Source organism: Rhinolophus sinicus, chromosome 2 (genome assembly GCF_057876585.1).
Source record: "Rhinolophus sinicus isolate RSI-liver-muscle chromosome 2, RSI-T2T, whole genome shotgun sequence".
Classification (NCBI taxonomy): Eukaryota; Metazoa; Chordata; class Mammalia; order Chiroptera; family Rhinolophidae; genus Rhinolophus; species Rhinolophus sinicus.
In genome coordinates this window covers 105,431,439-105,569,493 of record NC_142502.1, presented here as the reverse complement: position 1 = coordinate 105,569,493, position 138,055 = coordinate 105,431,439, and the positions used below count along the sequence as shown (strand labels likewise).

Genomic DNA, 138,055 nt, shown 5'->3' with positions numbered 1-138,055 from the left:
TTGCCTCTTCTTTCTATGGGGAATGAAGAGGGTCTAGGTGACAGATTACTTACCGGTGCTTGACCAGAAAATTCCAAACTGGTTAATTAAGATTATGTTTCTGTGAGAGGTTGAAACTGCAATCAGTTATTAAATCTAGGTTTGATACCATGGGCTTTTAAGCATGAGTGATGCCATTTTGGGCCTGTGGTTTTTTTTCTTTAACAAGAACATACCCATTATGTCCCTGACAGAAAAGATGGCACCCACCTGGGGGCTGCATGGGAGGAAAACCCCATTCAGGGAAACTGGCAGCTGCCCTCCAGTCCTTGTCCTAAAGCCACACACCTCAGTCTGTCCCTCATATGCCTCCATCGTCCCCTGAGTCCCACTGGAGCCCAGGCAGGGGGTAAGCATAGTGTTCATCTACTCTGGCATCTTGGATGTCTCCTTATTTGCAACTTTTGAAAGAAACAATGGCTCCTGCCAGCACTTCCGTCTTAGAAAAAGCTGCCCCCCCCCAGCCCTCGCCCTGAGGCCAGACAATTGAGTTCCTCTCCTTATATCCCTGGCACCTTTTGAGCTGCTGCCCCAGTGCTGGAGCTTTGAGCAAGTGAGACCATCAGCAGATTGGTGATCTTACAGAAAAACTGGAAACTGCATCTTCAAAATGTCTACATCTAAATGAAAAAAAAATCAATTTCTCCAAGAGGAGTTATTATCTATGGAAGGAATGCAAAAGAAATATGAAACACTAGAGAATAAAAAAAGAAGCTGAAACAAGAATTAGTAAATCTCAAACGTCATATGGTAATAAATATGATATTGTAGAATACAGGGAAGTACAACAGTATAACCAGGAGATTGAAGAAAGGTAAGTCAGGATATAGTAGAAAAATTAAAAGAAGTCAATCTATTTTTACAGGCATAAGCAACAGGTCAAGAAAACTTAGAGCAGTTAAGATAGAAAAATAAGGGCCGGCCCAATGGCTCAGGTGGTTGAAGCGCCATGCTTCTAGCTCCAAGGTCACCGGTTCAATTCCCACATGGGCCAGAGAGCTATGCCCTCTACAGCTAAGATTGTGAACAACGGCTCTCCCTGGAGTTGGGCTGCCATGAGCAGCCAGAGGTTGGTGTGAGCTGCCACAGGATGCTGTGTGCTGCCCTGGGCTACCATGTGCCACCATGAGTGGCCGGTGGCCAGCGTGAGTGGCCGGCAGCTGGCGAGAGCTGCTGTGAGCAGCCAAGCGATGACCACCAACCAACTGCCTCAGCTGCGGGGAGTGCAAGGCTCATAATACCAGCATGGGCCAGGGAGCTGTGTCCTATACAACTAGGCTGAGAAACAATAGCTTGAAATGGAGTGGGGGGTAGAGGGGAGGCAGAAGAAGGGGGATAAAAGATAGAATAATAATGCTTCAATAAGAAGTCAAATGGAATTCAGAATTAAAGACCTGGAATCTGAATTCTCCAAAATGAAAACTTTTCAAAAAGATTCTAATAAAATAGCATTGGAAAAATATGAAACACTGGAGGAATTAGAAGTTAGAACATCACTGGGAAATAAACTGAACAAGACTAAAGAGAGGTTAGTGGAGATCAGTATCAAACTTTTCATGAAGAAACAGCAGAACAGATCTTTACTTAGCACTCTTGTTACTTGACCAAGATGCAGCAGGAGCTGGACAAAAACATATAACTAGAGAACTAAAAGAAGCTGCTGCTGAATTGGAATCTGAATCCTATAGACCTTTTCCACAAGTCTACATCAAGATCTAGGTTTGGAAATGTCACAAGACTATGTAGATTTTGAAGAAAAATTATATGATCTGAAACATAAATAGTAAAAATTTATTTATTGGACTGTTTACATAACATTTTAATTGTTTCTCATTAAACATATGACATGTGGGGAAAAAAAGAAAATATTTGCAACTTTTAAAACTGACAAAGAATTATTTTCTAGACTATACCAGAAACTATCACAAATCAAGAAGGAAAAGATAGGAAACTTTTTAGAAAATTAGGCAAAGGATATGCATTTATAGGAGGCTTACAAATATAAAAAGAGATGCTCAACCTCACTGGTGATCAAAGACACACAAAACAAAACAAGATGTCATTTTCTATGCATCAGATTGGCAACCATGAAAGAGTGATACCACCAAGTATCGGAGAGAATCTGGGGAATGAGAACTCTCAAGACTGCTAGTGGGAGTGTAAAATTGGACATCCTGGAGAGCTGTGTGGCATTTCTTTGTAAAATTATTTATATACTCCATAATTCAGCAATCACTTCTAGGTATATGCCCCAGAGAAATTTATGGTCAAGCCTAGGAAGAAATATGAACGAGGATGCTCATTGAAGCATTGTTTATGGTGGCAGAGAGCTTTCTAACCAACACAGACTTCACCAGGAAATGGGGAATAAATGATAATAATATTTTTTTAAAAAAAGAACAACATACCCAAACACACCCTGGTTAACCTGTTGGAGGGTTGTGAATGATACATGGAGGGAAGATGAGTTGTCCTAGGTGAAGTTATCCTAGACAAGCCAGTCCTTAGTTGATTGTCAATATATGAGTGAACCCAGCCAAGAGCAGCCAAGCCTGGCCTGGATCAGCAGAATTTCTCAGTTGAAACATTGATTGTGAAGAAAAATAAATGTTTGTTGTTTTCAGTAGCTAAGTTTTGGGATAGTTTTGTTACACAGTAGTACCTAACTGATACATGATTATTAAATATGTATGTACATTTTTTAAAAGATTGGAAAAGAACCACACAAAATATTGAGAAAAGTGAATTATGGATTTATGGTGATTTTCAGGTTTTCTCTTTATTTTTCTCAACAAATCTTTCCCATTATAAAAAGAACACAGAGTAACAGAGTGATGAAAATAATAGACTTCAGAAAAATCACAGGCTCTAGAATAAAATAGATTTAAGTTAAAATATTGGCTTATCACTTATACTCCAGAAGAGTAATTTAACCCCACCTCAATTTCTTTATCTGCTAAGTAGGTACACTTCATAAAATTGTGAAACTTAAACAAGATAAAATATGTAAAAGATGTAGTACAGAACTAGGCACATAGTAAAAACTCAACAAGTTCTAGATATTTTATTAACAATAAAATATTTTTGAAGATTATAATGAGGGCCTATTATTTGATTAGCAGTACTGATAAACAAAATACAATAGGTACAACTCAGAATTGCTACCCTCAAATCACGTATGTTGACATAAGCAATGCCGAAACCTGTAGAAAATTTTTATAATTTACTTGAGCCAAAACTGATGACAATTGCCTGGAAGCAAGATTTCAAATGCTCCACAGAATGGCACTTTGCAGCTTCTTTTATGCATTTGGAATTCAGGGGAAAAAGTAAGGAAGATTTTATGGAGGTGGGAGAAAGCAAGACAGGGATTGGATTACAGGATAGTTAACAAAGATTGTGTGCTCTGTTGAGGGTGGTTATGCTTCAGAGGGGTCTGAAAAGGAGGCATTTCAAAGGTGAGTTAACCTAGATGCATGAGAACAATGGACAGGGCTGGCTTAAGGCAATGATAAACCTTTTACTACAGAAACTATATGCCTGGGGTGTGACTACCCACCACGACCTGCCCAGTTAGGAATTTATGATCAGGTCACCCTGGGAGGTTACTTTCCATAGAACCTCTTCTTTATCCACACATACACAACAAGAACAAATACTAGAGCTACTTCCTAAGATCTTCCATTTGATTTGGCTTCATAGAGGCTTTATGGTTGAATGAATGAAAGAAAGCATGAAATCTAATTTGGTTTCATATTTAAAGAGAGTAGTCTAAAAACTAATACTTATAAGAAGCACACCTATAAGAAGTTGCAGACCAGGTCCCAAATACTTACACCAGGTCCCAAAATTTACAGTAAAATGTTCTTCCTGACTGGACAAGGCCATTAACTCCAAAGGAGTGGATTAGATCCTCAGGGGCACTGGAGATGAGAGGAAGAGACTCAGAGTTGGCAGCGTGGTCAACAGAAGACTTCCTAGCAGAGAAGGAATTAGCAATGGACGTGTAGGGAAGAAAAGATCATTTTCCCTCTCTCCTGTAACAAAAGAAGGATTAACAAGAGAAAAACAAACAGAAGTTTATTAACATGTATACCTCATGCATATATAGGAAAGACCCTGGGAAAAATGAGTAACTCCCCAAGATGGCTTAGAATTCAGGATTAAATATCATCTTAATAGGGAAAAGGGAGGGGTTATATAGGCCTTTTAAGAGAGAGTACATGATTTTTAGGAAAGATAAATGACCTTAAAAGAGATGGGAGGCATGAGAGTTTGTGACAAAGTTTGGGTGTGGTGTCTCCTCTCCTCTAATTAAGAGTCAGTCTTCCCTGGTTGATGAAATTCCCTGGAAGGGATCTGGGACAATAGAGTTTCTTTTGCATGATATGTCTTTAGGTAGATAAGAGGAATTCAGAGACAGTTTCTCCCTGCACCTGCTGTTTTTCAAGTGCCTACAGCCCAAAATATACCAAAGTAGCATATTTTGGGGTGACATATTTTGCTGCCCTTCAGATGTTAAAGGATGCAGATCCTGTTAAATGTGGTGTGGGATGGGGGTTTCAGGAGGAAGTGGGAGAAGCTCTAAAGACACCACAGTAGTACAAGCACCATTTATTAGGAATAAGAAAAATGGCAAAAAAGCTATTGAGGTCTCAAGTGCCTGTCTGACATGATGAACTTTTGTCCCTTCCTTTGAGGAGCCTTCCTGGATCACCCCCAGGCCAAGCTTGGTGCATCTCCTGTGGGACCCCTTGGCCCCTGCCCTCCTCTGACACTTCTCACCTGGGTCATCATCACTGCTTGATGCCTCCTCCATTAAAATGTTAGTTCCCCGAGGACTGAGCCTTTGACTCTCCAGTGCCTCCTCTAGGGACCAGCAAAGAGGAAGTGAGTGTAACACATCGAGTAGATTTTAAGTGGGGATGCAACATGAGGACAACAATGTTTTGTGAAGCCAGTTTGGCGGTGGTGGGTGCTGGGGATGATCTGAGCTGGACAGGACCTGAGGAAGGACCATTACCAAAATTCAGAACATAGAGAATATGCCCCAGGGCCTCGGCAGCGGGGATGGGAAATCAGAAATGGGGAGCCGAAGGGTACACAGTGTACAGAAGCAGTGTCTGACTCAGGGCAGCTGTGAGCAGAGGGAGGTACAGTGACACAAAGCGTGGTTTTGGGGAGGGCCCAGCGCAGCAAGGAAGAGACGTTCCTTTGAGACACTATGCCCGAAACTTTGCCCCCAGCTTTCCCTTCTCCACCCTCTTCAAGTTACCCCTCCCATTGGACAAAACCCTCTGAGTCTGCCCCTGTGTGGCAAGTTCAAGACAAATTCTGCAGCATCATGTAGCATGGGAGTAGGCTTTTCTGATACTGGAATTTATAATAAAAAATACATATTTGGTCTTCATCCTTGTTTCTGGTACAGAGCTCCTAAAACCCTTGGAGTTTCTTAAGTGATAAGAGCCAAATAGAAAAAAGTGCCTTTTGTTATTCTTAACAAGATGTTGCAAATTAATCAAACCTGATGAGGGGGATGTGAGAACTTCTGATTTAGCCAATAGGTCAGAAGCACAGGTGACAGACAGCCTGGACTCGAAATTGATGGCTGGGCGGAAGCAGCAGGGCGCAGTCTTGTGGGACTGAGCCTTTGACCTGTGGAATCTGACTCTATCTGCAGGTAGACAGTATCAGAATTGAGTTAAATTGTAGGACACCCTGCTCGTGTCATAGAATTGTTTGGTATGGGAAAAATTCCTCCACACTTGGGGGCCAGAAGTGTCAGAAGTGACCGTAGTGCTGTGAGTACACAGAAGACAGGAGTGTGTTTTTCCTTTACAGCTTTACTGGAGAAATAGAAAACAAGAGGTCACTAAGAGGGCCCTCCTGTCATCCCAAGGGAGGTGAGCAGGGCAGCGGTGGCCGGGCCTGCTGTCGGGCTTGCTCTCGAGCGTGCATTCCAGCAGAAGAGCCTTCCTGCCATCACCCTGCCTTGTGTGGGTTGTCATGAGAAAGCAACCTTGTCAAAGAAGGAACACCAGGCGGCTTGGCAGCACACAGTCTGGATTCAGGGCGACAGCCCATTACAGGAGTTGTCTGAGGATGTCTACACCAGACACCTCAGACCCGTGAATATTACTGTGTCCCCCGCTGGCCAGGGAGGGGGAATAGCCCCCAATCTCAAGGTAAGCAGAGCTTGAGTGTGGCCTATGTCACCCAGAGAAGGGGGGTTTGACACCTAGTTAGCCCAATGTTCAGGCAGAATGAAAGTCCAAAGTCACGGGAAGACAATCTTATCCATGACACTACACATCACAGCCAGGGGCATTTCCCCACCCCCTTACCAGGACAGCACTTGGCTGTTAGCCAGGACACATCCCTTCTCATACACGGCCTGGCAGCAGTGTTATTCAGGTTCCTGGAAACCTCATTCTTTTTCAGCAGACACAGGAACCACATCTCTAAGCCCAACCCAGCAGCTCCCTTGTACTCTGATTCCCATCCACAATTCAGAGATGCGGGACATGCCAAATGTACCCTGCCTTTCCCTGGTGTGGTCCTCCTTTAGCAAGAAAATGTTACCACTCTTGAATCAGTGTAAACATCTGCAGGAAATGAATGGGACAAGTTGCTCTCAGTAGGGTCAGCTGTCAGGTCAGAGAGGGGTCAGTCAGGCAAAACATGAGAAAGTTGGTAAGCCCAGCTTCCATGCAGCCAATCACAAAAGTTTGTGCCGTGAACTCTGCCAAATAGGTACTGCATGATGCAACGGAGAAGACAATTTTGAAGAACTGTCTTCGTGATGTGTTCTTAGCCAGTATTGGGAAAAGCTGAGGCGCTGGGCATCAGGAACGATCCCGACATTGCACAGGAGGAATTGAGGTGAGTGGAGCTGAGAGGTATACTGATTTACATGTTGAGTTCAACAATCAATGTCCACTCAAATGTTACTCTCCAGATATCACACACATACACACCCTCACAGGCATCCAACTGGTGCCTACCCACATCCATTGCCAAATCCCACATTCTAGGTGAAGGGAGAGTCTGTGGCTTTACTCCCTTTGGTTATTAAGGGGCTTTTTCAGAAAAGCCAAGAGTCTGCCTTCGTTGGTCCTTCACCTGATTTCGGTCTTGTGAGGCTGCCCCTCTATGGGATCATTCACACAATTTGCTGGGGACCTGCTTCCAGTCATGTGCCCAATAGGCCAGATCACTACTTTTTGTCCTCTTATTATTTGGTGGGCAGACGGGCCTCCTCTCCCCCCCCCCACATCTTTTATATCCCAGCAGTCTGATGTTTACCTTTTGAACACGTCCAGCATGGTGAACATGCCTCAGAAACTGGGTTTTGCTGATTTTCTGGTCCCTGACTCCAGCAATCTCTGGTAACTCCATTGTCTGTTTCTCTCTGCGCCCCCCTCCACGTCCCCCCAACACACACAGGATTATGAACATCTGTTCTGCTTAGATCGAACTAAATCTATATTTTACAAACGTCTTTGACCAGAGATCTTTACATCTGAAGTGTGTACAACTGGAGCAGAATATGGTGGTTTCATTTACTTTAATTATCTAATGAATTAATTTTAATTTATTTTAATGTTATTCAGATGGTTAGGTAATAAACACTTGTTCAAATAATTTACTGAGTGATTTGGGCAAAATAGGATTTTCTCGAACTAAAGGGTTTGGATGGACACGCAGTGACCTAAAATACACTTTCTTCAGAGGAGGCCAACCAGCAGACACTCGCAGGTGGTGCAGAGTGGGGGCGGGGAGGTGCCGGGTGAAATGTAGGGCAGGTGTTTATACCGACACTGCACAACTAAGCAGGTGACACCGGGACATGCTCGTTTCCCATCGCTGACCTGCCCCATCGCAGTGGCACCACAGACTGAGGAATCTAGACCTCTTTGGTGGAAATGAAGCTACAATTTCAGAAGAACCACACATTTTAGGACAGTTTGAGAACCTAACTTCCTTAATACCTGCTCCCTTATGCCCCACAGCCTCGTTCTGTCCCTCCCAGCTTCTCCTGCGCTGGTTTCAGCATCCCCAGAACGCTGATTTCGGTTTTGGAAACGTCGTCCTGGCAGCACAATAGAGGGTGGAAGTGAAGGGGCCGGGCTGCACGCTGGCCAAGACCTTTTGGGGCGCCCCGTGCCTTTCAGGACAGCGTTCCAATTCCTTTCTTACAGGGGTAGAGAGGCCACCGCCGCTGCCCCTGTCCCCCCGCCTTTCTGCTTGCCATAGAAGCATCTGCTCTTCCAGGAAGACCTCACACTGTCCTCCAAACCCCGCGCGAAGGGAGGCTGAGGCGCGCCCGGGGGCCCCGCCTTGGGCGGGGAGGGGGGACACACTAGCGCGCTCGGTGCGGCGGCCATCTTGGACCCGGTTACCCCGCCTGCGTCCGGCCACACGCGGTGGCCCAGCCGCTGCCTGCGGGGCGGAGGACACCGGACACCCTCTCCCGTCGTAACCCCTGGCGGGCCGGTGCTCCTTGGCGGCCCCAGCTCCCACCCCTCCTCCGTGTAAAACCTCGAGCCAGTATCCTGGTGGCGAGTGCCAGCTCTCAGCCCTTTCCTACCTAATGACAGCAGGCACCTCAGTTTTCTTATCTGTGAAGTGGGGGTTTGAGGCCCCCCTCCCAGGGCACCAGCTATAATACCTACTGGTTGAGCATGGACAATGAATTCTCAGCATGAAGCCCAGGACAGTGTCCCATAAATGCCTATGAGCTTTTCATTTTGGTGATTGTGCGGTGCTTTGGAGCCACCCCTGTGCGATTGCGTCTGTGTGGACTCTGAAGGCCAAGTTGGAGGGGCAGGGGATTGGCAATTTAGGAGTTAAAGCCCGAGTCCTTTAGGACTTGCATGGGACCTTTTGGAAGGGTGTCAGCTCAGGGTGCCCAGGACTGGAAACACTTTGTAGGTTGTGGAACATTTACACGCCCCCGTGCTTGTTATTTTTATCACCCCTGGTTGTGTCCCCAGAGGGACACTGATCAGCACAAACGTCCTAGAATGAAAAGCCCAATGTGCTAGCTGTGAGGGACATGCAGAGGGAGCTGGGACATCACATCTCAGGAGCTCAGCAGAGGGGAGAAGGGTTTTGGGCCAGTGTGGTGGTGGCCCCAGAAAGGGAGAATTCACACTAGGCCTCAGGTTGCCTATGGGCGCCCCCAGACATGTGCAGCTGCTCTACCCCCTCTGCAAGCCAGAACCCAGCAGTTTGGGATCCCTCAGCTTCCTCAGGGGATGGGAAACTTGCCCAGAACTCAGAGATGAGGGAAGTGCTTGGAAAAAGGGCTAGAGAGAGGTGGGGAGCGGCCAAGGCCTTTTAGAGAATCACACCCAGCCCTCTGCAGGGCTCTGGAGGCCCAAGATGAGGCCTTATTCAGTAATAAACCAGGTGAACGCCAGGAAAGCCCAGGTTCCCCCAATCAATCCTGATGGAAAAAGGGGTAGATAACAAAAATTATCAAGCAAGACATGGGGATGACAGTTTATTTTCAGACACACTCAGAGGGTGGGGGTGGCCAGTGGGCTCCATCTGCATCCCCTCCCCGCATTTGGCTTAACTTCTCTCCCCAAATCCCTAGGCTGTGCAAGTCAGACAAGGCTGTCCCACCCCCACCCAAAGGAGGGGCTTGGGCAGGTGAGGAGTGTAGAGGGTGGGGGGGTAGGTTCAAGTATTCACAGTTCCCCCATCCATACCCCCAGATTACACTGTGCCCAGGCCATGTGGGAGGATCCCAACCCTGAGGTTCCTAGTGGTTCACAGCCCTTCTCTCTCACAAACCTCAAGATGAGCTCCCTACTCTGTTTCCCTGACAAGAACCGCACTCTTAAACCCTGGTGTGCACCAGGAGGGCGCCTCTGCTCTCCACTCACCCAGGGCCTCTGCCTGCCTTATATGGAGTGATGGGGGCAGGCAGCCTGCACTACTAGGAATGAATGGGTTGGGAGCAAGTGGTAATGGGTGCGGGGAGAGAATCGAGGATGTCAGGAGGCAGGTTTGGAGAACCTGATGGAGAAATTCAGACAGCTCTGGCCTGTACCCTCACCCCACACCCCAGGCCCAGAATCCCTGAGAGTCCAACAGCCAAGGCAATATAGGGTGGGGGAAATAGGTGCAGGGGACAGCTGAGCAGGTCCTTGTCCCCCACCCCCAGCCAGTCCTGTTCCTGGGGGACATGAAGCTTAGGAAGGGCCACAACTGGGCTCCAGGCCCAGCTCTCAAATTCTAAACTTCCAGAACAGGATTCAGTGGGGGCTTACTAATCCCCACATACTAGATATCCTGGCTTTGGGCAGAGTGGTGGGAATGGGGGTGGGGAGGTCCTCCTAAGGGTATTATTAAAAAGCTAAAACGGTTAAAAACTTCTTGGGGAGAAGCCACTCCAAGCCTCTTGCTCCCAAGTTATCAACCTTCCCAACACCCAGCAGACAGAGCTGAGCCCCGAGATGGGGCCCATTAGCACCATGAAATGTTGGGGCACCCCTGTATCCTGACTGACCCCTAGGCAGGGGCCCTTCAAAGCTGGAGTGCCCACTTGCTAAAGCTTCTGTACTCTTGGTGGGGTGGGGGGAACCCCTGAGGGGCGGGAGCGAAGGGAGAAAGCTTGGCTAAAGTCCAGGCTGGGGTCTCAGCTGGGACCCCAAAGGGTCCCTCCAGGGGTCATGACTTGAAGAATCTTCGTATCACATACTGGCCCAATAGAACCACAGCCAAAACTATCAGCACGTTCCGGATGGGGCCGTTGCCCAAGTCCAGGGCTGCCACCTGCCAGGAGAGACAGCGGTCACAGAAGGGCTGGCAGTGTATGCGGGCACCCAGGGACTGGGTGGGGCTGGGAGGGGCGGCCCGGCAGCAGGGAGCGGTGCTAGTGCTGGCACTCACCCAGCCACCTCTCTGTGCGATCCACCGGGCGATGCAGTGATGCAGCATGAAGTCAACCACGAAGTGGGTCACCTGGCCCAGGAAGCCAGTCAGGCCGCGCTGGTACACGTGTAGGGCCAGGCGGTAGCCAAAGCCCAGCAGAGCCACCACTCGGCCCCAGTTGATGCCGCTCTCAAACAGGCTGCGGGTAGAGCACGGATACCCTCACTGGAAGCCCCCCAGGAGGCCCTCAGCCTGCTTCCCCTCGCCCAGCCCGTGTCCCCCACCCCTCCCAACTCGAAAGCAAAATGGCTTAGCTGTGAATCAAGGTGGCAGAGGCTGCCCCAGCCTGGCCTCTATTTGGGAAGAGCCTGCATCTCTGTGAAAGGAGAAAGCTCAGAGGGCATGGAAGCGGGTTGCTGCTGCTGCTGTGTTGCCCCAGGGCTGCGGGCGCAAAGGGCACAGAGAGGGCGCAGGGCAGAACGAGCGGACGGAGGCAGCAGGGAGATTACCTGTGGGCATTTCTGCTGGCCTGGCAGCCCGAGGGGCAGCAGAGAGAAAAGGACAAAGAGGAAGTTAGGATAAGTCCTGGAATCACAGCGAGATGGGGGGTGACCTCTAAGGACACAGACAGGACATTCCAGCTCTGAGTACTAATATTCTGAATCTATTGCCTACTCCTGCCTTCACCCCGTTTCAAATCTGCTGAGACTGACCTCCCTGACCTAGATGGTTACAACAGCTAACACCTTGTAAATGTAAACTCTGTTCTAAGCAGATTTTTCCTATTTTGTGGTCGAGGAGACAGATGGCTAGAAAGTTTCGCAAATTAGTAAGAGGCAAAGCTGAGATGTGACCCAGGCATTTGGTCTCTAACCACCACACCAGATTTCCTCTTGATGTGATCACAGCATCTGGACGCCATTTCCAGGACCTGGTAGGGGGTAGCAACCTTACCATCTTTGGTGTGAAATGTGGTTCCAAATTGGAAGGACAGCTGTGTCCTAGCTGGGCTGGGGGGGCTCTGGGGACATCCCCACCCCGCCCGTCTGCAGTCCTAACCTAAACGCTCAAGTCCTCAGTGCCAGAACGCACGAGAGGTGTAAGCTCATGCACCAGAGATGTGGGGTCTGGGACCCAGAGAGAGAAAGACAGGGGCCCCAGGCAACATGTAAATTAACAGCAGACATGGAGACAGCGAGCGTGTCCTGACACTGGCAGAGAAGCTTGTGTGTCCCATCCCCTGGGCAGGGCACAGTGTGGTGATGACAGCACAGCAGAGAGGCAGGGCCGGGGCTACCTGGAGGCGATCTTGGTGAAATACTGATAGGCATTCTCTACTGTGGGCTGCAGGTGCTGTAACATGGTCTGGAACTCCTCGTCATAGCGCTGGTTGATGTCATCCCCGATGATGGCGAGCCTCTGTCCCACCTGCGCCATGGTGCTGGAGGAACAGGAGGCAGCAGGTGAGAGACATGGCAGTCAGGGCTGGGGTCTGGGCTCACGATGAAGGGGCTCTGTCTGAGATGCCCCTGGCCTTGGCACCCCTCCTCGGAGGTCCTGACTGTGTTCTGAGACACAAGGGCTGGGCCCAGGGACAGGGTCCCACATGGGGTTGGGAGCCCAAGGGGAGAGAGGGTCAACAATGAGAGGACAAGACCCCCCCAGATCGCCCAGCTCCCAGGACCTGAAGGCAACTCCGAGCCTCTGCCTCCCTGAAGACGTCCCTGTGGGCCCAGGGGGCTGCTGCTTACCTGGCAGGTTCTAGGGACAAGGCAGCTATTTCCGGGTCGGCGGGTAGAACCGCCCCTTCAGCCTCCTGCTCCTGCTGATGGCGGTAAAACACGTAGCTGCGGAAAACTTCCTCTGTGTCCTGGGCTACCTGCTCCTCTGAGGATCAAAGCCAGGAGTCAGGGAGGAAGAGCTGGACCTGGTAGCCCGTGCTCTGGGGGTGCTTGCTCTTCCTCAAGGCCATAGCTGTCCTCACCCCTGGCAGCAGGGCCCCTACTCCAGCCCTTACCTGACACCTAGTGCTCACTCTGTGCCAGGTGGTCTTCTGGCACTTCCCATTTAATTCTCACAACAGCCTTGAAGTAGGTGACCCCCACTTTACAGATGCGGTACTGAGGCACAGGGTGGTCATACAGCTGGAATGAGCAGTGGAGCCGGGATATAATTCCAGACATTGGGTCCCTGAGTTTGTTTTAGCTTGTACAAGGGACCCAGCTCTCACAGCTTAGGGAATGTGGGACCACAAAAGCCACGAAGGGAAATAGTGACAGGCCTAGGATGGAACCCAAAGTCCAGGGAACAGCCTGCAGTGGGCTGTGAGCAGCAGGCTTCCCTGATGCTCCCCTTAGAAGAGGGAAGAAGTGCAGCCATCTCACTTCCTCCCCAAAGTCATAAAGTTTTCCCTGTTGAGCAGCCGTGACTCTGTGATAAGCCAACTTACTTCCTTATTTCTCCTACTGCAGGAATAGGTCAGCCACGCCCCACTCTTCTTTCCTTCTAACCCCATCCCACCCCTCTGCCCTGGGATGGCCCTGAGCCCAGCTCACGCTTACTCCCTAGCATCTCCCAGCCTCTGTACCTCCCAGGCCCACACTCCTCCCCACTCCCAGGGTTAACCTTGACTTCACTTTAGCTTCTGAGCCCAATGGGCCACCTGCATTGGATGGGAAGATATTTTCTCCTTTATCCAAGGTGAGTAAACTGAGGCAAGAGAGCCTGCCCCTAAGTCCTGCCTGGCCCTGTCCACTTCTGTTCTCTCCATCCTCACAGACAGCCCTGGTGGTTATGGGATAGCTGAGGGGAGAGAAAGACCCTTACCCGAAGTGGAGGAAGGGGCAGGCTCTTCACACCCCTGCCTGGGAGGGCCTGGTCCTTGCCCAGATGCCATTTTTCAGGTCCCAGTGGAGGGCAGTGTTAGCCTGTGGGGGTGGGTTTAAAAAAGCAGAGATGAGGACAAGCAGGGGCCACTGATGAGAGCTTCCTACACAGGAGTGAGGGGGCCCCCCACTCCCCAAAAGACCCCACAGTCCTAGCTCCAGCCATTCTTATTTCACCACCTTGGATCTGTGGAGTCTGCTGTGGAGTCCTAACTTATTGAGCATTTCACTGGCAACTTCAGGGCAGCCTGGGGATGAGAAAACCAAGGCAGCCAAGATTCCCAGCCAGGCATCAGCACCCTGGCATCCAGGGCCCCAGGAGGGGTGGCTATAGCACTGCCCTAGTGAGTCTCAGGTCACAGTTCACTTCACTCCTGGGAAGTGAGGCTAGTTTCATAGGCTGGGGGTTCTTTCCACTGCTCATGGGCCCTCTGCACCCAGCCCAGCACATGCTTACCGCAAGCTTGCCACCTTCCCAGCCAATGACCCATGAAGGTCGTCCTCGAAGGTCCCACTTCCCCTTGGCTGGTCAAAGCACACCTGTTTTCCACCTCAGGCCTATTAGCCACAAATATTTCCTGAGTGCCTATCGTATACTCCAACCATGTATGAGCACCCCCAGGGGGTGTGGAAAATGCACATTAGCTCAGCAAGATAAGCATCATTATACCCATTTCACAGGTGGGAAAAATGAGGCACAAAGAGGTTACTGGCCAAGGCCACATAGCTAGTCAGGGAGTCAGGTTGGTTATCTGAACTTCCATGAGTCCATATACTCAACACTCACTTAAGATTTATCTTCTGGTTTCTGGATCTCAGAGGGTATGCTTTCCAGGGCAACTTTTCCTGGTTACGTGTGGCCCGTGCCTTCCCATTCCTGCCTTGCAGTGAGCTGAGGAGCCCTCAAGAGTCAGAGCCTTTTCACAGCACCCCAGCCTGCCTCACACAGATACCCCCACTTGCTCTCCTGTCCCCAGCCCCAATTTTCCTCCTTGCCTAGCCCTGGCTATAGCCCCAATGTTCTCCGGGAACCCTTGACACAGGGAGTATTTCCGGGACATGAGCTGTTTCACTTTCAATTTGCACCCCTTTTATTTCCCCCTACCCCCCTGCTGCTTCCATCACCAGCGGGAGTGCCCTTCCCCCCCATTCCTGGGGAGGGGACAGCCCCCACCCTGGGCTAGGCAGAACAGCCCCTCCTCCCTGGGAAGGCCTGTGTACCCTTCCTCACCCCCTCCCTCTCAGACCTGAGGCCATTTTTGAAAGTCCCCAAGGATGGAGAAGGGGTGGGGGAGGGCTGGACCACCAGTGTACTCAGCTCTCCACCCCTCCACTCTCAGGGCGGGAACAGGGAGAAGGCAGAGCCTCCCTCTGCCACACTTGGGTGCTCGTCAAGATAGACCTTTGCCTGGCACACCCCCATCCCGGCAGCTCTTTCAGGAACAAGATACCTGTGCCTCTCCCCTGGTCCCCCAATCTGGGCACCCCAGGACAACGGCCAGAGGATGCTGACTGAACCTGCACCTCCCTTTCCCACGACCCCAGGGCTCACTTCTGGGGAGGAGGTGGAGTCTCAGAACAGTCCCCGGACCAGAGGTCTATGCCAACCCGGGCCTACCCCTGCCCCCATCCAAGTGGCCTGACTTCCTGGTAAGGGGAGTCCCCTACACCCTACCTACTGGGGCTGCTGGGCCCAGAAAGTTCCCCAAAGAAAATGCCTGGCCGGGCTGCAGATGGAGTCCAGGGCTCCTGGGGCAGCAGGAAGCGCCGTCTGGGTTCTCCCCCTGCTCTTGACCTTGGCTCTGACCTCCACTCCCGTCCCCCAGACTGCTAGCAGACCTGGTTATTTGGCACCCGATTCTCAGGCACTCAGGGCCTGGGCTTGAGGGGAAGCTGTCTAAGGGGCAGCCAGAGGGAGCCCTGGCTGAATCAGGCCCCCGTCAGGGGTTGGTGAAGCTGCCCGGGCAAGGCTCCTCCTCCCACCCGGCTCCAGTGGGCTCCCTGCCCCACCCTAGGCCTGGGGTTGCCCAGGGTGGGGAGGATGGACAGGACCCTCCTCCACCTTCCCTCAGCCCCGGCTTACCTGTCCGGACCCTAGCCTAGGCCTAGGATGGGAGGAGACTGGAGATCCTGAGGGGCTAGCGGCTGCTCCCAGGCGAAGCTGCCCAGGCCTGCTTCCAGGAACGGGTGTCAGTGAATTCCTGGAATCTGGATGCAGCCTCTGCTCGTCCCAAGGCAGCCCTGGGGACTGAGAGGCTCCGGTGATCATAGAGCTGCCGGCCGGCGGCTCCCGGCTCCAATCAGCTCCCTCTAGAGGAAGTTGCTCGGCGGCAGCCGGATGCGGATGTACCTCTGGCAGCCTGGGCTCAGAGCCCCCACCCACAGCCTCGGCCGCGCAGTGCAGTGGCTCCTCCCCTGCTGCTTTTCCCACTCTGGATCCTTGATCTTTCCCCCCTCCCGTCAATCAATACCAATAAACAAGTCAGGATGGTGACGTTTCTTAAGCAGCACTGTGTGCCATGAACGTTAGTAGCCATCGTCTCATTGAATCGTCTCAACAGCCCTTGGAAGTAGGTGCCGTCAGCCAAACCCATTTTACTGATGAACAAAAGCAGCTGAGGCTCAGCTGTTTTAAGGAATTCTTCCCAAGCTCAGCAAGCTGGGTTTAGAATCAAGTCTCTAGGTGCAGTGGGGAATAATAATACTAAATTGAGATACAACGTACAACTAAGACGTGTACTAGGCACCTAGTGGTCTCTGGAGGTAGAAATCCTGAAGGTGATAGTCAGGTAAACATGAAAATGTGGTGAGGTCTGCTCCCCACATGGGCACATGCAAGCTGAGTATTCAGAGGAGAGAGAAAAGGGCCACAGATACCAGCCGGCCATCGTCAATGGTTCTCAATGACAGAAGCAGCCACAGGCAGGAACAAGCCAGGTCCTCGAGAGCCCTGCCTGCATCATGCTCAGGGTCCAGGTCCACTGTCCACCCTCCAACCCCCTGCTTCCTGGAGCCTCACCAGCCAGCCCCCAGACTGGCTCCCCAAGCCTCCTTCCTCTGCCTCATCAACCCCCTGCCCTCTCTGCCCCCAACTAATCCCCCCACCATGCCCCGCCCCCATAACCACCCCCCACCTGCCTGACCTTTGCCTTCTAGAACTCCTGGAAGTTTCCAACTGTAGGTTTTCATTTGAAAACTCCTCCTGTTCTTAAGCAGTTGGTCCTGGGGTGGCTGCTACAGGTCCTCCCTGTGAGTCAGGGTCCCTCTCAGGATGGAGAGCCCAGCTCCAACCCCTCGATACCGAATTTTGGGCCGCTCCTCCATGTTCCGCTTTTTTCGTAGCCTGGTGGGGAGCAAGGGCAGCCCAAAGAGCTCTGACAAGGCTCTGCTGGGAGATCAGGCGTGCCCCTCGCAAGAGCAGGATGCAGTCCCCCTGATGATGGACCACCAGGAGGGGGTGGGGAGGAAGGAGCCCAGGCCACCCGCCACGGGACCCAACACCCTCTCTGTGGCCCTGCCATCAAACGATCCCTCAGGGCTGGGGATGGGGGACATGGGGGCCCAGATCCCCACCCCCGTGGAGGTCCTGAAGGTCGTGGCCCAGGGTGTAGAGATGAAGTCATTTGTGCCCAGAAGCAGCCAGGAGGTATCTGAGAAAGAGAGAGAAGAGGAGGAGAAGGAGGCAGCAAGGAAGGCCTCTGGGGATACAGGGACCTCAGACAGGTGAAGGACTGGGCTGTGGGTGATGGGAAGGGGTCTGGGATGGAAGTACTGGGACAAGGCCTGGATGTAAGACGGGAAGGATTTGGGCCTGAGATGGGAGGACCCAAATGGGGGAGATGCCAGAATGCGAGTCCCTGGATGGGTGGAGCTCTGGACCAGGTACCTGGATGGGGAAGGATGGACATACCAAGGGCGAGGAGAAGTCTGGAGGTGGGGTGTGAGTATGTGGGGAAGAGGGAGAGATGAGGTTTCTCCCACAAGTTAGGAGTTGCGGCTGGAGGCACCTAAAGGAAAGGGAGACAGGCTGGGGACTGGGAAGGAAGTGTGCCAGGGTGAGCGGGCTCCCATTGCTTCCCAGCTCCTTTCTCGGCCCCACTCCACCCTGCCTTCCCTCCCCACTTTCTCCCTCCTGGTTCCCACTGCCATTTGGACCTGACCCCCTCCCCCCCCCTGTGAGGAAGGGAGACCATCTCTCAGCTACCCCCCACCTCCATGATGAAGCCCCAGAGGACCCAGCAAGGAGCTGTTGGGAGCAGGAGCATGGAGGGGCTCTGAGCAGGGCCTGTGGAAGAGGCTTGGGGGTGTGTGAAGGTGTGGGGCCTTTGCCACATCTCTGGGCCCCACCTGCCACTACCACCTGACTATGCTTTGGGATCAGGGACCACTTTGCCCAAGCTCTGGAGCTGGAGAAAGGATGCCTGCAGAGCTCCATGGGGCCACTGGAGGTCAGCCCGGAAGCCTTCAACTGGGAGGAGGAGGAGTGTCTGCTGGACAGGGATGGTGAGTGTGGGAGGGGCCACAGGTGTGGGGCGGGGCCATAAACAGATCCTCCTCCTCTAGGACTCTGCAGGGCTGTGGGACCTGGAAGGACGCAGCCTAAGGGAATGCTGGAGGCAGGTTCCCTGGGTTTGAATCCCATCTCCACTGTGTTGAGCTGTGTGTGGTGGCACATTGTTCAGCCTTTCTGTTTCACAGTTTCCTCATCTATAAAATGGGAATGTAATAGTACCTATCTCAGAGGTAGTTGCAAGGATTAAATGAGATGTCCTTTATAAAGTGCCTAGAACTGTGTCTGGCACATAGTAGGTGTTTGCTAAAGAAAACCAGGAAACGTCACCCACAGCTCAACCTTCCAGTTGTCCCTGCCCTGCTGGGCCTGGGTCACCTCCCATTGCTATTAGAATGTCAGTGACATTGTCCCATCACAGGAGACCTCAGGCTGGCCTCTTCGACGGTGGGGGCAACTCCCTGGAACCGCCTCCTCACCTTGTACAAGCAGCTTCAGAAATCGACCATGGCCAAGGTCTGTGGGGCCAAGCTGCAGTAGTTGGGGGAGGGGCCAGGGAGGCCTGGGTGGGGCCCCTCCCCACTTCTGGCTGGGCCCCAGGATATGTGGCGTGGGCCAAGGGCGAGCAGTCCCCTTTCCTAACCTTTTGGAGGCTGTTCCCTCCTGCTTTCTGTTTTACGTGGGGTGGGGCTGGGACTGCAGGCTTGGGGTCCTCCTCACCTGCTCAGTGACCTGGCACACCCTCAGCTTCCTCTCAAGGAAGCCTTACTCCATGAGGAGGAAAGTGAGGAAGAAGAAATGGAGGAAGAGAACAGCTCATTCAAGCTCTGTGTCCCAGGCAGTGCCACACTCCAGTCGTCAATCCATAAGACTTTTAGATCGACAGATACAGTGGGTAAGTGCGCTGCCCCCACCTACCCTCCCAACCTGCCCGGAGGAGGAAATCACACTTTGTCTAGTGGCTCATAGGTACGATACCAGTTTTTACCACCAGGTGGTACCAGAGGACCTAAGATGACCACCCGAGGTGGGGGCCAGTGCGGGGCGGAGGGCGGGGGTGGCTGGGCTGGAGGTCCTCCTCTGTCAAGGTTTGGGAGGCAGGAAGGTGGGGGTTGTGACTGTGGGGGCTGTGGCTCCTCGAGTCCCACCCTTTCGCAGCCTGGAATTCTCTTTTGGTGGCCACCTCCATCCCTGGTTTTCCTATCACATATCCACTGTTGTGACAGTGCCCCAAAGGGTGTCCTGAGGGCAGATAAGGAAAGAGTGGGGGCTGGTGATAATATGAAAGAATCGTAGACATTTACATAGTCATTTCTATGGGCCAGATCCTCTTCTAAGACCTTTTCACGAAATAATGCCCTAGGACTCCGAGGTAGGTCCTATTACAGTCTCCACTTCAGTGAGGAAACTAGGCACAGAGAGGTTAAGTAACTTGTCCAAAATCACGCAGCTAGTAAGTGGCAGAGCTGGGACTTGAACTGAGGCAGTTTGGATGGTTCCAGATCCATGCTCATGAGTTGGTGGCTGGATGGGGGGCAGATATCTGCCCCTTGCATGCTCTCCCCAAGAGGTGATGAGACACAGTCATGCTTGCAGGAGGGAGCCCATGGAGAGTGAGTTTCTTGAGGAAGGCATGGCGGTGGGGAGGTGGCATCTGGCTGGCTCCAGGTAATGGGTGAAGAAAGCACTGTGGCTGGGGTGACCACAGGGCTGGGAGGAGGTGGGAGAGGGAGCCGCCGCCTCTTCCTTTGACCTCCAACAGGTTGCTCCACCCCACTCCTGCCTGTCCTTTGCCCATCTCTCTGGCTGTCAGGTTTCATGGAGTCAGAGTTAAAGAAGCTTCTGGTCGTACAGCGGGAGTCCCGCCTCTGGAAGATGGGCATTCACGAGGACAGGGAGCTACTGACCCAACCAGAGATCACCTTGGAGGAGGCGGGCATTTTGGATGGCCAGGTATGCCACCCTGCCTGAGGATACTTGCAAAATGGGGCTGGAGGCCTCCCATCTCCATAGGCCCAGGTCCTGGCTCCAGCGCCTACCCCACTGCCTGGGTAGGGAAGGCAGAATCTTTCCTTGGTGGTATTTCTGAGAATAGGACCGTGACCCCCTGCACACACACAATTCTCCATCAGTCTCTCTCTGTCTCTCACTTGACTCAGAGTCCAAATGTCCATTTTTAAGGCTTGACTTTGCCATTCACTTGCTGTGTGGCCTTGGGCAAGTCCCTTCCCCTCTCTGGGCCTCAATTTCCTCATCCATACAAGGAGGAGATTTGTCTAGGTGGCTTTAAGGCTTTCCAGTTCATCTGTAACTCACATAATGTTGCTCTTTTTCTATTTTCTCTCCCATTCACACCCAAGCCTACTCCCACAAACATAGGTGTGAGGCAGTTCCCCTGCTGGGTCACACCAAGGACCACCCACTGCCCACCCTCCTTGACACCAGCCTTAAAACATTAGGCCTGTCCCAGCTTCTCTGAGTGCACGTGGATGGATGTGTTGTTGAAACGTGTGGGTATCCTTCCTGAGTTAGTTTCCCTTCGTTCATCAGCTCATTCTTTCATTCAGTGGACAGGTGCCCCTGTCGGTCTGTGTGATTTACAAAAGGAAAGAGCACAAGGTTTGGAGACCAGAGTCTTTAGTCCAAGTCCCTGTTCTAGTGTCAGCTTGTTCTGTGACTTTGACTACAGCCTTGGTTCCTTAGCCTGTGAAAGGGGACTGTTGGCAGGGTCAGAGGAGATACAGGCTGGATGCTGTCCCTGCACAGGGCTCTCCAGTATTAAGGATCAGGAATACAGGCCTGCCAGGCACCGAGGGGAGGCCTTCTTATTGCCCTGAGCCCACGCGCCCCTGTCCTTCTAAGCCACACAGCCTGTCAGCCCTGGCAGGGCCCCATGCTCTGCCTTTTCACCCTACAGGGATCTGTTACTCACTCACCCTTCTCTCCTTCTACCCTCCCCTAACCTCCAGAGCCACCCCCGAGCTGGCCTGCCCCTGGCCCAGAGGTCACAGTCATGGGGTGGCCTGAGCAACATTGGAGGGGCCTAAGGAGTTTCTGGATGGTGGCATGTGGGGGCCCAGCTCAGTCTTCACTTTGGGGGCACAGCTGCCTCAAAAAGATCTTCCTCCTGTGGGAGTTTCAGGGGTCCTGTCTTCATCACCACCCCACTCTCTCCTTATCTGCCCTCAGGGACACCAAGCTGAGGGGGAAGGAAGCCGCCCCCCACTCTTTGGGGAATGCTGGGGACCTGGGGGAGGGGTGCTGAGGCAACTGAAGCGACACCCTAGGCTGGAGGGAAGAGTGCAAAGCCCCCTTGGTGTGGTGTCCAGGACAGAGGTGACAGAGGGGTGTGGTTGGCTGGGGTGCCTGACTCCTAGGGCTTCCAAGGAACCCCCAAGTTGGATTGGAGGGAGAAGGGTCCCTCCATTTTGTGGGAGGGAGGTGGCTCAGGGTTGGTGGACCTGGGTCAGCTGCAGGATGTAGGGTGGGTCTAGAAAAGGGGGCCTCAGGGTGCTTGTCTCTGGGGAGTAAATGGGGAGGTTCTGGGGGTGCAGAGCCAGAAGGGGAGAGCCCACAGATGCCCAGGCATCTTCCTTCACCCACTTTTCCCCCCCAGCACCTGCTCCTGGAGGAGATGGATGAGATGGGAAACTGGCCTCCAGAGTGAAGCTGCTGCTGAGTCTGCCCTGCCCCCGATCCCTGGAACCTGCACAGGGATGCAGCCCCCCTCTTCTAAGGGAACATCCAAGGAGCTCCTGGGGCCAGGGGGTCTTGGGATAAATGGTGTCCATGTGTCTGCAGGGTGGGCCTGCCCAACAGGCTGTCCCCCCATCAGACTCAGGCCTGTGACGTCATTAATAAAGCCCAATTTAACTTTGGCCTCCTTGGCTGGCAGGCTGTGGACCCGCCCCTCGTCCTCAACTTGGAACAAGCTCAGTTTATTTGGGGTCTCAGTCTAGTCCCCAGTCCGTGCCCATGGGGTTGCAGGACCGTGGGCCCCAGCGGGGCATCTGAGCTAGAGGACAGGAGGTCTGCTGCACCTGACCTGGGGGCGGGAAGAACCCAGGAGCCTCTGCTGCCACAAGACCTGCCCTTGTTGTCAGGAGCTTCCCTGACTTCCCTCCCGCCTAAGTCCCCAGGCCAGGCTTGCGGCCTCACAGGGAGGATCCGGGAATTCTCCAGCAGGAAGTTCCTGCCCAGCTAGCACAAGGACAAAGCCAGGAAAGCAGCCCCTGAGACCGTGGGACCTGCCTCGGGCTGGGCTGGGGGGCAAACGAGGGGTCCCTGGGGTTGATGCAGGAGGGCCCCATCCTGCTGCCCCTGGTCACAGCCCACTCTGCCATGCTCAGTGCCTGGCACCTCTGGGGATCCTGGGCAGAGGGTAGGCCAGACATCTAGAAAACCCAACTCTACCTAATCCCAAGAGCAAGGGTGGGCTTGAGCTGAGGGCTCATGAGGCTGTGCCCTGACTGGCCATGGAAGGGCACACCCTCACACAGGGCTCTGATGGGGGCGGGGCCAGGCCTGGTTTGGACACTCGAAGGTGCTATTCGTAGGGAGGGCCTGTTGGCTCCGTGGGACCCGGTTCCTTCCCTTCTGTGTGAGTCCAGGCTCTGAGGGTCTAGCATACTTTTGAGAGAGAGAGCTCACTCTGCCCCCAACTCTTTTCAACACAATTGCTAGTCGCTTGTCCGGTCTTCTCTACGGGCCCCCACTATGTCTAGCCGGAGGCCTGCCGCTGAGCTGAAGTTCAATATCAGAACATGGCCGCTGCTATTAATAATCATTGTGATTATTAATAATCATTGTGATTATTAATAGCTGTCTGTTGGATGGATGGCATGTGCTTTGGGTGGGGGTAGGAGAACTGCAGCAACTGGCCTCCTGCCCCAGCCCAGCCCAGCCCAGGGAAGGTGGGAGTCCCCACCTCCTACCCCCCAACCTGGAGTCGGGAGAACACGGAGAGGGTAGGTGGTTCACGAGTGGGCTAGGGGCTTTCTCCTGGGCTTCCTGGCCAGGGCCCCTGGCATCGCTGACTCAGCCTCTGAGCTGGAGGCTGGTGGAAGGGGCCATCTGGACTGTCCCCCTGAGTCAGCCAGGAAGCAGCCTTGTGACCATATGACTCACCTGTGCCCTAATTATTTCCTCCCAGAGTGGTGGCTGTTGGGAAGGGTGAGGGCCTTGGAGGGCAGCCTGTGTGCTCCCTGGCTCTGCCTGGACCTCCTGCTCTCCCCTGCACGGACCCAGCATGGACCCCATGAGGATACTTCGCCTCCTTCCCCTTCCTGATAGGCCCCCAAACCTGGTGCCAGCCATGCCCACTGGAGTGGGGAATCCTGGGGCCCAGGGCACTCCAGAATGGAGCTTCTGCCTCTCCCCAGTCAGTTACCCTGGGTGGGGCCAGCCGGTGGCTCCTGGCAGGCACCACCTCAGGTCAGGGCAGGCCAGGCCCAGCTGGTGGCTCAGGCTCCTTGGCTGCCTGCGTGAGCTGAGTGGCCATGCACAGGCCACATCAGCTCCTCAGACCCCATGAGGTGGGGCTATGAGGAGTGAGGGGGCAGAAACCTTGGTTCAGTGGGGGGCTCTGTGCTCACCACTCCCCTGTGCACCTTTCTCTCCCTTTTTGTCAAGTGAGGGTCATGGCACCTCTGCGTCCAGCCCGCCCGGGCTTCCTATGACCTGCCGAGAAGGGCTGGGAGGCTGGGAGGTGTGGCTGGTGCTGGAGCAGGAAGCTGGCACAGACACAAGGGCCTTTTCCCGGTCCCTCAGAGCTCTGGCTGGTCTCTGTGGATGGGCCTGGCTTGACACTCGTGAGTGGTGAAGGCAGGGCTGACATGGCCCTGGGACCTGCTGTGGGGGGAGGCCCGGTGGGCAAGTGGAGACAGCTGGGCTCAGGCTCACCACCACACGGAGACAGCACAGGAGTTTCTGAAAGGCTCTGGTGGAACGCCAGACACATTTGTGGTCAGACCTGAGGACTGGCTGGCTTAAACTTGCCTTGCCCTCCTGGGTATGCCAATAGCTGGGGGAGGCTGCTATGCCCTGCTGTGCCGGCTGGGCCCTGCACAGGGTGCCTGGCTCCAGAGTGAGAGGGCTCTGAAACCCAGAGAGGGTGCCTGTTTCTAATTTGCTCAAAAGGGCCAACTGGGCTGCCGGTGACCCTGGTTAGGCCTGTGGGGTTAAGTTCAGCCATTCTGTGAGAACTTGCCAAGTGTCACCACCCTCTGAGTTTCTATCACCTTCCCCATCTTCCTCCATCTCTGTTGGTATCTGCACGTGTGTCTCTGTTTCTGTGTCTGTCTGTTCTCTCTCCTCTCTGTTACATAAAATTTCCCAGGTCCGAGAGACGGAAGGAGGCTGAGAATGCATCATTACATCAAGAATTTAATAAGGGCACTTCCGTACGAGGCGCGTCTCGGACAGTGGCAGGATGACGTGGACATCCTCGTGGCAGGCGCTAAGGGGTTACACAGGACAGGACAGGATGGGTAGGGGTGCTGGGCCCCCGATAACGGGCAAATGCCTCACATGCGTGCCTGGGGAAGGGCCAGGGCATGTTCCAGGAACCAGCACAAACCAGCACGCTGCGGGGCATGGGGCAGGGATGGATCAGGGAAGCAACGTCTGTTCTGCCCCAGATCTAGATGGATCTATCCGGAGGGCCCAGCAGTGGTCCTGTCATGTACAGGCTCTTCTCCACACTCTGTTTTTCTGCTGTTGCTCACTAGACCCCTGGTGGGATACAGGCAAGAAAAGCAGTCACCAGATCCATTCTGAGGGTATTGTGGGGACAGGGGTGGCTGAAAGGAAGGCAGTGGGGTGGGGAGAGCAGGGTGGGGGGTCCCAGGGAAATGTGGGCAGAGTCAAAGCTGGGCCTGTCTGCTTGGGGAGACAGTGGGGTCTCCCTGCGGCAGGATAATGGGAATGCTGTTTGAGACGAGCGATGGGATGCAGAAGGCCTCCTTGAGGAGATCGTATGTAAGCAGGACCACCAGGAAATGGGGGTGTTGGAAGGGCATGACAGCAGAGGGCACAGCAAATGCAAATGCCCTGAGGCCTGGTGTCTGGAAGGGCGTGAGGCGGAGGGGGAGTAACAGGAGGTGAGGTCAGGAAGGACAGAGGAGACCTTGTATTTTGCTATCTGGGTTTTTAAGGGGTTATTTTATCAGTGAGGAGTAACATGATGTGGTTTGCATTTTAAAAGTCTGCCTTGGCTGCTGAGTGGGAAGAGACTGTAGGGGGAGGAGTAAAGCAGGGAGGACACTTAGGAGGTGTTATTATTATGAAAAGGGGGCTGAGGTTGCTGGGGGGAAGGGTCTTGAGCACCAGGGGGAGCCCATTGGCCTGCAACTCTGTGCCTGGAATTCCCCCCCCACCCCCACCCCCATCCCAGAGGGTGGAGGGGGACAGGGGAGACCTTGGGGACTGGGGCGCAGGAAGGGCCTGTTGAAGGTAAGTGGGCGGCCTGGTCACACATGGGCGACTAGGCGAGAGGGCGGCAGGAGAGTGTCAGGAGGTGGTTGGCACCAGCAGGGTGTGTGCTCACCGAGGCAGAGCAAATGTGTCCTGGCAGCAGCCCCACCACGTCGAGAACAGGCTGGGCCAACGGCTGGGAGCCGCTGAACTGTAGGGTGTTTCTGCTCCGGCGGCCCGGGCGGTGCTCAGGCTGGAGCTGGGCTTTCCTCTGCTGAAGGCAGCTTGGTTCAATCTGCCCATCAACCAAGAATCGAAGACACTTCCTGCATGAAATTCCCAGTCGGGGGTGTGGGGTAACAACAGACCCTGCAATGAAAATCAGATGCTAATGTTGCCATAACACAGGTTTGGAGACCACAGAGGAGGGAGGAAGTAATTCCTCGGGTTCAGATGAAGCACCGTTTGTGATTTGGGCTTGCAGGAGGAGGAGTTTGACAGGTGAAGGAAAGGAAGAGGGCGCGCCTGCCGGGGGCGTCTGCACCACTGCCCACCTCTCTGACCAAGCCAGGAACATCCTGGAACCCCCCCCCCCCCCCCCCCCGGCTGCTTGTTCAGCTCACCCCTTCAGTCCTTTGCTTCCTGCCATCCACACCGTCTTCACACTTCTCAATACATTTGCTGGGGCCCCGAATCCCAGCCACAGCGTCCCAACCACCTCAAAGCTACTGCCCATCACTGCTAGGTCCTCCACGCTCCCCTCGATCACCCCCACCCATCCTGTATAGCTCAGCTACAGCACCCCCTCTTCTCCTGGAGTCCTGGTCTAACGGGATCCACATGTTTACCTGCTCTCCCCTGCCCTGGACAGACAGACACACAGGAAGGCCGGCCCTGGGGGCTTTGTCTCCATGTCTGCAGTGTCCAGCGTGGTGGCTGGGGCAGAGCAGGCTCAAGGGGTGGTGCCAGACTGAATGCGTGAGGGAGGGCAGGCGGGGCAGGGGGCTCAAGGATAGATGTGGAGAGGCAGTCAGGGGCACATACGCCAACCTCAGTAGGTTGGCATTTATCCTTAGGGCAGGACTCTAAGGATAACGCTAACGCTGGGAGAGTGGCATGCTGAGGTGTACAAGGGAGGACGGAGTAGAAGGGCAGGGGGCCATTCAGGAGGCTGTCATAGGCGTCATAGCGGGAGGTGCGTGAGCCTGAGCTGGGACAGTGGCATATGGGGTGGACAGGAGGACCCTTGGGCAGTGGTTTCCAACCGGGCACAGCTCTGTCTGCCAGGAGAAATTTGGCAGTGTCTGCAGACAGTTTCATTTTGTGGCAACTTGGAAGGGGTGGTGGTACTAGCATCTAATGGGTAGAGACCTCTCCAGCAGGGGTGTCCTCATCTTTAGTAAAGGTTATTGGGAGAATTAAATGAGTTAATACATGTACAGTGTTTAGGAAAATACTTAGAAACATTAAACACTAGATAATATGAGCTACTGTTATTTTGGAATATAAATCCTCTTTTTAAAACCCTGCCCCCCATCGTCCAAGTGAGAACTGAAGTCCTTCCCAGGGCTGCTCAGGCCCCTCATCATCCTGCTCCCTCTCCGCCTCCAAGCCCACCTCATGCTGCCCTCCTTGCTCCATATGCTCTGGCCACACTGGCCTTGTTGCTGTTCCTTGGACATACTCAGCCCCTTCCTGCCTCAGGGCCTTTGCACTTGCTGTTCCCGCTGGCTGAAAGCTCTGCCCCGAGGAATTTATGTGATTCACTTCGTAACCTCCTGAGGTCTTTGCATAGCTGTCACCTTCTTGGGGGTATTTATTAACCATCTATGTTTTAAAAAAATATCTACCTTGCCTCCCCCCCAACTTGTCCTGTCCCTATACTTCTGTCCCACTTTATTTTTCTTCAGAGCATTTTCACCATATCATAAAATAAATTATCATATGTTTAATTTACCTAGGTGCTTATTGTCTCTCAGCTCAAATCTAAGCTTTTTTTTTCCCAAGTCAAGTTGTCCTTTTAATCTTAGTTGTGGAGGGCGCAGCTCAGCTCCAGGTCCAGTTGTCATTGTTAGTTCAGGGGGCACTGCCCACCGTCCCTTGTGGGAGTCAACCATCCCTTGGAGGGAGTCAGCAACCTTGTGATTGAGAGCCCGCACTCCAACCAACGGAGCCATCTGGCACAGGCCCATGTGGGGATCGAACTGGCAGCCTTCGGCATCAGGAGCACTAAGCTCCTACCGCCTGAACCACCAGGCCGGCCCCTGAAATCTAAGCTTTGTGAGGGCAGGCACTGTTGCCTGTCTTGTTTGCTCCTGTGTCCTCAGGGCCTAGAACCTCATTAGCACATACCCAGTGTTCCTTTAAGTGTTGCTTCAATGAATGAATAAATAGAGTGAGTGAAAAACTCCACCAGGAGTCAGAGCTGTAGGAGGGGAATGGAGGGCAGGTAGAATTGAGGATGGAAGGGAGGGCCTGAGTGGACCTCTGAGAGGGCCCGGGGTCCTGGCACAGAACCATGCTCATCTGCTCCTCCCCACCCCCCAGCCCCATTCGTTTGTTCACTGGGACCCTCCTTCAGGCAGTGCCTTGCTCTGCCCGCCTGGCCGTGGACATGGTAGCCCCAGCCCAGGCAGATGGCCAGGCCTGAACAAAGTGTCCTTTCCCCTTGATAAGCTGCCTCCTTCCAGAGGCATGCGGGGCAGGACGTGTCCTGCTGCTCAGGAAGTGCCTGAGGGCCTGGGAAGGCTCTGGAGTGGGCAATGGCCGCCACTCGCCTGGAGATGGCACAGAGGAGCAGGGGCCAGGGGCCAGGGCAGACCCCTGCCTACCACCAACCCCACCACGCACCCACTCATTCAGCAAATCTCTACTGAGAGCCCATCAGGAGTACAGCTGTGAATGAGTCTCTGCCCTGGTGGGGAGGAGGGAGGCTGGGTGACAGGCTGCCACGCACAGGGACACTGGCCTGCCTGGGCCACTTTGCCCTGGGGTGCTATGGTGTTAGATGGGGCTGGAAGCCTAGAGCAGCTTCAGGGACAACGGGGACAGGCTGGGTACTAAAGGGGAGTCTTACCTCTTAGCCTCAAGGAGGGGCTGGGAGGGTGGATTTATTCAGGCTTCCCTGACACCCCACCCCAGTGCCCCACCCCCCTCTCTGCGGGTGTTTCAGTGGTGACCATGTCAGTGGGCAGCTGTCAATGGTTTCTGTTCATTGGTCATAGCTCAGCTTGTCACAAGCCCTGAACCCTGAGACCCCAGGACCAGAGTCCCAGCCCCTGCCCCCACAGGCCTCCTTCTCACTCATAACACTCTTGACTTGCTCCCTCCCTCCTGAAGCCCCTTCCTCCCAGTGGTCCTGCCTCTGTGTTCCCACGGTACCTGCAAAACGTGTGTCCCAGGGGAGGGGAGTTTGGTTACAGAGCGCAGCATCTTCTAGAGGGTAGAGTCACCCTCTCACATCACCGACACTCGCAAGTGCTTGTACGCACACATACACACACTCCCACACCCCATCGCATACCTCTCCAGGTTGCTGACCTGCCCTGGGCCTCAGGGCCGGAGGACTCCTTGGCCTTCCCCATGACAGACAGGCAGGATGGGCAGAGGTGAGGGCTGAGGCCAGAGCTCTGCATTCTCGGGGCCTGAGCCTTCACATATGTAGGCTGGCTGCTGCCTTGAGGGCCTTGGTGTCCCCAGGGCCTATAACCTGTGAGGTCCCAGTTAATGTGGGGAGAGAGCCCTGTTCTGAGATGTCACCTGTGATAGTTTTCAAATATGGCCCAGCATCCTTTGGCCCTCCTCTCGGGGAGGGGTCTCTGTCCTTCTCCCCTTGAATCGGGGAAGGCTATGACTGCCTCCATCAACGAAGTACAGCGGCAGTGACACCATGTGACTGCGGAGGCTGAGTTATAAAAGACCACACAGGTTGCACCTGTTTCCCTTAGGACACTTGCTCTGGGATAAGCCAGCTCCCTGTAAGAAGTCAGACGGCCCTGAGGTTGCCAAGCTGGAGAGGCCACGCAGACTTGCTCATATCCACGGTCCCAGGTGAGTTCCCACAGAGCCAACGCAGCCTGCCAGCCATGGGAAGGAGCCATCCTGCACTCCAGCCCCCTGAGCCTTTCAGAGACTCCAGCCCCTTGAGCCTTTCAGAGACTCCAGCCCCCTGAGCCTTTCAGAGACTCCAGCCCCCTGAGCCTTTCAGAGACTCCAGCCCCAGCCAACATCTGAGCAATCACATGAGAGCCCAGGTGAGAACTGCCTAGCCAGGCCCTTCCCTAATTCCCAACCCATCCTGACCCATGAAACTTGGCGCAGAATAAAATGGCTGTTGTTTCCCACCACTGAGCTTGGGATAATTTGTTATGCAGCAATAGTAGTCAGAACATTGCCCCATACATTTCCTGATTCTTCTCCTAGTCCCCTTACCACCTTGACTCCCAGGATGAACTCTCCTGGATTGGACCCAAAGCCCGGAGATGGCTCCCTGGGCTCTGCGACTACCGAAGGGGAGCTGGGGCAGGCTGCCCACCCTCCCCCCCAGGAGGTGCTTGGCTTACCCTGATGTCCACCACCAGCCAAACACCTGACAGATGAGCTGCTAAGTGGTACCTCCACCCTGGTCCCTCCTGTTTGGCCAGGACTAGGGTGTGTCTGGTGCCCACCTCTGTGCCCATGCTGGCCCTCAACCAGGCTCTGCCCTCAGCCCCTGGCACCCCATGTCTCCAAGGCCTGGCCTCCTGTCCCCAGTCTGTTGGCTGAGCAGGACTGGCGCTGGATGAGGATGTGATACTCTGTCAGAGCACAGAGCTGTGGGAAGCTGGGGCTTTGGACGTGGTGGGGTTTGAGTCCATACTAGGACTACTGACTGGTGGTGGGACGTCAGAAACTGACCCGGCTCCCCATCTCCCTGAAGGGACTGGGCTCCAATTGCCCCTGGTGGTCACTGGGTGGACAATGCATCCGTCATTGGCATCTATCCCTTTCCTGTCTCACTTCTCCACTCCTTGACTGGCATTTAACGTGGTCAACTCCACTAATGTATGTGTCCTCGAGTCTTTGTCTCAGGGTCTGCATCGTAGGGAATCCAAACCAAGACAGAGATATCAAGATGAGTCCTCAGTGAGCTTAGAGTCGGGCCTGGGAGTGAAATCAACAGTTAGGATGCTGAAGTGCCAATCAAAGAGTATATGTCATAGATTTAGTAATGACAACGGGCCTCATCTGCTCTGTGCCAGGAAATGGTCAAGATGTCTGCTTATCTTGCTGAACACTCACCATGATCCTCTATGGTTGGTAATGCATTATCCCCATTTGACAGATAAGGAGACTGAGGTGTAGGGAAAGTCCTTTGTTCAAGGTCAAGAACTAGGAAGTGGCAGGTTGTCCTGGAGAGCCTGGGCTCCAAACAGTGGTGGTCCCTACGCGTTGTTGACTGCCGCAGGGAGAGCAGAGGTCCTTGGCACAACCTCTGGGAAAGGAGGACATTTAAACTGAGCCTTGAAGAATGAACAGACATTGGGAAGATGGAGCGTCCTGGAAAAGGCCTTGGGCCTTGGTTTCCTCATCATTCAAGTGGACATAATAACGGTGGTTCTCCCATAGGGCTAAGTGAAGGTTAAGTGAGCAGAGACATAAAGGGACGGTAGTACGTGTACTGTAAGTGCTAATTCTTAGTAGCTATGAAAGGGGACAGTGTGAGCTGCTGGGTGTGGTCCTGGCTGGAAGTCTGAACAGGTTTTGGAGGTAACCTTCCAGCTCCCACTCCTAGCACTCAGGCCCTGAGGGGAGGGAGCTGGAGAAGCCTAAGGAAGTTAATTAGTCTGGAAAGCCCTAATTTAGATTTTTTCTCAGGCAGCCTGGAATATTTCTTTTTTAAAAGAACTCCACAACCTTTGTCACCCACTCTCCTTAGCTCCCATCCCTGACAACCTGGAAGTCCTTCCTGCTGTCTAACCTCTTTTCCTCCTGCTGTGCATGTTGTCTCTTGGGACAAAGAGCATGCTAATGAATCATGGTTGGTGCTGGAGTCAGGGCAGGTGCAGCCTTCATGTGGCGCTCAGACCTTGGTACCTGAGAGAACCCATCCTGGGTGTGGAGGCCCACCGTGCCAGAATTGAGGGAGCCAGGCTAGCTCCCGCTGGAAGATGCAGTCAGAGGAAAGATCTAGGTGACAGCTATAGGTGGAGGCTGGAGGCAAAGGCCTCGTTGGGGTCCCTGTCCCAGTTAGGAGGCTTCCCCAGCCACCAATGAGGGGCTCTGGCAGGGTCCACGAGGGCAAAGGAACAGCCCTCTGTGGGCCTAACTCCTGAGTGAATAAAGATCCCCTCCCAGATTCCCTGTCTGTGACCCTCTACAGAGTGAAGATGAAGCCTACAGGCTTTGGGGTCAGGCAGGCCCGAGTTTGAGTCCTACCTCTGTCACTGATTAGTCGTGTGACATTGGACAAATCCCTTCACCTCCTGAGATTTCCTTATCTGTTTGTACATCTTACTAGCTGTACAAGTTCCACCAATCTAATGGATAGCTGGTTTCCGTTTCCTGTCTGTAGACTGGGAGGGATCCATTTGCTGTTTGACTGCTGTCAAGTCCCCTCTGCTCTGGGAGCCTCAGTTTCCTCATCTGTAAAATGGCAAAAGGGATGAGGCCAGACTAGCTTCATGAATGCAGCCATAGCGCCCCCTAGGAGTGGGCAGCAGGTGTGGGCAATGGCTGATTATTACTGCCTCCCCTTCTGGCTCCAGCCCCAAAGGGCCTTGCCTTGGGGAGCCTTCCTCTCTGTTCCCCCAGCCAACCCTGAACAAATACTGAGGGCTGGCTGAGGTGCTGGGGGCCACTCCCGGGAGTGGCTACAGTTAGAGAAGGTGTAGAATGATGGCAATGCCAACCAAAGGAAGGAGCGGGGCAGGGGCCGGGGCCGGGCCCATGGTGACCATGGCACTTAGGCCCTCGGGGAGCCCTCATCCTATTGCGTGTAGAGTGTCCAGCACACAGCACAGACTCAAGCAATATTCGTCAAGTGGCTGAATGCAGCCCTCCTCTCCGGACTGCTTGCCCGCAAAGGTCCAAAGCTGGGTTTGTTCGCTCCAGACCAGGAGCGCCCCTTCCAGAGAAACACTGGCCAGGTTTGAAGTCCCAGACCCGGAGGGTTTCTGCAGCATTCAGGCCTCAGGAAGGCAGCATCCGGGGGTTGCTGTCTGGGTGGGAGTGGGGGCTGCACTTCACCAGGCCCGGGGAAGGCTCCTGGCTTCCTCTTGGGCTGGCCCAGGAGCTGGGAGGGGGTGTGGGAGGAAGAGGCTGATTGCTCAGCCCGGGAATCCCTTCTCTCCCCCGGCTGCTCTCCATCTGGCCAGCAGCCTCCCCCGCTGCCCCAGCACAAGGGCCCCAGTGTCTGCTCTGCTCCTGGGCAAACAGCAGGCCTTTCTCTCCCGCTCCTCTCTGCAGCGCCTTGGCTGTGACCCCTCCCTGCCCTCTTGGAAGGGCATGGCACACCCCTTGCTGCACAACCTCTTTCTTCTGAACGATCCAGAAACAGAGGCTGGCAAACCTGGTGTAGGAGCAGGTCCTGTTTGGTGGGTGAACCCCTTTATTTCAGCCCTCCCAAGCTTTGGCCAGGCAGCCTGGGCAAGGGACGGATTGCAGGGCCTCAGTCCTGCCAAGGTGGGTGTGGGGCGCAACTGGAGGCCGGGCCCAGCCCAGGTGCACCTGACGTCATCCTGTTTGTGTCCTGCCAGACAAAGGCTGCTCCTGCTGGGCTCTGGCCCACCCCACCCACCCCCCTCCGGCCCGGGGAGGTTTGTCATGCTCCTCCCTTTCCCAAAAGGATCACAGGCTGATGTTCCCTTGCCCCCAACCTGCCTCCCTTGCTGACAGGTGAGGTGCAGAGGCCTGGGCAGCTTTCCTCATGGTGCAGTGCCCCCCTCCGGAGTCTAGAAAGAAATGGAATTGCCCAAGGCCTCCTGTCTTCTCAGGGGCTCCTGCCAAGGTCCTAACCTGGGCACCAGGATGAAGTGACCTCACAAGGCAACTGGGAACTGAATCAGAGGGCCTCCACTGGACCCTCCAATGCTTCCCAACTCAGACTTGGAACTCAGCGGGGTGTGCAGCCCAGCCCAGGCCCCTGGACTCCTCCTGGGCAGTGGGTACAACAGGCACTCAATAATGGATTGTTCAGCCGGGGAGGGGATGCGGAGGCCTGATTTGTGAAGAGCTCAAGAAAATCTTCTGCCTCATCAATGTTCCCTCCTTGGTCATCCTATAAAGCAAAATTCCACCATCAGATTGTCATTTATTTAGATCTCAAGCACTTCTCTTTATTGAGAACCCTGAGAACTGTGCAAACAAAGACGATTACAGAGAGTATTTGCTGACTGAGCTGAGTGTTCTACAAAGTAGTTACTTATGCTAGATATTCTCCATTCACCCCTCCGGGTCCACTGGCCACTCTTCTGTGCTCGCGCTGTGTCCAGGGAGGCTGACCTCTGTGGCCTGAATTCCCCGGGCTCCCTTGCCCTCTGAGCCAGTGGGAGGCACCAGTAGGTCAGACCTGGAGGGCAGGAGCAGGGAGAGGTGCCTGCTGTTTGTTCTGTTGACTCCTTTGCAGGCTGGGGTGGTACCAGCTCTGCAGTTGCTGGCTCCAGGGCTCTGTACCTCCCTTGTTAGGCCCTTAACCCTGCCCACAGCTCTGCAAGTCCATCCATTTATTAACCTCTCTTCAGTCACCCATTGGGCATGTGTTGGCAGTTTCCTGCCAGGGTCTCACTAACACAGCTCTGTATTCTTACTTTTCACTCAAGAACAGTGAGGTCCAGGACGCTGGGCAGCGCCCCTGTATAGCTGGCGAGTGGCTGGTCTTGCTTCAGGATTTCTGCTTCTCACTAATTGTGGGGGTGCCAGGGAGGGTCACATCTTACTTGCCAGCCACTTCAGGACAGAGGAAGAGCAAGGACCAGGAGTGGGGCCCTTGGTTTCAGGACTCCAGAACCAGGAGGCTTCTTTCTTGAGAGGCCAAAATTAGAAGAGAAGGGGGATGACGACTTCTTTCGTGACCACAGGGAATCCCAGCGACAGATTGCCTTATCTGTTCCTTCCCAGCCCAGGCCACGTGTTAGGCTTAGCAGAGCATTGCTGCAGTCTGCTTCCTCTCTAGTCCCTTGCATGTGGTATGTAGTCAGCGATGTCTGAATAAATAGATATGGCACTGATGGCTGGCGAGTGGGGGTGGGGTGGAGACCAACAGAACAAGTTCTGTCTCCTTCCAGACTTCCCAAGAGGGTGAGTATGTGAGAGTGTGTGTGAGTGTGTATAAGTGTGTGTGTATATGTAAGTGTGTGTGTGTGTGTGTGTGTAAGAGTGTATGAGGGAGAGTGAATGTATGAGGGAGAGTGAAAGCTCCTGGGGCGGGCAGCCCTGGCTGTGGCTAAGCGGTTACTGTGGGCTGGGGTGCCCGCCCAGAGCCACTTATGGCATGGGGAAGGAATTCTCTGGGAACCCCAGCAGGCCTGGGCTGGCACCACACCCACGGCGGGTGACCGGGCTGGGTGGCTGCTGCACTGAGTCAGTCCTGGCCTGACTCCGCCCTGCCTCTCCTGGCTCTGCTGCCATATCGAGTGAGGGGCATGAAAAGGCCTTGAGAACTCCCTGTTGGTTATCTGCCCCAACCTACGAGATGGCACAGCTAGCATGGGGTGGGGAAGGGGAGGAGGTCTCCTCTTCCCAATTCCATTTGGGGAGGGCCAGACAGAGCTTAAAGAATAGCCAGAGCCAAGGTTGAAAACCATGTGAACTCTGTTGACGAGGAGGAACCTGAGACCAGAGAGGCCTGTACTTTGTGCAGCCACATTGCGGAACTGGGAGTACGTCTCCGCAAGGCCGTTGTGGTGGCGATGGGGGGAGTGTAGGATTCAGAGCTGGTAGCCCCTCCCCATACTCCAATTCAGTCTTGTACAGACCCCCACCCCCTCCACACGCACTGTTTTCGTTGGAGTCCAGGGAGAGGGTCTGAGCAGAAATTCCCTTCCTTCCCTCTCCTGCTCCGGCTCAGGTTCGATGGAGAGTGAGCAAGTGGATTTCCTGGAGGTCTTTCTGCTGGTTCTTGGAGCTTGGGGGTGATGCTGTGAACATTTTTATTTCTTTTTGGTTATAGGTATATATCCATATAGTCCAAAATTCAAATGTTTAAATAAGAGATATGGTAAAAAGTAATTACCCGCCCCCAACCCAGCCCCTGCCCCTCTGTTTCCCCTTCTAGAGGCCCCTGTAAGCACTGGCTTCCTGTGAATCCTGAGTTTGAGATTTCGGACCAGAGCTCCCCATTGCTTCTGTTTTCTTGCTAGGAGAGTCTCCCTTGGGAGGTGGGGCTGGTGGGTGCTGGGAGACACCCAGCCAGGAGCTGGGGGCCTAGACCAGGCAGACTACTTGCCATGCAGATGGTGGTAGCCTCTTTCCTGGGCCTGCGCTTGGCCCAAGCTTAACAGTACCCAACTCAAGCCACTCAGGAGAAGTCAGTTTCTCCTTTCCAACTGCTTATAGCATTTCTGAAAGCCCCCCACCTCTCACCTGGGGTACCCCAAGCTGGGACTGTCACAATCTACATTTATCTCCTGGTATAATTTATACTGGGGTGCCAAAAAAATGTATAGAAGTGGATATTTTGGTCAATGTTGCTCAAGCAGTAGTTCGCCATAATCAGAAGTGTCTGAACGCTGATGGTAACCACTTTGAGCACCTCTTGTAATTGCAGAAATCAAATGTGACTTTATTCATCTTTTGTTATCGGTATATATTGAATATTACAATTTTAATACAGTTTTCCTTTCCTAAAATGTGTATACATTTTTTTGGCACCCTCTGTATGCTTTTCCCACCCTCTTTCTCCTTGACAGTTCGATTCCACTCAGATTTATTAAGGCAGATTTATAACGTGCCCAGCCTGGCCTGAAGACACAAAATGCAGTGCACACAGCCTCCTCCATCCAGGAGCTCATGGTCTACTGGGGAGGCCAAAAAGGAGAGAGAACATTATAATTCAAGATGGCCCATGTTACATTCTCTGCTAGGGGGCAAATAAGACATTCCACATTAAGAAGCCTGACAATACCACGTATTGGTGAGGGCATGGCTCAGGGGTCACACTTATAGTGGCTGGTGAGAGGATGAGTTAGAAAGGCCACTTTGGAGAGTCATTTGTCAATTCTAGAAGTTGACAACGCACCTTCCCGAAGATTCAGCAATTCCACGTTCTAAGTTCTCATTCCAGAGGAGAGTTTTTAAAACTTATTGACAGGTACCCTCAATAAGCATACACTGTGTTCCAGGATACACACATCACCCACAACAGGCCCAACTTTTACCCTAATAGTTACCCTGGTGATATATGATGCACGTTGATATTTTCTAATCAATTCTGAGTTTGAAAAATGCTGATCTTCACCCACTAAATTGATTTCATGACTCATTAATACGCCTCAATCCATAATTTGAACACTGCCCTAGAGACACTGGTGTAGGAACAAAGAGACAAGAACGTTTATCGCAACATTGTTTTCATAGCAAAAGCTAACATAGGGCTTTAATGGTCAGCAACAAAATGGATAAACAAATTGTGACGTGGTCAGGAAGTGGATTATCACACACACGGCAGCTCCATGTTTCAAAGGATACACACAGGGTGATACCATTTATATAAAATGTAAAACCCTGCAGAGTATAACATCACTGTTTGTGGAAACATCCATATTGTGGTACAAGCATAAAATTAAATGAAATGACACCCAAATCAGGACAGTGGTTAACTCTGGGGGAGGGGACGGGAAATGTCACTGGGAAGGAGTGCATAACGAACTCCAAATGAATTTTTAAGGTTTAGTCTTTAAAAATATATGTATTGAAACCAAATTTTGCAAAACATTGAGATTTGACAAAGCTGGAGGAAAGGTACAAAGCACTCACTATATTTTTAATATATTATTTTTTACTTACTATTACTTCTTAAAGTATTTCGTAAAAATACTTATAAGATTGGTACTCCAGGGCGGCCGGTTGGCTCAATGGTTAGAGCACGGTGCTCATAACACCAAGGTCGCTGGTTCGATTCCCACGTGGGCCAGTGAGCTGCGCCCTCCACAAGTAGATTGAAAACAACGACTTGACTTGGAACTGATGGGTCCTGGAAAAATTGTTCCCCAATTAAAAAAAAAAAAAAGATTGGTACTCCAGTACCTCAGGGGAGGGGGCTTTATTCTGACCATGGGAAATAAAAGAGTGGAGGGCACAGCACGAGCCCAGGAACAGGGACAAAAGTGGATAAAGTCCTGGGGAAATAAGAATGAACACCCCCAGTCCTTCCCAGCCTGGGCTGCTGTACCGCGGGCTTCATCCACTTCCCTCACATGTCTATACCGTACTCTCCCCATATAATACATGAGAAAACAGGCTGAGAGAACGGTCCCTGGAAAGTGGCAGGTCTGGGACTCGAACCCAGGCCTATGAGAGCCAGAGCCTGCGCTCTTGAGCAGTTGACTGGGTAAACAATAATATAAACTAAGCTGCTTTAAAATGGAGCAGGAGCTGCCATGACAGAGGAACTGCCTTGCACGTCTTATGCCTCAAACCTTGGAATTTGTTAAAAAACAAGGCAAAACAAGGCCTGGGTCTTAGTAACCTCGTTTCCCAGAGAACTGTTCACAAAGATAACAAGAAAGCAGATATGATGACTACTGGACTGATGAAAACTGAAACTTAAAAACATTATTTAGAATTAGTGTCACTCTGTTAGCTTATCTGAACCAGTAGAAAATGCCTTCCTCCTATTGATGGAATTGTTCCCCTCCCCTTTTTCATGAATAACCATTGCCTTTGTCTCCTAATCAGAACATTATCTGGGCTTCTGCATGAATCAATGCTTCCTGAATAGCTATTCTTTTTGACCTCAAATAAATGCTTGTTACCTCTCACTTTGAAAGGCTTTTTATTTTTAGGTTAACAACAGTATGGTTCCTCCCTGAGGGGCAACCTTTTTTGTCTCCCCCGGGGACAGACCAGGTCCTGGAGTGCTGAGCTAAGGCCTGTAGACTTTATTCCGTGGGTGAGGAGGAGACGCAGGAGGGTTTCAAGCAGGGGAACAGGGAGTGAACTCACTGGAGCTGTAGCGTCTGTTTCTTAAAATTCTTTTTTAACCAACTGAACCTTTCTTTGACCAAACTCTAACTGAGGACCCAGATCTATAAATGCCTTCCAGTGGAGTTGATTTGGTAGAAGCAGACGACCAGGGCCTCAAGCCCAGGGCTTGCTCCTCTAGGAACGCTGCATGGTACATTATGTTCCAGAAAAATACCTAGAAGCAGTGTGCGTGGCGGGAGGCTGGCAGTGGTGTCCTGATGAGGACTTCTCAGTCGGATGGGAGTTATGCTCCCTGCTCTGGGTCCTCCTGGCTGGTGGAGGGACAGAGGCTCAGAGCACTTCCAGGTTGGGGGTGGAGGGAGAAGCGGCAGCATGTGCTTTGGGTGAGCTAGGCCTGACCCCCGTTCTTGGCCGTGACCTTGGCTGGTTATGGGACCATCTTTGAGTCTCAGGAGAGGAAGGACATGGACTTCTGGATGTGGCTGGGGCAAGCAAGGCACGTGTCCTGAGTCGCCACTGGAGAGGATATTTCCAGAATGTCCCTCTTCATCCTTGTTGTCTGGGGAAGTGGAACAGACAATTGCGCTGGGGTTGATGGCTTGATCAGAACCTGGTGCCCAGAAGAGGCCTGGCACATAGTAGGCCTTCAATACATGCTTATGGCATGAATGCATATGTTTCTACCTACCAGGAAGTCAGTGGAAGTCGGACTTCTGGGAGCTAGTGAGGCTGTTCCAGGGGCTGGCCCTTTGCAGCAGGGCTCCCGGGGTGGACAGCTGTGGCTCCAGTGCAGTGCAGGGTATTGGAGAGAAGAGTCAGGGGCCGGGCTTTGCGCTGTGGTTGCCATGAACCTGCTGTGTGACCTTGAGGTTTGATGTTCCTTCTGTGGGCTTTGGTCATTTCTTTTCCGCAGACTGGTCTGGATGAGGTTTTTCAAACTGTAGTTTACAACCCGTTTGGTACATTTGAAAAAGCAATTTAGTTGGTCACAATCGGTATTAAAAAACAAAACACTGAAATAGAACAGAAAATATCAGAGTGCATCACAGGTCATAAGGGTATGTATTGTTTTGTGAAACTATTGTTTTGTTTATATATAGATGAAGGTGTGGATTGGTCTGATGTAAAGCTTGTTACTGTGGGTCCTGGTGAGAAACTGTGAAACACTGAACTCAGCAATTCTGGAGGTATTCCCCCTCCCACATTCTAGGGGTCTTTGTGAGAAAGCCACACACCCAGGGACTCTTTTCTCCCTCCCCCTGAGTCAGCAGCTGTCTCTTTGCTCTTAGCTGCCTCACCCCTCCCAGGTCTCTTCTTCCTACTTCAGTCTTCCAGTCCCCTCCTCCCTTTCTCCCAGGGACAAACCTCCCCCTTCCCAGGAAGTCGGGGTGGGGGGGTTCGGAAGGAAGTAAATGTGATCGAATGTGGGTGGCAGTGGGCACTTTATGCCAGGAGTTCAAATAAAAGGACTAGGAAGCAAAACACCGGGGAACAGGACAGAAAATAGGCGAGCTGAGGACGTGAGTTTGAGGGCAGGGCTTCGTAAGCTAGACCTTGGCGGCGACAACGCAGCGGGTCACTCCCAAAGGCCGGCACCAGCCTTGTCATTGTTGGCAAGGTGCGCAAGTAACTAGCGAAGGTAGCTTTCGCCCCCACCCCCTCCTCCCTTTTTAAAAAGAAAGACCGAAAGAGCTAAGAGTTTGGGAGCCAACTCCTGGAGAGGGAGAGGCTGAACTGATTCGGAAGTTGGATCTCTTTGTACACAGGAATGCGGAGAGAAAAAAACAAAACCCACCCCATTGCTTCATTTCCCCTCGAAGTCCGAGCACTTTCTATTGTGCAATGAAAAGGCTTTTCACGTTGAGAAAAATGAATCTCGGTTTGTGCTCCGAAGGAATGAGCGCGCCTGTGGGCGCGAGACGGCGCTCAGCTGGGCGCGGAGACCACGCGGTGGCCAGAGGGCGGCCACGGCCAGGGCGCTACCGGGTCCTCCGCGCGCGGCTCACACCAGCTCCCAGCGATCCGAGGAGTAGATGATCCGGGGCACCCTGAGGGCGTACAGCCCCCACTACGGCTGGGCCTCCCGGGGTGGCGGTTCCCGGGAGCTGGAACTCCGTCCAGGGGAGCCTGTTGGAACCCAGGACTCCTCGGAGTTTCGCAGGGCAGGCGGCTCGCTCCGCGTCCGGGAGGCTGGGCCGGGACGCGCGGGGGGCGCAGGGCGCCGGAGGCGGGCCAGTGCACGTGGGTGCCGGGGGCGGGCCGCGCGGGGTGCGGGGGGGGGGGCAGCTGGGGTGTGGCTTCCACGCCTCCCGGGCGGGATTTGCATGTGTATGTGACGGCCCCAGACTTCCTGCTCCTTCTACGCTGCAGGTACGCGCGGGCCGGGTCCGCGGGCGGGCGGCGGGCGCGCCAAGACGTGGCCACCTCCTCACCGCCGGCTCTTGGCCACGCCGCGCCGCCTTCCGCTCCGGTGACCGCTAGCCCGCCCCGGCCGCGGCGTGCGCCCTGCTTCGAGGTGAGGACGCTCCCCACTCCGGCCCCTCGGTCATCTCCGTGCTTCGAACCGAGCCCAGCCGTGCACCCCTGGGTGCCCCCACCGCCCCGGCTCCCCGAGTGCCGCAGCCATGAGCGAGATGTCCAGCTTTCTTCACATCGGAGACATCGTCTCCTTGTACGCCGAGGGCTCCGTCAATGGCTTCATCAGCACTTTGGGGTGAGTGAGCCGAGTTCGAGGGGGGCGCAGGCGGGGAGGGGGCTCGGTGGGCCCTGGTGCTAGTTGCGTGCATCCAGCCGGCCGCCCCCGACAGAGGACCCGGACGTCCCCAGCTTCCAGGAGCGGGGGGAACGATTCCCCTCCTGCTTTTAGAGAAAGGAAGTTAGATGTTTGCCCAGGTAGGAGTCGATGCTCCGCGGGAGTTGGCAGGAGGCGCCCTTCTCTGCGAAGTCTCCACCCTGGTGCGCTCGCCCGCCTTTCTTCAGACGGGGCGGAGAGACTTCCTCTGCAGGTGGTCCCGGGGCGGGGGCAGGTGGGTGCCTGGGGCCTGACTCGGAGAAAGGCATCCGGGCTGGACGTGACCAGCTCTGGGGCTGAGGCAGACTGTGGGGGCGGGGGGGGGGGGGAGGCGGGGAGGCGGGGAGGTAGGGCAGCCTGGAGCCCAGAATCCTCTGTTTAGGCACCTGGCGTACCTTTGAGAGGTTGCACCTTTTCCTCGTAGCTCTCTCCTGCCCTGCCCCCTGTAGTAGGAGTGTCTCCTCTTCCAGGCGTCCCAGGTCCTGGCCGGCTGCCCCCCTTCTCCCCGCCTCTCCCTGTCAATTTCCTGCGCAGCTCATCTGGCGCCCCTGGGTCCCTGGTCCCAGAATCTCTGGAGCACTTTACAAACATTAATTAATTCTGGCCGCCACCCCCCAAGGTCTGGGTTGGATAAACAGGGAATCAATTCAAGTCGTGGGAGAGGGCCAGGCCAGAAGCCGAGAGAGGGCAGGAGAGGAATTCGGCAGAGGGAATGGGTTCTCCTCAGAGGAGCAGTTGGATGAGCTGAGGGTAGGGATAGAGTGCTTTCTCCATCTCCCCAGCCAGGCCCAAGGGCAGGGCCTGCTACCTTCATCCCATTTTCAGTCTGGAGACCTGTGTTAAGTTGTCTCATCCTCCCCACCACCCGCAGCTGCCCTTTAGGATGAATCCACTCTCCTCTGCTGACTACTTCTCTGGACAGCAGCCAGCCACCAGGTGCCTCCCTGGGGCTTTGGAGGACAGCCCCAGCACCCTCAGCCCAGGGTTGACTCTGTACCTGGCCTGTCTAAGCCTGAGCTGGGAGGTGGGAGACACCTGGCTCCTTGGGTGTCTCCCAGGGTTGCTGGGAGTTTAGCTTTCGTTGGGCAGCAAAGGGAATCCAACAGGACTGTGGGGGCTGGAGGCTGGCTCTGCTGTCCGGACTCTAGGAATCCCAGCAGACCCACTCTCCTTACTTCGCAGCACCCTCCAGGCCTCTCATCCCCTCCCCCACTAGACCTGACTTCTCTTGCTCAGTTCCCCTGAGGATGGGGGGGGGGAGGCACATGTGGGCATGCCCCCTGCCCTAGCAATGACCAGGGCCCTAGCTACCCCTCAGCTCAGGGCCTGCACCTAGTAGGTACACAGAAAACACCTGTAGTAATGCTGAGGGGAGGAGGAGAGAATGTAAGGGCTGTGGGGGACGTGGGGCGGATGGTGGAAGCCCCTGTCCTCGTGTCTGAACAGCACTGGAGGCTTTTGAGAAATCACATTCTTCTTGTTGCTTTGTGCCTGGCTCAGGGCTGGGCACACAGTAGGTGGTTTTAAGCACCTGTGATGTGAGATCCAGCTGAATCAGGGGCAACAGTCTTCCTCGACCCTCCCCACAGGCCTCATCCCTCCAAGGATTCTCTCTGTTGCTTCCTAACATAGCTCTCTCCTGCCTTGGCCCTTCCTGCCCCAGAAAATTGCTTCTTCCAGTGCACTTTGAGCCTGGGGCAGGACCAGGTGACCTCTGAGAGGCCCCCTACTCCAGGGTGCTGGTACTCTGTGTAAACACCCCCTACAGCTCCTGACTTTCCACTGATGGATGCCCACCCTCTCAGCCTGGCATTCTAACACCAGCATGTGCGGCCCCAATTTAATTTTCAGGATTTTTTCACCTCCCCTCACACCCCCGCCCCCCTACATGCACCACTCACTCCCAGTTCCTGGAACCTACCCCACATGCTCACAGTCTCTTTACCTTTGCTCCTGTGTTGCCTGCCCTTCAGCAGGTTTCCACCTAGGTAAATCGGACCCACCCTCTAAGACCTAGCAAAGTGGCCTCTTTTGAGAGCTCCCACCCTCCACCCAACCCAGCAGAATTAACCCTTTTCCCTCTGTGCTTTTCACTGCCGTATACAAACTCTTCTCTGGTGTTAATTGTGTTGTTTTACAATTAGTTGGAAGTTTTTCTGTAGGGCACATTGCCAGGATTAAGTGATTAATTACACCATTCATCCACTCAGCATGTCCAACTGGGGACTAGGTGGCGAATAAGGGAGCTGTGCGTCCTAACTTCTCAGAACTTAGAGTCAGTGATAGCTCCTCAGAGTCTAGTCCTTGGTCCAGCGTCAGCGTAACCGAAAGCTTGTTAGAAAAACAGAATCTCACACTCCTGCCTGTCTTGCTGAATCAGAATCTGCATGCTGACCCCAGGGGATCTGGTGCCTTAGAGGGCGAGATGCTCTAAGTGATTCTCTGCTCCATCCTCGCCAGGACCTCTCTGCCTCCATCTTCAACTCTGGCCCCCTTTGCCTCTACCTGGCTGTTGGTGCCCGTGTCTGTGAACCCTGGAGGCTGATTTGACTGAGTTCCCAGGCTAGCCCAACGCGCGGTGTCCAAGAGGTGCCCAGTAAGAGCTGGATGAAATGAATGTGTTGGAGACGGGGGCAGTCTTGGAGGGCAGAGGGGTTGGTTCCGCTGGGAGGTGGGAAGGGGGGGCCAGTGGTGGAGGAGGGAGTCTAGGGCAGCCTTCGGATCCCAGCCAGGCTCTGCAGGGCCAAGTGGAGGAGGCCAATTAGAGCTGCCTGGATAATTAGAGCTCTGGGTGAAGATTGTACATTAACTCCCGATTGGAAGGACGGGAGGGGTCTGGGGAGTGGATGCCGGAGCAGTTCGAGACCTTGGCTGGAAAAGCAAAGCAGGCCCACTCCTGTTCTTGGCAGGAGAGCGTGGCCAGGCCCCTGCCTCGTCCCTCTCCCCTGGTGGGAGGCAGCAGAAGCCAGGGCTGGAGCACCTGATGGGGCCAGCGAAAGGTGGAGGATTTAATGTGGCTCCGGGCCAGTGGCTGCCGGAACTAGCCCTGAGTGTGCAATGTGGGCCCCTCCAACTCTCACATCCAATCCCATGAAGACCTCTTTGGGTGCCCAGAGGGGGTGGCCTCGTACCACAGGATGTAAGGTGGGGAGTGCAGGTGAACTGCTCTTGAAACTGACCTCACAACATTTGTCACGGTGCCTCTGCCACCCACACCTGGGCCTCGGAGCACCATTTGGCGGCTCTCGGGGCCTCCGGACCAGTATCACCCAGGGCTGGGTGATCACAGGGAGGAGGGTTATGAGGGCCCCCCTTTGGGGCTCCCTGTCCATCTTGCACCCTGAGCCACTTCCCCAGGAGGGTGGGCACTGGAGGTCAGCACCTAGAAAATGTGGAAGGCAGAGTTCTTTGGAAAAGACAGTGATGCTGGGAAGAATAGAAGGCAGCAGGCAACGAGAAAGACCACGTAGGACATGGACTGACTCCATAAGAGCCACGGGTGTGAGTCTGCAGGAGCTGAGGGGCTGTTGAAGACAGGACAGTGTGGACATCACTCATTCGTCGGGTTTCCAGGGGTCAGAGCTGACTCAGTGGCACATAACAAATGTGGACGGTCAGGGGCATGGCTCTCCTGCTTTGTCACTAACTCACTGGGTGATTTTGGCAAGGCCCTGCTTTCTCAGCGTGTGTTTCCTTCAGCTTGGAATCCTCTAAGGTCCATCTGAGAATCCCCTGGGGTTACTTAAAAAAAATTCAGCTCCCAATTCCCTCCTCAGACCAGCTGTATCAACATTTCTAGGACTGGGGTGTGAGGTTTGGATTGTTTAAAAGCTCCCCAGGTGATTTTAATGGGTGCCTGGGGCTGGGATCCCTGATCTGAGGGCCCCCAGCTGACAGGCTATGAGGAAGCCTACCTGTTGGGTTTGCCAGCCCTTTGGTCCAGAGGGCCCATCTCAGCCTTCGTCAGGCTTCATTAAATCATCCAACAAACATTTATCGAGCACTTACTATGTGTCACTGTTCTAGTCAATGAAGAATCAGTAGTGATTGAGACAGAGTTCCAGCCTGGTCTAGTCTGCACAGTGAGGAGCTGTCAGAGAGAGATAGTCTGTCAGGGCCCTTTGAGCCTTAAGTCTCTGTGACACATGTAATTCCAGGAGGGGGCACTCGTGCAGACCGCATTCCCCCAGAGCAGATTTCAGACCTGCCCTTTGGCTTTCACTTAATTGTGATTTCACCGGAATGAAATGTTGGACTCCCCCTGTCCTGTGCCCCAAGGCAGGGTCTTGGCCTCCGCTGAGCCAATCCTTGCAACTCGTGTTTGGAAAATACATACGTTTTTTTCTGATTAAAATACAGTATCTGCTCGATGGAGTAAACCTGGAAAACTCAAATAAAAATTGTCTGCAACACCACTGTGACTTATATTCACATCCTGTATGTGGACCTTCTAGACCTTTTACTTAACAAATAAACGTTTACAAAATGATATGAAATTGCACATAGGGCTTTGCACCTTGCCTTTTTTTGGGGATACGTTAAGCTGTCTTTTCCCATGCCAGCACACCACTGATAGGGCTGCATAGCATCCCCTGCTATGATGTAGCTGAATTTATTTAAGCAACTCTAGTATTGGGCATTCAGGCTGTTTTTAAATTTTTGCCATTACAGACAATCCACACTAAACACCCTAGTCTGTACATGCCCGAGCACTTGTCCAGTTATCCTCTTAGGATAAATTCCCAGAAGTGGAATTCTGAGATCAAAGGGAAGGAAGGCACACCTTTTATCTCACAGGCTCTCTCTAATTCTGCTTGTTTCTCTGGTGGTGGAGGTGGTGGAAACAGGGACCCTGTGCCTCGGGGTATGGCCCAGTTTATGTGACAAGTTTGAGAGTGTTATGCTAGGGGGTAGGGGGAGTAAGACCAGCCTCTGTCCTGGAGGTTGGATGTGGTGGCCGTCGTGGGGAGGGGAAGTGGAGAGAGGCCTTGTGCGGATAGGGTCAGCCCCTAGATTCCTCCCCGGGATTCCAGGGGCCAGGCTATACACAACGCCTCCCTCCGCCTAAAGAATCCGCTGCAGCCACTTACTCTCACTCTGCCCTGCCCTACATTCCTGACCCCACATCCCCTCCCCGCTTGGCCCAGTGGGGCCATGGGGTGGGTGGGGCCCTGTCTGGGGTTGGGGGTGGGGTGATGTGCTGGATTTTAGGGTGGGGCCATACCAGCTTTCTGCTCTCAGCTTAGGGGGAGGTTTCTGGGTTTCGATTACTCCTGAGCACACCCCTGGAGTCCCTGCTGTCCAGCCCCAGGCCTGCTCTCCCTCTTTCAGCCCATGTTGAGCTGGGAGGCTCTTCCCTGGAAGTGGGGACTGTGAGAGAGGAGGGAAGGAGGCCTGGGGGGAGGGGCGGAGAGCAGAGCCCAAGTCTGCACTAAGTTCATTCCATGTGAGCCCTGAGCCCCCGAGTGTGTCACGCTGGTCATGCCAGGAGTGGCAGTGGTACCCAGCATTTGTACCTGCAGTGAGGACCCCTGGCTTAGTGAGGCTAAATGACTTGCTGGTGTCACATAGCAGAGATCATCGGAGTAGAGGCTGCAGGGCCTTTCACACCAGGGCTGTGGGGGCAGAAATGAGGCTGGGCCTTGACAACCGTGAGCCCAGGATGTGGGATGGGGCTGGGCGAGGACGAATGGTAGAGGGGTTTCCACTTGGACAGGCAAGCTGGAGGGACACCTGGCAGGAGACTGAGTGGGGAGAATGATCACAGTGGTGTGTGAAGGTGTGTAAAGTATTTTGGCTGGCAGGTGGGCAGAGCCAGGAGAGGCAGGCCTCATAAATCTCAGCCTGGGGGCAGCTGCAGGTGCTCTGGGAGACACCTGTGTACATTTGGTTGGCAAATCACTCAGCCAGCCATCACCCCTTCCTCCAGTCTGCAGGAGAGCCGTCTTCTCTAGGGTGAGTCTAGACATGGGTGATACAGGTCATAGGAAGGACAATTAAGTCTGGACCTCAGAGACACTGCTGCTGATGGCAATGGGTAGATTTTATAGAGCTTTTACAGTTAGCGCTGGCCTTACCTACGCTGTCACTTTGGCCCGTCACCACCAGCCTGATGGGTGAATATAATTCAGGAAAAGTAGAGAGAACTGTTTAAAACACCCATATGCTCATGTCTTAGATTTAATAATTGTCCACATTTTGCCGTATTTGCTACATCTCTTTTTTGCTGAAGCGTTTTACGGTAAATTACATACATTGCATGTTTTTACCTCTAAATACTCGTTATACATCTCTAAGACATAAGGATATGCTCCTGTGTAGCCATAATACTGGTAGCACACCAGCTAATACTTTCGTAACAGCACCCACTGCCCAGTCCTTAGTCAGATGTGCCCCATTGTCCTCAGTCTATCTTTGACCACTGGTTTCTTTAATTCAGGATCCAATCAAGGTCCACATGTTACAGTTAATTCTTATGCTTCTTAATTAAATCTCCTTTAATCTAAAACAGTGCTCTGCCCCCGCCTCTTTCTTTCCCACCATGATACTGAGTTCCTGAGACGGGTTAGTTTTTCTGTAGACTCTCACTTGCTGGCTTCGTGAGGGCTGCGCTTGCTGCTGTTGCCCAGAGAGCTGCACGGAGGCTGGGAGCTGGGCTGGCTGGATGTCAGGGCCTGTCCTGCTGCAGCCCCTGTCGCCTCAGTGACCATGTCAAGTAGGACAGGCTGAGAGCCCAGTGCCGGGTTGTGGAGGCCAGGAGAAAAGCGTGGGCCCTGCAAAGCCAAGGCCAAGGTGTAAGGCGAGGGCTGGCTGGGCAGCCCCTGGTCGGACTCCTCTGTCTCAGCTTTCCCTCTTATCTCTCCTGCTCCCTCCCTCTTCTCCTTGGCCTAACATATGTCTTCCCGTGTTCCCAGCAGCCCTATTGAGACCCTAGGACTTACCAGAGCCCAGCCAGTCCTGAGAGTCAGAAATTCAGTGACCTGGAGGTTTGCACACGGGCCAGGGATTTTTATTTCTATTGGGCTAAGTTCAGTCATTGTTGCCACCTCCATTCCTCGCTGGTGAGACCCTTGGGGGTTCTCTGAGCGGGTGGCTTACTGTCTTTTCTAGGCTTAAGCTGTCTGAAGGGATGAGGCATGCTTGGTTTGAAATTCCATATACTGTGTGTTCCCTTGGGTAGCACAAGGTGGATCCTTGGTAAAGAAAGATAGTAGAGGTTAAGTAAATGGATTTTTGTGCAGGGCTGCTGAAGTGAATTTCTTTTCTGTGATGAGCCAGGGATCCCAGCCAGTGAACTTGGGTTCCTCTCCCAATAGACCTCTCTACTGCTATCTAGTGGGTGTGACTTTGGGTATCTGGAGAAGAGCACTCTAAGGCCCCCCCATCCACCACCAGCCAATCCCTGTGTTCTGGCAGTGCCTGCATAGGGCGCCGTCTCGTTGGCTTTATCCTAGAGCTGTGGGGTGGTGGGCAGTGCCCTGGGCTGGGAGTCAGGAGACCTGGGGTCTGGAGCTGGCTGCTCCTAACTTGTGTGACCGGCTCTGCTCATTTCCCCGCTCCATGCCTCAGTTTCTGAGCTGGATTGGGGAGGGGCTGTCTAGGGTCCCTCCGGCATTTGCCCAGTCGTGATTTCTTCATCCGGAGCTGTTCCGATGGAGGCGTGGCAGGTGCAGGCTCTGATTCTGGCCTGTCTGCGAGTTTCCCACCCCACTCCTAGCTCCCTCCTTCCTCCTCCTTATCTAATCTTTCCAGACGGCACTGACCCGCCCATTGCCTTCTCCATGGCTCCCACCTGGATCTCAAAGTCCAGCCTGGGCAGAATGGAGCCACCCAGGTCCCTGTATGCATCTGACCTTCTCTCTCCTTCAGACCGAAGTCTTGGGTGCCGACCCGAAGGGCGTTTCAGGGACAGTGCCCTCCACACCCTTCTAGAGCAGTTGTCAACCAGTTCCTCTGAGGGTCCTGCAAGGGGGCGGGAATTCAAGGGTGTAGGCCATGGCTGCTGTCCTCAGAGTACCGGGTACCTGCATGGTGGGTAAAATCTTCTGTGGTGGGGACCACACCCAATGCATAATCTGCTCTGAGTGAGGTTTTATTGAGTGGATGGTGGCCTGGGTTGTATATGTGACCTGGGTACCTTCTACTCTGTGAACCTCATACTGGACTGTGGTAAGAATGGCATGAGGTATTGGATGTAAAAACGATGTATAAATTAGAATGTGTTCTACACGTTGGAGGGTCAGTTTTTCTAATGCAATCCAGGCTGGGGTGCCACCTGCCTTTAGATGAGGGGTGATGCCTGTGGTGGGAATGGGCCGGGAACTCTGCAAGAGTTTAAGCGCCGCCTTCCAGAAGGTGGGACTCGGTGGGGTTTCGGGGTGTGCAAGATGCAAAGGTGAGATGGTGAGCTTGGTGGGCTGGCAGGACCTTGGGTGGAGGCGGAGGAGCTCAGGAAACGGGAGAGTGAAGCGATGCAGCCACCTGCCCCTGGAGAGCTCGGGTCCGGTTACAGGGAGCCAGGTGCGTTACCTGAAGCCCAGCACCTGTGCCGCGCTAGTTTAATAAACAGGTGCCCCCAAGAGGAAGGGAGGTGGGCTTGGGTGCCACCGGGTGGGGAGGGGGAGGGGTCCTCCGGGGCAGCCCTCCTCCGGGGCAGCCCTCCATGGACGGCCGAACCCCAGAGGGGAGGAAGTGCAAGTGCGTGCGCAGGTGGCAGGTCGCCCACCCCGCCCCCGGGCGCCTCTGGCGGTGTCCCAGCGTCTCCAGCATCCCGAGCTCGACTTGCTGTCAGAGGCAGGCCAGGGCGACGGCTGCACGTGGGGCGGGCGAGTTTCGCTCTGTTGTAGGGGGCGGGGCCCAGTGGCCCTAGTGCATCGTCTGGGGGCGCACTCCGGGGTCTGCCGGGAACACAAGTTCGGGCCTGAACCTCCGAGGCCCCTCCTCCCTCAAAACTTACCCATCAGGTGTCCCGGCCTCGGGCCTCCCTCTGGCCTCAGGTTCCCCTGCAGCCCATCTGATAAGGGCTTGCCTGCTTACCTGTTAATGGCTTCGTGCTGCACCCTTCCCACCCTCTCCACCCTCCCACGCCTGATAACACCTTCTTGGGATGCTTCAGTCCTAATGCATGTGTACGGAGGAATGAAGAGGCTTTGCGGGGCGCTTGGGGACATCTGGGACTCCAAACATACTGCAGATGGCCTTTGCCTACAGGCTAAGGTGGGGGGCTGCCCTAACAACCAAGTGTGAAATAAAAAGACCTAAGGCGCCACCCCTGGAGCTTCTTGGGGAGGGATACAAGGTGTAGCCTAGAGTTCGCAGGCCATGTTGATTCTGCTAGTTGGGGACCCATGTGTGGACTATAGGGGTGTGGAATGTCAGAGCTGGGAGGAACCCCTGAAAGTCCCATCTACTGACCTTGCTTTCCTGGGGAACCTCCCTGCCTTTCTTATCCTCCCACATGGCTTGCTTCTGTGTTCTGGTTCCTTACACAGCCCGTTCCTGTCCCCTCCTGGCTGTGGGTCTGGGGTGTTTCCTTCTCACCCTTGTTTGAAGTCCTCCTGGAGGCCATGCTCCCCTCCTGACCAATCCTGCCCCTTCTCTAAATGCCTTCAGTTTATGCTCCCAAAATGTTTTCTGGATCCCTGGACGCTGGGGAGGGGCTTAGCTGGAGACATCAGGGCTTCAGAAGCTGTGCCGGAGGGGGTGAGGACAGATGGACAGCCGCGTCATGGCCAGGTGGATTTGTGCTAGGGCATTAGGGAAAGCATGCCCGGCACCTGAGTTTGCATGACAAGGGGAAGTGTGGAGGGGCCTGGGGTGAGGATGGGTTTCTCCTCTGACGGGAGTCTGTGAAGAGGGCCTTTACAAAGTCTTGTGCACTGGTCAAGATAGGGGCGGTGGGGGGGCTGCCCAGCCTCTCCTCAGCCGTACCAACTTCCATGCTGCCCTCTGGCTGCCCAGCACCCCTGGCAGTGCCAGGTCCCAGGCCTGGGCCAACACTTTCTCCCCTCCCCCACCAAAAGTTACCCTCCCTTGGTCCCCTCCCCTTAGGGCTCTGCTAAGAGACAACCAGCTAATCTGATTCACTAATGTCTTACAGGAAATGCTATGAATCATTCAAGGCTCTGCATAGCTCCTGCCTCTTCTTTCACACCTTCTCTGATTGGCGAAGCTCTGACCTCTCCCTTCCCTGCATTCAGACGAAATCCACAGCTGGTATCACCAGTTGGCATCAATGCATATTCCTTATATCATTAACTCTTCTGAGTATGTGACTGGTCTTCCCAATGAGATTTTAAACTCCCTGAGGCAGGGACCTTATCTTTTGCTTCTTACTATGTACTTCCCTCAGCAGCTGGTAAAATGTATTAATCCACTCAGTATGTCTTCCTGTGTGCGTGCTCTGTACACGGCAGTGGTCTACATGTTGGATACAGCAGGCGGCAGGACAGACGAGCTCCTTGTCCTCATGGAGCTTCCGTCCAAAAGAAATTAGTGAAATATACAGCAGGCTCTGGAGAACAGTGAGGCAGGGAGGTGGATAAGGAGGTGGGAAAGAGCAGTTTACAGTTTTAAAAAGGATGGGGGAGGGAGGGTGTCCAGGGGAATGGGCCATTGGAACCAGAATCTGAAGGTGAGGGAGGGAGCCAAGAGGGTACCTAGGGGCAGAGGGTTTCAGGCAGAGGGAAGAAGCAGTGCCAGCTGTCCTGGAAGGTTTCAGGGGCCTGGAGGAGGGCTGTGGCTGAGCAGAGTGGACTCCGGCAAGGGGACGAGATGAGGTTGGAGAGGTGAGGGTTGGATTATGTGGGGTCTTTCAGGCCATTGTGAGTTCTTGGCTTTTACTCTGAGACGAGCGGTTCTAGGGTTCTGAGCAGAGGACTGCCCTGACTTGACTCACCTTTTAAAGAGATCGCTCTGTTGCTGTGTGGGGAGCAGGCTGTAGGGGGAAGGCTGAGGGGGGGTCATCAGGAACCAATGAGGAGGCAGTTACTGAAATCCAGGTGAGAACTGGTGGGGGCCTGTACTGGGTGGTTGGTGGCAGTGATGAGAAGAGGGCGGATTCTGCACGTGTCTTGAAGATAGAGCCCACAGGGTTTCCTGACAGAGTAGGTGTGAGAGGTGAGTGGAAGGAGCCAAGGATTGGCCCAGGGTCTTTGGTCCGAGCAATTGGAAGGATGGGGTTGCCATCAAATGGGGAGGACTTCAGGAGGGGCACGTTAGGTGGGAGACCAGGAGCTCGGTTGTGAGCTACAGGTTGCGATGCCTGTGGACGTCTAAGTGGAGATGTGGAGTAGGCAGTGAGATCTCTGAGTCTGGCGTTTGGGGGAGCGGAATGGCACGGGGTGTGGGAGTCATCGGGGAGTGTATGGAAGTGGTGCTTTGAACCCATGAGTCTGGCTGAAATGAGCAAGGGCGTGAGTGCAGATGGAGAAGGGGAGAGGGCCAAGGACAGAGCCAGTGCTGGAGGCCGGGACAGGGAAGGAGACCGAGAGTGTCCTCGCAGAGCAAGCCGCCCTGTCCCCTCCAGGCCACTCTGATGCTGCACAGCCTGGCTTCAACGCCCAGCTCTGCTGTTTGCTCGTTGTCTCTGAGATTGTTTGACCTCTCCCTACTCTGGTTTCTCGGTCTGCGACGTGGATATAATAACAAAGTAGATTTAGAAAATTAAACAACATATGAAAATATTAGAAACAAAATACTGCTTGCTATTGTTATTACTATGGGCCGCATTGTGTCAAGGACTGGTGATGCCAAGGGGAAAAACACAGGGTCCTACCTTCAAGGAACTCCTCGTCAACACGGGAAGTGGTCACAGTAGAAAGAGATGGCAGCAGGTGAGGCCAGGGCCAGGTGCTGTGGGAACACAGCGGGGTGGGGGCAGAGGATGGGGAGGCACTGGGCAAGGAAGGCTTCACGCAGTAGGAGAGAGGGGCTGAGGCTGGAAGAATGAACGGAGGTCTGGGGCTTGGAGGGGAGCCAGGGTGGGCTGAGTATGAAGGGCATTGCAGGCTGCCAGGACCATTTCTGTAGAGGTGAGAGCTCCAGGGACCGTGGGCTCAACTGGAGGTCTAGCATGGCTAGGGCAAGGATGCTGTGAGGCTAGAGGGGGGAATGGGTGGAGGTCAGATTAGCCAGCCCAAGGAGGGGAGGAGCAGAAGGAGGCTTTAGAATTAGCTCTGTGACTGCAGGCAAAGTGTTCAACTTTCAAACCCAGTTTTCTCCTTTGTAAAATGGTGCTAATGACTAGCCCCTTGTGGGGAAGTTGGTGAGAATTCAGGGGTAACAGTTGTGAAGTGCTGAGATAGAGCTGGCCTCTGAAATGATGAGTTATCATTACTTTATTCTAGAGGCATAGAATGAATGGATGGATGGGTAGGTGGGTGGCTGGATGGATGGATGGGTGGGTGTCCTCCAGATATTCAAGATTAATCCCAGTAAGGGGAGAATTTCAGGCCCAAGGTGGTCAAAGAGAAGGGTGTGAAATGGGGGCTCACTGAGTTTGGGAAGGTGCTACAAGGTTTATTGACCTGTCTTTGAGACCCAAAGGCTTGTCCCCCTAGTTTGGTGTCTCCTAAGCTACTCTCATCTGTCCATCTGCCCCCAGTCTCTCTCTGCCTGTTTCTTATCCTATTTGTCTTTCTGCCTCTATTTGTCTTTTCCATCTCTTTCTGTCTCTCCCTCCCTATGCTCTAACTCTCTCTCTCTCTCTCTCGCTCTTTGTTTCTCTTTCTGACTTGGTCTTTGTCTCTCTTGGTCCCTTTCTCTCTCCATCCTCCATCACCCACTGCCCTTTTAGGTCTGCGCAGTAGGGTCTCAGGGTTATGACAGGAGTTATATCTATAGTGTGTGTGACAGCCCAGACTGGCAGCAGACCCCCACAGGACAGCTCTAGCTCCAGCCAGGGGACTGGGGAGGGCTGGATGTGTCTCTCTGCTTTTCCTGGGGGCTCCCCACCCCCACCCCAAGAGATCTTGCCTTTTAACCGTGGTGCCAGGAAAGGGAGTGACGATGGTGAGGGGTTTGTCAGTGATGGAGAGGTTACTTTGGTGGCCTCCCTGGTGCCCTGGGATCCCCTGCCCTGAGGGAGGGATGCTGTGAGGAGATGGGGCTCTTCTCTCCCGCTGACCGAGCTACCTTGTCCCCCAGGCTGGTGGATGACCGCTGTGTGGTGGAGCCTGCAGCTGGGGACCTGGACAACCCCCCTAAGAAGTTCCGAGGTAAGACCTCCCCTCCCACAGCAAACTCCCCCCCCCCCTCCAGCTGCTGAGTCTTGGACCTGGGACTGAACTCATTGAACCGCATTGAGCCCCCACGGGCTGGTCAGGCAGGGCTGCCTGCAGCCTTCACACTGCTGTCTGGACCCCTCCCATCCACTTGCACTGGCACCATCTTGGCACTGATGGTGTCTCCCTTCATTTCTTTGGGGCCACGCCCCACATCTCAGGGGCACACCCATTTCTTGCCAGGGACCCATTCTCCCTGGAACTCCCCACCAGCCACAAGGCTTTCTTTGTCCGTAGAACTGGGCGTTTTCTGAGGGAACAGGGGAGGAAAAGAGAATTCCCTCAGGCATTAGGAGGCCCAGGGTGAGAGCTCTTCTCTGTGCCGCTGTCTCATCTGTGTGGTGAGAGGAGTGGACCTGATGGTCTCTGGGTCCCTTCTCCTGACCCCAGGTGTGTCCTCAGCCCCATGTGGTGTGGATGATCCTGCCCCAGGGGGCTGTGGAGCCCAGACCTGGCTCTGCTGAGTGACCCCGGGCACATGCCTGTCTTCTCGGGCCTCTGTGCGCTCTGTGGTCAGCGGGAGGGTCCTTGTGAGGATTAAAAGGTATCCTGCTGTCACTGTGCCCAGCCAGGGTAAGGTGTTACTGTGATTACTGAGGAGGCTGAGAGTCGCACAGACGATCCTGGGCGTGGTGGGCATGGTGGGAGCAGGCAGGGACATGCCAGCCACCCAGCCACCTTGCCTGCCCACGAGGCTGCTCCTCTGAGGAGAGATTAGCTGGAATTGTCCTCGGCAGGGTGCTGGGAGGGGAGCAGGATTGGAGATAATCCTGTGGCCTCCTTGGCTGTCTGTCTGTTGTGGGCCTTGCCCATCCATTGCAGTGTGGAGAAGATGGGGGTTCCTCCCAGCCTGCAGAGGGGCCCCGTGTCTACTCTTCTGCTCCTGCTTCTATCATGGGCCCCTGAGTGGGAGCTTTGCTTACCGGTCTTAGGGGACGTGCGTGGATGTGTGGCAGCTCCCTGTGGCACTGGGCTTTCCTCACCACTAGAGACCCCTCGCCCTATACCAGCCAGGCTGCTGCCTCTCCACCTCATCGCCTCCCCCTTGCCTCTCACTTTTTCTTTCCAGCCACACCAGCCTCCCTGCTGTTCTTCATATGTGTCAGCCACACCCCCACCTCTGCCCCTTTGCACTTGTCCCTCTGCCTGCAAGGTTCTTACCTCAAATATCCGTGTGGCTCGTGCTCTCATTGGCTTCAGGTCTCATATCCTCAGTGGGCGTTCTCTGATTCCCCCTCCCAATATAAAATTGCTCCTCCCCCAAAGCTCCCTTCCCAGCTGTCTTTTCTCCGTGCCATAAATCTGACAGTCTGCATGTATTTTGATTATCTGTTTATCATCTATCTCCCCCGCTAGAATGTCAGCTCCACCAGGGCAGGGACTTCTGTCTATTTTGTTCACTGTTTCACCTGCAGCGTCTGCCACGTAGTGGGTGCCCAGTACATGTGATGAATAAATGCATGCACCGGCCCCCTCCTCGGGCTGCCTCCTGACGCCGCTGCCTCTCTCTGGCTGCTCTGGGTCCCAGTGTCCTCTGGTGGAGCCCAGCCTGGAAGGTGCTGGGCCCAGGTTCTGGGGTTTCAGGGTGCTGCAGGCCTTCTGCGTGGAGGCACAGAGCTGACCATGCCTGTCCCTGGGTCCTGAGGGTTATGCGTAGGTGGAGAAAGGGGCCGTGGGGTCTCCTGCAGCCAGAAATAGAGTTTTGTAGCTACTGATGGAGGGGGCAGATTTCTGCTCTACTTGAGGGAGTTAGGTAAATTCTTGGAATAACTTAGTAAGAGAGAAAGTGGTGAGGATCCTGAGGGTGGGCCGTGCCAGGGCAGCGAGGGGACGGAGGCTGAAGGGAGAAAGTATGTGGGTGTGTGGAGGTACATGCATGCAGCTTTGTGGTGTGACAGGTGGTGACAGGGAAGTGGGTGTGGAAGAGGAAGATTTGCCCTAGAGTTTCAGTGGACAGAGTTTGGGGCCAATTTTTGACAACTAAAAAGCCACTTAGCCGAACAAATGCTCCTTTGACTTCTTGCCTTCCTTCCCATCATTCCTTCCCAACTCCCTCCTTTCTCTTCCTCTCTATTTTCCCAAAGCGCATGAGCAGGGCCCTCCCCAGCATCGGGGAGCTGCCCAGTGGTCCCCGTAGCCTTGCTGGGCCCAGCCAACTCTGTGATGGAAGAGGGGACGGCCTCCTGCCTCTGCCCGCCCTCTCCGCCCCAGGCCCTGGCCTGTGGTGCTGTGGTGAGGCAGGCACAGGCCCCCCTGTGGCCCCCCTGTGGCCCTGTTTGGACCTGAGAAGACCCAACCTTCTGGGACAGACCCAGGTCTCCGTGCTGCCTGTGGCTGGCGGGTTAGAACTTGGGGCAAGAGATGGACTCCAACGTCTTCAGTTGAGCCCAGAGAAGAGAAAGGTGGAGCTTGGCCTCACACCCAGGAGTCCTGGCTCTCCTTGTTCTCTGACTCCTCTGCAAACACCCTGGCCCTGGGGGAGGTCCCAGCAAGGGCGTGGGGCCATGGCACGCATTTTAGAAGTTGGCAATAGGCTGTCAGAGATGGCTGTGTCCTGAGGCCCCCAGTGTTGTCCTGCCATCTTGGGGTGTGCTAGCCATTGCTGGGAGCCGTGGGCTGTCCCCCCTCCCCACAGCCCACTACCAGTTCCAGGCTGACTCCTCTTCACCTCTTGATTCTGGAGATACCTAGGCTGGGCTGGCAAAGCCCCGTGCAGCCCCCACCCTGTCTCCATCAGCCTTTGATTGGCTCCTTGCTTGTGGTTTCAGTTCTAGCCTTCTTCCAAGGTCATCCCAAGCCCTAACATGTTCTGGGAATTCTTCCCAGAGTCTGCAGAGCCCTGGGAGGCCCAGGCTACTGGTGCCCCAGTGTGTAGGGCGCCCCATGTCAGCCCTGCCTTCCCGACCTCTGCTTTGCTGTAGGGGTCTTGGGGTTGTGGCTGCTCTGAGTCATGCGTGGCTGGCCTGCCCTGCGTCTGGGCACGTTCCCTCCCATGAGTCCTTGCTCTTTCTCCTCCTCTTCCACGCTGGGTCGATGGCTGACCCTCGCCTCCCCCTCTACCTCAGGGAAGCTCAGAGGTCACAGTCCCAGCTACAGGGACCCCAGGAAAATGTGTAGGGTTCAGTTACCCACCCAGACCGGCGGGGGCAGTGCTGGGAAGGGGGCTGATGAGGTGGCCCCCCTATGCTTGCACGGCCGGGGTTCCCCCCTGCCAGCCTTATGCCTCTGCTCTACCTGTCCATCTTCCAAGCCCAGTTTATTGTTATTTTCATTATTATTAAGCCATACTTTAACTCTACACAAAAATAAAGAGAAAAATAACACACACCTATGTACCTATTATTGTGTTCCGTTGAATCCTTTTTACCCTGTTTATTTCAGATGTTTGCATTTTTAAAGAGATAGCATCTTATGCCTGTAGTGGCAGCCCCCTGAGTCTTCTCCCTGATCCTTTTCCCCTCGCTCCCTCTGCAGAGGCAAACACTCTCAGAAACCGGTGTGTGTCATTCAGGGGCCTATTTTCATGCTTTTGCTATTAATGCATAGGGCTATATCCATGAATGATATGGGGGATTGTTTTGCATTTTACACCCCTGTATAATAAAGGTAGTCTCCTGTGTAACTCTGCACTTTTTTATTCTGCACTGGTTTTGAGATTTATCCATGTTGACACTTGCGGTTCTAGTTCATCTGTTTAATTGCTATGTAATAATATTCCACTGGGCAAATAAACTGCAATCTATGTATTGGTTCTCGTTTCCAGTGTTGGTAATGCCTACGATGCTGCAGTGGGTGGTCCGTGCATGTATGTACATCTCCTCGGGCTCCTGTGCAACGGGCTGGTGGGTGTGTTCCCAGGGCAGCCATTCTATTTTTCGTTTTCTTTTTTTTAAAGATTTTACTGGGGAAGGGGAACAGGACTTTTCTTTTTTTTATTGGGGAACAGTGTGTACTTCCAGGACTTTTTTCCAAATCAAGTTGTTGTCGTTTCAATCTTAGTTGTGGAGGGCGCAGCTCAGCTCTAGGTCCAGTTGCCGTTGCTAGTTACAGGGGCGCAGCCCACCATCCCTTGTGGGAATTGAGGAATCGAACTGGCAACCTTGTGGTTGAGAGCCCGTGCTCCAACCAACAACTGAGTCATCCGGGAGGCAGCTCAGCTCAAGGTGTCATGTTCAACCTTAGTTGCAGCCTTCGGAGTTAGGAGCATGGAGCTCTAACCGCCTGAGCCACCGGGCCGGCCCATTCTATTTTTCAAGGAGTGGCCCTGCTGCCTTCCTTAGGGGCTGTGCCTGCCCCCCCCAACTCCACAGACTGTGGGTGTGGCCCTCCTTCCTCTATCCCCGTCCTTGCCCCCCTTGGTTTTGTCCCACTTAAATTTCTTCCAGCCCAATGGGTGTGAAATGGCATCTCACTGGTTTTAACAGGCATTCCTCTGGCTATGGGTGGGATGGAGCATCTTTTCATATGTTTATTGGCTACTTACAATTTTGTTCTTAATCTTTTTCCTTTTTATAAAAGTAATACAAAGACTTGCCCTAGGATGAAGATGAAAGCAGTGATGCCCTCACCCCACCCTCGCTCACCTCCTGCCCCCCCTCCATATGAGGAAATCTGACTAGGTAATTTATTCATACAGTTAGGACCTCAAAACATGGTGCAAATATACACTGGGAGTGGCTCCCACTGCCCTGCCCGCCTCACTGTTGTTCCTCAGGTAACCAACCACTTTCTTTAGTTTCTTATGCATCTTCCAGTGTCCTCGATGCAAATACAAACACGTATTCAGATTTCCCTTCTGTTCTAATACAAAGGTAGCATTCTCTGTACACTATTCTATTCTTTGTTGTTTTTACTTTATACATCTTACTATGGATCGACCCTACTGGAGATCTTTCCATACTAGCATATAAAAATCTTGGACACTCTCTTTTTTTCATTTGATAACTCATTTTTATTCCGTATCCTGGACAAATGTGAAAATAATGTTCCTATCGATTATGTAGTTTTAAGCATTTAAAAAATATTTATTTTTTGAATTGTGGTAAATATTCATGATACAAAGTTTACCATCTTAACCGTTTTTAGGTGTACAGTTCAGTGACATTAAACACATTCTCACTGTTATGCAGCGATCACCACCATCCATTCACAGAACTTTTTTCTTGTAAAACTGAAACTTTCTACCCATTAAATAATAACTCCGCTCCTCTCCGCTCCCCCTCCTCCAACCGCCATTCTACTTTGCATCTCTATGGATTTGACTATTCGAAGTACCTCCTATGAGTAGAATCATACAGTATTTGTCCTTTTGTGACTGGCTTATTTCACTTAGCATTATGACATCAAGGTTTACACACGTTGCGGTGCGGCCTGTGTGTGGATTTCTGACCTCCCTCTCCACAGCTACAGAGCCTTCCATTATGTGGCTCTACTGTGTTACTTAACCCGTCCCCTCTGATGGGTACTTGGCTGTTTCTAATCTTTATCATGCCTGCCAGCACTGCGGGGCAGGCCCTTGTCCCCGGTCATTTTGTACAAATGCAGACGCATGCACTCTTAGAATGAATGACCAGCGGTGAGAGTGCTGAGTCAAAGGGAGGGCGCATCTGTGATTCTGAGCAAGACTGCCAGTTGCACCCCCACTGGGGATGCCCCACTTTGCACCTCCTCCTGCAGTGTAATAAGAGAAAGCAATCCAGCTGAACTCTTTTCATTGTTTTTTCTGCTGGCTACTCCCAGGTCTCCAAATGCTATGCTTATTACAGGAGAATTTAGCTCACTCCTCCGCTTTCCCTGCCCCCGTCCTCCCAACAGCATCCTGTGCCCTGTCTCCCTCCCACCAGTGCCATGTCACTTTCAGTTTTACAGCATCAGGACTGAATAAGCTTTACATTCTCTTCTGTAACCACAGTGGAGTCTTGGGTGTTTTGTTCTATAGATAAATCTAAACACTAAAAAAACTTAAAAACTGATGTTTACATGATTTATACAGATCTTATACATTATTGTGACTGTATAACTTTATTCCCTGTCTGCTGTTATTACCTTGAATCCTCCACTAGTGCTTTTCAAACTGTGTTGAACAGGAGAACCATTTGTGTGTGTGTGTGTGTGTGTGTGTGTGTGTGTGTGTGTGTTTCTGTGTGTTTGGGGGGGCGGTGCCTTTAAAAATGAATATTCCCAGGCTTTACCCCAGACCTATCAAGATCTGTGGGGAACCTGGGAGTTTCCGGGGTGCGTCCATGCAGTGGCAGTGGCTTTTGAAGTGTTACACACCCTAGTCAGTTTGAGGGAATGTCAGTTGACTTTTATACGTAAAGATCCTTTTGTCTGTGGTCTCACAAGCCCTGTGTCCCCCTCACACACAGGTACATGCCCCCCAGCACACACTCATTACTGTAGGAAACACCCCCTGGACCCAGACTCTTCTCTTGGCCTTTTCTCTTGCTGCTCCTGCGTGGGCTCAGTCTCCTGGCTGCCCGTCCACCCTTCTTCCTCTGCCCTTCTGCCTTGAGGATTGGTGAGAAGGAAGGTTCTGGCCCCTTCTGGGGTTTGGACAGGGCTGCCTCTGGGCAAAGAACATAGACCGGTAAAAGCCTGGACATGTGCGTGGGGTGGACCACAACATTTTAGGGAGCTCAAATCATTTATTCATTCAACAAGCATTTTCTGAATATTACGGGCAGAGCTCTAAGGGAGGATCTACATGAGAGAAAAAGACGAATTTGATAAGGTAGTATGTTTCCAAGAAACTATAGAGGCGTCGGGAGCAGGGAGGGATCCCTTGTGGCTTCATCCCTCTCCTGGGATGTTCCAGTGCAAGGTGCTTCATTCAGACACAGGTTCTGACCCACTAATGGGCTGTAAAGTCCCTTTGATGGGGCTCAACTATCCTTTACAGAGTGGGACAGAATAGAATTAGAATGCATCAACTGTAGTAAGGGTTGTTATTTCATTAATTCTTCAGCTCTGGCTATTCTCCTGTTAAATGTACTCAGTGAGTTTTAAATTTGGTCATTGAAGCTGTTTTATTTCTAGAAACTCCATTTGGTTCTTTTTCATTCTGCTGTGTCACTTTTTATAGTTTCCTGTTCTCTGCAAGGATCCTCAAGGGCTTCTTTTATTGATTTAAGCAGAGTAGGCATTTCTGGTTTACGATGACGTCAGTGTCTGAAGTCTCCTCATATCTGTTTCTGGTGTCTGTTTTGTGGGTTTATTTTCTCTTGTAGTGTCTAGTTCCCAAGAGTTCCTGGTTATCTTTGACTGTATACTGGTTATTGCATTTGAAAAATTTGTTATGAGTGGTTGTGGAGTAGGAGAAAGGTACCCTCTTTCACAGAGCCTGTGCTCCCGACTCTTGGGGGCACCACTTGTCCAAGACCACCGGAAGCCAAGCTCAAGCCTGGGGTTTTTTTACTCCCCCCTCCAACGGGGCTCTAGCTCCTAGAAGCAGCTGTTCTACTCCAGGTTCAGCCTTCACTGGGGGTGTAGCCCTGAGGGGAGACTCTCCTGCTACTCCCACATTCCGTTGGCCCGGGCTCTGATTTTTGCTGTCTTAATAAAAGGTCATGTCTTCTGGAATCAGCAAATAACCCTCAGGGTGAAAGTAGCTTGGGTATTTCTGTATCGCCCTGGTTTTCCTTTTGATCTATTCTGGCCGGATGATTCCTCACTGCCTCGCAGGTTCTTTAAGAAGTCTTAAAATAATGACTGTTTGAAAAGTCCGGTTGCTTAGTTGTTTGCTGGTTGGGGTGGTCCAGAATGGAGTATAACCACAGTTCTCAGCCCTGTCAGACTCAGAGCCTGCCCCACTTACCAGGGACAGAAGTCGCCACTTTGCTTCATGACATGGTGATCTGAATATGTGTTTCCTAGGTGAGTCAAGTCAGAAAAGTCTGAGAACGTCTGTTGCAGGGTGACCTGGGCAGCCTCTCCCTTTCCTCCTGTCTTCATTGGGGCTGTGGGAGACCAGGGAGCTCAGATTGCCAAGGCCTGTGGGCTGCTGGCCTCCCAGCCCTCCCCTGTCTCCAGGCTCCAGGCTCATTAAGTCTCGGGCCCGCCAGACCTGATGTGACTGTCCCGTGTCTCACTGCCACCTCCACCTCTGTCTTGCCTTTCCCTCCCTTCAAGGCTGAATTCAAGCCCCTCCTCATCATGAGGGAGTGTTTCTGGATTCATGTGTTCATCTGGCAGACGTTGCCTGAGCCCTGGTCTAGCGGTTGGGGACACAGTGATGAGCTACACTCAGCCCTGCCTGCCTGCCCGTCAGAGCCTGGGAGGGATGCGGAAAAAAGCACATCAGCCTGTTAGGCCCAGAGCCACCCCCGTTTAATATTATGAAGTAGAATTAAGTAATAATACAATCTCTCCGTTTCCATATTTATATAATATAAAATGGGGAGGGGTCCAGGGTCTGAGGGAACCTGGAGCTGGGGGGAAGTAGTGAGGCCAATATAACGCTCTTAGCATGACAAAAAAGAGAAATAAAAGGAAAGCATTATATAACACAGTCCATATACATAATGAAATAAGTAAGAATATACAGAGGGTGCCAAAAAAATGCATACACATTTTAAGAAAGGAAAAAACTGTATTAAAATTGTAATAATATATACCGATAACAAAAGATGAATACAAGTCATGTGTTTCCGTTTTTTTGGCACCACTGGTATAGTATATACTTAGAAGCAAATATTGGGCACAACTAGCAGACCGAGGAGGCAGTCAGAGCTCGCCTCCGAATCATGACACGGTGGCCACACATGGAGGCATTTGGCGATTGGTGCAGCCGTAAGTGATGCATTTTCTGAAATAGCAAAAACCTGTTGGTCAACTTGGAACAATACAAAGGACAGTCTTCCTTCAGTTTAAATCGGAGTTGCATTCCTGTAATTTTCAGTGTTTGCCGAAACTATGCAAGAACAGTGTGGTGTTTCTGTGTGCCACTCTGGGCCCAGAGCACTGCCGCAGCTGTCCCCTGCGAGCGTGTGGCAGGACCTTCGTGGCAGGTGTTACACCAGAGAGTCTTTATGGTGGAGGTGCCCAGCATCCCTGTCCTGCCCACTAAATGCCAGCTGTGACCTCAATCACTGAGACCATCAAAATCCCCCTCACCTTTCCAAAACGCCCCCTGATGTGGCCCACTCCCCTGCTGCCTCCTGCTGGGAGCCAGTGTCCACTAACAAGGCAGTGAGGTTGATACAGTGACAGGGGGATTTGCGGGAGCCCTGGGAGCTCAGGCTGAAGAGGCAGGAGGACTTCCTGGAGGGGGTGACATCCTACTCCTTGAGGGCTGAGTAGAACACCGTAAAGACATACTCTCTCCAACAAATGGAGTGCGTGTTTCCGGAAGTGATGTCCAAGGTGGGCTGGGCAGGGCGGCCCTTGGCGGTTCTGTGTGCTTATGGAATTGACATTTCCCCCTCCCTTTAAGGAAGTTCTGTCTTCTCTGAACTTTGACTCACTCGGTTTCTGCTCCTGATGACCCTGATGACGCCTGGGACCTCTGCCTGCTCATGGGCTACATGGAAACTCCAGTTTCACTTTTAGTTCCCAGGGCCTGGAGGACCAGCTTTTACCAGAGCTGGGACATAGCTTTCCTTTAGAGGGCAGATAAGAGGGGCTGAAGCAGGGAGCTCCCCGTCTCTGTGATCTGCTCCCCCAGCGGCCTGTTTCCAGGCTCCCCAGCCCACCATCTTTCTCCTATGTGCTAAGTTACTGGGGCACTGCTGTTGTGGAGGCACAGCCCTGCCGCAGGAGGGGGTCTTAGAGGCCATGAGCCCACGCCCTTTTGCAGGGTGTGGTTCCCTCCTGTGATGGGGAACTCACTGCCTCCTAGCACAGCCCTTGTTCTTGTCAAATAGGTCCATCTCCTGTGCCAGCGTTTCACTGTGACCCAGAATCCTTGTCCCCACCCACCACACTTTAGAACAGGATTTTCCAACTCATGGCTCCTTTTGATAAGCAGAAAAATCTGACACCCTTTCTGCAGTTTGGGCTTATAAAAATCACTATTGAGTGCTTATTTTGTGTGCTTTCCAAAATAAAAACTAATATTGAATTTGTTTCTGGAATTTTGACCGGCCCTGTCTTAGGTCGAGTTCCCTAAAATGGGGAATTATTGAGAGGGCTCAGGAGGAGAGTGAGGGAGCCTCGCTCACACAGGACAGGGGAGAGCAGAGCAAGGATGTGGTTTTAGGGGAAGAGAAGGCTTAGTGATCCCACTGGGAGCTGGGGAGTGACGGGCACACAGATAAGCTCCCAGAGGCCGGGCTGTTACCTGCCTGGTCGGCTGCTGGGTGCGGCTGCCCCTCTGGGGGGCGGGGGGTGGTGATGTAATTTTACAGGCATCTGTGGGCACGATGGCAGGTGGCCAGAGAAGGATGCAAGTATGAGCTGTCAGCCGTCAATGTCCACAAAAGCTGGGCACAGACAGGGCAAGGGGTGGGGGCCCAATAGTCTCTGATGAATCTCCTGTGGGGCAGAGGGCAGGTGTCCATCTCCTAGGTGAGATCCTGCTCTCAAACCTGCTTCTGGGACTCTGCCTTCTACCCAATCCAGGGTGCTCCAGGTTCTATGGAGTTCTCCCAAGCTCTGCCTCTCGGTGGGGGGAGCCGAGGTGGGATTTGAGGCAGGGCTGCAGGCTGGGGTTCCCCAGGGAGGGCCTCGAACCCCACATGAGCCCATCTCCCTCTTCCCCCGCCCTCCCACAGACTGCCTCTTCAAGGTGTGTCCCATGAACCGCTACTCAGCCCAGAAGCAGTACTGGAAGGCCAAGCAGACCAAGCAGGACAAGGAGAAGATCGCCGACGTGGTGCTGCTGCAGAAGCTGCAGGTGTGTGCTCGCAGGTGTGCACTGCGCGTGCCTCGGGGGCCCTGCTTGTCAGCGCTCACGGGCCCATGGCGGGCTCGGTGGGTTTTAAAACCCCAATATGCAAGAGATGGGTGTGGGGCTGTGAAGGAGGTGAGGTGGGAGTGCTGTCCTCCCAGTGACCCGCTCGTCTCTGTGGCCCCTTGTGCCACTCAAAAGAAGGTTCCCCTTCCTTCAGGCTGGCGCAGCCCGATGCCAGGGCACACGCTCAGTGAGTGGAAGGTGGACTGGGGTTCAGCTCCCACCCAGTCCTTCAGCTGGACACCGTGGTGCAGTGAACAACCTGTACAGCTGTACATGGAGTTACCAGTGGCTCCAGGGAACCTGATTTGAGAACTAGTCTTAACTTCTTTCCTTGTTTTATAGAGTTGGAGCCTGGGGCCCATAGAGGGGGCTGGGCTGTCCATGGTCACCCTGTGTTTGCAGTAGGGCCTTGAAGGTCCCTGGGTCTCTGGCCCACCTTGCACTCCTTGGACACGTGGACAGTGCATGGGGTGAGGGCCTGCTGGTTGCCCATGGCCTGGCAGTCCTCTGGACAGAGCTCAGGGCCCCAAGCCCAGGCCCCCTGGAAAGGAGAGTGAGAGGCTTTGGCTGTGTCAGCAACTTGGCAGCCAGCTTCTGAGACTCTCTCGGCCCCGGTGCAGATCTTGCATCCCCATGCAGACCTTGCTTCCTTATGTTCCTTCCCCTGAGGAGAGGTGTGAAATGGGGGAAGGGTTGTCTGTACCCCATAGCTGTGAACTGGGCTAGAGACAGGTGGTTGAGGGCGGGCTTCCTGAGCTCTGTGATAAGTAATCCCATCTCTCCCCCGGGCTTGGGCTGTCACAGACTTCCTCCCTGCTGCACAGACATACTCAGAACCAGATGTGGTCACACAGCCACACACTGTAGGTCTATGGAAAGTCACGTGTACACAGCAAAGCTACCCAGCAGCCACCCTCACTCCTGCCTCAGTCATGAGGCCCGGGTAATGGGACTGAGGGAAAGAAAAGGGGCAGAGGGGCCAGTGTTCTCAGGGAGTGCCAGGCTGATGGAGGAGACAGAGCCTATCTTCAGGCAGCTTCCAGTCTAATGTGACACAAGGGTCCTTAATGGAATACAAACCAAATTCGCAAAGCACCAGAGTTGGATCTATCAGCATTGAATATGGCCAGTCAGGAAAGGCCACCTGGGCTGGAGGCAGTGGGCTAGGAGCACACACAGCTTTGGGGAGGGAGGGTCACAGAAGAGTGGAGTGGATGAGGAAGACGTGGCACCAAGCATGCCTGTCAGCGTTTGGGCTGGGGCAGGGGTCCCATGTTGGGGCATCGGGAGTGTGGTGAGATGGGGTAGTGAGGCCCAGCTTAGGTGTCTTCTGGGGTTGTCCAGGGGCATAGGGGCTCTAGGACCAGCTGGCATGCCGCCTCCAGAGGGAAGTGATGGAGGGGGGCGGGGCAGGGGTGAGGGATTTGGTTTCCTGGGCTGCAGGCTGCATGACCTCGGGCTGCACTTCCATGCTTGCAGCCTCAGTCCCTTAATAGTGGGAGGGCACGGGCTAGATGGCATCTGAGGGTCACTCTGGGTCAGCGCCAGAGCTCTGTGTGCGTATGGGGGGGCGGGCTTCTCCACCTTGTATGTGTCTGCACAGCATGCAGCCCAAATGGAGCAGAAGCAGAACGACACGGAGAACAAAAAGGTGCACGGCGACATTGTGAAGTATGGCAGTGTGATCCAGGTGAGGCCCCCCCCACTGCATCTCCCCTCGAGGAGGCCTGGGATGCTGTTGGGTGGGGGGTGCCAGCCGACATGCCCTTGGTGGGTTTCGTCCCCAGTGGGTGGCTCTGGGACCTTCTCTGTGACTGCATATCTGCTTCTGTGTGTGGCCTGAGTAGCATGTCCAAGGGTGCGTTTTCAGCATGGTTGTCACCAACCTCGATTCTGGGGCCACGTGATCTGGGTTCAAATCTTGGCCCCGTGACTTAGGCAAGTTGCTTAACTTCCCAGTGCCTCAGTTTGCCCATCGGGCCAGTGATAGTACTTCCCGCTTGCTTGTTGTGGGAGTGCATGAGATAATACATGGAGGGTATTTAGAGCAGTGCTAGCTTCTTTTGTGACTAGGTGACCAACTGGGTGTGTGTGTGACTGCGTGTGTCTCAGTCTGTGTCTGACACCATGAGCATCCAGCTGTGGCCCAGGGTCCAGTGGCCCCAGTGCCCCTCTCTGATGGGCTGGCCTCCTGGGCTCCCTCACCCACACCCGCCGGCCCCCCAGCTCCTGCACATGAAGAGCAACAAGTACCTGACAGTGAACAAGCGGCTGCCGGCCCTGCTGGAGAAGAATGCCATGCGGGTGACACTGGATGCCACGGGCAACGAGGGTTCCTGGCTCTTCATCCAGCCCTTCTGGAAGCTGAGGAGCAACGGGGACAATGTGAGGACAGGGCTGGGCTGAAGGGGTCTGGGGGGATCGCAGGCCACAGCTCCAGAGCAGCTTCTGTGTGGTCTTCGAGGCGGGGCCTGGATGAGAGCGTGTCCATTTCTTAGAGGGGCAGACTGAGCCAGAGGGAGGCCTGGAGGCCTGGCCCTTCCCACCCTCACCCTGTTCTGCCTGTCCCCATAGGTGGTCGTGGGGGACAAGGTTATCCTGAATCCTGTCAATGCTGGGCAGCCTCTGCATGCCAGCAATTACGAGCTCAGCGACAATGCTGGCTGCAAGGAGGTGAGTGGGTTGGTGGAGCCAGCCCTGGAGGGGAGAGGCGACCCCACACCCCTGAGGGTACAGACCCTCCCCCTCTCCACCAGGGTCTCTGCCTCCGATCCCCTCTGGCCCGCTGGACAAGCTGGGTCTTACTGCCCTCCCGCCTATCTCCCAATGTTGCCCCCATTCTCCACCCCACAGGTGGCATCCCCAGGGCAGCTGGGCTGGGGTCTGCGGGCCCTGGCTGGGAGGAGACACCCCTTCTTGTGCTCTAATGGGTTGGGTTGGTCCTCCTCTCACCCTTCTCTGGGCCTTCAGTGCTGCCCCCCTTCCGAACTGCTGGGGGTCTGCCTGGCATCACGGATCTCTTCGCCCTTCCCCAGGTCAACTCTGTGAACTGCAATACCAGCTGGAAGATCAACCTGTTCATGCAGTTCCGAGACCACCTGGATGAGGTGTTGAAAGGGGTAAGGACGGAGAGCGCCCCACTGCCGCCCTGCCCGCTGGCTGCCAGCCCCTGCCCCACAGGCCCCTCCTCTGCCTTCTCTCTCCTGCCCAGCTCTGCTCCCCGTCTGGCCCTCCCTTCCGTGTGCCCCCTGCTCTGGCTCTGCAGCCCCTTCAGCCTCCCTCTGCACACCCCCAAGCCCCTTCAGGGGTTCCCCCCCAGGGGCCCTCCCACAGGGGCCCACCCACCAGCCCCAACCGGACCACCCCTTCTGTTTTCTCTGGCCTTACAACCCCCCTCTCCATCCTCTGTAACACCTGGGTGGTCTCAGTTTGCTCACTTGCTAAGGGGGTCAGTCGGTGGACTGGGGTCCCCATCCTTCCACCTTGGGGTGGGGCCAGATCCTTTGAGCAACCTGTTCCCTCCCCCGTGCCTGCTCCATGGTCTGGGCCAGACTCCCTACCCTTTGCCCTATGCCCTCTTGGCAAGGATGTGAGGCTGTTGAGTCAGGGCCTGCGCCCTGGTTCCAGACCTGCCGATGTGGGCGCTAGAACATAAGGGGTTGGCAGGTGTGGAGGGACGAGCCTGTGTGGGACAAAGTACTGCTAGAAAGTACCGCAGGAACGACTGGGAGGGACCAGAGCAGAGGGTGGAAGGAGGGCTGGAGAGAGCGGGAAAGAAACCCTGAAAACCAGACTTGGGGACAGAGGAGTGTTCAGAGGTTCCTTCAGTGGACTTGTAGGGGAGGGAACCAGCCTACTGGGGTGCAGGCGGTATGTGGAGGGGAAGATGGGAGGGACAGATGTGGGTAGCAAAGGGGGTGGGATTCCTCAGCTAGGGGAGTCGGCAGGTACACCTGGTGGTGGTGCCTGTGAAAGGGATCGGTGACAGGCCCGCGAGCAGCTACCTAAGGAGGCTGCCCCTGCTCACTGCACAGCAGCCTGCAGTGCTCCCTTGTCCTCCTCCCACAGCCAGTGCTCGGTCAGACCCTCCTGTCCCCCTCAGGCTGCCTCAGTCCCTCGCCCTCCTCCTTGCTCCTGTCTCCCAGGCTCTTTCCTATCTACCCATGCTGTGTGCCTTTCCCTCCGTCCCTTAAGCCTTCTCATCATCCACATGTCAGTCAAGGCCCAGCCCATGTGCTACCTCCTCCCAGAAGCCTTCCCTGATTATACGTTCTAGCCCCAAAGCTGTGCAGCACTTAGAAAAGGAAGCATCGCTGGGCCAAACCCTGAGGTGCTGCCCAGAGTGGTTTCAGTGAATCTTTCGTGGATTCCAGGCACCTGGGACGTGAGACTTGAGCTAACAAAGCCCACCCCTTGTTTGCTGTCAGCCTGCCTTGCCGGGGTATAGCAGTCACTGGGTTCTGCCTAGTAACGGACCCAATCTGTGTATATTCACTCATTCCTTCCTTCAGCCACTCATGCATGCACTTCACAGGTGTTGGCGGAGTCCTTTGTGTCCAGCGCAGTGCAGGGAAAACAGATAATGCCATCAGGGGTCACCGTGCTAGGAGCAGCAGCCAGTCCGAGAGCCTGCGAGGGGCAGGCTCGCTGTGGGAGGAGGTGTGGTGCAGAGATGAGGGTGTCGCCCTGGAGCTGCGGCACGGATTCATGTCCCATGTGTCACTAGTTATGTGATCCTTGGCAGGACGTTTACATTCTCTGTGCCTGGGTTTCCCCACCTGTGAAGTGGGGTAATGATGTGTGTTCCCAGAGGGTTAGTGCGAGGATCAGGGGAGGAAGTTCATGTAAAGGGCTCTCACGGCAGCTGGCACGGGGTAAGAGTGTAGTGTTACTTCATTGTAGAAATTAGAATCCTCACAATATCGCAAGGAGGTCATAATATTCCCATTTTACAGAAGAGGAAACTGAGGCTCAGAGATGTAAAGGCCTCGGGTGGGATACCGGTGGTTTCAGGGGGCGAGGTCACACACACAGCTTATCAGAGCAGAGCCAGGATCCAAATTTGGTCCTAGTGTCCAAAGCTACGGAGATGAACAGGTCACCATCCCTGCACTCCGGCTGCTCCAGTCCAGTGGGGAGCAAAAGGAATGGGAATGATGTATCAATGGGCAGAAAGGGCCCAGGGGATCCCTCCTGTGTGACTTAAGACTGGCCTTTAGGAGTCAGGCAGGGTTTCTAGAGATACAGACTGGAGAGGGAGGTGATCAGGGCAGGTTCCAACATGGAAGGCTGGGGAAGGCTCTGGGTAACAGCATGTCCCTCCTCAGCTGTCTGGAGTTTCTGAATTTGGGGTCTGGCTGAGGGCTGTGCACAGTGTCTGGCTGAGGGGTCTGGCTGCTCTCTGGTGGGTGGAGCTCAGCGTGCACCTCACCCTCTGCTTGCTGGCTCTGGCAGGAGCGTGCAGGGCCCAGCCAGCTGCGCCTGCACCTGAGGCAGGTGGTGTTGGCCCCCAGGAGGGTCTTTGTCTTTCCTGAGCCCACACCCTGCCGCCTGCAGGGAGACGTGGTGCGGCTGTTCCATGCCGAGCAGGAGAAGTTCCTGACGTGTGATGAGTACAAGGGCAAGCTGCAGGTCTTCTTACGTACAACGCTGCGCCAGTCCGCCACCTCGGCCACCAGCTCCAACGCCCTCTGGGAGGTGGAGGTCAGAGCCCTGCTGCTGTGCCCAGGGTCCAGCCCTTCTCTCCTGCTCTGGGCTCCACCCTTCCCTCTTCTCCCATTGCTCTGGGGGGTGGGAGGTCAACCTCTGCCTCTCCTCTGTTCCCCTCCCGAGCCAAAGGGCCCGGAAGGTCCAGGAGCCACCCACCCAGAGTTCCAGTGCCCCTTCTCCCATTGAGCTTTCCCTCCCTGGATAGCCTCACCCCTGCCTCACCCCTGTACTCCCTCAGGTGGTCCACCATGACCCTTGCCGTGGAGGCGCTGGCCACTGGAATGGCCTGTACCGCTTCAAGCACCTGGCCACAGGCAACTACCTGGCTGCTGAGGTGAGTGGGGAGGCAGAGGGCATCCTGGGAGCTCAGGCTGTGTGTGCTCATGGGCGTGCACGAGTGTGTGTGCCTGGAGCACGTCTACACAGGTAGACATGTGCCTGTGGATCCTGGCTTATCTGTACTCGTGTATTTAACAAACACTATCAAATAAGTGCACGACTGTAAATGAGCCTAATAAATACTATTGTGCTGCCACGTGCCAGGAGCCATTCTAGGCACTGGGATACAGCAGTGAGCAAAATTCCCAGCCGTGTGGAACTTATATTTGACCCCCGTGTCTATCATAATGCACAGGCTTGTGTGTATTGGGGGATTCTTGTGCATGTTCAGCGGTGGGTCTATGGAGGGCGTCAGGAAGGGCAGGGCCCTGAGGCTCTCATTGCTGGTCCTCCAGGGGTCCTGTGGGTTTTGGGGCTGGGGTGGGAACCCCTGGGTGGATGGGGCTGCGTGCCCCGACCCAGGGCCGTTATGTGGACTTTGCTTTGGGGTGGGAGTCATGTGGGTATAGCTTGGTGTCCAGTAGCTCTTCCCCCTCTTGTATCTTTGTCCAGGAGAACCCCAGCTACAAGGGTGATGCTTCTGACCCCAAGGCAGCAGGAGTGGTGAGGACCAAGCCGGCTCCAGGGCCAGGGGAAGAGTGACCTTGCAAGGCTCTCGGGGTGGGCAGGGGAGGCCGTGAAATCCTGGGAGGCGGGCTGGAGCGAGAAGACCTCTCGGGTGGGATCCCAGTGGTTTCAGGGGGCCTGATGACGGGGGGCTCCTGCCTGAGTTGGGGTGTTTATCCCAGGGTGCGCAGGGCCGCTCAGGTCGCCGGAACGCGGGGGAGAAGATCAAGTATCGCCTGGTGGCTGTGCCCCATGGCAACGACATCGCCTCGCTCTTTGAACTGGACCCCACGACGCTGCAGAAAACAGACTCCTTCGTGCCCCGGTGGGTAGGCACCATGTGCCTGGGGGCTGGCTGGGGTGCCCATCCTGTCCCTGGTCTCCCTGTGTCCTCTGCTCCTTTGTTCTCCTGAGGTCCTTTGGCCTCAGCACCTGCATGATCTGTCCCTCTGGGGATTGAGCTCTGAGGCCTATAGGCAACTAACTGCCATCGAATGCTTGCCATGTGCCCAGTCCTGGGTGCTGCCCACACTGGGTGATGCCTTGTGCTAGTCACTTTATCAAAATGCCTTCTCTCCAGTGTTCTTATCAGCTGGTTGCCCGGGTCAGTCTGGGTGCTCAGGCACAGGCTGCATGATAGTTTGTCTGGGGTACACTGGGTGGGGAGCTGGGCTCTGACCTGTAAGGCCCTGAGATTCTAGGACGTAACATCGAGAAACTGCCGGGTGTCATTCAGGCATTAGCATTTACTAGCTGTAGGACCTCAGGCAGCTTAGTTGGTCGCTGTACCCCGATTTCCTCACCTGTCAAGTGGGAATATCGAATCTACCTCTTACCAGTGCTGATGGGAGAATAAATTGGTGGAATAAATCATATAGGCCCACGATCCCTTACCTGAAACTCTGGGGCTAGATGTGTGTGGAGATTCAGGTTGCTTTTCATTTCAGAAAGATAATTATATTTCATAATCAAAACATGAGTATTTCTGCACGTTGACATTACATGGGACAAATAGTCTAAACAGCCTCATTTGTCCGAATGAATTTTGGTCCCATGTTTACAAACAGGCCTTGGCCTTTGGAGCGCTTTGGGTTTGGGGGGTGTGGGTGAAGCACGTGTCCTGTCCCGGGGTGTTCGCTGGTGCCTCTGCTCTGGCTCCTACCTGGACGGGACCTACTGCTGTCCCATGGCTACTGGGTGTGGGGTCAGGTGGAAGATGTGAAGCCGCAGGGGGTGAGGGAGGGCACCCAGCCGGCGCGCTCCGTGGTACACTCCGTGCCCTGCCCCTGCCCTGCCTGCAGGAACTCGTACGTCCGGCTGCGGCACCTCTGCACCAACACATGGATCCAGAGCACCAACGTGCCCATAGACGTGGAGGAGGAGCGGCCCATCCGGCTCATGGTGCGGGCCGCCCGGGGCCGGGGGGCAGGCTGGGGTCTGAGCGTGGCCCTGGCGCCCTACTGACCCCTGTCCCCGCAGCTGGGCACCTGCCCCACCAAGGAGGACAAGGAGGCCTTTGCCATTGTGTCAGTTCCTGTGTCCGAGATCCGAGACCTGGACTTTGCCAACGATGCCAGCTCCATGCTGGCCAGCGCTGTGGAGAAGCTGAATGAGGGCTTCATCAGCCAGAATGACCGCAGGTGGGCTGCGCGGCAGGGTTACTGAGATTTTCTGAGAGGCTGGTCCTCCTGGGATCTGGAGTTCATGAACAGAGGACACAAAGCAGAAGCTGGGCAGGCTGGGCTGGCACAGGGGAGACACTGGTGGGGACTGGTCCCTGGGGGCCCTGGGTGGCCCCAGACCTCTGCCTCACTGCTCACGTACTCCCAGAGCTAACCCTGTGACGGAGCTGTCATTACCCTTGTTTTACTGATGATGGGACTGCAGTTCAGAGAGGTTAAGAGACTTGTCCAAGTTCACACAGCTAGAAGTGGCAGTCAGAATGGAGCCCTTGGGCCCTGCGGTTCCTTTTCGGATTGGAGTACACTGAGATGCTTTGTCTTAGGGGCACTTTGGAATCTGGGGGTGGGGAGCACGTGATAGGTCCTAGGAGCTTTCCCAGGGTCGGTGCCTCACACTTGTCACCCCTTGTGTCCCTTTGTGAAGGTTTGTCATCCAGCTGCTGGAGGACCTGGTGTTCTTCGTCAGTGATGTCCCTAACAATGGGCAGAATGTCCTGGACATCATGGTCAGCAAGCCCAATCGGGAGCGGCAGAAGCTGATGAGAGAGCAGAACATTCTCAAACAGGTGCCCGTGCCTACAAGTGGGGCCCCCAGCGGCAGGCCTCGGGGAAGGGGCCGCATGACAGGGAACGGTGTGACTCTTTAACACGTGTTTGCTTTTTCCCGTCTCCAGTTGAGCTGCAATCTCCTGCAGTTTCTTATCGCCCCCTTGTAATAAAAATAATATATACTGGGCACTTACTGTGTGCCAGGCACTGCCCTAAGTGCCCTACATGTATAAACTCGTTTGATCCTCTCAACCTGTGGAGTCCCTATTATTATCTACATTTTACCTGAGGAAACTGAGGCACACAGAGGTTGGAGTACACAGCTGGAAGCAGCAGGGTCATATTTGAACTCAGGATGTTGGGTCCAGAACTTGTGCTTAAATTTGTTTTCTAAGTCTTTATTATGAAACTTTTCAAATATTAAGAAAGTATTACATCCACTGCCTGGATTCGCTAGTCACCGCTTTGCCAGGTTGGCTGTATGTAACTCGGCATCTGTACGTCCATCTTCCACGCGTGCATTTCAGAATTCCCTAAAGTTTTCAGTGTGTTATCTCCTGAGCATATGTAAGCACAGTACCATTATCACACCTAAGAAAATTAGCAATAATACCCAACACATACAGAATTTCTCCACCTTTCCCAAAATGTCTTTTTAAAGCCTTTTTTTGAACAAGGATCCAAGTAATGTTTTCTTACTCGATTCACTTCTATCCCTTTGGTCTCTGTTGTAGAATAGTTTTTCAACCCCACCTACACTTGCCTTTTAAAATTTTTATAATTCCTTTTAACGAGATAGGCCTGTGTCTCTCTGAAGCTCTGGCCACACCGGCCTGGCCTGCCCTTTTTCTTAGCCTCAGGCTCCTTTGCTCTTCTCCCAGACACTGGCCCAGGCCCAGGATCTGAATTGGGATTTGAATTCACGTTGGCAAGGGTGGGCGGAGGCCAGCGTGGGGATTCCGGCCGGAAGGGAGTGAGGGCTGGAGCTGGCTGGTGGTGGGTAGGCTGGGCTTGTAGTCCAGCTTAGAATCGGCTCAGGGTTAACGTGAGGGTGGCTTTGGGGCAGGGTCAGTTTGGGGCTTAGGGTGCCTGGGGTAACGAGGGGTGCAGGCAGGGGTGGGGCTCCCTCCTCACTCTCCCTGCTCCTCTAGATCTTTGGCATTCTGAAGGCCCCGTTCCGTGACAAGGGGGGCGAGGGCCCCCTGGTGCGACTGGAGGAGCTGTCCGACCAGAAGAACGCCCCCTACCAGCACATGTTCCGCCTCTGCTACCGGGTGCTACGGCACTCCCAGGAGGACTATCGCAAAAACCAGGTGCCCGCCCGCCAGCCTGAGCCCTCCCCGTCTGCTGCCCCCACTCATGACTCGCTGGCTTGCTCAGTCCCTCGCTTGTGCTTTCATTCAGCCAGCAAGTATTTACTGAGGCCCATGTGTGCCAGGCGCTGTTTCAGGCCCTGGAGACATGGTGGGGAAGTAGACAGTTGGGCTGGCTTCCCGGGTGTGTCACCTGGCTCCATCCCCAAAAGGGCCTTGCGCTGGGTTCAATGCTCTGTTGCCGTCTTGAAATTCTTAATGTTTGAACAAGGGTCCTGCTGCTTTATTTTGCACCGGGCCCCACAAATTACATTGCTGATCTTGCCAGATAGACAACGTCCCTTCCTGTGGCGGTTTCACTCTGGTAGAGACAGACCTCGCGCTGAATAACTGTATTGTGTAAATACGCGCTTCTGCCCAGTGCAGGCTTCCTCTCCTGAGCCCCCACCTTTGTAGGTGTCAGGCCCCTGTCTCGCTGTCTGGGGCAGTGTGTGGAGCACAGCTGCACCCTGTGACCCCATCCCGTTTGCCCCCCAGGAGCACATCGCCAAGCAGTTTGGGATGATGCAGTCCCAGATTGGCTACGACATCCTGGCTGAAGACACCATCACTGCCCTGCTGCACAACAACCGCAAGCTCCTGGAGAAGCATATCACCAAGACCGAGGTGGAGACCTTCGTCAGCCTTGTGCGCAAGAACCGGGAGCCCAGGTGGGCCTGCCGCCCTCCCCTACGGCACCCATTCCCTTCTCCCTCCACCCCTGCCCAGGGTAGAAAGTCCGCCACTGCTGGTTGTTAAATACTGAAATACTTATGCCTCTGTTGGTAAATTGCCACCTCTCTGAAGCCCCAGCTGCCCCCCGCCCCTCACTGGGCACCCTCCCAAATTAGGCCCAATCTAGCAACAAGAGGGCTGCCACCTGATGCAACAGGGCCCTTAAGCCCTTCTCTGGTGACAATGTCGGTGCCTGTATTGTTGTTAAATATTTTGAATATCACTCCTGTCCTTGTGCCTCCTTTATCCCGACGCCCCTGGACCCCACCTAGGTCCCCCCCTGCTGCAGGGTGGTATCCATGGATTGTGCTGAGCAGCCCATCTCCAAGCTTTGGGGAGGGAGCAGGACCAGTCCCTGGTCCAGGGAGCCTGTGCTGCCAGCTGGGGAGAGCGGGCTTCGTCCTCAGGCCAGCCTCTGAGCCTCCTTCCCCACTCCTGTTGTCACCACCCCAGGTTCCTGGACTACCTCTCTGACCTGTGTGTGTCCAATCACATTGCCATCCCCGTCACCCAGGAGCTCATCTGCAAGTGTGTGCTGGACCCCAAGAACAGTGACATTCTCATCCAGACCGAGTGAGCAGGCGTCCCACACCCAGGGCTGCGCCCTGCCGGCTCCCCAGCTGCCTGAGCTTGGGCCCCGTCTGGGTTCAGGCTAGAACTGGCACTTGTGCTCTCTGCAGATACGTCCCTAGTACCTGCTGTGTGCCCGCCTCTGTGCTGGCACTGTTGGTAGGGGTGTGGAAGGGGGCACAGAAGGGTGAGCCAAGGCTCCTGCCCTTAAGAAGCTCAGGGTCTGTTTGGGGTCGTAAGCTGGAGGCGGGTCCCCCATGGAGGCAGCATGGGGGCCTGACTGGCTCTCCGCCGTGCTCTGGGAGGAGACGACTGTGGCCGGGCCTGCTGGGGAGGGCTCTGGGCGTGCGTCCTGCCCCCGCCCTGCGCCCTGTGATGGATGGCGTTGGTCTGCAGGCTTCGGCCGGTGAAGGAGATGGCCCAGTCCCACGAGTACCTGACCATCGAGTACTCAGAGGAGGAGGTGTGGCTCACGTGGACCGACAAGAACAACGAGCACCACGAGAAGAGCGTGAGGCAGCTGGCACAGGAGGCGCGGGCCGGCAATGCCCACGACGAGAACGTGCTCAGCTACTACAGGTGCGCCTGCCCAGCTCCTCCCTGCACTGCTCCTGTGAGCTTTGGCCTTCTCTGGAGGCTCCCACAGCTTCGAGGGGGCCTCCTGCCTCCACTGGCCTGCAGTGCAGCCTCCCCCAGGGAGACTACGTGGAGCTCGAGCAGCACTGGGCGGCCATGAGACCAGGCTCAGCTCAATGATAGGCCTGAAAGAAACCCAAAGCAGTCTCTGCACATATGCTTTAAAAACAAGAATACTAGATAACCCTTGTCAAATGCTCACTGTATACCAGGCACGGTTCAAAGCCCTTCATCCATCTCACAGCAACCCTGTGACGTAGGGACCATTATTACCTTCATTGTAAAGTTGGGGAGACAGGCACAGAGACGTAAAGGAACTTGCCCAAGGTTACGCAGCTGTCCATGGAGAGCCACGGTTCAAACCCAGGCTGCCCGGCTCCAGAGCCGTGGTGGGTAATGCAGGGCTGAGGAGGAAGCAGAGGGCGTGATGTCAGCCGGTGCAGGACAGAGCTTCCCACAATCTGCATTTCTGCAGCTCTTCCATCACTGTCTCCCCCTTTTCACTGGCTGCTCACCCTTCCCTCCTCTCCCGCCCAGTCTTGCCCTCACGCCCCTGCCTGAGGCCCGTTCCTCTCACTGCACTCTTCTTTTCATGTCCCTGCCTTTCTCTCTGCCATCCCTCTTCCCACGAAGACCCGTCCTGGCTGAGCCAGAAAGCATTCTCATCCTTAGCAAGTTGGGGGAGATTTGCAAATACTCGTAAATCTAGACTTTCCTTTCACGTCTCTTACTCAGAATTGTGTCCTTCCTGTGACAGTGGCCGGTGCACGCTTTAGCCTAAGTCGCGTTGCCACTGTCACGGGTCCTCCACAAGCCCCCCAGTCCTCACTGCCCTCCTGCCAGGTCCTCACCCGCCTCCCTGCCCCTCACCCGCCTCCCTGCCCCACAGGTACCAGCTGAAGCTCTTTGCCCGCATGTGCCTGGACCGGCAGTACCTGGCCATCGACGAGATCTCGCAGCAGCTGGGCGTGGACCTGATCTTTCTGTGCATGGCGGACGAGATGCTGCCCTTTGACCTGCGTGCCTCCTTCTGCCACCTGATGCTGCACGTGCACGTGGACCGTGACCCCCAGGAGCTGGTCACACCTGTCAAGTTTGCCCGCCTCTGGACTGAGATCCCCACAGCCATCACCATCAAGGAGTGAGAGGGGTGGGAGAGGGTGGGCCAGGCAAGGTTGGGGTGGGAGGATCTCAAGGACCCTCACGCCTCGCTGCCTCCACTCCCAGCTATGATTCCAACCTCAACGCCGCCCGAGATGACAAGAAGAACAAGTTTGCCAGCACCATGGAGTTCGTGGAGGACTACCTCAACAACGTGGTCAGCGAGGCCGTGCCCTTTGCCAACGAGGAGAAAAACAAGCTCACCTTCGAGGTGGGCTGGGGCTCAGCGGGCTCTGGCTTGCTCCCTCACTGGTTCTCACTTGATCCCAGGGGTAGGGGTGGGACCCATGACCTCACTTCCCTCAGTTACCTTAGCAAGTACAGAGGGACAGTATGGACTGCTGGGACTCCCCAAGGGAGGCTTCTCTCCTCATCAGCTGGGGCTGGGTGGCAGGCCACTGCCAGGAGCCCCATCCCTTTCCTGCATCTTTGTTCTATCTTCCCCATCATAGCCTCCTTTTCAGGCTTCTATTCCTTAGTAACCCACTGGGGTGGGGCTGCTCCTGTCTGGGACCCTTGGATCCATGTTCAGGCAGCCCCACTGTCTTAGGGGAACCTCACCCTTATTGCATCCTTTTAGCCCTGGTTTCCTGAGCTGGCCCCGCCTTTCTCGAGGCCCCGCCCATCACGCTTTGGTCACGCCCATGCTCACCCCGCCCCGCCCCCTCTCCACAGGTGGTCAGCCTGGCGCACAATCTCATCTATTTCGGCTTCTACAGCTTCAGTGAGCTGCTGCGGCTCACGCGCACCCTGCTCAGCATCATCGACTGCGTGCAGGGCCCCCCAGCCATGCTGCAGGCCTTTGAGGACCCAGGCGGTGAGGCTGTGAGGCCATCCACCATCCCCCGTTTCTCAGTCTCCCCTTAGCACCGGAGGTCCTCTCTGATCACACTCCTGTACAGCCGCCTCCTGGCTCTGCTGCAAGGGGGCGTCTTCCTGCCCAATCCCCTTCAACCTCCGCTGGACCAGCAGGGCTCCCTGCGCAGGCACTGTGGTGACCCCAGGATCTGGGCGAGATGCCTTCCAGTACAACTTGGTCTTGAGGGAGTAATGAGAGAGGAGGGGAGACACAGGCCTTGCCTGGGGAGCTCGCAGTCAGATGGAGGGACACAGCCCTGCCATTGGGGAATATAGGGAGTAAGGGGGGGCAGGCTGAGGGAGGAGTCACAGCCCTGTCATTAGGGACATGCCAAGGTTGCGTAAACTGAGTTAAAGAAAAAGTGCATAGAGACTGACACCTGCTTTTTAGTGCGCTCCAAACATTCCCCTCAGCTCCTTATGCTCTGTAGCAGCTCTCATGATTTCCTGCAATGGAATGATTAGTGATCTCCCCACACAGTTCACCTTTGCCCTGGCCCTCCTTTTTCCTAGATTTGGCTTAAAGCTCACCTCCCCCAGGAAGCCTTCCTGGGTTAGCCTTGCCCTTTCCTTAGCATGGCTTTGCCCTGCAGTTAGTTGGTGGAGACAGAGTTAGCCCAGGGGCCCCTCCGACGCCCCTCTGTTCCCCACTCCTCAGGCAAGAACGTGCGGCGGTCCATCCAGGGCGTGGGCCACATGATGTCCACCATGGTGCTAAACCGCAAGCAGTCTGTCTTTGGTGCCTCCAGCCTTCCTGCTGGTGCTGGGGCTGCTGAGCCGCTGGACAGAAGCAAGTTCGAGGAGAATGAGGACATTGTTGTGATGGAGACCAAGCTGAAGATCCTGGAAATCCTGCAGGTGGCCAGGCCAGAGCATGGTGGGAGGTGCTGGGAATAGGGCAGGAGAGAACGGGGAGGTTGAGTGGGGTATCTAGCACTGGGAGGCTCCAGGATGATTGGCTGTGTAACCCGGTGGTTCTCATACCAGCAGCATCAGCCTCACCAGGGGACATAGATATGCACATTCTTGGGTCCTGCCCTAGACTTATGCACCACAACCCTGGAGAAGGGGCTCAGTCTGTGCTGTGACACGCCCTCCCAGTGATTCTCGTGTGCACTAAAGTCTGGCTCCATCCCCCTACTGCACAGACGAGGAAAGGAACAGGGAGGGGACTTGCTTGTGGTCACACAGATTTTGAAGCACAACTAGAGATTTGAGAGCCAGTTTCCTGGCAGGGCAAACACAGTCTTCCGTCTTCTGGGTTTCATCTGAGACTCCCCGCAATACTTGGGGAAGGGGTTGTTAAGGTCCTGAGAAGGGATAAGGACTTTGCTTTTGCTTTGCTGCCCCCAGAGGACAGGTGGAGTAATGCAGTGACCTCCGCTGGGACTCAGTATGGGCAGGGCCTGGTCAGGAGTCAGAGGAGGGGGCTTCTGGGTCATTCCCGGGCCTGGGGCTTCCATATCTGAGTTCTGGGCTGTGGCCAGAAGCTCTGTGCCCCATGAGGATGGAGGCCAGTCAAGGGTGTGTGCAAACCCTGGGTCCTCACCCCCGCCCCAAAGTGGCCTCTACTGCCTCTTCACAGTCCTTGGTTTCCCCCCACCCGCCCTGGGAGCCCCAGGGTCTGTTTGGCAGAGTGGGATGGGAGGACAAGAATTGGCCTTTGGACCTGGGGATCTTCCTTCCCTTTCCTGTAAGCGTCCAGCCTGGGAAAGAGAGGCTGAGTGGTCTGGGGTGGGGGCGTCTCGCCTCATTCTAGAGGAGGTACAGGAGCTGGGGAGAGGGTGCCCTGGAGCTCCTTGGGGAACAGGGTCTTGACTGTTTTGTTATGACGTCCTGGAGCATCCCTGAAGAGCTGTGCTGAGACCCCGGCATGCTGGAGCTCATTCGGGGTACCTGTCACCTTCCGGAAGTGGGATTGGCCGCCTGTCCTCAGAATGTCCTCTCCTTCTCCAGTTTATTCTCAATGTCCGCCTGGATTACCGCATCTCCTACCTGCTGTCCGTCTTCAAGAAGGAATTTGTGGAGGTGTTTCCCATGCAGGACAGTGGGGCCGACGGCACCGCCCCTGCCTTCGACTCCACCAGTGAGCCCCACCCCTGCCTTCACCCCATCCCAGGCTGAGGCTGACTTACCCAGGGGTACCAGTGTGTGGAGCCTGGGGGACACTGGGGGCCAGCTCCCCAGCCCTGGCCCTGTTTCCCAACCTCCAATGGCCTTTCTTCTCCATTGTCTCATTTAATTGCTGCAGTGAGGGGGAAGGGCAGGGATCATTCCCTCCATAGAGGGGCAGGGACTTGCCCAAGACCACAGCCAGTCAGAGGCTGAGCCACATCAGGACCCTCAGGCCAGAACTCTGCTCTGGCCCCTGCCCTGGTGGGTTCCACTTCAACCCCAGGAAGGGGCAGGCAGAGGGCTGCCACCCAACCAGGTGGGGAAGGGGGTGGTTTGAGTGTCTCCCTGCTCCCTCACCCCTGTGCTCACCATCTTTCCTGCACATGGACCCCACCTGCCCCCATCTGCCCCTCTTGCTCCCCACAGCTGCCAACATGAACCTGGATCGCATCGGGGAGCAGGCGGAGGCCATGTTTGGAGTAGGGTAAGGCCAGGGTTGAGGTGTGGGGGGATCTTCAAATCACGCCTGGGGTTGTGTGGGGTTGCGTGGGTGATGCCAACACAGGCTTGAGACCCCCTCGGAATGGTCTGCATTTCCCAAGGCTGGGGCTGGCCTCTCCCTCCCTGTTATACCCCCTGCAGCCCCTTACCAGGACGGGCAAGGGGACCCCTGGCTATCTGCCCAACCCCAGTGATAATAGGGCCACTTGGGGCCCACTGTCACCATGGTCACTCCCCTGCCTCCAGGCAGGACAGTTGTGCCTTGTGCATCAGGACTTGGCCAGGTAGCTGGGAGGACGTCTCCCCCACCCCAGGCCCCAGGGATGTGCGGTCTGCTCCCCAAAGGGCTGGAGTGGGGAGAGGCTGCCCAGGAGTTGGGGGCTCACCCATTTCTACGCTGCGCCCTTGGCGTCTAGTGAAGCCTTTGGACCCCTTCTCAGGTGGCATTTGTAAATTGATAACATAAAGTGCATAAAATTACAAAGGAAACCAGTGGTACTGAGATAGTTATCAAACTATTGAAGAAAACAAATGTGAAGTGACAGATATATATGTGCCTGTTTATTAACACGTTAAATAACAAGCTGTGCCGAGGTGTAATTAGTACCATTACTCCGAAGTGGTGATGGATGTAAACGATATTTCACAATTTCTGTAACAACTCTAAGGTGGTGTGAAAACGTCTGTGATTTTTATTGGTGACAAAATCACAGGTACCACTAATTTTTTCTCATTAAAGGAAGTGCTACCTTTTAGTTAGAGGTTGGTAAAAATAAAGATGTAGTTTTTCCCCATCTCTGTTCATGGACCCCAATTTCTGTCCATGAATCCCCCTTGAATCTTTGCTTCAGTTGCTTAATCAAGAGGTGCCCTGTGGGACCTCAGGGGGCATGAGGGTCACTTGGGGAGCTCAGGGCAAAGGCTGTTTATAAACTGGTGAGAAAAACGTCAGTATTTTTAGCATATATGGCACTGGGCGCTGCATGGGTGGCAGGGAGCGTGCGTGTCCCCTGGGACAGCAGCGCCCACCGTGCCCACACCCGCTGCTGCAGGAAGACCAGCAGCATGCTGGAGGTGGACGACGAGGGCGGCCGCATGTTCCTGCGTGTGCTCATCCACCTCACCATGCACGACTACGCGCCGCTCGTCTCGGGGGCCCTGCAGCTGCTCTTCAAGCACTTCAGCCAGCGCCAAGAGGCCATGCACACCTTCAAGCAGGTGCTGCCCCCGCCTCAGCTCCCTGGCCCTCAGGGAAGGGGAGGGAGGCCCGAGGACCACCAGGCCCCGGCACCGAGCAGGCAGGCTGCCCTGGCCACACACTGGCCTACGCTGGGCACTGGGGGTTAGCAGTGATGGAGGAGGTGCTCACAGCTCAGAGGGGAGCTGGAGACGGACATTGGGGTTCTCGGTCTTGCTGAGCTCCTTAAAGGTGAGTGCCAAGTCTTGGCCACTATCTCCTCTCAGCCTTAAGGCCTATCGTTTCTTATGATGTGGACAGCACTTTACAGTTTGCAAGCTCTGTCACGTGCACCTTTGCTAAGTGCTTCAAATCACGCCTGGCACACAGTTAACCCTCACCGAGGTGACTGGTTTTGTTATTGTGATGTCATGTGGTCTTGATGGCTCCCTGTGAAGTGGGACTAGCATTTAACGAGTGCTTGCTGTGTACCCAGCACCGAGCATTGGACTGGCGTTCATGGAATTCTCGCAGCAGCCCTGACAGTGTGGTTACTGCTCTCATTCCTATTTCACAGAGGGGGCAGATCGAGGTCCAGGGATTGAGGTCCTCCCTTACCCACTGGCCCGGAGTGGGTAAGGTGGGAGTCAGGGTTCAGGTCCCTCTTTCAAGCCAGCATTCAGTGATGACAGAATGCTCTGTCCTGCCCTGGTTAGGGTCCGATTGAACAAATGACAGGCCATAGTAGCAAGTGACACGAGTCAGTGCGTGACTGAGGCCAGGTGATGCGTCAGCTCACGACAGGCAGTGCAAGCTGGCCTGAGGCCATCAGGGAAGGCTTCCTGGAGGCAGTGGACTTAGGGCAAGGCCATAAACATTGGCTTTGGGTTGGTGGAGAGGAACCGCGGTGGAATGGGGATGCCAGGAGCAGGAGCCTGGAGCAGGGCAGGCACCGGGACTCGACCTGGGCTGCAAGTGTCACCAGGCAAGGCTGTCCCTGACCTTCAGGTGCAGCTGCTGATCTCAGCCCAGGACGTGGAGAACTACAAGGTGATCAAGGCGGAGCTGGACCGCCTGCGGACCATGGTGGAGAAGTCGGAGCTGTGGGTGGACAAGAAGGGCAGTGTCAAGGGCGAGGAGGTGGAGGCGGGCGCCGCCAAAGACAAGAAGGAGGTGTGTGGGGTTGCGGGGAGCTGGGACCGGGCTCCCTGGATGGGCGGGTCCAGGCTGACCCCAATCCCTGTGCCCCCAGCGGCCCACGGATGAGGAAGGCTTTCTGCCCCCGCCTGGGGAGAAGAGCAGTGAGAACTACCAGATCGTCAAGGGCGTGAGTGGCCGCGGTCCCCAGGGATGGGGTCTGCCTGCCCTGGAGGCTTCGGGGCCAGGCCTCTGTCTCCTCCCAGCTCTGCTGGCCACTGGCCCTCAAAATAGACATCTTCCAGCTTTTCCTGCACGTTAAAAACAACCCTGCCACGGTCCAGATGGAATTATTGTAAAGCCTAAGGAATTTAATGAAATTCCATTTCACAGTCATATTGTTCTATTTACTTTTATGGGTGGAATTGGGTTTTTAGTGCTCCCCTGCCTTACGATGATCTGATTCAGTGGCCGTGGCCTGCTTCCCCCTTCCTGTCTGCCGTGTGCTCGGGGACCCCTACGGCCGTGGTGGGCAGGGCACTCTGAGCAGCCTGAGGGGTGGGCTGGGGGAGGGGAAGCCTGAGGAGCAGGGAAGGGGCTCTGGCTCACTCCTCTCCCCTCCAGATCCTGGAGCGGCTGAACAAGATGTGCGGTGTCGGGGAGCAGATGAGGAAGAAGCAGCAGCGGCTGCTCAAGAACATGGATGCCCACAAGGTCATGCTGGACCTGCTGCAGATTCCCTACGACAAGGTGACCTCTGACTTCTGACCTCTGGCTCCTCAGGGCAGGTTCACCCTGAACCCTGACCTGACCCAAACCACATCCCTAAGGCTGACCTATCCTCGACTCCCCTGACCTTTCACCCTGACCTGTCTGTCCCCAGGCCCACCCTGGCCCGACTCCAGACTTAGCTTCATCTCAACCTCTGACCCGCAACCTATTGCACATTTCCACACCCTGACCTGGGGGTCCAGCTTTCACCTTGAACCCAGGCCCTGACCCACCCTCACACCTGTCTGAGTCAGGCCCACACCCGGCCTCGCCTTCCTCCTGTAGTGGGCCCAGCACCCTCTCCCCCCTCTGTGCCCAGGGCGATGCCAAGATGATGGAGATCCTGCGCTACACACACCAGTTCCTGCAGAAGTTCTGTGCGGGGAACCCCGGCAACCAGGCCCTGCTGCACAAGCACCTGCACCTCTTCCTCACGCCGGGGGTGAGGGCGCAGGGCGGGGGCGCCGGGGTGGGAGGGGCGGGGCCCGGACCCCTGTGTGACGGCTGCCCTGCCACCAGCTCCTGGAGGCGGAGACCATGCAGCACATCTTCCTGAACAACTACCAGCTGTGCTCCGAGGTCAGCGAGCCGGTGCTGCAGCACTTCGTGCACCTGCTGGCCACGCACGGGCGCCACGTGCAGTACCTGGACTTCCTGCACACGGTCATCAAGGCCGAGGGCAAGTACGTCAAGAAGTGCCAGGACATGATCATGACTGAGGTGAGGGCGGGGCCGAGGGGCCCATGGGACTTGGGTGGTGGCCACAGAGGGGGGACCCGGGCGCCCAGACCCAGAGCTAGAGAAGCCAGACAGTGCGTCACGAAAGGATCACTGGGATGCTGGGTGTGGAGGGGCCGCAGAGGGAGAACTAAGGTCAAGAGGCAGGTCTCGCGGAGCTCAGGCTGCAGCCTAACAGAACGTCAGTGGGGCCCAGCAGTTAGGCACCCACTAGGACTCAACTAACAGGCCTGCAAGATCTCAGACATGCACTCCTTCCTTTATCATCTATTATCATTTATTTAAAAATCATGAAGCACCTGCTGTGTGCCAGGACCGTGTATACCTGGGCAAGTCAGTCAAGTATAAGCTTGGAGGGATGTGGGCACGTGGACCATGCACCTGGCACATAGTAGGTACTCTGTAAACACCTGATAACTGAATGCATTGCTAGCGCCCCAGCACCTGGCACATAGTAGGTACTCTGTAAACACCTGATAACTGAATGCATGAAGGTGAAGGGCTGAGTCTAACTCCAGAACAGACGTGGTCTCTGCCCCGGAGCATCTTATAGTGTGGGGTGGGCAGGGGGAGAAAGGAGCAAACACTAACGTGAGATGAGACACTGCGTACTGAAGTGCTATACAACGTTAATTATGTATTGCTATTATTATATTACGTGTATTATATAATCGCTGACAGGAGAGAGATGCAGTGTGTGCTCTTCGAGGGTTTAAATTAAATGCTGTGGGAGCACAGAGGAGGGAGGAGATGAGCTGGGCAGGGCAGGATTACAAAGGGCTTCCTGGAGGAGGCGCTTCTGAGACAAGCCCAAGTGGAACTTTTTTCCTTGGGGAAGAGGGTGCACTTTCTGGGGCCAGGGATCAGTATCTCTGTTGGCAGAAGGCCCCAAGGGCCAGGGAACCCCAAAAACTCAGGGGATGTTTCCTGAGTGTCGGGTGAGGATAGGGGTCAGAGTCTCAATCTCCCTGGTAAGTTCAGAAGAAGGGGGCCCAGGCCTTGCTGCACTGAGGGGCTGACACGTGCCCCCCTCCTGCTGGCAGCTGACCAACGCAGGTGACGACGTGGTGGTGTTCTACAATGACAAGGCCTCGCTGGCCCACCTGCTGGACATGATGAAGGCCGCCCGGGATGGCGTGGAGGACCACAGCCCACTCATGTACCACATCTCTCTGGTGGACCTGCTGGCCGCCTGCGCCGAGGGCAAGAATGTGTACACGGAGATCAAGTGCACCTCCCTGCTGCCCCTGGAGGACGTCGTGTCGGTGGTGACACATGAGGACTGCATCACCGAGGTGGGCCCGTGTATCCACAGGGGACACAGGACTGGGAGAGGTGGCTGGGGTTGGGGGAAGGCCTCGGGGGTGAGGGGTGCTAGAGCCAGCCCGAGCAGAGCAGTCTCAGGCCTGCGTGGAGGGGCAGGGAGAGGGAGGGAAAGGAAAGTGGGGAAGGGGCCAGGAATGGGGAGCTCGGGGAGAGTGGTGGAGATTGGGCAGAGAATAAGGGGCGGTCGGGAGGAATGGGTGAAGTGTGGGGGAGAGCCTGGGTGGGCGGGCCTGCGTGTGCCCCTGACCCCCCGCCCCGACGGCCCAGGTGAAAATGGCGTACGTGAACTTCGTGAACCACTGCTACGTGGACACGGAGGTGGAGATGAAGGAGATCTACACCAGTAACCACATCTGGACACTGTTTGAGAGCTTCACCCTGGACATGGCTCGGGTGCGTCGGTGTGGGGGCGGGGCCTGGGGCCGGACTGTGGTGGCTGGGGGCCCGGGCAGCCTTCTAGGGGTGGGGGTGGGAGTGGAGGGTCCGTGTGTTGGATGCCCCCAGGCATCGCTGTCTCCTACCCCAGGTCTGCAGTAAGCGGGAGAAGCGCCTGGCGGACCCCACCCTGGAGAAGTACGTGCTGACCGTCGTGCTGGATACCATCAATGCCTTCTTCAGCTCCCCGTTCTCTGAGAACAGCACCTCCCTACAGGTGAGCTGCTCCTGCCCAGGCGGCTTTTGTGTAGGGAAGGGGGAAAAGCAGAATATATATTCCTATTTGCTTGTCATGCAGAAAGATACAATGGGAGGATATACGAGAGTATTAGGTGTCCATCCTGTGTCACAAATGACCCCAAAGTTTAGCAGTTTAAAACGACAAACACTTACTATCTCAGTGTCTGTGATAGCAGTTACAGTGGGAGCTCTACCATAGAATAGGAATTCCTAAATTCACTGGGGTGGCAGGGGACGCCTGGCAGCACTTACTCACCAAAGACAAGGTGGGCATGTACCACAATGGCCAGCAGAGCCAAAGCAGTCATCAGGGGAGTCTGGTGCACGGAGAACTTGGGCGTTGATCACGGTGTCCCTAGAACTGAGATAGGTGGTCAGCCTTCTAGAGACAGCCTTCCGTCTTAGAAGCAGAAAAGCTCCGGGCTGTGAGCAGAGGTTTGACTTGCCTCACTGAAAGACTCATAACCCCTCAGTCGATTCCCAGACATCACAGCCCCAGAGCCCCTTGATGGAAAAGAGCCAGGTTCCCTTGAGAAAGGAGCCTGCTACACCACCTGAGTCATGAAGTAACCCTGGAAGGATATACAAGAAACCAATGAAAGGGACTCCCTTCCTACAGGTGGAGAGCCTGGGAGTGGAGTGGGGATAGTATGCTGAGAGTTGTCAAAAATGTTGAGTCCTACTCTCCCAGCAAGGGTGGGTTTATTTTGCCACGTGTGTTTGGGCCCTTGGACCTCTGTGGGACTGTGGGACTCTGGTCATTTGTATCAGCTTTGCCTGGCTCTCAGCCGCAGGGCAGAATGTGGGGCAGTGGGGATGGTGAGGTAAGACTTCTCAAAGTGCGCCTTTTAATTACCTGTCGGTCTTTGACCCACGTAAGTAAATATATCACCTTTTCACAACATTAATTTATTTAAAAATATTTTTAAAGGAAGAAAAGGGTCAGCAGTAGGGCTGTAAGCCTCAGGCCTGGACCTTGGGGAGTTCTCATAGAGCTGCCGTGTACAGTTGGGCAGGTTGTGCACTGCTGAGGAAAGGGGGTGTCTTTTTCCACCTGGCACAGAGGCACATGGTTGCAGTGGAGGCTCTGTTCCTCCACCCATGCTCATTCTCAATGGGCCCTGTTCCCTGGGCCTGGGCGGCCTGTGGTGGAGGGTGGGCCAGGCTGCAGCCGCACGTGTGTTGCTTCTTGCAGACACACCAGACGATTGTGGTGCAGTTGCTGCAGTCCACCACACGCCTGCTCGAGTGTCCGTGGCTGCAGCAGCTGCACAAGGGCTCCGTGGAGGCCTGCATCCGGACCCTCGCCATGGTGGGTGAGTGTGCCAGGGCCACTGGCTAGCTCCAACCACCCTCCCTTCCCTTCGCCAAGGGACGCATGCCACACAATAAGCATGTTATCCCTAAGCTCACCCATCATCTGCTCCCAGGTGGTTCTCAGTAAGTGCTTCTTGGTGTCTAGCTAGCATCTTGGTGATCGAGAGCAGCTGTTTTCTCCCGAGTCAGTTCCCCGAAGGAGAATGTTGGGTGACATTCCCCCACCAGAGTTTTTTTGTGCTTGCACATGGTCTCCGGCAGGAGGGGGGCCTGCAGTTTGTCAGGGAGAGTTAGGGAAGGGGAGAGAGAAGGTGTGGGAGAGGAGAGAAGAGGAGTCAGGGTGGGGCCGGGGTGGCATCAAAGAGGCAGAAACATGTTCTTTTTACCTAAAAGGGAAGAGGGCACCTCAGTCCAAGTGGGGCCCCAGACCCCCGGCCTAGTTCACCTTGTCCACCAGTACAGCAGCCCTGGGCGTGGCCCCCAGGCCGGTTGAGCCTCCGCACCCCTACCATCCCTCCAGTACCGCACCCCACTCCCCATCCAGCCAAAGGCCGAGCCATCTCCCTGCCCATGGACCTGGATGCCCACATCAGCTTGCTGCTCAGCAGTGGTGTCAGCTGTGTGGCTGCTGCCCAGCGGAACGCTTCCAACTACAAGGCGTCCACACGGACCTTCCCCCGGGTCACCCCCACCGCCAACCAGTGGGACTACAAGAACATCATCGAGAAGCTGCAGGTGGGTGTGGGGTGTCCTCCACGGGAGCGACTTTGGGAGGGTGTGTACTTGAGGAACCACTCTTCCTGTGCTGCCCACATTCCCTGGGAAGGGGCTGGTCAGCTCTTCCCCTCCTCGGGGGCTGCTAATTGTAGGCCCTGGGCAGGGGACTAAGGGGCATCATTCCAGGGGACCCAGGAGAACCCAGGGTCCACAAGTGGGGTTCGTATTCATAAAGAGGGTCAGGACACCCCTCAATCCTGACAGGACACACTTCTGTCCATGCTTTTGTTGGCCTGTAAAGGAAGTCTGGTGGCTTATTATCCCCATGTGGCAGGAGACAGGCCCAGAGAGGGCAAGGAGTTTGCCCAAGGTCACAGAGCAAGAGGAGGGGCTAGGAGAAAAGCTAGGGCTTGCACTCTCAGCCAGGGGCTCTGAACAGACATCTGCTTTGTTCAGGGCAGTTCTGTGGGCCCAGGGTCCCTCAGACAGGTGTGGGGCAATCTGTGGGGCTGTTTGGTGATGGGGGGAATGGCAGGCAAGCCTTGGTCGTCTTTTGGGCCTGAGTGGCCTGTAACTCGCCCGGCGGTGACCCTGCCCTGCCCACCCCAGGACATCATCACGGCCCTGGAGGAGCGCCTGAGGCCCCTGGTGCAGGCCGAGCTGTCCGTGCTGGTGGACGTCCTGCACTGGCCCGAGCTGCTCTTCCTGGAGGGCAGTGAGGCCTACCAGCGCTGCGAGAGTGGGGGCTTCCTGTCCAAGTGAGTGGGATGGGTCGGGATGTGGAGGGAGCAGGGGTGCAGCAGCCTGAGACAGGGAATGGCCCTGCAGGGCCTAGCCGGCCCGCAGGTCAGAGGGCGGGGGCAGTGGCCGCAGGGAGGCAGTGGGGCTGTCCTGACGGGCCCCTTTCCTCCCCGGCCAGGCTGATCCAGCACACCAAGGACCTCATGGAGTCGGAGGAGAAGCTATGCGTCAAGGTGCTGCGGACCCTGCAGCAGATGCTGCTCAAGAAGAGCAAGTATGGGGACCGGGTGAGTGCCCAGGCAGGCTGGGTGCCAGCGGGCTGGCCAGGGGCTCCAGGGGCTCAGGGCCAGGACTGGCAGGCCAGTGGTTGCATGGTGAAATGTACCAGTGTGGGGCCTCGCTCCCTCCTCCCCAGGGCAACCAGCTGCGCAAGATGCTGCTGCAAAACTACCTCCAGAACCGGAAGTCCAGCTCGCGGGGGGACCTTCCGGACCCTGTGGGCACTGGTCAGTACTGCCTCCCCCGCCGGGTCTCTGGGCGGCCCATTGGCCCAGGACCTGGGTCCTCCCTCCCGCTGCCCCGCCCCATAGCTCCCCCTCAAGAGAATCCCCCTCCTCCAGGCCTGGACCAAGACTGGTCAGCAATTGCAGCCACCCAGTGCCGACTGGACAAGGAGGGGGCCACCAAGCTGGTGTGTGACCTTATCACCAGCACCAAGAATGAGAAGATCTTCCAGGAGAGCATCGGCCTGGCCATCCGCCTGCTGGACGGCGGCAACACTGAGATCCAGGTGTGGGGTGCTGGGGCTCGCCTCCTTTGGGCGGGCGCCTCCAGCTCAGGAGGGGGATGGTGCCAAGTTTCTGAGGCCATGGGGCTTGGCTGCTGCGCTGGGTGCTGGCGGCCATTTCGAGTCTGGCTGCCTGTGGGCGGCTTCACCTCCCACATCTGCCCCTTTTCTATCCACGCACTCTCCCTCTGCTGCTGCCGGGCCTGAGCCTGTCTCCCACCTTGCTGTTCTCCATTACGTCCACCAGCCTCTGCTCGCACCTCCTTCCCTCCTCTTCCACGCCCTCCATGTCTTTGTTGCCCGATTAGAGGCCTACCTCCTCCAAAAGGCCCTCTCTGCTTGCTTTATCTCCTTCTCTCCTTCCTTTCAGTAAGTCTGCATCGATTGCCTTCTGTGTGCCTGGCAGTGTTATAGGTACTAAGTATTCAGCAGTGAAAAAAAGAGACAAAATCCAGGTTCTCTGGGCACTTACATCCTCGTGGGGACAACAGTCAATAGCGTAATCCCTGTGTAACATGGACAGCATGTTAGCTGGTGGTCATTCAGGCAGGGGCTCAGGAAGTGCCGCGTGAGTGAGGGACGTCTTAGATGGAGTGTTTGGGGAAGGCCCTCGGGGTGGACATGTGGGCAGTGGGCAGTGGCAGGGCGAACTGGGCAGACCAGGCAGCTGCCACGAAGGCCCTGACTACGAAGTGGTGGCCGTGGCTGTAAGGGGATGGAGGACACGTGAGTGGTGCCCCCTGGGTCAGAGAGGTGGCAGGCCGTCACATGGCCTTGTGGGCACTGTGAGGCATGGCTTTTCCTCTGGGTGCGATGGGGCCACTGCAGGGTTTCAAGCAGAGGAGGGACACGACTTAGATGTCAGAGGGACCCCTTGGCTGCTGTGGGAACAGCTGAAGGCCAAGGGCAAGCGCAGAAGGCGGTCAGGCAGCTCGTGCCAGCCTTCAGATCACAGCACAGCAGTTACAGGCCCTGGCCCTCCACTGCCCCCACCCAGCCTCAGTCTGGCGTCTCTGGCTTCCCCACCTCGGTCTGGTTTGAGCGTGTCTGGGGACCCATCTCTGCCCTGTCCTTGTCCTGCAGCATAGGATGGAGGTCTTGGGTCTCACCCAGGGCTGCTTAGAGCTAAGCCCAGCTGAGGCTGCCCCCCCATATCACTGTCCTCCCCCAGAAATCCTTCTACAACCTGATGACAAGCGACAAGAAGTCAGAGCGCTTCTTCAAGGTGCTGCATGACCGCATGAAGCGGGCCCAGCAGGAGACCAAGTCCACAGTGGCTGTCAACATGAGCGACCTGGGCAGCCAGCCCCGTGAGGACCGGGAGCCGGCAGACCCCACCCCCAAAGGTCAGGGTCAGGGCCAGGAGCAGGGGTACAGGGTGGGAGTGCTGGGTGCGGTCAGAGGGTACAGGTGAGGGCATCACAGGGCCCGGATAAGGGCTTAGGACGTAGAAGAGGGGGCTCAGGTGGGAACATGGTGAGGGTGAGCCCTGGCTACGCCAGCAGCCCCAGCCTCACCAGGCCTTGTCCTGCAGGCCGAGTGGCCTCCTTCTCAATGCCTAGCTCCTCATCCCGCTATTGGCCGGGCCCCAGCCTGCGCCGGGGGCACGAGGTGGGTGAGCGCGTGCAGAGCAATGAGATGGGCGTGTCCGTGCTCATCATGCAGCCCATCCTGCGCTTCCTGCAGCTGCTGTGTGAGAACCACAACCGGGACCTGCAGGTCAGCGCCACACGCCCGCCCCTTCCCCTGCCCTCCAGCCCCTGTCCTCCGCTGTGCACTGATGCTCTGTGCCATCCTCTGGCCTGGGCACCACTGCTCTGTGGCTGGTGATGTCCTCACCCCTGCAGCACGCAGGATCGCGGTCCCCCGCAGGCCTTTCCCCGCCTGCTGGAGCCGTGCCACGCCCCCCCATCTGTGCTCTGCAGAACTTCCTGCGCTGTCAGAACAACAAGACCAACTACAACCTGGTGTGCGAGACGCTGCAGTTCCTGGACATCATGTGCGGCAGCACCACAGGGGGCCTGGGGCTGCTGGGGCTCTACATCAACGAGGACAACGTGGGCCTTGTCATCCAGACCCTGGAGACCCTCACCGAGTACTGCCAGGGCCCCTGCCATGAGAACCAGGTGAGCCGTCGGGGTACGAGTGGCAGCCGGGTGGGAGGATGGAGCAGGCTGGGCAGGGGCGAGACTGAGGCCTCTGGCTGCCACAGTCCTGAGGGGCCTGGGCCCTGTGTCCCCCCACTGCTCCTGCAGACCTGCATCGTGACACATGAGTCCAATGGCATAGACATCATCACTGCGCTGATTCTCAATGACATCAGTCCCCTGTGCAAGTACCGCATGGATCTGGTGCTGCAACTCAAGGTGGGGCCCGTGGCCGCCCCTGTGAGTGCATGGGTGTGCATGTGCGTGTGCACATATGTGACGTGTCGAGTGTGCATATTGGTATGTGTGCAAGCATGTGATATGTGCAGGTTGCATGCAGATGTGTAATGTGTGCAGATGTGTAATATGTATGTTTTTATGTACTCCTGAGTGAACGTGTGAGCAAGCATCCTGGACATACACTTACGCTAGAAGCAAACATAGTCTCAGTTGATCCGAGGGGCTCCTGTGTGTGTGTCTGTTCTCTGGTTGGGGGTGGGGGGTGCGCGCCTGCCACAGGGTTGGGTGAAGGTGGCGTTGTTGGAGGCCTGGATATGCAGGACACTGCTCAGCAAGCCCTGGGGATTGGTGGGGAGTGGGGAGGCCAGGAGAAGCCGTTATGGAGTACTGAGCAGAGGAGATTGTGGGGGGTGCTGGGGTCCTCAGACTGGCCTGTCTCCCCCCCACCCCAGGACAATGCCTCCAAGCTGCTCCTGGCCCTGATGGAGAGCCGGCACGACAGTGAGAACGCCGAGCGCATCCTCATTAGCCTGCGGCCCCAGGAGCTTGTGAGTCTGGGCGGGTGGGGAGGTGGCAGGTCACTGTTGGGGTGTGTGGGCATCGGGATTAGGTCCCAGCCCGCCCTATGCCCCAAGAAGAGGGCATTCGAACAGGCACTGCTCCACTAGGTGGACGTCATCAAGAAGGCCTACCTGCAGGAGGAGGAGCGTGAGAACTCAGAGGTGAGCCCACGTGAAGTGGGCCATAATATCTACATCCTGGCGCTGCAGGTACCAGCCCCTCCCCGTGGCCCTGCCCCTGGTGATCATGTCCCCCAGCAGTCACACTGCAGTGACTGGCACTGTCTTCTCGGTCAGCTCTCCAGGCACAACAAACAGCTGCAGCACCTGCTGAAACCTGTGAAGCGCATCCAAGAAGAGGAGGCTGAGGGCATCTCTTCCATGGTGGGGGCCCGCATGAGGGCGGGGCTTGGGCCTAGGGGCGTGGCTGGGCGGGAGAGTGGGTGGGCAGTTATCTGCGGGTGAGGCTGGGAATTGAGGGCGGGGCTATGACCCGAGGTCAGGGATGAGGGCAGAGCTGAGACCTGAGAATGCGGCTGGGGGTGAGATGGGGCGGGGCCAGGAACTCGGGGCGGAGCTACGGCTCGGGGGCGTGGTCGATCTGGAGCCGAGCTAGAATTGCGGGGCGGGGCTAAGGACGGCCTGTGGCCGGGGGTGAAAGCGGGCCTTAGAAGTGGGAGCAGTGGGTTTGCGTGGGTCTGGAAGCCTGGATCAGGACTTACGGCGCACCTGCGCAGGGCTGCCAAGGGCGCTGACTGTCCTATAGGATTCTGTGGACATGGCTCTCTCACTCCTTCCGACCTCTTTGGGGCCGGGTCTTAGTTGGGCTGGATCTGGTCTGACTTGCAGGTCACACACTAGGCTGTAGTTGAGAGCTGGGCTCAGTCCTGTGGGGGGCTGCCAGGCCTGACCTCAGCCCCCTCCCCACCCCCAGCTCAGCCTCAACAACAAGCAGCTGTCACAGATGCTCAAGTCCTCGGCGCCTGCGCAGGAGGAGGAGGAGGACCCTCTGGCCTACTATGAGAACCACACGTCCCAGATTGAGGTGGGGCCTGAGGCAGTAGGGGCCCAGGGAGTGAGGGCCGGGAAATCGGCCTCTGGCGTCGGCCCCAGTGTGACCACGTGCCTGTGTGTGCCCAGATCGTCCGGCAGGACCGCAGCATGGAGCAGATCGTCTTCCCGGTGCCTGGCATCTGCCAGTTCCTGACGGAGGAGACCAAGCACCGCCTCTTCACCACCACAGAGCAGGATGAGCAGGGCAGCAAAGTGAGCGACTTCTTTGACCAGTCCTCCTTCCTGCACAACGAGATGGAGTGGCAGCGCAAGCTCCGCAGTGAGGACCCCGGCAGGGGGGAGGGCAGGGCTGGGCCTGGAGCAGCTCCCTGAGGCCCCTGAGGCCTCCCCCGCCTGCTGGTGGGTGCCTCACCCCCGTCCCTAGGAGGGCTCCAATCCTGAGGTGGGGCCTGGAGCTTGTGGGGGCAGTGGGCCCCGTGGGGTGGCCCTTACACCAGCCCGCCACCCCCTCCCGCAGGCATGCCGCTGATCTACTGGTTCTCCCGCCGCATGACTCTGTGGGGCAGCATCTCCTTCAACCTGGCGGTGTTTATCAACATCATCATTGCCTTCTTCTACCCCTATGTGGAGGGCGCGTCCACAGGTCAGGACACAGGGACTCACAGCCCACAGTCCCCCTCCCCGGGTTCGGGCAGAGCCGTGGGGTCAGCCAGTCTCTGAGGGGGCCAGAGGCAGAGTGGGGAGAAGCCACCCCTACACGGCCCTCTGGGCTCCACATCCCACCATGGAGACACAGATGTGGTCCAGTGGGACAGACGGGATCCTCCCCTCTGGACACAGGGCTTGTATGTGCAGACACATGAGCCAGAGACCAGACGGGTGGCAGCACCTCCTGCCTTAGGCCTAGCGGTGCAGGGGTGGCAGGGCCCTAACCCAGGTGACCAGGACCTTGACAGGGAAGGCTGCAGGAAGGTGTGGCTTCTTGGGATCTGCTGGGTGTGGTGGGCGTGAGCAAGCTGTGCTGAGCCCCGCTGCCTGGCCCCAGGAGTGCTGGACTCCCCGCTCATCTCGCTGCTTTTCTGGATCCTCGTCTGCTTCTCGGTCGCGGCCCTATTCACCAAGCGCTACAGCGTCCGGCCCCTCATCGTCGCGCTCATCCTGCGCTCCATCTACTACCTGGGCATTGGGCCCACGCTCAACATCCTGGGTGCCCTCAACGTGAGTGCCAGGGAGCCCCCCAGACCTCTCCCATGGTGGCCCGGCAGCCACTGCTCTGCCCCATCTCCTTGTCCCGGGCTTGGGGGGACCGGCAGTGGGCCTTGTCCGTCCCCCTGGACAGCCTGGGGCGGCTGGCACTGGGATCCAGCAGCCGGGATCTCTCTGGAGGCCTATCTTCAGGGCTGCTGTGCGCACGGTGTTGGTTGTGCACTGTTCCCACTGGGCAGCAAGGACTTGTGTGTCATGACAGTTTCCTGACAGAAGTCAAGTGCCTTGAGCAAGGGGGCGCCTTTTCCTAACTCAGTCACTGTAAAGGCTAAGGGTGGTCTTCTCCAGCCCATTCTCCTTTACTTGTGTCTCCTGTTCTTCCTGGGCCTGGGGAACCTAAGCAACTACTCTATTCTAGTCCCAGGGGCCCAGATGCGCTTCTGGGAGGATTTTCATTAATGCTGTTTCCGCTGGGCTGAGCAGGACCAGCTCAGGTCCACTCCATGGAAGGCCTGGCCTCTGAGCAGGGTGCTGGGTGGGCAGGGAGGCAGAGGGTGGTGATTCAGGGTGGGCAGGGTCCTGACTTCCGTGCGCTGCACTCACCCCCAGCTGACCAACAAGATCGTGTTCGTGGTGAGCTTCGTGGGCAACCGTGGCACCTTCATCCGGGGCTACAAGGCCATGGTCATGGACATGGAATTCCTTTACCATGTGGGCTACATCCTGACGAGTGTCCTGGGCCTCTTTGCCCATGAGCTCTTCTATAGCATCCTGGTGAGACCTGGTGGGGTGCTGGGCGGGCGCGGCAGGGTGCAGGGGCTGCTGGGGCTTCTGGTGAGTTGCTGGCGGTTTTACAGCGCCAGTCTCTGCCTAGTCCTCTTGCTGCTGGTCTGGGAGGAGTGGATTTCCAGAGTCCTCCTCTGCCTGACCCGCCTGGCCTGCAAGGCCCTCACGGCCCCTCCCAGCCCCCAGCTGACCCATCTGCCCTGTATGGTGCTGGTGTAAGCCTGGACTCAGGAGCCAGACCGCCGAGCTTGGCCACTACTAGCTATGTGATTTCGGGCAAGTTTCTTCACTGCGCTGTGCCTCAGTTTCCCCATGTAAAACAGGGATAATTGACAGCGCCTACCTTCTAAAATAATTGTGGTTGAAATGAGCTGAAGCACAGAAGTCACACAGAGTATGTCCTGTAGCAAGTACAATATAAGAGTTGGCCGTCCCTCTCCCTCTGTGTGGTATCCACCTGTCCCTGGACCCCTCCGTTTCCTTGGCTTAGAACTCCAGGTTCCTTCGAGAAGTACCCCCACCCCTCCAGGACCACTGACCTGGCTATGCCTGCTCCAGTGCAGACGCTTCCAGTGGAGGCTATGGGGACCACTGGCAGCTGGGCAGCCCTGGTTCCAGCAGTGTGCCCAGCACCTCAAGGCCCCATTCCTGCCCTGCAGCTCTTTGACCTTATCTACCGTGAGGAGACACTGTTCAACGTCATCAAGAGCGTGACCCGAAATGGCCGCTCCATCCTGCTGACTGCCCTGTTGGCCCTCATCCTTGTCTACCTCTTCTCCATCGTCGGCTTCCTCTTCCTCAAGGATGACTTCATCCTCGAGGTTGACCGGCTGCCCAGCAACCACTCCAGAGGTCTGGGGCCCCTCTCCTGGGGGTGTGGGGAGAGAGGGCCTGCACAGGTGACTGACAGCAGGACCAGAGCGTGGGAGTGCTCATCCCGCCACGCCCCTGCCTCAGTTTCTCATCCTGGGTTCTGGGAGGGCTAGCTCACACCAATCTGCCTCCCTCTTCCCTGGGGCAGACTGAGGCGTGGGAGAGCCTTGGGTCTCCAGCTCCCTAAGGAGACACTTGCTTGCAGACCTTGTTATTCATGTTAGACTCAGAATTTGCAGGGGCTGCCCATGTGGCAGATTTGGGGGTGCAGAACCCCCTTTCCTGCCCTTAGTGTACAACTCAGCTGGGACAGGGCATGAAGACCCTTCACTTGTAGCCAGACAGAGTGGGGAGCTGGCCGGACCAGGAAAGGCTTCCTGGAGGATGTGATGCGGGGGACAGAACCAGGTATTTGGACCTCCCTGTGACCTTGTCTATGTCCCCTCCAGTCAGCCCCCTGGGGATGCCACAAGGAGCTGCCACGTTCATGGGCACGTGCAGCAGGGAAGAGATAGACTGTGTCTCGGGGGCCTTGATGCCGGAGGTTCTGGAAGGTGAGGGCAGTGTCTTTGGGAGTTTGGGTGGGGTGGGGGGCGGAGGCAGGTGGCCTGGTCTGGGTATGAGCACGTGCTCCGCTGACAGAGGACGAGGAGCTGGACAGCACGGAGCGGGCCTGCGACACCCTCCTGATGTGCATCGTCACTGTCATGAACCATGGGCTGCGCAATGGTGGTGGCGTGGGCGACATTCTCCGCAAGCCGTCCAAAGATGTGAGCACCCCGGCCCCTCCCAGATCCACGCGGCCCAAGCCCTGGCCCCGCCAGGTCACGGCCGGCAGAGCAGCTTGGACCCTCAGTCTTCAGTGTTAGAAGCCCCCCGTCCCCCCCATTTGTATCCCCCTTTCCCTGCTTTCCCACCTGGTCAGTGTACAGTTATCACTGAGCCATCCCCACCCCAAGCTGCTCAGGCACCCCACCAGCGCACTGTGGGTGCTCTAGGGAAAGGCGTTGGTAACAGCTTTGCCCAGGCTGGGTAAGGTGTGAGTCACTGGTGGGCAGTTCCCTGGGCCACACGCTTCATCTGCGAGCTGGAGCCCCAGCCCACAGGAGGGGAGGCAGGGCGGGAGCTGAGCCGCCTTCATAAGGAGGCCTCAGGATTTGGCTTGGGCAGCCCAGCCTTCCCAGAACAGCAGTCTGTCCCCAGTCCCATGGGGGCAAGAAGCCACCTCCCTGGCCAGACAGGAGTCCTGAGGGTGGGGCAGTTCAACGCCGGCTCTTCTAACCAGAAGTTAGGGCCCGGCACACGCCTCGCCCTGTAGCCCTAGCTCATTCTGCAGGGCTTTGTCCCGGCTGGCATCTTTTCCGAGCCCGCTGTTTCCTAATCCACATGTGGGGGTGTGATTCTCGCTCCATGGAGTGAGGCTGGGTCTACTCTGCCATCCTCGGGGCCCCGGGAGCCAGAGGCCCTCATTTCCTTCGGCCCTGCCCCCCGAGTCCTGTGTGCCTGTGAGCTGGGGCAGCTGGGCCCAGCCTCCCTGCCTTGCCCGCAGGAGTCCCTCTTCCCGGCCCGCGTGGTCTACGACCTCCTGTTCTTCTTCATCGTCATCATCATCGTACTGAACCTGATCTTTGGGGTGATCATCGACACCTTCGCGGACCTGCGCAGCGAGAAGCAGAAGAAGGAGGAGATTCTGAAGACCACGTGCTTCATCTGTGGTGAGGCCGCGTGGGCCGGGGCCTGTGGGCCGGTGGCAGCCTCAGTTTGGCTCCTCCCCTGGTGCCTGCGGCCACTGGGGAACCCTGCCCTGGGGCTGATGGCTTGATGGCTGTTTGCTCATCCCAGGATTGGGGACAACCCTGCCTAAAGCTGCAGTAATGGAGGGAGCTCCAGGAAAGGGCCTCAGAAACCATGCCTTTAAACGCTCTTAACTTACAGAGGAAACTGAAGGCCAGTCAGTGGCCTCAAGCCTCTGGTCTCAGTCCAGGGCTTCATTCCCATCCCTGGTGTGAAGTGCTGGTCCCCTCACCAGCCACCACAAGCTAAGGAACAGGTGTCACCTCTAGGACAAATCCTTTATCCAGCTCTCTCCCTGCTTCCCTGGGTTCGAGGAACTCGGGTGTTTGCTCTCATCATCCTTAGCTGCCATTGTGGAGGGCTGCAGCGGTGGCAGGGCGGGATCTCCATGGCTAAGTGGCTGGTGCTCTAAATAGAAGTGACATAAATAGCCCGGAGCGGGCTGTGGCCTGTGTTCATCAGACCTTTCAGCCCGAGAACAGACGTCCCTCTGCATCGAGAGGTGGTGTGAGCTGCACCAGGGGCCCCGCAGGGACTCTTGGAGGCTGACCGCTTCACCCTCTGCATCCTCAGGTCTGGAGAGGGACAAGTTTGATAACAAGACGGTGTCATTTGAGGAGCATATCAAGTTCGAGCACAACATGTGGAACTACCTATACTTCATCGTGTTGGTCCGCGTGAAAAACAAGACGGACTACACGGGGCCCGAGAGCTACGTGGCCCAGATGATCAAGGTGTGGGCCCTGGGAGGGGCGGCCGCGGCTGCCTGCACTGACCGGGAGGCCCGGGGGTGGGGCAGGACAGCTGTGGACACTTGTTGAAAGGCCAGCGGGGAGCAGAGGAGTAGCTGGAGCAGCTGGAGCCAGCCCTCGGCGATGCGGGAGCCCGGCCAGCTCTCTGCTGCAGAGGGTCCTGCGTGGGCTCTGCTGTCAGGAGAAAGCCGATGGCAAACCCATCAGCCCCAAAGCATGGGCGTGGTGCCCCCGGGCCGTGGGTACGATGCTGAGGTGGCATGGGAGCAGGGCAGACGCTGTTGTGGCTGCTGCTCTGTGGACCATTCCGAGGGAGCCTTTGCAAGCTCGGCGAGAGGAAGGGCAATTTCCCAAAACCTGGACGGTCCCAGGCCGAGAGGGAGCATGGAAAAACTGTTAGACTTCAGAGGAGTCAGACTTAATCTGTCCAATTTCTATAGTAACGAAGGGAGTGAAGACAGTGAATAAAAGAAGGTCTTGTAGCGGCGTGTTGGGTAAAGGCAGCCCATCAGCCCCATCAGATGCAGTGCGTCTTCAAATTGCTGCACAGCAGATAAACTGCAGGCTGAACAGAAAGGCCTATTTACTGGGGAAAAGGAGTTCTATTTGTTTTTCAGTCTGTAATTGGAACTGCTCTGAGTCCAGGTTTATCATTTGGTCTGAGAATTCACAGCTTGCCACAAGGAACCAGAAAACTGCTTGGTGCCCCCTCCCGCTCCTCCTCTGTCCTGGGAAATGTGGCTTTGCCTCTCAGACACTTCTGATGGCAGCGTCCTCAGCAGGCCTCCCCCGCTCCCTCAATGTGCCATCTGTCTGACTCGCATCTTCCTGGGGTGTGGGGTACGGGGCGCGTGTGTTAGGGCAGGGTGGGGAGGAAGGAAGGAAGGAGATTCAGGGCCTGGGTGCAGAGGCCTTCGCTCCACCTCTCAAGGGGTGTTGTGAGCGTAAACAGATGGTGCTGATAGAGGTGAGACTCAGGCCGTCTAACGGAAGTCAGCCTGTCAGTGTGCGGCCCTCACGCCCACAGAGGTTCGCTGCCAGCTCACTCTGGCCCCAGGGAGGACCCGGTCAGGTCAGACTTTCCCATGACACATCCCTGGGGAGTACTTTTGTTAAGGGTGTGGCACCAGGCTCCCCGTATGTTACTGCTCTTGTCAGCGAGGCCTTGCTAGGCCAGGCCCACGCTTGCTCACCCACTGGTGATCTTTCAGAACAAGAACCTGGACTGGTTCCCCCGGATGAGGGCCATGTCTCTGGTGAGCAACGAAGGGGAGGGGGAGCAGAATGAGATCCGGATTCTTCAGGACAAGCTTAACTCCACCATGAAGCTGGTGTCCCACCTCACTGCCCAGCTCAACGAGCTCAAAGAGCAGGTGTGCACCCCAGCCCCGTCCTGGTACCACCCTCGGGGTCCCACACTGGGCAGCCTCAGACTGTCACAGCCCAGCCCGCCACTGGGGGGCGGAGTAGGTGTTGGGCCTTCACTGAAGTGTCCCCCCTTTCTTCCTGGCCTGTCCTTGGCGTTGGGGTGGAAGACAGGTCCAAAACACATTCTCCCCTCTGTGGAGAGTTAGACTGGGGTGGCAGGCCCCATCCCTTATCCCCTGAAAGACATGGCCAAGTGGAACCTTGGGGCAGGTGTGAGGCCCCCCCCCCCACTCTTAGCAGCTGCTAGAAAGTCCCTCCGAGGGGTTCACTGGTGGTAGGGGGAGGTCAGGGTGTCCTTCCACTTCTCAAGATGCCCTCATGCCTGGGGAGTCCTCTTTATGGGGCAGTGACAGCGAGGTCAGGCAGCCCCTCTGTTAGGTGGGGTTTCCCAGCTGCACCACATCGGGGGTTGTGACGCTAATTGAGGACGAGGGTTTGGGGCTGACGTCCTTGCTGCACCCCAAGGGCCTTGACCCGTCACCAGCGTTGAACAGCAGCTGGGTCCATGGTGGGAGGGTGGGCCTGTGGAGAGGGCACCGGGTGGCCTGAGCTGTTGGCATGTTTAACCCTAGATGACCGAGCAGCGGAAACGCAGGCAACGCCTGGGCTTCGTGGACGTCCAGAGCTGCATGAGCCGCTGAGAGCCACGGAGGCCCCACTGAAGACCCAGACGGGGATGCCTGTCCCTGGAGAGCTGTGAGGGGGAACACTGAGCCTCCCCTCAGGTCGGGTGGCCCCCAGCCCCCTGCCTCCAACTCCTAATCTGCCAGACACCCCCCAAGCCCACCCAGGATCTGACCAGCATGGAGGGAGAGCCCTTAAGACTCAAGAAAGTCACTGGGACTCAATTTACCTTAATGCCTTAGAGGAAGGTAAGTCCTCTTAAAGGACTATTGCTTTGTCCCTGAAATCAGTAACTGACATTCCTTGTATTCCTCCTCGTGGGTGATCAGGAGTGGGGTCATCTCTTTACCAAGCACTACATTTTGGTTGCTGCCGCCTTGGGGGTGGTGCGGTAACACTGTTGCTCATGATTCTAGGGCTGTTACTTAACTTATTCACAGGCCGTGCTCAGCCCTGCCCATGGCTGCACGGCCCCCGAGCTCGTGCTGCCCAGTGCAGACCTCACTGTCTGTCCGGGCCGCCACTTGTGCAGCCCCAGGTGGACTGGTGACCCGAGGATGGAGAGCCTTGCTCACGGGACCTGCCTCTTCTGGGCCTCCTGGGAAAGAGGCACAGCCCCAGGGGACATGGCTGTGGTGTTAAGAGTGGCTGGTTTTTGACCGCTTGTGTTTTTTCCTTTTGGTGTAATGTTTTACAAATCCTTTGGCCTGAAAACTAATGTTAATTGCCTTAAATAAATTAATAGAAATATAGTCCATTAGAAAGGACTGCTGTTTCCTGTACCCCCGGGGTTGCGGGGGGGGGGTTTGTGGCATACTGGCAGAGGACAAAACACAAGCCCTCGCCTTGGCTGGACCGCACCGCGGGCTTTTGGGAGATGCTCTGAGTGATACCCTGTCTCACAGCGATTCCTCACTAGGGCTCTGCACAGACTACTTACTGGTTTGCAGTATAACTGGTTTCTGTCATAGTCCCACGTATTTTACTGTATGCGTTCCAAAGCATACTGAGGAGTCCAGGGACAAATGAGATGAAGAACCCACTTCCGATTCTTCCTAACGAGGGGAGAACTGCTGTCGGCCTCTGCCCCACCCCTGCCCAGCTCGGTTTTTAACTGAAGAAAGCTCAAGTACAAAATACGAAGGTCTACTAGTAAGACCTAAAGTTCCATGGAGTTACAGGCGACCCTGTATGTGTCCCAAGCCAGGGAAGCCTGTGGCCTCCAAAGAACCGTCCAGAGCACTGAAGCCACCACAACCCAAGGCCTGTCTGTAGCTCCACTCTGTCCCTTAAACCAACTTGGAACACAGGTTTTCTGCAAGGTCAGGGGCAGAGGGCCAAGCTCCGTCCTTCTGAGTCAGTGGAAATGAGGGCCCAGCAGGCTTCTCATCTCTGCTGTACCCCCACCTGCTGCTGTTTGCGACAGGATGCCTTCTTCGATATTCGCTGCTATTTTTGGCTGTCTCCCAGGAGCTCCTCTAAAAGGGAGCAGGGAGTCTTGCCAGAAGCCAGCCAGACCCCTGCTGACAGGTGGGGCTCCTGTGGCTGCACAGGAAGCACCTTGTCCAGGGGCTCTGTCACCTTCCCTTCTCAGGCCCCCACGGACCCCGTGCTTCCCCTCCGGGAGACTTCCCGCCCCTGACTGGCGGGCAGGGCGGATGCTCGATGGCATCCCTTCTGAGGCTGAAGCTTTCTTTAGAGCAACCAGGGCTTCCTCTCTGTGGAGGCTGGATGAGATTCCCGAGGAGGCCAGGGAGAGATCAGGGCAGCTTTACTTATGATGACAACATACAAGACTCGGGCTTAGGTACGCGGGCGCGGTAAGGACTGAGCCCAGGCCTTATGCTTCTCCTCGGGACTCACAGGGGCAAACTTCTCCTGCAGTTTCTTCCACATGCCTTTATTCATATCCTTGAACTCTTCCAGGGTGTCTGCAAAACAGCAAGACAAAAAAAGACTTAAGTCTCAAATCTGATTATGTACATTGGCCCCACAGGGCTTTTGCTTACGAGCATGCCTTGCTTTTAACACGAATGTGCCTGAAAAAGGGAAGTGTAGACGCAGCTTCTGAGAAGCCCATCAGATAGGTAATAGGAAACTAACTGCCAGCGTGCCAGGACCGAGCACTTGCACACCAGGCCCTGCGGAGCACGAGGCATCCTTACACCGGCCAGCATCTAAGCAGGCCCCCAACGCCCCGCTGCACTGAGTGGGCAAAGAAATGGCACTGGTGTCAGCAACCCACAGGCCCAATGCTCTCTCTCAAAACGGCCTTTGCCACACACACCTCACTGTGTCCACGTTTCAGGTGTGGAAACTGAGCCAGAGGGAGGTTAAGTGACTTGCTCAGGTCGCACAGCTACCAAGTGGTAGAGCTGGGATTTGGACCCACGTGGTGTGGGTGGGTCCACCACATGCTGGGAGCTGAGCGGACCGGGGAGGGAGATGGCCCTGAGCCAGATTCTCTGTGCATCACATCGTTTCCCCACTGGGTCCTCGCAAACAATACCTCAGCCTCAGGTTTCTCATCTGTAAAGCGGAGCTAAAAACACCTGCCTCAAAAGTTGTGAGGATTAAAGGAAATAATGGAGGTAACTTGCCTGGTACCTGGCCTGCACCCAAGAAAAAAGGTGACTATCTTCATAGCTATGAAGACAGCAGGGAACTGGTAGAAGGCAGTGGGGCCCTTGTTTCAGCGTGCACGCACGCACGCACACACGCACGCACACACACACACGGCCCCAAAGGAACCAAAGCTGGGTTTCTCAGCCTCGGCACTCTTGACATGTTGGACCAGACAATTGTTTGTTGTGGGGCCGACCTGTACGTTGTAGGGCGTTTAGCAGCATCTTGGCCTCTACCCACTAGATGTCAGTAGCAGACCCCTACCCCCACCCTGCTAGAGCTGTGACAAACTAAAATGTCTCCAGACACTGTCACATGTCTCCTGGGGGGCAAAACTGCCTGCAGTTGAGAACCACTGGTCTAAAGTCCAGGACTAAAGTGCAATGATAACCTAATTTTACCTGTATATTAAATTGAGATATTCAGATAATGTCTACATTTCATAGCCTGGACTTTTACCTGCTAACTTCTAGAGAAAAGGAATAGCTTTTCTGAACGAAAAGGTGACTTACATTACTTGTTGGCACCATCAGTGGGCTTGACTAATTAGTGGGCTTGACTAAGGGAGGACACACCCTGTACCTCAGCTGTGAGCCCAGCATCCCACCCTGGGCACACAGCGGGATGCTGAGGGATCCCTGCCCACTTCCAAGCCATAAGATCTCCTTTGGAATCTCCCATGACCCCAGGCCCAGGTCGAGGCCACTTGCCAGGCCTCAAATTCTTTCACTACATACACTGCAAGGTGTCTTCTTGGCCTGTGGAGACATTTGGAAAACTTATTCCACAGTCACAACAAGAATATGAGGCTTGCGGTGAAGACAAAGTATCCGCAGATTTCCTGGAGCTGAACCCCCAGCCGGAACAAGCGGCAGCACAGGCCAATGGTGGGGAGTCTGGACGTCTCCTCCGCTGGGGCCCGTTCTGCCCCCTCACAGAGGCTTCCCTGAGGGTGAACAGAGGGCAGAGGCTGGGCCTCCAGAACTTACTTCCATTCTAATTTCAAGTTCAAACATTGCTCAAACTCACCGGGGCCTCACAATGACACCTTGCATCAATGCTGGTAATTACATGGGCCCAGGGACATGGGAATAAATTTATATGCTTTTGAAAATTGCCAATAAAGTGGTCCTGCCTGGCCAAAATATCTTTACCCCCGTTTTCCAGAGAGTACTGTAATAAAAATAGGATCAGAGTCAATGGCTACAACAGCAGGTAACACCACCAGGTTGTAATCTGCTCAGAAGGTAACTTTTCTGGAAGGCCAAATCTCCAAAGCTCAGTTGCTGAAGGCTGCCAGAAGAATAGGAAATAGAAATTTCTAGAGTACCAGAAGGTGAATGTTTCAGGGCCATGCCCTCCCAGAAAAGGTTAGCCTATTTTTGTATATGATATCCTTGGCAATAAAAATAGCAATTTTCCAGAACCTGCCACCACCCCCCACCTGCCCCTTCAGTGACAATGGAGATGGGGAAGTAAGGAGGGGACAGCGAGGCAGGCTATTTCCTTTTTTTGTCCATCGGTCTATCAGCGACTCCGAAACATACCTAGTTAAACCCATATCTAACCCACAGACCATGTCCCCTGGGTCAGATAACTCTTAGGCGGATATCCCCATACATATTTATTGAATGCCTTTTTGTTTTAATTAAAACCCTCATTGTTTATAAAGCCCCCTTAGGACCATAACAATTATTTTCCTTCCATCCCGACTTGACTACTTCCATTTGGCAAATACGTATTCCCCTGTTCCCTGTCGCCCAGCCTTGAATTTAAAAGCTCTAACGATGGATTTTCTTTTTTAAATAATGCCTTTGACCTCCCTATTCTACAGCCAAAGTATGGGCCCTTGTAGCTTCAAAATTTGCTCTGGGCTATTCCACAAGACTTTCCATCAAGCAAAACTGTCTTACTGGACAAATCCCCTGGCCACTCAAACTCCAAGGATCATCTACAAACCAGCGAGGAGGGGCAGCTGTGCGTACACACCTGTGGACAGGATCAGCTTGTACTCTTCCACCGACAGGCCACTGAAACTCGTGTCTCTGGGGCGAGGGTACTGGTCACGCAGGGCAGAGAGGAAGAGAGAAAGCGGGGAGAGGGTTAGTTCTGCTGCACAACCTGAGTGAGTACCTGCTGAAACTGGACTTGCTCTCTAACTGCAGTTCACTGGGCCATGGAAGGCCCGAGGCCGGAGGCCTGGCAAGAAGAGCAGCGCCACCTGGAGGTCAAAGACTTGGCCTGAAAGAACCGCCGTCGTCTGCTGCCGGCGGCTCCAACTTGGAACTTGCACGTGAATACTCAGGAAATGCAGGCTGTGATTCAGGAGCATGGGTGGGGCCCACGAGTCTCAATTCTAACCAGCTCCCAGGCGATTCCCCTGCTGCAGCTCTCGGACCACTCTTGGAGTTGTGAGGATTTAGAAGAAATCCTTTTCCATGTTGGCTGGACGTTTGGCCATGTATGTTTGGGGAGTTTACTGAACACATTTTTCAAGTCTGGGGAAAACCATACTCAATGGAATTCGACAGTAATCATGAAAGCACCAAGGAAAATCCCAGTTTTGTCTGAACAGGACTTTCCCAATCACCCCATCTTTATCACCCGAGTGTGGGGAAATGCCGGTTCCATCAGCGTGGAGAGGAAAATAGGGGAGAGATCCAACAGTTATCAGATACACCTAGAAGCACATGCTGGCATATAAAATACAGGGATTTTATTCAAAATCATAAATAGCTTTTATTTAAGTGACTCTACTGGGTGCCCTGAAATTACTGGTTACATTTGAAAGTAGCAAATCCGCAATTCTTTACAAAACATTGTGTAATCAGATTTTTACTTGTTCTTACCGGTCCTCTCCAGTCAGAGGGCTACAAAAGACTGGCCCACTCACCTTGTGTTTGTAATAGTTTGAATGGAGTCGTGCTAAGCTCTCGTACATCTGGTCACAGGCCTCCGGCTCTGCAATCTGAAAGACAAAAGAACCCCAAGGAAGTGAGGAACGAGCTCTGCTCCCACAGCAGGTCTGTACCCCCAGGAAGGACCCCTTAAATGAGGCATTCACACGAAGCAGGCCTGCAGTTTAGCACCAGCTTCCCGCTCTGCAGGAAGCAAACCTGGCTTGCAGCTCCCGCTATTATTATAGAAATCACCTTTTGGAAGTTATGGCTCCACCTCATCAACTCAACCTGCAGTAAACCTCAACCAACTGGCAAGCAAACATTTGAGCCTCTGTGACCTGTGAACCAGCAACCAGCTGTGGTGGGAGACACCACAATAGAAATGTAATACCGGAGGGCGTTTATCTCATAAAGGGAGGGCTAAGGGCAGTCAAAGGAGGGGGAGTCCCCAGTGCTCAAGTGGTCAGTATATGGTGGAAGCGAGACTAAGCTGGGTTCTGAAGGATGCACAGGAGTTCGGGAGCAGAAGGGGTTGTGGAGAAGGCCTCTCCTGGTGGAGGAGATGAGGTTAGCAAGGCAGAGGAGGCAGGAATACCATCTGTGTTTCAGACCATCTGGCTGAGGGCCTGAATACGCAGGTAAAGGAACCTGGGCTGGAGGGGGAAAAAAAGAGCTTTTTGAGTTAAACCTTCAATATGAAATGTATTAAATAAAGATTCATTGGGCCAACCCAGTGGCTCAGGTAGTTGGAGCGCTGTGCTCCTAACGCTGAGGTCGCCGGTTCGATTCCCACATGGGCCAGTGAGCTGCGCCCTCTACAGCTAAGATTGTGAAAAACGGCTCTCCCTGGAGCTGGGTTGCAGCCATGGGCTGCCGGGAGCGCAAGGCTCGTAACACCAGCGTGGGCCAGGGAGCTGTGTCCTACACAACTAGACTGAGACACAACGGCTGGAACAAGAGTGGGGCGGGGGGGAGGCAGAAGAAGGGGAAAAAAATTCTTTTATGAAAAGCAAAAACAAAACAAAACTGAGTTTTCATCTGAGGTAAGTGGGGAGCTGTTAAAATGTGCAAGGAAAGAAACATGAAGAAAGTAGCATATTAAGCTGAGATACGTGAATTGGGGAGCACCAAGAGGGAGAGTCCAGTTAGGTCCTGCCAGGAACAGAAGGTACAAGACACAAAAGGGAAGCGAGAGTAACACCCGCACAGTTTTAAAGAATATTATGCTGACTATCAAAAGATAATTGCGCATTTCGTCTCTTGCTTACTCTCTTTGGACCTGTAGAGATGTGTTCGCTTACAAATTTAAAAGCCATGCACTGAGTATGAGCAGGTCTCCATGGCTGTGGAGTCAAATGCTTGGGTTTGAATCTTGTCACCATCACTTTTCTGGTATGATGGGTAAATCACTCAATCTCCCCCACCTCCAACTCTTAAAACAAATTGCCACATTTGCTTTATCATTCTGTATATCTACATAAACATATTTTTCTTCTGATCCATTTGAGAGTAAGTTGAAACATAATGCTCCCTCACGCCTTCATATTTCAGTGTGTTTCCTAAGAACAAGGACATTCTCTTACATAACCACAGTTCAGTGATCAAATTCAGGACATTTCACATGGATACAACACTTTTATCCAGTCCACTGTCTATATTCCAATTCTGTCAACTGTCTCAGTAATAATCTTTGCAGGGAAAACACCCTTCCGGCCCAGAATCACCTACTGCATTTATCTGCTGCGTGTCTTTCTTCTTTCAGCTGGAACAGTTCCTTGGCCTCTGTCTTTTAAGCACTTGACATTTTTGAAGCATACTGGCCAACGTAACGTTTCTTTTAACAGAAAAGATAGTAACAGTCCCTATTTCTGAGGACAGGGTGAGGGTAAATGAGGTAATGTCTGGACTGCTCTGAATTCGGGACCTGGAACAGGGATGAGTGTGGTTAGTTTCTGTCACTATCAGTAGTAAACAGTGCATGAATGCAGGCCTCTACCTGGCAACTCCACGGGGAAAGACAGAAGCGTTCAGGACGATCCTGGCGACACGGAACGAAGGACGCTGTGGGCACACGGAGGGCCCGATGCTGCCAGGCCAGCCAGGGCACACCTGCCAGAGGGTCTCGGTGGAGACAAGTGGGAGTTACCAGAAGTGGGGCTCTCTGGGCACAGGCTCGGCTTAAGCACATGTCCAGGGAGTGGCAGTTAGGACACCACCAGTGGATCACTGTTGCCGTGTGATTGCTGGGTGTGGCTAGAGATGGAAGTGATGAAGGGACAGGAAAATCGCTGACGCTGGCCTCTGGCCCTGACCCTGAGCACTCTCGGCGGCCACCCAGCAGTGCATGGTCAGCTCAGCCGGGCGCCAACACCAACCCTTGGTCTCTGCCAAGTCCTTCACCTGATGATTGCTCTTCTGGGTCGTCCCCTCCTGCCACACGTGGCCACCTTCCCACAAGCTCTCCTCCCACTGCTGTCCGACCACCAGGGCAGCGTCTCCTTGTCTAACCCACATTCTGACCAGGCCCTTGCCCTCAGAAACCTTGCCAACGCGAGTTCCCCTCCTGCTTCTCTAACATCTCACGGTGAGAATTTGCCAAAAGGCTGCTCAGCTGCCTCCTACCGCACCCTCAGTGGGGTAAGCAGGGTGTCGTCTTCCCCCCATCCTTTCCCATCTCTGACAGGGCAGGGAGAGGACGAGGTCACCCTTGCAGAACACGGCTCCCCTGGGGGCAAAGAGCAGAAGGCCTGAGTGAAAAAAACAGAGTGACCCTCTGGTTTCCCTCAACTTCTTAAAATTCCTTCAGAAATGGAGAAACTTGCTAGATACTTCACATAATGCCTGGAGCTCAATTAATAATCAAAGAAAGAAGCAAAACCCAGAAATACCTACAAATAACCAATCACCAAAAATGAACTTGTCACCCAACTTCCTATTTGAGGTCAGCAAGTGTCTCTCCGAGGCTGCAAATGGCGCCGTGGAGGTAATGAGAGTCCCGGTACGCGACTGCAGGCTAAGAGGTTACTGCTTAAGTTGAGATGTGTGTGGGGGGGGGGCGGAGGGGGAGGGGGGGCGGGCATGCCGCTGCTGGGCTCCTGGCCACACCCAGGCAAGCTCAGCAATTAAACAAGTCTTGTTTACGCCTTAGAAGGACAGCAGTAGAAATGCTGCCTAATTCCAGAAGCCTCGCCACGTACCTACATCCTACTTTATTCACAGACGCTGGCACAAACATTCCTGAATTTTGAAATATAGTTTTCCTGATGACACGTACTGCGCACTTTTATACGTATTCGTACACACAAGCTTGGAATTACCTAATTTTGCATCCACACCTAATGAGATCTCAGATATTTGGGGACTAATAGCAGTGCTGGGTTTGAAACAGGCCGTGGTGCGACATGATGGAAAATTCAGCTCTGCTCCCTAAATGTGAATAAAATAGATGTTCAACCGACAAAATGCCCTTCGTGGCTCTATTTTTGCTCCTTTTGCATTTTCCCTGCTCAGCCGTCAGTAAATTTCTCTTTACCATATTAAACTTTTATACATACAAATCTACATCAGTGCCGCAGGCACTGATTTCGATTTTCAAAATTGAATTTTAGGTGGCGACAGCAAGTGGTACAGCGGCCCCTATTTTTGTCATACAAAGGGACGGATAAGCACTTTTGGGAAAGGGTGCCACAAATTGCTTTGCTAATTAAGGTAGAGCTGGATTCAGTCCAGGAGGATCTATGAGAAAAGGTTTTCATGACTTGGTAATGAACTTCTGAAATGAGTTCATTCTGCTCTGGGAGCCTATTGCCTTCAATTCAAGTGAAAATGTATTTCTTGAGCACCTACTATGTAGAGCACTCCGCCAGGCGGCTGTGGAAGGACATAAGACCCAGCTGCAACGCTGGGGAAGCTGGCAACACTGAAGAGACATGACACACATGACTAAAGCTCAAACATGGCCCAGGGCGGCATGTCACTGAGTGCCCGCCTTACAGATCAGAGAAGGGAGCTGGTCGCCAGGCCTGGCTAATGGGACAGGCGTGGCGGGGAAGGTCTGGAGTTTCACGGCAGTGGCCGGTCACAGAGTGAGGGTCAACCCGAGTCCCTCACTGTGGAGGGGTGTAGACTTCCGAGCTGGACTGGGCATGGGAGGAATGGGGATCAGAGGAGTGACTGGGGGGGAGCATGAAAAGGCAGGGGGCAAGCACGGTTCACGTAGGCAGGGTCTTGAGCCAGGGAGGGCTTCAAGGAAGCCACCACATGCTTGGCTCCGTGTTTGCAGGGAGGACGGTGGCATCCAGTGTGCTAGGTTCTCAAAGGTCAAGAACCGCTTATATGACGGAGGCAATGAGAAGATACGTCGCTGAGGCTGGGGTGTGGTGACAGACAGAACACAGGCGGGGACCAAGGACCAGAGGACACTGACGGCCTCACAAAGCTGCCTGCCATCTGTCCTGGAGGCAACAGGCAGACCCAAAGGTCTCTGAGTAAAGTGGACTCACTGAAAGAGTTCGAGAATTTCTCTCTCTAGGAGGCGCACCTACATCTGTAAACATGCACAGAAAAGTGCCAGCCCTTGGTCTAGAACACTCCGTACCTCACTCTTAACTCCAGTCGGAACCAGGAGAGAAAAGAGATGGGCAATGATTCTCCTTACAACTCCAGGGGTTCAATGTTATAGCTAAAAATAGCAGAGCCTGTCCTCGGGCCATTCTCAACACGACTTCTGGGGGCCCACATATCGGGGTGAGCAACTTTGACATGGGGTCGCCACTGCCAACTCCCTGCCACATTGAGAAATGCCTAAGACCAGGCCTCTCCTGGATGACAGAAAACAGGATTATATAAAACCTCTGAATTCTCCTCTGAGAAGTTGGCAATATCATCTACATTACTGCAAACCCAAGACAAAGTTCAGCTCTTTCCAATGGGGCCGGTATTATTTAAACATATATAGAATACAAGACCTCACCGGTGGGTGAGCCCCTTCCTGGGGGCGACATTTCCAGGCCGTTCCTCAGAGCTGCGCCCCATGTTACATAAGTGAGTGCTGGTGTGCAGTCAGGGGGATCTTTTGGGAAGCTGTTTGTGTACCTAATGAGCTGGTTAGAAGGATTTGCTCCTTTCCCTGTACTTAAGTCAACAATGACAGTGGTTTTGTCACCTTCCCCCATATTGTGATTCTTTTATTAAGCTCTCGGTGAGGCAGGGAACACGTGTTCTGTTAAGGAAACTCTATTCAAAGGGGGCAAAGCCCATAAACATTAACATCAAAAAAGTGCACAATGAGACAGAGGGGATAAGCAGTGTTAAGTGTGTTTCTGCTCCCACCTTCCCCTCCCTCTTGGTGGGTTCAGGGTGGACCGTGAGACTCCCCAAAGGGCAATCTGAGGTGGAATTAAAAGAGGCAGTGGTTTTTGTACTCTGGTTTCGCATCTGAAGGAAGAACTTGCTTTCTAGTGAGTCTGGCTTTTCTGCATGGGTGTCTCACTCGAAGACCACCTTTCTTCCCATCCGCACCGGGGAAGATAAGCTGGGCCAAAGAAAAGCAGGTGGGTAAACATAGGGAGGTGGTTTAATTCTTAGCCCAAACTGTCCATGGTCCAAAAAGGTTTGAGCAGGGAATGAAGGGAAGGGAGGGGCTTGAAGTTCATGGAACAAGAGGCCTTTCTAACAAGAAGTAACTCAGGCAGAATGGCAGCTGAGGAAAGCTCAGGCCAGGACAGCGGGTCTGTTTCCCCTCCCGGGGACCCTGAGTAAGCTATTTTATTTTTCTGCTTTTGTTTAATCGTCTGTAAAATGGGAATAGTGATGACACCTTCACTCAGCTGCATGACAGATTAAACTCAATGAGAGCAAGCTGGCAAGTGTGCCAAGCCTGGGTTCCAATGTAGGAGGCTATGAGGCTGAGAGGACAGCCCGCCCCTCTCCTCTACAGGAACAAGCAGGCAGAGCAGCGCCCCCTCCAATCCCGGCATAACCAAGGGGGAGCTCTAACTAATCAGCTGACTGGGTCTGTGCCTGCTGCCGCTGCCAACTTAACGAAGCGACTACCAGAACCACCTTTCTTCTCAAGGTCATTATAAATGAGCTGGCGGTGTCAATGGGAGCGACAGAGCTGTTCTCAATTTCGGCAAGGGGCTGCTCCCTCAAAGATTTCCTACGGCTGGGGTGACATCAGGATGAGAGATCATGACAGTGGTCCTGAGTAAAGGTCTGCTGCCACCATGATGCACTGGGTCACTCCACCAGAGATGCACTGCGGCCATGACGCAAATCTGTGTGGGTCTTTTCCTGAGCAGAACCATCTCCTTAGGTGATGACAAAGGATGACAACTCCCAAAGAGAAAGCTCTGCCCTCCTCTTCTGGCTCCTCTTACACTCACAGTCACGGAGGTGAATGTCACACTCGCTCACCTCCCCAGGGATCTTGCCGCTGTGGGCCTCTCTGCTGGCTGCTTGCACCACATGCATTTCATTAGTCAGTCATGTGTCTGCCGCACCGTAAGCTCCCTGGTGTAAGGGCCAGATCATGTCCCTCTTCTGCAGTTCCTGCAGGACCCTCCCCATAGTCAGCTCTCCGATTAATTCTCACCACTCAGACACACAAATAGTCCCTTCTCACTCGTCACTACTACTCTCCATCTAGTTCTGCTACATTTGTAACTATATTCAAATGATATCTGTCTCATGAACCATAACCAATCATTTATTTATCTATACACTCAGACATTTACTGAATGTCTTTTCTATGCCAAGAACTGTTATTTTAGACACTGGGGGAAGAAAGATAAAAATGGCACCATCTCTATTCTCAGGAAGCTCACACTAAAAATATGTAGGGAGCAGAGCCCTAGGAAGTCTATCGGGTTGGCAGAGTTGGGACGACACATATTCTTACCTTTAAGATCTTTATGCTTTGGGCCAGTGAGGACCCCTGTAAGAGGTGTGAGGACCCTCAGTGCAGTGTGACCCTCCACTGTCCCCTAAGCCCTGAGGCAGACACTCCATCCATGCCCACCACCCACTCAGTGATCGGTTTCATTGATGTCACTTGGTCTGTTCTTGCTCCAGTAAGTGGGCTGGCTTGGTTCTGTATTGGGCTAAGTTGCAAAACAACACAAGTTCTTCCTTTGACAAAAAAAATTTTGCAAGACTCATTTCCTCAGGCTGTGTGTATATATCACATTTCATATCTCTGACATCTTGCCTGAGCCCCAGGTTCAAATATCCCACTGCCTACTTGACATTTCACTTGGAAGTAAGTCAACTTGGCATCTCAAGTGTAACATGTCTAACACCAAACTCGGTATTTTTTCCACACCTCACCTGTTCCTTATGTAGTATTTCCCATCACAGTACGTGGCACCACCTTCTACCCAGTTGCTCAGGCCAAAAAAATCTAAGTGTTATCCTTGGTTCTTCTTTCTCTTTACCCAAATCCAATATATCAGCAAGTCCTGTTGATGTATGAGGTGTGATCAAACAATATGGTAAATGTTTCAATTAAAAAATAAAATTGTAACAGTAAGACACATTGCCATTAATCCCCCTCAAAACATTCCCCCTCTCTTTGAACACACTTATCCCATTGCTCTTGCCACTTGCTGAAGCAGTTCTGGAAGTCCTCTTTCGTGAGTGTCTTTAGTTGTGCTCTCATGGCTGCCTCGATGTCCTGAATTATTGTGACTTTGGGGAAGAGTGAGAAATCACACGGTGCCATATCCGGTGAATAAGGTGGTTGAGGACAAACCGTAATGTTTTTATTTGACAGAAACTGCTGTACCAGAAGTGATGTGTGACACGGAGCGCTGTCATGATGGAGGATGATTGACGGTACACTTTAAAACACACCTTCTCTCAACTGCAGCTCACACCTGACTGACTGCACTGAACAAGTTGAAACGTCACACACTGTTACTAAGGTTCGGCACGCTGCTTCCCGTATTGAAGATCCCTGCCTTTCTGTTGAATGGCACTTGGCAGCAGCAGTCACCGTATTTTGTGATTACAACGGAAAGGCTCCGAGTCACACATCACTTCTGGTATACGGCAATTTCTGTCAAAGAAAAGCATTACAGTGTGTCCTCATCCACCATATTCACTGGATTTGGCACCATGCGATTTCTATCTCTTCCCCAAGGTCAAAATGAGCATGAAAGGTAAATGTTTTGAATCAATTCAGGACATCGAAGCAGCCACAACAGCATTAACTAAAGACACTCACGAAAGAGGACTTCCAGAACTGCTTCAGAAAGTGCCAAGAACGATGGCATAAGTGTGTTTGAAGCGAGGGTATTTTGAGGGGTATTAATGGCAATGTGTCTTTTACTGTAATTTTTTAAAATTTAAACATTCAGCGTATTGTTTGATCACACCTCGTACCCTTCACTGTACAACCCAAATATAGCCACTTCTATCTTCTGTGCTGCCACCCTCATCCAAGCCTCCACCATTTCTTGCCTGGGCTACCTTGGTAGCCTTTTCTGCAGTTTCCTTGTTTTATTCTTGTTTCGTATAATCCACTCACCACATACAACCAGATAAATCTTTTTAAAAAAAGTAAATTAGGTCATATCAGTCCCGAGTAAGCCTTCCCAATGGCTTCTCTCTGGCATATGATAAAATCCAATTCCTAACCAGAGACAAGAAGACCCTACTGGGCCTGGTTCCCGTCCTCCTCTGACCTCACCTCTTAGCAAACTCCATTTCGTTCACTACCCTCCAGCCACTGTAGCTTTCTTTCTGTCCCCTTACATGCCAACCTGTTTCCTGACTCAGGACGTTGGCACTGCCTGAAATGCCCTTCCCACTAAGTGCACACTGTTGGCTCTTCTTCTTCCCTGAGGTCTCATCCATGTGTCACCCTCTCAGTATGGCCTAATTTGACTGTCATAACGAATATCATGCGACTCTACTTTGTAACCATCACAGTTGACCCTTTACCCCAGTTGATGATGTAGGTCTGAACTACGCGGGTTCATTTACACACATTTCCCCCCCAATAAATATGTACAGTACTGTAAACGTATTTTCTCTTCCTTATGATTGTCTCAATAACATTTTCTTTTCTCTAGCTTACTTTATTGTAAGAATACAGTATATATCACATATAACATACAAAACATGTTAATTGACTGTTTACATTATCAGTAAGGCTTCCAGTCAACAGGAGTTAAGCTTTTGGGGAGTCAAGTTATATGTGGATTTTGACTGCTGGGGGTGGGGGTCGGTGTCCCTAAACCTTCCCCTCTACTCTCATTGTTCAAGGGTCAGCTGTACTTATCTGGATTGTCTTATGTATGTCTACTTGCTTATGGTGTCCTAAACTAGAATGTAAACTTAATGTCATCTAATTCATTGCTGTCTTCCCAGCACCTAGCAGTTCCTGGCACACGGTGGGTGCTCAATAAATGTGTGTTATACAAATGAGTGAATCCCAGAGCTGCAGCCCCCCTGGAGGAGAGCGAGAACTTCAGGCTGCGACTCACACACAGGGGCGTGGGCTGAGGACCGAAGCTGCTCGGGGCGTACGGGGGCCAGCAGAAAGCATGCACATGCTCGGCGGGGCCTGCGCAGGGCCTTAGGGATCGGCTCGGTCCGTGAACAGCACTGCGAGGCCACGGCGTCGTGTCAGGGCAGAAACAAGCCTACGACTGTCACCACCTACGGCTGGCGCTGTGGATCTCAACCCGGCTACACGTTGAATCATCCGGGGAGCTTTTAAAAATACTGAGGCCAAGGCCTGATTCCCGGAGATTCTGATTTAATAAGGCCGAATGGCCAGGCCCCCTAGATTTTTAAAAAGCTTCCCCGCTAATTCCAAGAGCGGGGGTAGAGAGCGCTGAGCTGAAGGCGGCGGCGTCGCTCCCCGAGGTTCCCCCCGGATAACAGGGCCGCGCACGTGCGGCCAGCGAAGAAAGGCGCGCGCATGCACACGCCGCGCCGCTCGCCCGCCCGCGGGCCCCGCCCCTGCGTCGTCCTTTCCTCCCCTCGCCCCGACCACCTCCCCTCCGAGGGCGGAACCCACAGTCCAGTCACCTGGGTGTTCTCTCCCTCCCGAAAGGCCTGTGCTACCCGCTGCCGCAGGTAAGAGCCCAAGTCCCGGCCCCGTTTGGTCTCGTCCACCGGCCATTCCTCACACAGCTTAAGAAAACGCCGATAGCGGCTGGCCGCCATCTTGGGCCCCGCTTGTCCCGCCCCTGAGGGAGGAGTCTGCCCGACCTCTGGCGCTTGCGCACTAAGGCTCACAGGCTTCCCGCGGGTGAGGGGCGGGAGGGAGGAGTGAGCATGCGTGATTTCGCGCCCGCTCTGCAGCTCTCCGGGTAGAGGCGCTGCTGGTCTGTTTCTGTGAGCAGAGCTGATTCAGTCATTCTCCTGGACACAACCCAGCAACTAGGGGCAAGTCCGACGTGGAGAACCCCAGGGACAGCTTTGCTTCTCTTTTTCAATGACTGCACAAGCTCCAGACTAAAAAGCGCTTCTCGGAGAACTCTGCTAATTTTCATAAACGAGTATATTTGCATGTAAATACAGGTTATTCGATGAAGATGTTTGAACTTAGTCACGTGGCACGCACAGCCCTCCTGCCCATTCTCTCCTCACAGCCTCGGTACTCTGTCACCACCACTCGGTACTCTGCCACAGTTTCTTCTTTAATGCTCAGTTCTTGTCCTTTCTCCACAGCCCCTATCCTATGAGTGTCCCTCTGAGCGGCCCCTCCCCGAGCCAGGCACTTCACCCTGGGAGGCGCACATTTCCTAGCTTGAGCATCAACGGGAAACAACGATTCAGCACGGAAAAACTTTGTTTTACCAAGCCTTCTCTTATACACCTCCAGCTGCATCGTCATGTGGAATGTCCTGAGTTTTCTTTTCAAAAGAAAAAAGATTTTCCTTAAGAAAGCCTCAGTCCCCCCTTTGCGTCTTTACGGTCCTGAATTTAGCCAGGACTGTCTCATGCATACAGCACTGGGCTTCCCCCAAACCTCTTCCTTCTCACCCCACCTATTTTGTCAAGGGGAGTCCAGGAGACTCCTTCCTTGAGTAGGGGGAGTGAATACACAACCAAAACACAAAGTTAAAAGTGACAAGAGTTTTGGGCTGGCCCGGTGGTTCAGGCGGTTAGAGCTCCATGCTCCTAACTCCGAAAGCTGCCAGTTCGATTCCCATATGGGCCAGTGTGCTCTCAACCACAAGGTTGCCGGTTCGACTCCCACAAGGGATGGTGGGCTGTGCCCCCTGCAACTAGCAACAGTGGTGGAACCTGGAGCTGAGCTGCGCCCTCCACAACTAAGACTGAAAGGACAACAACTGGAAGCTGAACAGCACCCTCCACAACTAAGATTGAAAGGATAACAACTTGACTTGGAAAAAAGCCCTGGAAGTACACACTGTTCCCCAGTAAAGTCCTGTTCCCCTTCCCCAATAAAATCTTAAAAAAAAAAAAAAGTGACAAGAGTTTAAATTGAAGTGCTAGGGAGTTTGGAGAAAAAACAGTACTTCTAACTATTCAGGGTAGCAGGGGGAGAAAAATCGGGAATGGCATCTAAAGGAGATGACATTTGGGCTGGGCCTTGAACGATTATTAGGCTTTGGGTAAGTGGGAATGGAAGGACACTGAGCTTCAAGAGCCAGGCCTAGGGCAGGATTGGGAGAGACAGGAAGAGGGAGGAGTCTAATTTGAGGAAATATCAATGGGTAATTTTAACAAGGAACAGCTTTGAACTGTTCTGAAGGCGTTAGGAGTGAAGATCTATTGAATGAGAGCCTCTGGGGACTCAGGGTATGCGGTGCCTACTTGAAGTGAGTTTGGAGGTTGCCCACCTGAAGTAAGGAGAGTTCAGGAGGAATGCAAAATGCACTCAAGGGCACCCCCACCATGTTCCAGCCCAACAATACCTCCCTGCTCCACCTTCACCATCAGCTGTGTTTATAGCCACACAGTTTTGAGGGCTGCCCCACGGCCCAAAGGGCCAGGGTTGTATCTATTTACTGTCAAGCTCCAGGGACCTAGGGCTGTGCTGGGTGCGCTGAGAGGCCTTGGTTCCGCCGGAGGCCCTGCCACAGCTGTGGCTTTGAAGAGCACCTGGCTGTTCTTGGAGGCAAGGACTGAGGTCCCTCTTTCTTCAGCAACAAGAAGAGTAACATTAGGTGGCAGCGGATGGTTTTCACCCCACTTGAGGCACAAGTGCAACGAGAAGTTGAGAAGAACTGGACGCCAGGGAAACCCAAATGCCTCTTTCTAAGGCTCTCCCTTCCCCAGCACAGCATCTTCTTCTGGGTCAGGCTGGGATTACTCCCCAGTTCAGGATGCCCTGCCCACCTCCCTTCCCCCCACGGGAGGCGTGTTTTTATCTTGGTGGTTCAGTAGTGAGGCTTTGGAGTCTGACAGACCTGGGCTGACATGTGGGCTTGCTCATTCATTCATTCATTCATTCATTCATTCAGGACTGATCCGTATAATTTGCAGGCGCCCTGTGCAAAATGAAAATGTGAAGCTCCTTGTTAAAAAAGTAAGCATTTCAGGACAGTAACAGCAGAGCATTAAACCAAACGTGGGGCCCTTCAGAGCTCAGGGCCCGGTGTGACTGCACAGGTCACATACCCAAGAAGCCAGTCCTGAACTCCTTCCACGTGGTGGACAAGTCAGATGAGGGTCCTGATCCCCTGGGTTTTACATTTAAGTGGGGGGAGGTAGATAACCAAGCCAACATACAATAACAATAACAGTAGTGCTTTACATGTATGAAGTCATTTACTAAGTGAACAAGACAATTTCAGGTGTGATAAGTGCCAGGGAGAGAACAAGTCTGGGAGCTAGGTGCACCGAGGCTGGGGTGGGAGTGGGATCTGGGTGGTCTGCAGGGGCTTGTGTTTGAGAGACACCTGAGTCACCCAAGGGGCAAGAGCGGCTTCCAGGTAGAAGGGCAGCAAAGGCAAAGGTCTTTGGAGCAGCCAGCCTTGGGTAGGTATTTAATTGCTCCAATCTCAGTTCTTCATCTTAAAATGGGAATTACAGTGATAAACTAACGCTTGCTGAGTATTTGCTGTGTGCCAGGCACTGTTGTAAATGCCTTGCGCATATTGACTCATTTAGTCCTCACAATGGCTCTTCAGGATAAGTACTACTACGATCCCCATTTTACAGATATGGAAACTGAGGTACAGAGAGGATAAGGACTTGCCAAGGTCTCCAGCTGCTAAGTGGCAGAGCCTGGGCTTGAACCCCAGCTGACTGGCCTCACAGTCCATGCTCTTGCCCACTTGATGCCTCTTCCCGCCTCCTTGCAGCGTTATGGTTGTGAATTGTGTGCTGGTGTTGTGTTTCTGTACACATTGTAGTTTCCTAAGGGGCTCTAGGATCCTCTCTGGCCTTGTTTTACCTGGCCCCCCACCCCCATGCCCCCAAGCCTGTGAGTGGTTGGAGCCAGAGTCTGGGCTCCTGGCTTGTCAATCACCCAGCCGTTCTGGGCACATTAATAGGCATTACCAGGAATGTAACTGGGGCAGTGGCTGCCCCTCGGGGAGTTGATGACCATTTTAACACTCACCTGTCACTCCGAATGCAGGCCCTCCTGGCTCCTTGAAAGCGCCCATCAGGGCCTCACCTTCCAAGCCATTTGAAATGGGTATTTGGGCTTTATGGAGCCCTGCTCTCTGTTTATAGAATCTTTATAGAAATGAGGCACCATCAGGGAGAGGAAAGAGGAGGGAGGGAACGCTGCTTCAGTTTTTCAAGTTATAATGATCCCAGTAATTGAGACACCAAATTGCACATTTAAATCACTTGAAAGTAAAAATATCGTTTTGTAATGCTGGTGTTAGTAATGTAAACATTAGAAAGGAATTAAGTAGTTAGCTGTATTGTAGGGCACGATTGCCTGATTTTTCTTCTTTCAAATTATTCAACAGGAGGAAATGATTGGCTGCAACACCCAAATCTGTTACCATGAAAAGTGGGTCTGGACTTGCATCAGAGTCGCCAGTCATTTAATGCCCCCAAGTAAGGGTAGCGGGAAGGGTCACACTTGGCAGTAGTTTCCTGTCTTATTCTGGAGGTGAGCTTTTCTTCAAGACACACAGGTGTTTGAAGTGTGCTGGGATAACCTAAAGGGGTTCCGAAGTGCACCTTAATATGTCCAGAGCCCCTCAGTTCTGTTGAGACATCTTGTCATCTGCCCCCAAAATCTGTCTCCCTCCCTTCACTCTGCTCCCTGCTCCATGTCACCTCAGGGGGGCCTTCCGTGGTCCCTGGCCCCCAGCTAAACCAGCAGCCCCATTACTTTTGGTCCCCTTTTGCCTCAAACGCATCACTATTTGACAACGTGTCGTGGTTCGTGGTGGTCTCTCACTAAATGAATCTGAAGAGAACAGATGACATTAGAATATAAAACCAGGTCTTCTGGCCCACTTGTCTCCACCCCCAGCCCGGCCCGGTAAGATGCTCATCTCGGGGGCTGAGGGGGAAGGTGAAGGGCAAATCAGGAGCAGGCAGATTGCTGCATTTGTTCTTGGATTAGCTGTCAAACTTCCTGGCCCGTTTCAGGGCAGCTTAGTAACGGAGGCAGAAGTTCTGAGCAATGAATAATGAAAACGACCCAACCTGGCTGCACGTCAGCCTGTCTGGCTGGCACTCAGCTTGGTATTGTCCCAGAGCTGCTTCCTCTTCCCCCTCCCCCATCTAATTCTTGGCACCCATGCCTTCATTTTAGTTCTTTCCCTCATCTTCTGTTTTATGCTTTTGGCCACAGAGGATGCAGATTTAAATCAAAAGTCAGAAGTTTAGATCATTTTGAAGAGCTGCGGATGAGTGGTCTTGCTTGGCCATTTGTTTTATTAGATGCTTCCTGCCCTTTCCAGCATGGTCTAAAAGGCTCCGTGCAGCTGGGAAGAGTGATGGGGCTGCCAGGGTGCTGCCCAGAGGCCCAGGCTTCCTGATGACAGTGCAATATGGAGACGCTATAATAACATTGTGCTCTTAAGCTTTCTCTTCAGTCGCACAGGGGGTACCAGAGGGACAGAGGTGGGGCTGAGTGACTGTCGCCCAGGCTGCCCTTGCCCCTCCCCCCGATGGGGAGGTCAGGAGCAGGTTGCTCTTTCATATCACCTGTCTTGAGGACCGAGTTAGAGTTCCTGTGGGACAGATAAGGACACTGAGGTAGGGGAGAGGCTAAGCAAATCGACCAGCACTCAGTGTATGAGGACGTGGCGAGGGGAAGGATCTGGAGTGGAATCCGCAGCTCTGGCACTGCCAGGCCCCTGCTGTCTTCTCATGGCCCCCACTTGCTCTTTATGTCTCTGTTTCTCCCTTCTTAAATCAGACATCAATTTAACATGAGGATTATGGAGAAAGCGGTTATAGGAGAGGCTGGGTTCTCATTAAACCCATTTCCTCTTCCTAGGCTCACAATTAAACTACATCTCAGCCCCCTAGCATCTGGGTAGGGCCATGTGACTGGTTCTTACCCATGGCATGTGGGTGTGCCTGTCTAACTTTAGCCTTGTGGTTGAAGGTGGTGGTGTCACGAGGAGAAAGTCCCCGGATGACTCTGTGGAGCAGAGGCGCTCTGCAGACTACATTGGGTTGCGATATTAATCTACTGATATTTGGATTGTTCGTTGTAACAGTTAGCCTACCCTAATACCTGTGCGTTTCTCAGTTCAAAGAAGAAGAGAACTTCCCAGTCTGGGTAAGGGAGGCCAGCCGGAGGCTCTTACGGTGTCCTAGGCAAGAGGGAGTGGAAGAGGTGGAAGGTTCTGAGGTCCTTTCTGTTCTCATGTTCTAGGGTTTCTCCATATCCATCTTGATCTCTCTCAGTGCCCCTGCAGGTCAACCCCCTGTGACCAACACAGACCACTTGCCGTTCCCTGGGCAGAATGTTTGATTCCCCATTCCTGTGTTTGTCAATCCTTTCCTGGAACACCTGCCCTTCTTTATCACCTTTCAGACTTGCCTCCCTTTTGAGGCACAGCTCAAACACCACTACCATGGTCACCCCATGTGGCAATGAGCCCTCACAGCCCTTGTTCTCCTGGGTAGCACTCTGCACAGCTGAGCAAATGGCCCCCACCGGTGAAGCACCCATGATGTTTTCATACGAGGGTTTTTACCCATGAACTGATAAGGTTCTTAAGGATAACATCTTGATCCTCACACTTCCTTGTTTCCTACACGGCCCTAGCACTGTGCTGCGTGCACCAGGCACTCAGAAAATCCTTGTAGATAGGAAGGAAGGAAGGAAGGAAGGAAGGAAGGAAGGAAGGAAGGAAGGAAGGAGGGGACTAATGAAATCACAAACGAATGAGCTGCTTAGCCATATTTTTAAGTGTCTCTACCATCCTGCTCACTCTATTTCTCCATTCTTCATTGCTACTACTCCCAGCAACAAAACACTCATTCTGAATGCCAGAGTTTTCCTTCCCTGCACTCCCTACCCCCCCTCAATCCCCAGCCCCTTCCCCACTCCTGTCACCCCTTGGAATCCAGATTCTTACCTCCTCCAACAGTTTCTGTGACAACTCTGCTCTCAGCACACCTCTTCAACTTTAAATGTTAGGATTGCTCCTCTGCACCACACATTATCTATCCTCTGTCCCATGGGGCCTTACGTGGTTTGCTGTCCGCTCATGTGTGAGAGCTGGAGCTTCCACAGCGCTTAGCAAAGAGACCAGTGGGGGCAGGTGTTCAGTACAAGGACACACTTGCTGATGGCTGGATATCTGGGCCCCCTCTCCCCTTTTGTCATTTTTAAGTAAACTCAGATTGGAGATCAAATACATACACACCCATCATCTCTTCTTTCCATACCTTTCTGTTCTCCGTCTGTCCAGATTTGTAGTAATTGGGTGAGCTCATTCAGCTGAGTTGCTGAATCTGCAAAGCTTATACAAGTTTCCAGACCATGGTGACCCCTCTGAGTCTGGTGGTCCAGTAAGAATGGTCTAAAACCAGGAGCCAACTGTGGCTCTTGCAACAAACTGCACTTCTGTTGGGGCCTCTTCAGAAGGCGGTGGGAATGCGGCTGGGCTGCAAATGATTTGTAGAGGGGTAAGAAGGCCTCATGTGAAGGGCACCATGGGGTAAAGGTATAGCCAAAGGAGGGCATCACATGGGCACGAATAGGAGCCGGCCCATGGAGAGCGACATGGGCGGCCAGCCCTGAAAGACCTAGACTCCAGACTGCTCCTTCCTACCTCATCCTTGGGAAGCCCTACAACATCCAGGCTGCTCATGGCGGAGGAATCAGGAGCTAAGTCAGGAAGCTGAACTTGGTTGATGTGGGACCAGGTTCCCAAATGAGGAAGTAGCTCAGAAAAAGCAGTATTTAGGGCTCTGTGTTGTCATTAGCAAATACTTAGTTCTCGGCTGACTCCCTTTTACTACCCAACGGGCTTTGACTCAACTCTCCCACCATGGGCACTGAGCATGCAAATTAATTGTGTCATTACCTTGGCCAAACATAATTAGGGAAATTAACTTGCTTTGAAATCCATATAATGTATCGCAAAATTAAACAAAAGTTTTTTTTTTTTTATTATCGAGGCTACGCTTTCCTTCTATTAGTGTGGATTTTGGAAAGTTGATGGTAATTAGCTATGAGAATTCAGAAAATTACTTAATTTTGCAATGTGTAAGGTTCAGATGGAAGGACCGCTTCCTTCTCAGGTCTGGTGCCTGCCTTGTGGATACATGCAAATGTTTTATTAGCCACCATTTTCCACCGGGTTCCCTGAAGGACTGCAGGAAATCTGTGAACTGCTCTTGCTGTATAGTCTAGTCATCCATAAATTGGAGCTACCATACAGTGTGGGGATCAGAATAAATAAACAGAAAGGGTAATAAGGTGCACCAAATAATCACTGGTGACCTCAGCAATTTTATTAACAAATTTCCCTAATTGGGTAACGAATCTCAGTGCTTGACTCAAGGGCATTGTAATAGGTTTCCACACTACAGAAGAAGGAATTAATTAGAACTCTTTGCTCTTTGTTCCGTATTTACCCTTGTCCACCGGTCTTGTAAACATTGCGCCTGGTTTCCTTGGTCCTCCAGGCTCTTTACTTCTGAACCCCCCCCCCCCCCCAATAAATAAATAGAAAGCTGAGAGTGTAGTTTAACATCAGTGGCGCCTCGTGCACAGTTCACCACCACTGGAAGCTGCGTTTCATGGTCAGAATCAGAGCCATTTCGTGGTCAGATTCTGGCAGAATCATTGCTTCCGCTAGGTACTCGGAAGTCTGTAATGAAACCCTTCTCTCCACAGGCAAAATGGAGAACCTGGGGTGTTGGTTTGTCAGTGCTGTGTCTGGGCTTGTCCTTGTCCATTCAGAACCTGGGTACAAGCTGGTGAGATGGGCAGATCTGTCCCACTGCATCCTGCCCCTCTGATACAGTGCCTCCTAGGAAGGTAAGAGGCGTGCATTAGCTCCGTCTGCCCTTGGAGCAGGCAGCCCCTGCAAGCGAAACCCATGAACTGTGAACTCACTCTTCAAGACTCCTTCAAGTAAGGTTCCTTTGCCTCACAACTTGCAAGGACTGCAGCATGACAACAAGAAAGCATTTTTAGATGCAAATGCTCCAGATTCTCACTGCACTGCTGGTCTGTAGCTCATGTTGCATGCCCCCAGTGAACCCCGCGGTGGTGCATTTCATACAGACTGTCCAGGCTGTGAGGACCGGCCTTAGCACAAGACGCCAGGTATGTGAATTATCTCCAGCGCTGGTTTCTTTAGCAGCTGTTAACGTAGCTTGCCATGTACAGTGGTGGCTTTCATATGAAGATGGGATTATTACAAAGACATCTAAGGGGTGTCTAGATTACCCTTGCTTCCAGTAGGTCCCTTTTAAGATCTAGATTCCAGAAGACTCTGGATGGGCCCAACACGTCTCATTCTCCCTCCTGAATATCCTGCATGATCTGGATGAGGTTTTCCAGGCCAAAAATATAGCCCGGATCTGGTCCGTCGTAAGTGGTGTGCTCATTCCAGGAGCCCTTGTATGTAGTGTGAGCAAAGTCGATCATCCGGATGTCCACTTTGGCGAGATCTCCTAGAGAGCTGCCATGGGCTGTCTGCGGAGCCTCCCGAGGGTGCGGGCTGCCTAGGCTTCCTTCCAGCAGCTCCTGCCCATCGTAGATGATGAGGAGAGAGCTGGAGTAGAACCGGTACGAACTCTGGCTCCTAATGACTGAGAGGAGGGCCCGGAGCTGGCGCTGGATGGGCTCTAGCAGCTCTGTCCGAAGGCGGGTTCCGTTGTGCAGGAACTGATAGAGGGCTTGTCTGAACCCCTCGGCCGAGAGTTTCCTTCCATAGTATTTGTCTTTGCAGAGAAAGTGCTTCTTATCAGTTTGAAAAACCTTATGTTAAGAAGAAGAAAGAGAAAGTGTGAAAAATTAAAAACAAAAAAAAAATTGCATCTGCTGCGGTTGCAGTGTCACAAGCGAACATAACATATAAGCAGATTTCCAGGAGAGGCAGGACGAGAATGGCTGAAACAAACAGAACGATGATCTTTCATCATGCACCTTTCAGTGTTTACATTTTAAAATGCTTTCTGTGCAAGCCTCTAATAGGAACCCAAGGTCGAAAGATCCTTCACCCTACAGAGGTGACCCTCTACGCACGAGGAAAAGGGTTGGATCTCCTTTCTTGTGAATTTCCAACGTCAACCTCCAAATCATGATTTAAACCCTGGCTTCTGGCCCTCTTCAATTCAAATCTTAGCAAACCCAAGCCAGAAAGCCTTAGTAAGAATCTGAAATCACAGCCAATGGCCTTGGAGAGCCAACTAGATTAAATTTTCTCCAACAAAGTTTATAAAGTCCTTTCTCTGCAGATTCTAGGGAAAAAATAATGGCTCTTGGAGTAGAGTGGGATGAATTGTTTGAAGATAAAAAGACAGGCTAGATCAGGTGTGGCTGGAGTGTTTGGGCAGCCAGTGCAGCTGAGGGGAGCCTGGCTGGAGGAGGGAGGTTCACAGCAGCTCCAGGGGCTGGTGACTCCTATACTTGGCACCAGCTCCCGTCCCCTCCCCTATCATGTCTTGGCCACCAGAAGGGAGCAGATGGAAGCGAGATACTGAGGGGGGGGGACAGTGGAAGCCACCCCCTTTCAATTCAGATGGCATAGGCAGCAACAGAGGCTGAAGTGAGGCTCGCAGCTGGCATGGCCAGAGAATGACTTGGCACGCCTCTGCCTGGAACACCTGGACAGGGCTGCCTGTACCTGGCCAAGGCAGTTTCTCGGGCTTTCCTGCCTTCAGAGTATGTGATGTGTTTGTGAACACCAGTGTTGAAAAAAATCAGAAAGATAGCATAGAGTTGGTGTTGCCTTTGGAGGGTTGGGGATCGGCTGCTAAATTAGCCATCATAAATACACGACAGGCATCACTTTCTAAATAAATCAGATCAATTTCAGAAGGTTTCAGGTCCAGAGAGAGATTCCATTTACACCACAAATCATCACACTTCATTCTCTTGAGGACTGCATTCCAAGCCTTTCAAGGGACATCTGTGCAACAAATTTATAGACTCAACTTCCAGCTTCAAGGGGTGGCAGTTTCAATTAAGGAAAGCTATAACGTTTACCGTCAAATCAGTGTCTGGTTTTGCTTTGAGTAGATAGACTATAAAGAGTGAACGAATGGTGAAAGTTTATTTCCTCCTGTTCTCCTACAGCCTCTGCCATAAGCCACGTCAGAGCAGCAAAAAATCGAAGCATGGAGCCGAGGCAAGAAAAATTAACCATTCGTTTGCCTGGGCTTAGCAGGTTACGACCTTCCTGCTTTGTTAACCAGAGCAGGTAGCAAGAAGCAGAAAAGGTGAAGTGAGAGGAGAGAACGGCTAATAAGAATTCAGAGACAGACTGCCTCACAGCATCTGAGGAGGAGTTCCGCTTTATCATTCGGAGAATGAGGAATCCGCAGAAGGCACAGAGGTCTTTGGTTTAGTTCCTTCCCCAGCCCCGCTTACACACGTCATCAACGGACTGCTCTCAACACGGCAGGACCCACGTGGCCGCTGGAAAGTTTCAACTGCCGCAGACCCTGAGGCCAAGTTGAGAAATGGTGGGGTTCTGACACCACTACCCTGAAAGGTGCTCTTTGAAAACGCCAGTGTGTCATAGAGCGGGCTGTGCGTTTCCTTGGGGGAAGGTCAGTGCCCGGCGTAGGCCTCCGCCACAGTGAGGAGCTCTGCAGGGGGCAGTGGTGTCTGCATGGGGGACATCCTGCGCCCACAGTGGACTTGCCAGGGAGCCCGGCCGTGCAGTGGCCCCGCCACCCACCTGCATGCCGCAGACACGCACGCCCAGGCGGGCTGAGGTGCTTTGCGCGCATTTCATCGTGTGCCGGGCCTTCTTCTCCTCGGGCGCGTCATCCCCGTGCTGCCTGGTCCCCATCTTCAAGTCCAGGATGCAGGGATGCTTGTATCGTGACACGACGTTTTCCAGCAACAAGAACCCTGAGCGCGCTAAGTTAAGGTGGATTCGAGAACATGAAGGCCGCTGTCCCCCAGGAGGCAGGCAGCACACCTCTCAAGCTGGCTGGAGGTTCCCTACGCTGAACGCTGCCCGGTCCCTCCTGTTTCTTTCATTACAGACAAGCCCATCGTCCGTTATTAAGAATTCCAGGTAGTAGCTTTGCAGGCTGCTTTCACAAGTCCATTTATTTAGGGGGAGTTTGTGAGGATGCAAACTTCTTTTCAAGTTTGCTCTGAGGTTGAAATTTACACACAGATCTGAAACCCCTGGTAGGCCTTGCCCAATTTACATGTTATGGCAGAAAATCCTAAGGCTGAAACCTCCACGTCACTGAATGGGCCAGTACTTTTTGGGACACGTGGGTTGATGTTAACTTCAGAGGTGAGTTGTAGGAATATTAATTTCAGTGGAGGAGTTATCCTGCAAAAACTTCTTAGGGATTAAGGTTACAGATGTGTCTTAGTATGTACTGTGAAACTAGCCACTCCTTTGCAGGAAGGAGCCCCGTGGTGACAAAGGGGTGTTTCAAGCCTAAATTTGCTCCCTGAGAATATGGCAGCCTGAGGGGGTGTCTACCTGTGGGTACTTCCCTAAGGGAGGAGCCACGCCCCTTCCTCCCCTCAGCTCTGTGGGAAGACCCCTGTGGGGGGAATTTGGAGGGCTGGAAGGGAGGTTGAGGTGCTGGGTGACTGCCCCCACCCAGAGTGACAGTCATCATTTGTATCTGCCCACAGAGACCCACCTCCCAGCCCATCCTTGCTGCCCCGGTAGCAGAGAAACAGCCAGTGACCCACCAGGGACACTGTGTTCAGTTAATTCCCAGTCTGACTCCCCTGAAATCTCTCATTTTCCTTTTGGAGAGAACTCGTTTCTCCTAGGTCCCGGGTTTGAGGGCTCGTGCCTCCAACTCTCCCTCACATCTGTCTCTCTCTTCCCACATAGCCCTCACGTGACCCTCCTCCTCCCACCCCTGACCCTATATGTCTCTTTGTCTCTGTCACTCCCCCATCCTCTCCCCCCATAGGGCCACCCTCCTACCCTTGGGCCCGTGTGGTGGGGAGGGCAGGCAAGGATACGGTGCCGCTTGTTCTCCGGGTACTCGGTGCACAGGCGGGTCAGGTGGGCCAGATGGCAGTGCAGGCCCCATGGGTTAAAGCTCCTGCTCTCGGCCTGGTTCCCATTAGCATCTTCCACCAGGGAAGACACGGGCGTGCTGAGGTGGAACTCGGACCTCAGGAGAGCTGTGGCCGAGCTGCAGGTGAGGGAAGCACAGGACAGTCAGGGCAGCTGGGGCCACAGGGCTGGGGAACGGTGCCCGGCCCTGTGACTGCTTTCCTGGACTGGACTCTGACACGGACTGTCCCTGGAGACTCTCCAGGGCACTGGCCTGGCCTCAGAGTGCCCTTCCTGCCCCACTCAGTCCTGGGCACCATATCAGGCCACACTGCAGCCCTGGGGGTGGGGGAACCTAAACTCAGATTAACTCATTTGAGCCTGTCACCCCCTCAGAGGGCTAAGGTGGTTTAAATTCACTTGTAAGTGAGCTGGATTCTTATCTCATCACTACTGAAGCAACACAGTATGGGGGCAGCAACTCCACGGGGAATCAGAAGGCTAGGGGGGTAGGCTGTTACCCTTGAGACCTCAGAATGCCATAGGGGGTGGGAAGCACGGGTCCCTGGTCCCCCTCTCTCCTGCCCTCTGCATCTTGGCTTCCCCGTCTGTGAAATGGAGATAATGCTCCTGCTTCCTGACACTGAGCCAAGAGGCTTAATTAGATCTGTTGTGCTCCTTGGGGAAGGGAGTTTCTTTCATTGTATTAGCTCCCTTTTCTTTCCCATAAATGTTTTAAAAATCCCCAGGGATCCTTTTCATCTGAACAAGGCCAGCTGACATTGTCAGAGGTTTCGGGGACCTCTCCAGGGCCCTCAGAGTGTCTGCCTCTCTCCTAGTCCTTCTCAAGCGCTCAGAAAGCGATTTCTGAGAGACATTAGCCACTTTTCCTCATGTCAACTATTCTGGGGTTTCTGTTCTACATGCTTCACCCCAGAGACACTTCATGGCCTCAGTGAAATAGGTATTTAATTAAACAAATGTGTGCCAAATGCCTGCTCTGCTGTAGAGGGCTTGGCATGTACATCGACGTCTGAGATAAATGCATCAGAGTCCTCTCCCTAGAAGTGGCGTGAAGAAGACGCATTCCTTGCTTTGGACACGTTGGTTATTCTAGACAGAGCCTTCGTCTGAATTTCTCATTTTCTCCACTCCAGCCTTCACGGGGAGCCATTGCCTTAGCACAGGTGGGAGCAGTACTAGTCCCTGCTAGGGACGAGCTCCCAGTGTCTGTCATCCTGCCAGGTGGCCCTCACCTCTCTTCGAGTGTGTGTGCCAGCTGAGCGTGCTGCCACTGGGAGAGGGGCCGGGTGCTGCCACTGCTGGTGGTGGTCTGCTGAAGCGTCTGCCATATCGCCACCGCCGCTGACGCTGTGGAGACTTTAAAGGGCTCCTGGTTCTCCTTCCGTGGGTTGGCAACCAGGCTGAGATGGCCAAGACTATCTTTCCGGAGGTGCACCGTGATGGTACCTGCAGAACACACGAGGGAGGGGAGGGGCAAGAAACCAGGTGGAATTTACCTGACTGGACACGTTGCAATGGGTGACATCCTTACGAAGTGCAGTTTAATGGCAATGGTCAACCTTCCCCCTTTCCCAACTCCTCTCTCAAGGAAGAGTTATGGGGCCTGGGCTGGTTTAGCCTGAACACGACCTGTTCCAGAATGAGCCCGGAGCCGTGGAGCCTGCAGAAAATAGCCTTGGGCCAATCTTGGCACAGCCTCTGCTTTATCGCATTTCTGACCCTTCACGCTGTAAACAAAGCCAGCCCTGTACATTTTGTCCTCGCATTCCAGTTCCTTTGTGCAGTCACACCTTCCCAGTCAGCGCACAGCTGCCCAGCTGGGTCCAACCTGGGGGTATCAGAGCTGGTCTTCCGCAAAGAGGGGCCCCCACCTTAGAGTGGCAGTGAAGGCCGTTGGGGCCCATCCATTCCTGCCCCTTGTCCTTTGCCTCCTCTATCCTTTCTGTCCCCTCCATTTGTCTGTATCTGACCAGACAGTGTGCTGTGGCTCAGGACGCTCCATCACGCTCTCATCCATCCTCCCCCATCTCTGGCTTTAACACTAATGCTTGCTGTTTCCTTTGGTCAGATGCCTGGCATATGAAGATTATTGGCGGAATATGGTTTGTTGATATAAAAAGACCTGTGAGATTCCCCCAACTCGAGTACCTTCGAACCATTGGTGTTTATAATCAAGGCACAACATCCTGCTCCAACTTGTGAATATGAAGAGTGAGGGGAAACCCAATGACCAGATGTGCTAACTGGGCTTCTCCTCCAGGACGCCGGCTGAGCTGGTCCTTAGCCCTGGCACGACATTCATGGCTCTGTGGCCACCCCCTTTGGATTTCTCACTCAGATGGCAGAGTTCAGGCCTTCCTCTCTGGGGCTCAGCCTTCAGCCGGTGCCCAGCCGCCCCAGAGTTCTGGTGAAGAGGGAATGACACTCTCGCAGTGGCACAGGAGACTGCCACCCAAATGGATTTGTGAGAACCAGGTCTCAGAGTCCTCGGTTTCCTGTTCTTCCGGCCCTACGCTGTTTTCTCTTTCTGCTCCCTCCCGCACCAGTCTGCTCTCCACCAGTGTCCCCCCTGCTTGGTGCCTAAGAGGCCAGCTCTATGGAGTGCACCAGTGGCTTCCTTCCCTGTGGCTCCCAGTGAGTTTGGCCAATGGGGGACATTGGCAGATGAGAAGGGGAGAAAGGTCGGGGTGTTTCTCCCGCTGGTTCCCTCCTGTGCAGTGTGGCCTTGCCGTGGCTATAGCCGCCCTCTCTCTGGGGCAGTTATACCATCCCCTCCGCTGGGTGCGCCCTTCAGGCAGAGAGGTGGTTACAGCTTTCCAGGGCTGCTGGTCCCGGGCGCCTCACCATGCCGACTGCCTCAGTGGGGGGAGCACAAGGCTCACAATACCAGCGTGGGCCAGGGAGCCGTGTCCTACACAACTAGACTGAGAAACAACGGCTGGAACCGGAGTGTGTGGCGGGGGAGGCGGAAGAAGGGGGAAAAAAGTTCTCTTCATTTGAACCCCTTCGCGTGTGCCTCTCATTTTCTGCTGGGACCCTGACCGAGAGGGTGGGTTGCTTGTGCTCATGTCCTCCAAGATATTTATATCCTCTCCTGGCCAGCCTAAGTGGAAGTTTCTGCTGAACAAGCACTCAAGGCAGCTGATATCCAGCTAGTATCCTGCCCGGCCCCCTGGGGCTGCTCAGTGCACACACTTATTTTCGGGGCTGCTCTATAATCCAGCAGGTCGCTCTTCAGAGCCATCCGTGCCTAGCTCAGCGGTCTCCCTGGGCCAGTCCTGTCATTTCAGATTCCCGGTGCCCTAATTTTGCAGCCTGAGAATGACATTCAGTTTTCTCCAGCTCCTAAAAACACTCTGCTTTTCCTCAGCTCATCCCAGGCCCCATGTCCTGTAAAGTAATAATGATACTAATGATAATACTGTTCCTGAACCTGACGTTTACGGTTTATCTGAAGACCGGCATGTATGGAGCCCGCTGAGCTGGGCTGCCTGTGAGAGACAGCAGGGGCTGAACGCAGGACGGGGAAATAAATACTGCGCTAATGGTCATCACTGCTTTGTCTTTCACACCTACCGTGTTTCCCCGAAAATAAGACCTACCCCGAAAAGAAGCCCTAATGGAGCAAAAATTCATCTAAGACCCGGTCTTATTTTCGGGGAAACACGGTACTACTACTGGTATGAGGCAGCATTCTGTGCTTATCATCTGTTACTGCCTGACTGTGGTCCATGGGGCTCAGGGAGATTGAATAACTTGCCCAAGGTCACACAGTAAGAGGTAGAGGTCTGAGAAGGCCACACCAGACGGAGATGAGGAAGAAGGACCAGGCTGTCACATGGAGCTGTGGACTTTATTGGGAGACTGTTGTCACACTATGTTTATTACCCGTGTGTGAATGAGGACACTCCTGCTGTGTCCCCAGTTATGTTTGTTCTGGTCATTTTGTTCTGTGGAGCAAACAAGCTGTGATCCCATAGTCCTGTGGGAGGTGGCAGGGCTGGGAGGGCCAGGAAACCCATGGATGGGGGGTTTATATTTCCAGCCCTGTTTCCTTGGGTTGCTCTGCTTGTTCTAAGGAGGGGCACTGACCTGGAAACCGCTGTCAGGCCCCAGAGCCCACCTTCCACGTGCAAGAAGGGAGAGAGCTCGCTGGCCTCCGTGATCGTCCCTGGGGTGCTCGGAGCCTCCTGGCTGCCTGGGGAGCCCAGGACGGGATGCTGCCAAGGGCAGGGCCCTTCCAGATCTCGTAAAGTTCAAGTTACCACCCGGCAGCAGCCCAATTATGAGGCTGTGGTGACGGCCCTATCAGAAAGCAAGGGCTCAGGGAGCCTCCCTGGAAGGATAAGAAATGTGACCTTCTCTCACTTTCCGGGCTCTAGCTCTTCTCTGATCTCATCTGTTCTGAGTGTCTAAATAAATGGAAGCGAGCAGAGGTGCAAATAACCCAAAACCAATAAAATCCAAAAGTCATTTCTATTTCTCATATTGTCAGAGCGACACAGCCGTGCTCCGTGTCCCTGCCTCTTCGCGCTGTCTTCCTGCGTGCCTCTTCCGGGCTCTGTGTCTCCATCTATCTGTCTTCCCTCCCTCTCCCACATGCCCCTCTATGGCTCAGCCCAGCTCTTCCCTCGGAAGCTGGGACCCAGCACAGACAGGGCCTTGCAAACGGGCTTGCGTTGCCTGCTCTTGACTGAAGCAGCGTGTCCGTGGAATCCAGACTGCCAGGGGCTTGGATAGTTCTTTTTGTCAGGAGCCATGCTGGCCCTGGCCTGGCCTCCAGCTTGCCCTGTCTGTCCATGGGGACTAGGTCTCGGAGGCCCTTGGGCTCCCAGCACTCTGCTGCCCCTGCTTGACCAGGACAGTGGGACCCAGCGACAGCCCCCGGCTGCCTGCTCACAGCCCTCCCCCAGCACCTCAACCTGCCACCAAGCCAGGCTGGCAGACAGGAGTGCTTACTGCTGTGATTGACATGCCCAGAGCGTCTCAGCAATTTTGGTTTAGCTGAGCAGCTTCTGTCATGTATTTATTTTTAAGCTCATGAGAGTATTTGCCACCGTCTGTAACATGAATCTGGCTCATCCGTTAACCAACTGGGCCTAGGAGCGTGTCCTCACTCACCCAAAGCTGACAGGCAGACTGGGGGGTAGAGGGACTCAGCCCCAAGACGCTGTCATACCTGAGGAGCCCAGCAAAAGGTGCAGGGTGAGCTCCCGGCTCGGGGAGGCTGCCCTTGGGAATGACACCCCTGCTCATCACCCCTGGTGCCATCACAGTGCATGGCAGCGGGCAGGGAGAGGGTGTGCTCTGAGGCATTCCGTGGCCACTTCAGTAACAGCCCTTCTTTCTGGGGCTGTTCCCATCAGGGAGAAAATGGGAGAGCCCTGTGGCAGCCCTGTGGGCACTACAGTCCCCCTGATCTGAGGTTGCATCCCCTCCCTCGTGACGCTGGACACCTCCCTGAGCACAGGCGTCTGAGGCATCCATCTCTTTAGTAACAGTAGCTGGTGGAGCCAGACACCACACTTGGGAGCCAGACCTTGGGGCTTTGCATCCTGGCTCTGCCTTTCACTGGCTGTGTGTCCTGAGGCAAATCAGGTAACCTCTCTGTGCTTCAGTTTTCTTACCTGTGAAATGGGGATAATGGTCCCCACCTCAGAGGGTTGTGAGGTTTAAGTGAGTTTGTGCACAGAAGCTACTTACAGTTAGCTGTGTTTGGCACTGAGGGAACACTAAGGGTTAACTGAGTTACTTTATTATGGGCTGAAACAAGAAGCCTGCACAGCCCTGGGAGGGTCCCTTTCCCACCTAACACCTGACCTCAGTTACCTGCTCCAGACGCCTGAGAGTGAGGGTCCCGGATCTGGGCCTTACAGTGTCTCTGTAGATGTGCCTTTCCTCGGGTGATGTCTGCTCGGATTGTGACCAGTGAGTGAATCAGTGTTTCTGCATCCTTGGAACGCTATGTTTGGGTGCCCCCAGCCCAGGAGCTCTGCCTCACCTTCACCCTCAGCAAGGCTGCATGGTCTCACCTGTGTGAGTGTGTGGGGAGGTCTGCGGTTCCCTGACAAGTTGTTGGGAAACACCATCTCCTGAGTGAAGCCCGGGGGCAGGGACTAAAGGGTCGCCAGTGTCTGTTGATGTGTGTGGCTCTAATGCCTTGGATCAAATTAATCTATCACCTTAGCAGAGCCCCAAGGCAGCTGGCATGGGGATGGGCCCACGTTGAAGAGGGAAGCAGGGCGGACTAGGGGACTGGACAGGAGACCAGGGCCCAACAGTGGTACGCTGTCCTCCCCCTAGAGGAACGGGCATGTGAAGACAGGGCTCAGGGAGAGACCCTGGGTGGGGTCCTGGAGACCCAGCAGCCTCGTTCACTTCCCTGCTTTGCCTGTGCCTGCCCTGGAGTCCCTCAGCTCCAGAGCTGTGTGGAACAAGCGCGAAATGCCGCAGGCAGGAGTCCACCC

The 138,055-nt window shown here is 54.4% G+C and overlaps 5 protein-coding genes and 1 long non-coding RNA gene across 9 annotated transcripts in view; 2 read left to right on the top strand and 4 right to left on the bottom strand.

The window, feature by feature from the left end:
* Positions 1-9,534: 9,534 nt before the first annotated feature.
* On the bottom strand, positions 9,535-16,143 carry BAK1 (BCL2 antagonist/killer 1). The gene is made up of 6 exons (XM_019738841.3): positions 15,895-16,143; positions 13,753-13,853; positions 12,678-12,813; positions 12,224-12,367; positions 10,945-11,125; positions 9,535-10,827 (listed from the first exon to the last, which is right to left on the bottom strand). Exons 2-6 carry the CDS (start codon positions 13,820-13,822, stop codon positions 10,723-10,725), a joined length of 636 nt encoding a protein of 211 aa, XP_019594400.1. The 5' UTR covers positions 13,823-13,853; positions 15,895-16,143; the 3' UTR covers positions 9,535-10,722.
* Positions 15,412-22,097, top strand: LOC109450908 (gametogenetin-binding protein 1-like). Its single transcript, XM_088795828.1, has 7 exons — positions 15,412-15,461; positions 18,193-18,314; positions 18,743-18,837; positions 19,069-19,216; positions 20,135-20,274; positions 21,511-21,657; positions 21,938-22,097. Exons 1-7 carry the CDS (start codon positions 15,412-15,414, stop codon positions 21,986-21,988), a joined length of 753 nt encoding a protein of 250 aa, XP_088651954.1. The 3' UTR covers positions 21,989-22,097.
* Positions 22,098-24,693: 2,596 nt separating this feature from the next.
* On the bottom strand, positions 24,694-26,777 carry LOC109450947 (uncharacterized). The gene is made up of 3 exons (XR_002137900.3): positions 26,583-26,777; positions 25,868-26,103; positions 24,694-25,053 (listed from the first exon to the last, which is right to left on the bottom strand). It is a non-coding gene; the product is annotated as an uncharacterized LOC109450947 (long non-coding RNA).
* Positions 26,778-41,148: 14,371 nt separating this feature from the next.
* ITPR3 (inositol 1,4,5-trisphosphate receptor type 3) lies at positions 41,149-104,199 on the top strand. Of its 2 annotated transcripts, none has more exons than XM_088795826.1 (58): positions 41,149-41,569; positions 54,794-54,864; positions 65,643-65,764; positions 67,428-67,514; positions 68,051-68,209; positions 68,399-68,497; positions 68,860-68,943; positions 71,381-71,527; positions 71,772-71,867; positions 72,425-72,475; positions 72,661-72,803; positions 73,780-73,879; positions 73,958-74,118; positions 74,585-74,726; positions 75,861-76,022; positions 76,560-76,732; positions 77,250-77,369; positions 77,763-77,945; positions 78,892-79,143; positions 79,230-79,374; positions 79,839-79,980; positions 80,680-80,879; positions 81,978-82,107; positions 82,563-82,620; positions 83,690-83,855; positions 84,823-84,987; positions 85,067-85,141; positions 85,576-85,701; positions 86,042-86,164; positions 86,242-86,442; positions 87,504-87,755; positions 88,054-88,179; positions 88,313-88,438; positions 89,657-89,777; positions 90,299-90,513; positions 91,105-91,253; positions 91,415-91,523; positions 91,652-91,742; positions 91,857-92,026; positions 93,195-93,369; positions 93,558-93,742; positions 93,949-94,149; positions 94,279-94,389; positions 94,863-94,958; positions 95,079-95,180; positions 95,268-95,354; positions 95,905-96,015; positions 96,111-96,303; positions 96,502-96,627; positions 97,030-97,202; positions 97,800-97,964; positions 98,636-98,828; positions 99,299-99,403; positions 99,492-99,619; positions 100,399-100,564; positions 101,217-101,377; positions 102,607-102,768; positions 103,396-104,199. In XM_088795826.1, the coding sequence occupies exons 1-58, from the start codon at positions 41,481-41,483 to the stop codon at positions 103,462-103,464; spliced, it is 8,040 nt and encodes a 2,679-aa protein (XP_088651952.1). In that variant the 5' UTR covers positions 41,149-41,480; the 3' UTR covers positions 103,465-104,199. The 2 variants fall into 2 exon arrangements, with proteins under 2 accessions (XP_088651952.1, XP_074188906.1); XM_074332805.2 differs by having other exon boundaries at positions 41,150-41,569; positions 90,323-90,513.
* A 1,002-nt stretch (positions 104,200-105,201) lies between these two features.
* On the bottom strand, positions 105,202-119,194 carry UQCC2 (ubiquinol-cytochrome c reductase complex assembly factor 2). Of its 2 annotated transcripts, XM_088795827.1 has the most exons (5): positions 119,014-119,194; positions 110,969-111,093; positions 108,966-109,040; positions 108,062-108,131; positions 105,202-105,378 (listed from the first exon to the last, which is right to left on the bottom strand). In XM_088795827.1, exons 1-5 carry the CDS (start codon positions 119,105-119,107, stop codon positions 105,251-105,253), a joined length of 492 nt encoding a protein of 163 aa, XP_088651953.1. In that variant the 5' UTR covers positions 119,108-119,194; the 3' UTR covers positions 105,202-105,250. The 2 variants fall into 2 exon arrangements, with proteins under 2 accessions (XP_088651953.1, XP_019594312.1); XM_019738753.3 differs by lacking the exon at positions 110,969-111,093 and having other exon boundaries at positions 119,014-119,191.
* Positions 119,195-126,810: 7,616 nt separating this feature from the next.
* Positions 126,811-138,055, bottom strand: part of IP6K3 (inositol hexakisphosphate kinase 3) — a 22,621-nt gene continuing 11,376 nt past the window's right edge. Inside the window, exons 1-5 of one of the 2 annotated variants that reach the window (XM_074332806.2) lie at positions 133,218-133,356; positions 132,821-133,034; positions 131,528-131,703; positions 130,257-130,432; positions 126,811-128,329 (exon numbers count right to left, since the gene is read on the bottom strand). In XM_074332806.2, coding sequence (XP_074188907.2) covers positions 127,862-128,329; positions 130,257-130,432; positions 131,528-131,703; positions 132,821-133,034; positions 133,218-133,341 — 1,158 coding nt within the window. In that variant the 5' untranslated portion in view covers positions 133,342-133,356 and the 3' untranslated portion in view covers positions 126,811-127,861. Of the gene's footprint in view, positions 128,330-130,256; positions 130,433-131,527; positions 131,704-132,820; positions 133,035-133,217; positions 133,357-138,055 lie in introns of those variants that run through there. The other variant, XM_019738852.3, reaches the window with a different exon arrangement.

Coding starts and splice junctions, on each gene's coding strand:
- BAK1 (XM_019738841.3), bottom strand. CDS start 13,822: ATGGCATCTGGGCAAGGACCAGGCCCTCCCAGGCAGGGGTGTGAAGAG. Junction 11,126..12,223: donor TTCACCAAGATCGCCTCCAG/GTAGCCCCGGCC, acceptor CTCTACCCGCAG/CCTGTTTGAGAGCGGCATCA. Junction 10,828..10,944: donor TCGCACAGAGAGGTGGCTGG/GTGAGTGCCAGC, acceptor CTCTCCTGGCAG/GTGGCAGCCCTGGACTTGGG.
- LOC109450908 (XM_088795828.1), top strand. CDS start 15,412: ATGCCAACCCGGGCCTACCCCTGCCCCCATCCAAGTGGCCTGACTTCC. Junction 19,217..20,134: donor TAGATCGACAGATACAGTGG/GTAAGTGCGCTG, acceptor TCTGGCTGTCAG/GTTTCATGGAGTCAGAGTTA. Junction 21,658..21,937: donor GTGTGGTGTCCAGGACAGAG/GTGACAGAGGGG, acceptor TTTCCCCCCCAG/CACCTGCTCCTGGAGGAGAT.
- ITPR3 (XM_088795826.1), top strand. CDS start 41,481: ATGAGCGAGATGTCCAGCTTTCTTCACATCGGAGACATCGTCTCCTTG. Junction 71,528..71,771: donor ACGCCCTCTGGGAGGTGGAG/GTCAGAGCCCTG, acceptor GTACTCCCTCAG/GTGGTCCACCATGACCCTTG. Junction 83,856..84,822: donor CCATGCACACCTTCAAGCAG/GTGCTGCCCCCG, acceptor CCTGACCTTCAG/GTGCAGCTGCTGATCTCAGC.
- UQCC2 (XM_088795827.1), bottom strand. CDS start 119,107: ATGGCCGGTGGACGAGACCAAACGGGGCCGGGACTTGGGCTCTTACCT. Junction 109,041..110,968: donor TTTCCCCGTGGAGTTGCCAG/GTAGAGGCCTGC, acceptor TTTGTCTTTCAG/ATTGCAGAGCCGGAGGCCTG. Junction 108,132..108,965: donor CAAACTATTACAAACACAAG/GTGAGTGGGCCA, acceptor CTGCGTGACCAG/TACCCTCGCCCCAGAGACAC.